This window comes from Natrix helvetica (genome assembly GCF_964273705.1).
Source record: "Natrix helvetica genome assembly, chromosome: W".
Classification (NCBI taxonomy): domain Eukaryota; kingdom Metazoa; phylum Chordata; class Lepidosauria; order Squamata; family Natricidae; genus Natrix; species Natrix helvetica.
Window position 1 is genome coordinate 16,111,793 of NC_138555.1, and position 144,179 is coordinate 16,255,971.

Sequence of the window (144,179 nt, forward strand, 5' to 3'; positions counted from 1 at the left end):
ACAGTCCTGAAACTGGGGATCAGAGCAAAAAGACTGGCCCACCCGATCCGGTTCGAGCAGGTCGACGGGTCCCTGATGGGAGGAGCCTATGCCACCCAGCTAACTGAACCAGTGAGGCTAGAGTTAGTGGATCACTGGGAAGTAATTCGATTCATAATAGCCCACAAAATGACAGATGCAGTCATACTGGGACTCTCCTGGCTAGACAAGTGGGGACCAACCATATGGTGGCAAGGGGGTACCCGCAGACTTAGGATATCAAGGGGCCCCCAACCTCTCCCACACCAGCAAACGGAAACACCGTGCATGCCAGAAACTCCCCAAAAGAGGCCACAAGAACAACTAGCAACCACAGCTGACAAAACCCCAGAGGCCGAACTGATTCCGATGGAATATCAGGACCTTGCAGAAGTATTCAGCGAGGCCGAGTGCGATTTTCTGCCTCCCCACCGGGAGACAGACTGTGCCATCGAAATCATCCCTGGGGCAAAACTACCCAAGCCCAAACTGTATGCCATGACACCCTGGGAAATGCAAGAGATGCGCAAATACATAGACAAAAACCTAGCAAGGGGGTTCATGGAGCCAGCCAAGCCATGGGTCGCGTCACCAGTCCTCTTCAAAGAAAAAAAAGATGGCACCATGAGGCTGTGTGTGGACTTTCGAGGGATAAACGGGGTGTGCGTACACAACCTATACCCCTTTCCCCCTCATGAAGGATATGCTATCTCATCTGGCCAAGGGAAAAGTTTTCACCAAACTAGACCTCAGAGTAGCATATTACCGAGTACCAATCAGAGAGGGAGATGAGTGGAAAACAGCATTCAACTGCCCCCTAGGGAGCTTTCAATTCAAAGTGATGCCATTTGGACTGCAGGGGGCCCCAGCGGTATTCATGCAGTTAATAAACAAGGTGTTGCACAAGAACCTCTACAAGGGGGTCCTCGTCTACCTAGATGACATCCTTATCTACATGGAGACCATGGACGACCACGTACCTCTGGTCCGCCAAGTACTGGAGAAACTTCTGGCAGCCAACCTGTACGTCAAGGTATCAAAATGCGAATTCCATCATGCACGGTTAGACTACCTGGGTTACCGAGTCTCAAATGAGGAAATAGAGATGGACCCAGCGAAAGTGCAAGCCATCCTAAGCTGGCATCCCCTTTGCACCCGCAGACAGCTACAAAGCTTCCTAGGGTTTGCGAATTTCTACAGGCAATTCATCCCCTCCTTTGCGAAGATTGCCAAACCCCTGACAGACCTCCTGAAGACAGGGAGCCCAGGAACGAAACCTCATCCGGGACAACCCCTACCATGGGACCTAACCTGCCAGGAGTCGTTCGAGACACTAAAAGAAATGTTTGCAGAGGAGCCAGTGCTAATGCATCCTGACCCCGATCAACCTTTCGTAATCCAGGCAGACGCCAGCGATGGGGCAGTGGGAGCGGTGCTACTCCAAAGAAACAACCAAGGAAGCTTACAACCCTGTGCCTACACCTCCCGCAAGCTCACAGATACAGAGAGATGATGGGCCGCATGGGAAAAGGAGGCTTTTGCAGTGAGATGGGCACTGCTAACCTGGAGACACCTGTTGGAAGGGAGCCATAAACCGTTCGAAGTCTGGACCGACCACAAAAATCTGGAGGCGCTTAGGACCCCACGGAAACTATCACCCAAACTAGTCCGATGGGCTCAATACTTTGATTTCATCTTAAAGCACATTCCAGGCGGGAGGAACTTCCTAGCCAGTGCCCTCTCCCGCATGCCTCAGTACAAATGCGAATGGGAGCACGTAGTGGACACCATCATTCCTTCTACTCAAACTGCTGTCCAAGTGACCACCAGACGGCAACGCCGGGACCGGCAAAACCAACTTGCAAGCGACCTAACCACGAGGCTCAAAACTGAACTGCTAGCAGACCCCTGGTTCCAAACCAACCAACACATCTTGACAAAGAGAGATGACCTTGCATGGAAGGGGACAAAACTCTATGTCCCAGAATCCCTACGTACCCTAGTTCTCCAGAGGAGTCATGATGCCAAACCAGCAGGCCACTTTGGGTTCCTAAAGACTTTACACTTAGCCCGGAGGCAATTCTGGTGGCCTGGCATGAAGAAAGATGTAGATAGTTACGTGAAAAGTTGTACCATTTGTGCCACAATGAAGAGACGACCAGGAAAAACCCCTGGACTACTGCAAACAGTAGCAGAGCCAACGAGGCCATGGGAGGAGATCGCAATGGACTTTATAGTCGAGTTGCCCAAAAGAGGGGGAAACACAGTGATTTGGACTGTAATAGACCTGTTCTCCAAACAGGCACACTTCATACCCTGTAGCAGACTACCCTCAGCTCACAAGCTGGCTAAACTGTTCATGAAGCATATCTACTGACTGCATGGAGTATCTCGAAGAGTTATCTCAGACAGAGGGGTCCAGTTCACGGCTAAGTTCTGGAGGGAGTTCCTGTGGTCCATTGGATCATCTCAGGGTCTTAGTTCAGCTTTTCATCCGAGTACCAATGGGGCAGCAGAGAGACTGAATGCCATGGTAGAGCAGTACCTGAGGTGTTACGTGAACTATCAGCAGTCCAATTGGGCAGACCTTTTATCTTTTGCTGAGGTCGCGTACAATAATGCTGTCCACAGTAGCACAGGACTCACGCCATTCAAAATAGTGAGCGGTATGGATTTCGTCCCAATGCCTGAGTATCCAAGGGATCCCCCCGCCTCAGTCAGCTTGGCTGACTGGATGTCGATGCTGAAAGCGACCTGGGAAAATGTCAAAAAGGCACTGGCTAAAGCGGCACAAACCTATAAGAAACAGGCAGTCTGCTGAGCCAAGATGGCCAACTTCCTCCTTCTTCTTTGTCTTTATGAATGAGACTCCTCCCTTGGAAAACTTTATGGCTTTCAACTAATTTCCACCCCAGAGATCTCCAGGAGCCTCTTCAAATACGTTTTTTCCCTGGATTTGGAATATCTTGACCCACCTATCTGTTCTAGTTTTGTGCCAGAGGATTTATTCTCTTTTGGATTTGCTTGCCTGGTAATCTCTACCGGCTGTGCTCTCCCACAGACACCATTTCTTTCTATAGACTAATAACTATCTCTGAGCTTCATGATGGGTCCGAAGAAGTTACAGCCTGGCAAGGCCTCATCGGCCCCGACATCTTCCACGTCAAGCCCGATTGCTCACCAATCACAGCTGGGGTCTTTTTTACAACCTAAAGCCCCTGAAGAGAGTGCAAAGGACTTGTCTATTCACCAGATGCTTCAGTCTATCTTAAAGGGACAGGATGAAAGGAAAAACAACTGCAAGACTTAAACGATCAGCTCAGAGAGACAAAACAACAAACCATACAGAATGAACAGAGGATAGGTGTACTGGAGGAGGGTGCGGTTGGGATGAGAGACGAGGTGAAGGCAATCCAAAGGGGGAATGTAGAATTTGAAAATCACATGATAATAATGGAATTTGAAAGGATGTCTTTTTTCCTTAGGTTCCAAAATTTGCCAGAAGTTGAGAACGAAGATCTTAAGGAGATTATGACCACAATACTAGCAGAATACATTAATAGAGATAAACAACAGCTCTGGTGGGATATTGACCTGATTTATAGGATTAATTCAGCCTATGCAAGAACGCACAGTGTTCCAAGGGAAGTTCATGTTAAATTTCTTAGAAAGACCACAAGAGATGAGGTTCTAGGAGCTCAAAGGGGAGGACCACTAAAATACAAGGATAAAGAAATAACCATTCTTAAACAGATCCCAAAGAAAGTAAGAGATAAGAGGAGGAAATATTCCTTCTTAGCAAAAAAATTATATAATAATGGGGTCTGGTTTAGGTGGCTGTTACCAGAAGGCATGTTGATTTTCTGGGAGGGCAGTAGAATTAGAATCAACACAGTTATGGAAGCGGAGGCTTTCACTAAAAAACACAGTGCTCTCTTAGGCGAAATGGGGGATGTTACACAAGAAACAAGGGAGGGAGGGGCTGAGGCTCTGCCAGTGGATGGGAGGGAGGATGCAGCAACTAGAAGACTCAGATCACAGAAGTGATTTGAAAAATTATTGCAATTGTTGTTATAATGTACCTTTATGGAAGTGATACAAAATAAGATGATTGAAACATACTGATGATCTAGTGTTAAACTTAAAACTGCTAATACTCATGCAAATGTTGATATTTTTTATTCTTGTTTGTAAAAAGTTGTGAGACTTGGGGGGGCTTCTCCCCCCCGTACGATGTAGCTGTCAAAATGTTCTATAACCTTTTAACCCTTTTTCCCTGTAAAATTTGTAAAACCAATACAATTTGGACAATAAAAAAAAAAGAAAGAAACAGGCAGACATACACCGGGCTCCACAACGGCCATTCCGGGTGGGAGAGAAGGTTTACCTCTCTACAAAATATTTGAGATTAAAACTGCCTAGCAAGAAACTGGGGCCAAAGTTAATGGGACCATTCCCCATAGTAAAGATCATCAACCCAGTCACAGTGCAATTGAAACTGCCTCGATTGTTGGGGAAGATACACCCAGCATTCCATAGCAGCCTCTTGAAACCCGTGATTGGATCCACTCTGAGACCACTACCCCGGGAGCTCCCGGGCCCTATGGTCATAGGGGGCCAAACCCATTATGAAGTTCAGTGTGTCCTTGATTCAAGGTGGCACAGGAGACAACTCCAATACTTAATCAAGTGGAAGGGCTACCCCTTATCAGAGGCATCTTGGGTGAAAAGTAGAAATATCCAGGCCAATCGCCTCATAGCAAAATTCCATGGAGAAAATCCAAGCAAGCCTGGGGAAGGGACACACCCCTAAGTTATACACCTGTACTCAAATTGCTTTGTTTTATACAGGTTGCTTTCAGGAAGTGAGGGGAGCCGGATGTCAACACCTAAGACGTTTCCAAGACTACTATCAACTTGAGAAGGGGGGGGGGGGATGCCATGCATACTTTTGGCCAGAGTAAAAGTTTCATGTTTCTGTACTGGGATGTGAATGCGCATGTCCAGAACCCTGCCATAATGTCCTGTTGGAGAATGTGATTGATGACCTCAGCCAGAGGGGAGGGGGCACAGGGGTAAAGGTCAGACGCCATTAAAGGTGATTTAGTTTCAGCTGCACAGAAGTCCGTGCTAAGATGTTTGCCCTAATAAAAGAATGGGTTTTTTTGAATTTCGTCTCGGGGCTCGTAAATTAATTAGGGCAACTCTTGGAACCTTCACAACCCTCTGCACATCTATCCGGCCAACCTACTCTATTGGTCCTAAGGTAGGAACCTGGAATCCAGAAGGCAAATTTGATTTAAATTTTGTCAACAAATTGCTGATTTCTGGCCACTATCAGATGAACTGAAGAGGAGCTCTACCTGAGTTTCTTCCCCAAGGTGACTGAGGAGTCCACAGGGATACGTTAAAAAAGCTGTTGCAGCAGTAATAGTTTTATTAAAAAAAGAAAAGTAAAGCTCAAGAGCCCCACCCAGATGCAAACAATGTGTTAATGAGGGTCTCCATACATCTTGATCCCATAAAGCTTGTCTGCGGAAGGAAGCATGAAGTGCTCCAAAATATCCTGGTAGACGGCTGCATTGACCCTGGTCTTAATGAAGCACAGTGGTCCAAAGTCCTGTTGCTCAGTGGTCCAAAGTCCTCTTTTCTGATGAGAGCAACTTTTGCATCTCATTTGGAAACCAAGGACCCAGAGTATGGAGGAAGAATGGAGAGGCCAATCAAGCACAGTAATCCCACGGTCATTGAACCAGGTTTTGGTGCTTTCGGCAAAAGTTGTCTCATCAGAAAAGAGGACTTTGGACCACTTTGGACCACTTCATGCTTCCTTCCGCAGACAAGCTTTATGGGGATGCTGATTTCATTTTCCAGCTGCCCACACTGCCAAAAGCACCAAACCCTGGTTCAATAACCGTGGGATTACTGTGCTTGATTGGCCAGCAAACTCGCCTGACCTGAACCCCATAGAGAATCTATGGGGCATTGCCAAGAGAAAGATGAGAGATGTGAGACCGAACAATGCAGAAGAGCTGAAGGCCGCTATTGAAGCATCCTGGTCTTCCATAACACCTCAGCAGTGCCACAGGCTGATAGCTTCCATGCCACGCCGCATTGAGGCAGTAATTGCTGCAAAGGGGGCCCAAACCAAGTACTGAGTACATATGCATGCTGATACTTTTCAGAGGTCGGATATTGTTCTATGTACAATCCTTGTTTTATTGATTGCATGTAATATTCTAATTTTCTGATATGGTGGATTTGGGGTTTTCATGAGCTGTACACCATAATCATCACAATTATGACAAATCACGGCTTGAACTATCTTGCTTTGCATGTAATGAGTCTTATCTCATATATTAGTTTCACCTTTTAAGTTGCATTACTGAAATAAATGAACTTTTGCATGATATTCTAATTTTTCGAGTTTCACCTGTATAATGATTGGTTGGCATGAGCAAGCATGAAGGTCTGATTGCAGTATGAATGTGAGTGTGTGTCCCCATGCCCCGAGGGAGTGATAAGTGGAAGGGATCCAGAGACCTGTGATTGCCTTGTGTGTATCCCCCCCCCCTTCTTTCCCTCCTTCCTTCTGGGTCATTAAAGGGGGTTGTGGTTTTTCTGCTCACTGTAACCACTTTTTTCTCTCTCTCTTCTGAGAAATTTGGGGGTAAATGGGTGACCTGCTCCTGCATCTTTTCCTTTCACTGTTGTGATCTTTTTCATTTGCATATAAAAGCTATGCAGTTACATTTCCTTTTCTGCTCTGAATACAAATTTGATTTTTTTTCTTCTGGAAATTTTTGAGGTTTATTTTTATTTTTTTCAATTTTATTAACAAACATGTAAGATACACACAGACAAAACTTAGAAGTACAACACATTTACACAATGCAATACACACAGGAGCTTCCTGTTCTTTCTAATAGCAATTATCAATCGATACCGCTCACCTTATATTATTTCCCCTTCTATTGTATTTCATTTGGATTTCACCATTCTTAACTCTCTTATTTTACTCATAACTATTATTTTTGAGTTTTGTTATATTCCTTCATTGATTCTTGTTTCTTTCCTCCATCCACCTATACCATTTATCCCATATCTGATAGAATTCTGATTCTTCTTTTCCCTGAATTTCTTTAGTTAATTTGTCCATTTCAGCACAATCCATAACCTTTCTTATTATTTCATCTTCGCTTGGAGTTAGTTTGTTTTTCCATTTCTGGGCAAAGGCAATCCTTGCCGCCGTAATTATATGCAGTATTAAATACTGGATTTCTTTTTTGTATTTTGCAGACATTATTCCTAATAAAAAAATTTCAGGTTTCCATTCTATTTTAACCCTCGTTATTGCCTCCAGCCAATTTTTGATCTTTTTCCAAAAATTTCTAGCCTCCTCACAGGTCCACGATAAATGGTAATATGTTTCGTGTATTGATTCACATTTCCAACATTTTGGGGAGGTATTTGTTGAGATTTTAGCTAACCTTGTTGGTGCCAGGTGCCATCTATGAAACATTTTGTACTGGTTTTCCTTGTATGCAACTGATAATGTCATTTTTAAGTTTGTTCCCCAAAATTTTTCCCATTTGTCTAATTCAATATTATAGCCAAAGTTCTGGGCCCATTTTATCATTTGTTCTTTCACAATTTCCTCTTCCATTTTATACTTCAGGAGAAATTTATATATTCTCCCTATCATCTTTCTATCTGAGCTTTGAATAATTTTATCCAATTTGTGTGGTTCTGTTTCGATGTCGTATAATTTGGTATCTTTATTGTATTAAGTTTTGATTTGAAGGTAAGTTAGCCAGTCAACTTTCATGTTCTGTTCTGCCAATTCTTCAATTGTTTTTACATTTCCCTGTCTATCAATTAAGAGTCTATATCTTAGCATTTTGTTCAAATCTATAAAATTTGGATGGGTCGTCCTTTCTGTCAGTGATAGCCAATTCGGAATTTTCACATAGTGGATTTTTTTAAATTTTGAGCCATTTTTGCAATAACGCTCTTCTAATTAAATGATTTTGAAAGTATTTGTGTGCTTTATTTTTATCATCCCATAGGAATGTATGCCAGCCTGCTTGCAAATCATGGCCTTCTAAGGTCAAAATTCTTTTATTCTTTAGCTCTATCCAGTCCTTCACCCATGTTATTGTTACTGCTGATGCGTGTAGATTCCAATTTGGTAATGCTAAACCTCCCCTCTCCTTGCTGTCTTGCATTGACTTTAGTTTAATCCTCGCTTTTCGTCCCTGCCAAATAAACCTAGCAGTTATTTTGTTTAATTCTTGAAATATTTTTTCCCCGGATTAATAGGTGCGGCTTGCAACAGGAATAAGATTCTTGGTAAAATATTCATTTTAATTGTCGCTATACGTCGCTATACGTCCCATGAGTGATAGTTGAATATTTTTCCAATTTTCTAAATCTTTCTTATTTGTATCACTAATTTATTATAATTACAATACAATACAATAGTAGAGTTGGAAGGGACCTTGGAGGTCTTCTAGTCCAACCCCCTGCCTAGGCAGGAAACCCTATACCGTTTCAGACAAATAGCTATCCAACATCTTCTTAAAGACTTCCAGTGTTGGGGCATTCACAACTTCTGGAGGCAAGCTGTTCCACTGATTAATTGTTCTCACTGTCAGGAAATTTCTCCTCAGTTCTAAGTTGCTTCTCTCCTTGATTAGTTTCCACCCATTGCTTCTTGTTCTACCCTCAGGTGCTTTGGAGAATAGTTTGACTCCCTCTTCTTTGTGGCAACCTCTGAGATATTGGAATAATGCTATCATGTCTCCCCTAGTCCTTCTTTCTCTTAAGCTAAACATACCCAGTTCCTGCAACCGTTCTTCATATGTTTTAGTCTCCAGTCCCCTAATCATCTTTGTTGCTCTTCTCTGCACTCTTTCTAGAGTCTCCACATCTTTTTTACATCGTGGCGACCAGAACTGAATGCAGTATTCCAAGTGTGGCCTTACCAAGGCATTATAAAGTGGTATTAACACTTCACGTGATCTTGATTCTATCCCTCTGTTGATGCAGCCTAGAACTGTGTTGGCTTTTTTGGCAGCTGCTGCACACTGCTGGCTCATATTTAAATGGTTGTCCACTAGGACTCCAAGATCCCTTTCACAGTTACTACTACTGAGTAAGGTATCACCTATACTGTACCTGTGCATTCCGTTTTTGTTGCCTAAATGTAGAACCTTACTCTTTTCACCATTGAATTTCATTTTATTAGATAGTGCCCAATGTTCAAGTTTGTCAAGATTCTTCTGTATCTTAAGCCTATCTTCTGGAGTGTTGGCTATTCCTGCCAGCTTGGTATCATCTGCAAATTTGATGAGTTCCCCATTTATTCCCTCATCCAAATCATTGATGAAGATGTTGAAGAGTACTGGGCCTAAAACAGAGCCTTGGGGTACTCCACTGCATACTTCCCTCCATGTAGATGCAGTTCCATTGAGAACTACACGTTGAGTGCGGTTGGTCAGCCAGTTACCAATCCATCTGGTGGTGATGCTGTCTAACCCACATTCTTCTACTTTATCTAGTAGTAGGTTATGGTCTACCTTATCAAAAGCCTTACTGAAGTCCAAGTAAACTATATCAACGGCATTCCTCTGGTCCACTAATTTTGTCACATTATCAAAGAATGCAATAAGATTAGTCTGGCATGATCTGTTTTTGACAAATCCATGTTGGCTTTTGGCTATTACTTTGTTTGCTTCTAGGTGTTCGCAAATTCGTTGCTTGATTATTTTTTCCAGAATCTTTCCTGGTATTGAGGTTAGGCTGATAGGTCTGTAGTTTCCTGGATCTAATTTTTTCCCTTTTTTGAAGATGGGAACCACATCAGCTCTTTTCCAGTCCTCTGGTAGTTCCCCGGTGTTCCAGGATCTCTGAAAGTTATAATTCAGTGGTTCTGAGATCTCGTCTGCTAGTTCCTTCAGAACTCTGGGGTGTAATCCATCCGGTCCTGGTGATTTGAACTCATCTAGGGTAGACAGGTGCTCACTTACCATTTTCTTCCCTATTTCAATTTGTGTTCCTAATTTTGTGGTGCTGCTTTTGATAGGTTGGACTGTTTTTATCCCTTTGTTTTTATCATCTTTAATCATCTTTAATTGTGGAATTTAATTTTGCCGACACCCAGATCCCCAAGTATTTAACTTGCTTAGTTATTTGCATTCTGGTTGTTACTTCCAGTTCCTCTTCTTGCTTTTTTGTCATGTTCTTGGTTATCATTTTTGTTTTGTCTTTATTGATATTTAGTCCTGCCACTTCGCCATATTCTTCTAATTTTTGAATTAATTTCAGGCTGGATTCTACTGGGTCCTCTAGAACAAATACTAAGTCATTGGCATAGGCTTGGGCCTTGTATTCTTCATTTTTGAGTCTTAAACCTTTTATTCCCTGGTCCTTCCGAATTTCATTTAATAAAATTTCCAAAGTTAATATAAACAGCAAAGGAAAGAGGGGGCATCCCTGTCTGACTCCTTTTTTTATTTCAATCTTCTCTGTTAGTTCTCCATTCATCAGGACTTTGGCTGTCTGTTCATTACAAAATCCTTCTATCATTTTTATAACTTTCTCTCTGAATTTCATCTCATCCAATAGTGTTATTATAAATTTCCTGATTACGTTGTGAAATGCTTTTTGTGCATCAAGGAAAACCAGTACCATCTGTTTTTCTAGAATATCTAGGATGATTCTCGTATTATTTTTAATGTGTCTGTGAGGTAAAAATCCGTTTTGGTCTGGGTGTATTCGTTCATTTAAAACCTGTTTAATTCTTCCTGCCATAATTGCTGGAAATATTTTATAATCGGAGTTTAGTAATGAAATTGGCCTGTAGTTTTGAATTTCTTGTAGGATGGTTTCTTCTTTTGGGATTAGCGATATTATTGCTTCTGTCCATGATTCAGGTATCTTGGCTTTTCCTAAAACTTCATTAAACATTTCCACCCCTAACTCTTCCAATATTATTTTATTATATTTGTATAGCTCCACCGGTATTCCATCTGGTCCTGGTGTTTTATTATTTTTCTGGTTTTTCAAGACTAGTTCCACTTCGGCTAACGTTATTGGCCTGTTTATCGCCTCTCTTTGCTCTTTTGAGATTGGTGTTATCTTTTCTGTGTTTAAATAATGTTTTATTTTGTTTTCCTCCATACTATCTTGTGCATATAGTTTTGTGAAGTATTTATGAATAATATGCTTCTTTTCTTCTACTTTGTATTGAATTCTTCCCTCATCATCTTTTAATTGATATATCATCCTTTTTTGCTCTTTCATTCTTCAGTCTGTATGCCAGCCATCGTCCAGGTTTGATGGCTTGTTCAAAGTAATTTTGTCTGGCCGCTTTAATTTTCTGTGCTAATTCCTTTTGCGTTATTAAGTTGAGCTTATGTTTTATTATCTCTCTTTTTTCTTTTTTAATTTTATTCTTTGGGTCTTTCTGTAGTTCATCTTCGGCTTCCATAAGTTCCTTTTGCATACATTCTTGTTGCTCTTTTTGTTTTCTCGTTTTTCTCGCTATGTAGGCAATCGTAAGGCCTCTTGTGTATGCTTTCATAGTGTCCCAGAGATTTTGAATTGAGGTGTCTTCTTTTTTATTTATTCTAAAAAATAGTTTTAATTCTTTCTCCAGCATTTGAGTGTGGAAATTACACAACAAAATAAACGAATTAGAATATGAAAATATTTGCTTAATTGGGGATTATGATGCAATAGTTGATGAAAAAATGGACTATGAAAGCAAAAAGAAAAATAAAACAAAAAAAAAGATGCTACCCAAATCCTTTTTTGAGATGGCAATGGAATAAAAATTACATGATATTTGGAGAGAAAGGCACAAAACAAGAAAGCAATATACCTTTTATTCGAACCCCCACCAGTCCCTATCAAGAATTGACATGGCTTGGATTTCATCTGGTCTATGCAATCAAGTAGATGAAATTGAAATAGAAGCAAATGAGTGGGTAGATCACAATCCAATAAAATTAAGATGGAAAGGTCAAAGAAGAAGAAAAAGATGGATGATGAATTCAAATATTGTAATTTTTTGAGGTTTAAAATGCTTAATTAAAACTATAAAAATAAATGATTTTGAGATATTTTGCTTACATTTGTAAATGTTTTAACATACATAATGAGAATTTGCTTCTATCCGAATGGCATCTGATATTTCGGAGTGTTGACTCAAAGTACCTCTTTTTTTAATTGCTAGTTTTATTTTTTAAAGCTGTTCTTCTCTCCCCCCCCCCCCCTTTTACACCTGAGTGTATTTTTAAATGCTTATGAGTCACGGTGCTCTACCCTATGATATTTTGTTTGTTTGTTTGTTTGCAACACAAGTTGTTGTCCGTTTTGGAAATTTGCTCATCTTACTGCAAAAGTGCTTCAATCATAGAGGCAGTGGGAATGTCATGTTCCATGAAATTTACATCGTCTGCCTTCTGAAATAATGTTTGAATTTCCACACTTGGACAGAATGGGGGAAATTCCACAACGTGAGACTAAAGATATGTCTGTAAAGAACTGTATACTTGGCATCTCCTCTTCTTCACCTCAGAAACAAAGGACTGCTAGCTCAAACCATAACTCTCAAACTTACTGCTGGTGATTGGGTCCTGATAAAACCTGACATGAGGAAAAACTTAGCCACGCCTGGAGCAGACCTTCCCAAGCCTGACTGACCACTGTTACCAGCAAGCCAAGCCTAATGCCATCCAGCAGACATGAAAGAAGGACCCTGAGATGGACAAGTAAAGACTAAAAGACTATTTTCAATCCCCAGAAGACAGCTGTAAAGACTATGGAGGAGGGTGGAATTTGATTGTAAAGTTTTCTTTCTTTGCTTCCTTCACAGAAATTCATTGTAAGGTTTTCTTTCTTGCCTCATTTATATTGTAATCCGTTTAATGTACTCATGTAAGAATTGTATTTGAGAATGGCTAGCACAGCAAGTTCTGAACACCTTAGATTTCTGTCTAGTGGGAGGGAAATTTTGTCCAAAATGTATTTTCTATATTGTATAAGCAGCTGCACACACACACACATACACACAAGCACACACACACACACAAACTTCATTCAGAATTAGATTGAAAGTATCTCCTTGATTTACCTCCACACAAAGCTTCTCCTAGGTTGATTTTTGCCCTGCCACAAAAGCATAAGCAGTGATATCTCCCTGTTAATCCCATGGGGGAGGGTCAATTCCTTTCAGGCAATTCCCCCACTTGAAGAGCTAGCAGAAAGGATCTTCAAAACCCAATCCCTGACTGACTCACAAATGATGCTGCCCAGTTGCCAAGTAAAGCAGGATATGTTACACTGGTGGTCTCATGAGTAGGAGTCCCTGGGCTCATTGTGTGTAATTTTAAAAATACTAAATAGCCTGGATTGCACACTAGCTAAACTCAATTTGGCCTCACTAAAATAAGAGCTAGGGCAGGTTCAATAACCATCCTATTGCAGAAAATGATAGGCATTAGACTTGGCAGGATACAGGAGGAGTTTATTTGGCAGCCAGGTTCAGAAACGTTAGCCCATGGCTAACATTGCGGATTTCTGAATGACCTTCATTATCGAAGCATGCATTCTTATACATTCTCAAAGACAGCATAACACGGAAACACTTAACTCATTTCTTATTGGTTACCTTGAGGAAAAAGCCTTATAAGGAGATGGGGGTCTTACTTCTCCTTTTGTTACAGGTATGGACTACGTGCCATTAACGAACTTTAATTGAACCTTGTGGTTTTGGACTTTTGACATAGGGACATTTGCTGGAACATGTTGCGGTTGAAGGCTGATGACATTTCCCTGTCCCTTTAAGCAAGCTTCTAACTGTCCCTTTTATGCCACGTCTTCATTCTTATATTTTAATCCATATTTTATTCTACTTTATTTCCCCCCTTCTAGACTCTATTAATACCCACAATTGAGTCTAGCCTGTTAAATTAACAATATAAGCATGCAGGATACAGAATAGCAAAAAAGCAAAGAAACAAGCAATACACATCTTAGGGCTTATCTTCCAAAATCACTTTCTCTACTTCTAAGAGTGCAATTTGAATATCATCTTCCTTGAGGATATGTGGGATTAGGCTTTCTATTTAACATTAACTCCTTTTCACCCCGTGTTTCCTTTACAGACCTCATAACGAGTTGTTTAAGCAAGGGTATTATGCAAGGGAGGAAGGCTAAACTTGCGATTCCACATAATAAAAGAAATAGCATTTGCTTGATCCAACCTGTTCCCGGTAGCCAAGAGAACCACACATCTGTTCCTTGTACTTTTTGACCAATAGAGGAAGCACAAACTCGTAGTTCTTGGATCACCCCACAGACTTTCCCTGATCTATTCATATGGAAACAGCAAGCTTTTCCCACAGAAGAAGAAGACTCCATTTTCCCCTACACACACTCCTATGTTCATAGAAAAGGCATGGGCTCGGAGGTTCTTTTCATTAGTCCAGACCTGTAAGGTTCCTGCCAAGTACATACCAGTTAGGGGCTGTAATGGAACTTCTTGGTTAGGGTCCATTTGCCTATCCCTGAGAACTGGTCCTTCAAAGAGATAGTGGGAACTGGTGTTTCCAGAGGGAAAATGAACACAAAATCCCATGGTGGATTGTATTGAAAGCCAAACGGGAAGGCGGGGTGGCTGGAATGGCCCTGGGCACCTTCCAGTAGTCAGATTCCCCTCCCAACGGTTAAAAACGAGTGGGGGCGGGAGCGAGAAAGTGACCCTTTGTTGGAAGAGCTTGTGAGCAGAGGGAGACATGCTGCAAGTTAATTTCACGTCTACAAGTGTTTTCCTGGAGGCAAGGTACATTTCACATGGGCATTGTTCCTCTGATGACTCGACTGGCACCGCATGATAGGATGCGGGTCCGGCAGACAAACATAACCAGCATTTCTGGCCCAGGGCAGGGTCAGACTGATTAATTAGGCTTTGACCTAACTCCAGCACTCTTAACATATAGTTCCCTTTTCTCAATTGTTGCAGGGGCCCATTTTCCCTATGCTCTGCCCTTTTTCTTACAGGGTTTGTCAGATAATTGACTTTAGGTGTTGGGATTGGCTTACGGTTCCGTCCCCAAGCAAAAATACGGGAGCTGACCATTGGCTTACCTGAAGGGTCCTTTTCTGTACACCGCGGGAGAGTCCAAGCAATGGGTTAATTCAGTCTGCTTGCCCTTAGGACTGAGGAACTATTTTTCCTTTAGCCACACCTCCTCCTGGTGTGCTCAATCCCCCAGAATTCTTAGAAAGAGTCAGTTCGTGCGGACGGAGCGAAGCGTCCAAGATGATGTACTGTTGACACGAAGAACCCGAATCCCGGCCTTGAGAGCCAGGGTGGGTTGGACTCTCCCGCGGTGTACAGAAAAGGACCCTTCAGGTAAGCCAATGGTCATTTTCCTGTACACCGCTTGGAGAGTCCAAGCAATGGGACATACCCAAGTTATTGTCCATCTGGGTGGGCAGAAGAAGGCTCCCGGGATTCGGTCTCTGACACAACCGCCTGGAGCACACGCCTGCCGAAGGACGCCTCAGCCGAGGCGAAAATGTCCAATTTATAGTGTCGCACAAAAGGAGAAGGAGAGGACCACGTAGCGGCCCTGCAGATGTCCAGGATCGAGGCCTGGGTGGCCCAGGCCGCGGAGGTAGCAGCACTCCGTGTGGAGTGTGCAGTGATGCCGCGCGGAACGGCCTTGGATTGACTTTCATAGGCTGTCGCAATGCAGGCACGAATCCACCTGCCAATCGTGGAGGAAGAGACCTTCTTCCCTAGGGAACCAGGCTGGAAGGAGAGGAAAAGAGCCTCTGACTTCCTGAATTCCGCAGTACGAGCAATGTAGACCTTCAGGGCCCTCCTGACATCAAGATTGTGCCAGGATCGCTCTCTGGGATGCGACGGATGAGGACAAAAATTTGGCAACACAATGTCTTGCGCTCTATGGAACCATGAGTTTACTTTGGGGGTAAAGGTCGGGTCCAGCCTCAAAATGACCCTGTCAGGGTGGATGACGCACAGATCCTGGCGAACAGAAAGAGCCGCCAGCTCCGAAATCCGGCGAGCTGACGTGATGGCAATCAAGAAGGCCGTCTTCAGCGTCAGGAATCGAAGAGAAGTAGTGCGTAGAGGCTCGAATGGAGGGCCAGAGAGGGCCCGCAGGACCACGGACAGCTGCCAAGTGGGGTAGCGATGAATGGTGGGAGGGCGAAGGTTAGAGGCGCCCTTGAGGAAAAGGCGCACCTTCGGGATTTTGCTGAGAGGCAAAAGGTGGTCGCCCGACCAGACGGTGGACAAGGCCGCCACTTGGCGTCGAAGGGTGTTCGGGGCCAGGCCTTTGTTGAGCCCCGCTTGAAGGAAGTCAAGTACTCTGGAAACAGGCGCGGTCGTCGGCTCAATGAGCAGCTCCTCACACCACTTGGCGAAGGGGGCCCAGGACGCATCATAAATCCTGGTGGTTGAAGGGCGTCTCGCCGCCTGAATGGTGTTCACTACCTCCTCCGACAGGCCTTGGTCTTTTAGTTGGTCCCCCTCAAGTGCCAGACGGCCAACTGGAGCCACTGGGGCTCTGGATGAACCACGGCCCCCTGGCTGAGGGAGATCTGGTCCGGAGGAATGCGCCACGGAGGAGACACCGTCAGGTGGACAAGGTCGGCGAACCACGACCTGCGGGGCCAGTGCGGGGCCACGAGGAGGACCTCCGCTCCCTCTGCGATGACTTTGGAGATGAATTGAGGAAGGAGAGGCAGGGGAGGGAAGGCATACAGTAGCTCGCGGGGCCACTTGCAACGCAGTGCATCTGTCCCCTCCGCCCCCGGGGTGAAGAACCGGGAGTAGAAGCGGTCGAGCTGCTTGTTGTCCCTGGACGCAAACAGGTCTACGGCCGGAGTCCCGAATCTGTCGGACATCTGGTGGAACAGGCGAGGGTCCAGTTTCCACTCCGCAGGATCTATGGTTGTCCTGCTCAACCAGTCTGCCTGTGTGTTGTCCACTCCGGAGATATGGTCGGAGCGGAGGGATTCCAGATGGCGCTCCGCCCAGCGGCCCAGGGACTCCGCCTCTCTCATCAGTGCTCTGGATCTGGTGCCGTCCTGGCGGTTGATGTGGGCCTTGGTGGCCACATTGTCCGTCATCAGAAGCACATGTTGACGATGGATGGACCGGCTGAAATGGCGCAGGGCCAGGCGAGCAGCTCTCAGTTCCAGCAGGTTGATGCTGTAGCTGGCTTCCACTTGGGACCACTTGCCCTGGACAACCAGGGAACCCATGTGGGCTCCCCAGCCGGAGAGGCTGGCGTCTGTGGTGATGAGTAACCTCTCGGGCTCCTTGAATAGGTGGCCCTTGAGGATGGCCGGAGACACCCACCAGCGGAGAGACCTCTTCACGTCCGGCGTAACTCGAATCGGCCTGGTAGAGTTGCTCCTGGATGCCCTCTGGTGCGGCAGCAGCAGCTACTGAAGAGCCCTGGAATGCAGGCGGGCCCACGGCACGATGGAAATGCAGGAGATCATTTTTCCCAGCAGCTGCGACAGAAGGACCACTGGAGCCTGCCTCAAGCTCATCACCTTGTGGGTCATGGACCTTAGACCGGCCAACCTGTCTTGGGAGAGGAAAACCCTGCACAAGTTGGTATCTATCACCGCCCCCAGGTGTACAAGTCTGTTTGTTGGAGTGAGATGGCTCTTCTCTATGTTTAGAGTGAAGCCGTGATTTCTGAGGGATCTCATAGTGGTTTGGAGATCCCGCAGGGCCTGCTGTCTGGACGACGACTGGATAAGGATGTCGTCCAGGTAGCACTGGAGCCTTATGGGCCTGCGTCTTAGCTGGGCCGCCACTACCGCCAGCACTTTGGTAAACGTCCGAGGGGCGGACGAAAGGCCGAATGGGAGAGCTTTGTACTGGAAGTGGCGACCTGCATAATAGAAGCGCAGGAACTTTCTGTGCTGAGGACGGATGGGGATGTGGAGGTATGCCTCTTTGAGATCTATAGATGTGAGTAGATCTCCCTGTCGAATTCCCGCCAGAATGGTCTGCAGTGACTGCATCTTGAACCTCCGGTAGGCGATGTGCCTGTTGAGGTTTTTGAGGTCCAAGATGGCTCTCCACCCCCCTGAGTTCTTTGGCACCAGGAAGAGGATGGAGTAAAACCCCCTCCCCTCTTCGCCCTGGGGAACTGGTTCCACGGCCCTGATGTCTAGGAGATGTCTGACTTCCTGGTCCATACGCTCCCTCTTTTGGGGGCAGGACGGGACTGGGCACCGGATGAAGGTCCGGGGGGGGAGGGACAGGAACTCCAGAGAGAGGCCTTCCCTGACTATCTGCAGAACCCAAGCGTCCTCGGTGGTCTGGGCCCAATGGGAGGCAAACAGCTGGAGGCGACCCCCGATGGGCGCCGAGCCCGGGCAGTCACTTTGACTTACGGAACGGCCTGTTGGAGGCCCCACCGCGGTTGTACTTGCGGAAGCCGAACTGCTGCCTGCCTCTGTCCCGAAAGGGCGCCCTGTCCTGGGATCTGTCGCCCTGCTGACCGAAGGACTTATTGGAGGGAGAGAAGGAAGAGGCAGAGGTGGAAGGCTCGGAGGCATGAAAGGACTGCCTCCTAGAATAGGGAGCGGTCTTACGTTCCTGCTTCTTGTTTAGAGAAGGGAGGATCTTCCTCTTGTCCTTGGACTCGATGAGGAGAGGATCCAGGGACTCGCCAAATAATTTGGACCCCTTAAAGGGGGCGGAAGCCAGTTTCCACTTGTTTTTCTGGTCCGCTTGCCAATGTCGGAGCCAGATCAGCCGGCGAGAAGTGATATTAGAGCCGAGTGCCCTGGAGGCAAATTTAGTGGCATTAAGGGATGCGTCAGCGGCATATTGGGAGGCCGCGATTATTTTAGACACGTCCTGGTGGAGGCGGACGTCTCCCGCCGGGAGCTTGGTTAGGAGCTCGCGCAGCCAGATCACAGAAGCCCTATTGAAAAAGGAGGCGGATGAAGAGGCCCTGATGGCCCAGGCAGCCGCCAGGTGGGTTTTGTGGCACGCCTTTTCCGCCTTCTTGTCCTCCGCCTTAAGGCCTTCCAGAAGGTCGGCCGGCAGGGAGGAGTTGGAGGTGAGTGCAGCGATGGGCGGGTCGACAGTGGGAAGGGCCAGAAGGTCCTCCAGCACTGGCTCCATAGTATAAAGCTTCCTATCTACCCCACTGGGAGATGACTGCGTGGCTAGTTGAGCCCACTGGCGCTGGATTAGGTCGAGAAACAGCCCCGGGACCGGAACCAGCTCTTGTTGGGGTGCTGGGACATCAAACATGACCGCATTGGGATTAGCCGGAGTGGCATCCGCCGCCGGCGCGGCCGGTTTGGGCTTGATCCCCACCCTGGTGGCAGCCTTGACCTTGTGAAGGACAGATTTGAAAAGGCTGGGCTTAAACAGACCCGCAAAGGCGGGCGCTTCAGGAGGAAGGTCCTCGTCGTCCGAGAGACCTAGCACCTCCGGGTCAGGGTCCTCAATGGCAGAGGCCTCGCTGACCACCGAGGATTCCAGGGAAGGATGGCGAGCACGCTTGGTTGGAGGGGGAGCTGCCTGATCGGGTTTGGGACCCCTAGGGGCCACTGCAGTGGGACTCTTAAATTTCATGGCCTCCGTTATGCCCTTGGCAATGGCACGGGCCATTAGTTCCTGCATGCGGGGAGATAACTCCTCAGAGTCAGAATCAGGATCCAAGCCCTCCTCTAGGGGGGGTGAAGCCTCACCCTGCATATCATCTATGCTAGCATCCCCAGGGGGAGGGGCCTGCTCACAGGCCCAAGAGGGTGCCGGGGAAGCCGGCTCTGCAAATGACCTATTTGGGGATAGGTCCTGGGACTCCACCTCCTCGGCTAGGACCATCTGGAGATCTTCCCGGGAGGGAGGGATTCCTGAAAGGGACTGCTCCCTGTCTGCCTGGCGTCTGGCCTTCTCAAACTGCTTGTCAAGGGCCCGCTGGCGCCTTTCAGCATCCTTGGCCTCAGCCACAGAAGGGGTTCTGGAACGCTGTTTCCCAGAGCTACCCCCACCACTCTTGCCCGCACCCCCACTCCCCGATGAGGAGGAAGCTTTGCTAGGGGCCTGAGAGAGGCTCGGCCTAGTATCCTGGGAATCAGGGGGGCTGGGCAGGTCCATAGTCAATGACCACACAAGATGGAGCAAGGCTATGACAAGGCAGAAGTTAGAGAGAGAGACTGGTTGCTGCAAGGGGAAACAAAACGAAAGGATTCGTTAAAATTGCCATATGCACAGTAATTGAGTCAATACGTATGAAATTATCCCATGCTTAATACCAGTCAGAGGCCCAGGGGTAGGATTGGGGCCTGCACCGAGGTGCAAGGCTCCGCAGGAGAAGCAGGGAGGAGAATGACTAGAAAAAGTTTTGGCCTGCGCTTACTTAGGCCTCCTCCCTGAGCCGGTATAATGACCGTTGGAATGGCCCAGGAACCAGCGCCGCTCGCAAAAATAGACAAAAGGGCGAAGGTGGCGATCCTAGCCCGAGAAACCCTTGCTAGGCCCTGCCACCTCCAGCGGTCTCCTGATAGCGAGGCTGATGCAAAATGGCGGCCATGGCTGGGCGCACTTTTTTTCGCGCCTAAAATGGCCACCGCAACAGCGTGGGGCTAAGGGAGAGCGAGGAGCGAACGCGCCTCGAATGGCGACGATCGCCCACTCCTCCCTGCGGCAGAGGTCCTCTAGCAGGCCGGGGAACGAAAAATACTTCATCTAAAATAACAAACGAGGGGCCTGGGGACGTAGGAGCCTCGCCGCTGCAGCCGCGCCGTTTTAAATGACAAGCGGCAGGCCTCCGAAGCCGTCCCATGAGGATCGGCTGAGGGGCACCCCCCACCACCTTCCAGCTTACCTCCTGGCCTTCAGATGCAAATTCTGCTGGAGAAAAGTGCAGCGATGAGGAGAGAAACGTCTCACAAAGTTGGGGAAATGTTAGGAAATAGAAATAAAACGCAAATAGAGAGTCCAAGCCAAAAAAGAATTAATTCAGCTCAGAGCTCTATCTAATTACGTCCAAACGGGCTGACTGAGGAAGAATTCTGGGGGATTGAGCACACCAGGAGGAGGTGTGGCTAAAGAAAAAATAGTTCCTCAGTCCTAAGGGCAAGCAGACTGAATTAACCCATTGCTTGGACTCTCCAAGCGGTGTACAGGAAAAGGACCTATTCCACATCCTGTAACTTGATTCCACCCTGTTCTCCAGGATTTATAGCATCCACGGATCTTTCTTCAAGAGCAAGAGGGGTTGCTTGGGTATTTTCACAACATTCAAGACGTTATCACTTAACAAGCTCATTGCCAATAACAGCCAGAGCCACAAAAGGCTCATAATTGTCCCTCACACAAAACTTCTCCTAACACAATTCTTTTATCCTACTGAATCACTGCATCAGGGAGGGGTTATATATAGTTTAAGGAATGGCAATATCAGCTTTGGGCAACCCACAAAACCAAATCTTATTTGCTAAACATATCACCCGCAATCCGAAAACTCCTATTACACTGCAAAGAATCCATTCCCACAGGTCCTCAAACATAAGTGTCATCAGATGATTCGTTTTCCTCTTGATTACACTTAATGATCTTAGCCTCAGCACCTATCTTTCTCTGGAGGGGACAATTCCTGAGGGATGAATATGCAATACAACAAATAAGTACATTCACTAAAGCGAGAGATAGTACAGTTATGACTATGAATACTTGGCTTGCCATTTCCTGACAGGTGCTCAACCTTTCTAATACATCTTATATCTAATAAATGGAACGTTGTCTTCCTCCTCCAAATCTTCAGCCATACGTCGAGAAGTCAGCTTCCAAGGGGGTGACTTCCGTAGGGCTTCTTCTGCCCCGTAATTCTGCCCATTGCCGGTAGGGCAGTTTTTAGGGGGCGTTTCTTTAAGCATATCACTAGAGGACAGGCTTCTTCCTGGTCTGCCTCCCAATACTCATCAGCAGCTGGCTTAACTCGAGTCCAGTGAATCCAAAACTTGGATTCCAACACTTTTACTGCAAGTGGAGAACACATGACCGCAGTATATGGGCCCTTCCATCTAGGTTTCAAATTCTTCCCTTTCCAGTGTTTTACCACACTCTGTCCCCCCATCTGAATATTATGACTGGAAGTTGTTAAAAATGGTGGGGGTAATGGAGACACAATACTGTTGGATTTCTTGTATTTACTTAATAATAATAAATATTTATTTCTTAGCCGCACCCTCTCCCGAAGGACTCGGGGCGGCGTACAATAAAACATATGAAATAAATATATAGACAAGACATACATATTACAAAAACATATACCAAGACATGTACAAGGAGGAGGTCGGCTAATGAATAAAAACAATAAAATACTATGTTTAGAAACCCCTAAGTAATTGAATGCAATTAAAATACCCAAATAAAAACCCGTCAGGAGCGATATAGTTAGATCAAAGTTGAGCCAGGCCAGCTACTTGGAATAGGTGGGTCTTGAGCTTTATACGAAATTATCCCCATAATTACTCGCGCGGCTGCGTTCTGGACCAACTGTAGCCTCCGGGTGCATTTCAAGGGAAGCCCCATGTAGAGAGCGTTACAGTAGTCCAAGCGAGACGTCATCAGCGCATGAGTGACCGTGCGTAAGGCGTCCCAGTCCAGTAGGGGGCGCAATTGGCGCACCAGGCGAACCTGGTGGAATGCCCCCCTTGCCACGGCTGTCACATGGTCATCCATGGACAGCCGGGCATCCAGGAGGACGCCCAAATTGCGCGCCCGCTCCACGGGGGCAAGTTGAATGCCCCCGATGGCCAATGATGGAATTAATTGGCTGAACCGGGGAGCCGGTACCCACAGCCACTCCGTCTTGGAGGGGTTGAGTTTGAGTCGGTTGTCATCCATCCAGATCCGTACGGCTTCCACACACCGGGACATCACTTCGATGGCCTCGTTATTCAATTCAACTTATTCAATTCTCCCACCATTTGATTTACCCATGAGGACCCCAGCTGTCCTAGGTCCCTTATATGATTTTTCAAATTATGGCTTATGGTGGCCATCCAAACATCATTTCAAAAGGAGATAATTTAAGTTCTTTACATGGAGTACATCTTACAGAGCAGAGAGCTAAGGGTAAGGCATCAAAACACACCTTATCTTTTCCTTAACAGTGCGATTCACACATTTGCTTAATTTCTTTCCTGAGGCCTCTTTCCCTATAATCAGCAGTATTGATATGCAAAGTAAGGAAGGCATACAGAGTCAGTTCAGATGTTCACATTTTCATTCTTTGCCCTCTCTAATGCACAGATTAAAGCTCATAATTCTGCTACTTGGGCACTAGTGCCTTTTGGGAGAGGTCCGCTCTCAAAGACTTGGGCAAGAGAAACTACTGCATAGCCTGCATAATGTTCTCCCATAGTAATGAAGCTTGATCCATCAGTGAACAAGTTATAGTCTGCATATTTCAACGGCAGGTCAGTTAAGTCTGGTCTGCATGAAACTGACTCTCAATGGTTTTCATACAATTATGCTCAATTTCGGGTCCTGGTATTGGCAAGATTAAATTGGGTTTAATCTTTTTTTAACTTTTGTGATGTGTGTTTTTAATGTTGTACGCCGCCCTGAGTCCTTTGGAGAAGGGCGGCATATAAATCCAAATAAACCTTAAACCTTAAAAGGGTGGCAGGGTTTAGGGCATTTGTTTGCTTCAAGGTCACTTGTGGATTTTGAGTCAGGAGTGCCTGATATTTGTAAATTCTAGGGATTGTTAACCATGAATGTCCCTTCATTTCTAAAATTCCTTGAATTGCGTGGCTGGTGTAGATATTGGTAGGCTGTCTGAAAGTTAATTTATTAGCTTCCTCCATTAGGAGAGTAGTAGCAGCCAGCCTTTTGCATCAACTGTTCGGATAGATAAGCCACAACTTGTTGCCAACTTCCTTTTTCTTATCAGAGCATGAGATAATTCTGACTTTAGGCGCTTTGTACACTTTTCTGCTTTAAACCCCAAACAAAGAGCTCTTTTTTTTCACCCCCCTTTGTAGAGGAGGTTTGGCTAGAAGCGCGAAATTTGAAATCCTCATTCTGCAATATCCTGCTGCACCTAAGAATTCTCACAACTCTTTCCTGGTCAGGGGTTCCGCAATTTGACATACAGCTTCTTTTCGCACATGTCCTATTACTCTTTGTCCCTGACTTATGGTGTACCTTAAGTATTTAACTTGGGGCTTTTCCAGCTGAGCCTTTTGCCTTGGGGCACAATGTCCCTTGTCCATTAACAGATGAAGCAATTGATTGATTGGTATTTTTTTTTCTTCAACAAATCTCCTTCGTCTGTTCGGTTACTGAGATATTATTTACATATGGGAGTAGCACATTTACATCTTTGCAAGGCTGGAAATTTTCTAGGTCTGAGGCAAAGGCTTCACCAAAAAGGTAGGTGAATTTTTAAATCCTTGGAGAAACCTAGTCCAAGCAAACAGCCTCTTTTGTCCTGTTACTGGGTTTTACCATTCAAAGCAAAGTTTTTGGCTGTCTCTATCAGTGGTGGGTTTCTACCGGATCGCACCGGATCGCGCGATCCGGTTGGTCAATGAACCCGGAAGTAATTTCCTGCCCTGCCCCCTTGGCGTTTTTTGCATCGGGGCTGACTCCCTGCCGCCACCGCTGCGCTACCTCATGTTCCTTGTCTTCTGGCCGCGGCCCCACTCCGTGGAAAACATAGGCACAATTACAGCCCGGAGCAGGAGCAAAGTCCCTTTCCCAACTGGCCCTTCCTCCCTCGGAAGGCTTCGGAGGGAAGCTTCTGCAGAAGCCCGGGCAAGTGACAACAAGTTCCTGCAGTTACGAAGACTCGGAGGCTGTAATTTTCTGAGCTGTGCACGCACGCCTGTTTTCCAAGGCGTGGAGCAGCAGCGAGGCTCTGCGCAGCCAGTGATGATTCCGGAGGCCATCAACGGTCCCCCCTCGTGTTCCTCGTCTTCCCGGAAGGCCTCCGGAGTCATTGCCGGCCATGCAGAACCTCACCGCTGCTCCACGCCGTGGAAAACAGGCGCGCGCGCACAGCTCAGAAAATTACAGCCTCCGAGACTTCGTAATGGCAGGAACTTGTTGTCACTCGCCTGGGCTTCTGCAGAAGCTTCCCTCCGAAGCCCTCCAAGCGAGGAAAGGCCAGTTGGAAAAGGGGCTTTGCTCCTGCTCCGGGCTGTAAGCTTCCCTCTGAAGTCTTGGGATGTTCTGAGGAGCCCCCCAAGGAAAAACGCCGCTGCCAGGTACTTTTAACCATATATTTTGGTCCTATGACTGCAGAATGCTGCAAAATACCATAAATGCAGGCCAGTTGTTGAGTGTTTCAAATGTGATTGGAACACTCAACAAGGTGACCACAGTGTGTGTGTGTGTGTGTGTGTGTGTGTGTGTGTGAGTGAGACAGACAGACAGACAGAGAAAGGAACAGAGAGAGACAGAGAGAGGGAGTGAGGGAGGGAATCAGAGAGAGACTGACAGACACACACACACACACAGACAGAGAGAGACAGAGAGGGGGAGGGAGGGAGGGAGAGAAAGATAGACAGACAGAGAGAGACACACACACAGAGTGAGTGATTAAGTGAATGAGTGAGAGACAGACACACCCACATACACACACAGAGTGACAGAGATGGGGGAGGGAGGAGAGAGAGACAGAGATACAGAGAGAGAGAGACAGACAGACAGACAGACACACAGAGAAAATGACAGAGGGAGACAGAGAGGGAGGGAGGGAGAGAGAGACAAAGAGCCAGAGAGAGAGAGAGAGAGAGAGAGAAAGAAAAAGAAAGAAAAAGAAAGAAAGAAAGAAAGAAAGTGGGAGAGAGAGATGAAAGAAAGAAAGAAAAAGAAAGAGAACTTATGACCACAATTGAGCCCAAAATTTTGGTTGCTAAGCAAGAACGTCGTTAAGTGAGTTTCACCACATTTTCCAAGTTAGCCATGCCCACCTGGTCACATGACTGCCAAGCCACTCCCACCTGGTCACATGGTCGGCAAGCCACTCCCGCCCGGTCACATGGTCAGCAAGCCACTCCCACCAGGTCACATGGCTGGCAAGCCACTCCCACAAAGGAGGCCACACCCACAGAGTAGGCTCCAAAAAAATTTGAAACCCACCACTGGTCTCTATGTATTTGAGATGGTGAAGAAGACATAGGTGGACAGGCATGGCTAGAGGCTTCACTTGTATAATTATTGGTGCATGTTGTTGCATGGCCTGGTGGATTCTTGAACCATCATTACTTGCCATATCTCATCTGGGGGAGTGCCTCATCATTAGAGCCATTTTATCTTCCTCAAAGGACAGTGTAGCTCCCATTTTGCATAGGATATCATGACCCAAAAGAGGAACTGGGCATTCAAGCATGTCTTGGGACATTCTTGTAGCCAGTGGCCTTTTTTTTCCTTACACCAATTACATTAACCTCTGCTTTGGGCTTTGGAATTATTTGACAATGCAACTGTCAGCAATTCAGCTTTACGTTGCAACCTGCCATCTCTCTTTCTTTCTTCTTCTTTTCACAAAGACCTTTCATGCAATTTCCATTTTATTCAAGCCACCCAGACCTACATGCACAAATACCCTGAAACAACACTTTCAGGCCTGGGGAAGAGTCTGTCCCTTTAAATCTTCAATTTTCTTTCCTTGGGAAACATGTGGCTCATTCTCCAAGCAGTGGGAAAACTCAAGAGAGCAGTTTAAATCCTAAGTATCCTTCCCCACAGCTTCAAGCCCCAGCTGAAAAGCTTACTTATTTTGCCAGCTGGTTAAACATATCAAAATCAATTGATCGCCATTCAATTCTACATGTTATTAGTATAGATACACACCTAAGAATTACATCAAATTAATCAAGTCCAATTACCTAGATCTTCCTATTCAATAGGCTTTACCTTTTTATGACCTGCTAAATTTCTTACTTTTGCTTGAAGTTATGCTCGTTGTTCTATCTCCTTAAGCACTAGATTGTTAATATCTGTCTCTGCCCTGGGTGTTGTTTCTAATTTGGATCTCTAATTTTTAAAGATCGAAACCTTTCTATCTTGATCTCCCAGCCCGCACTGGCATATTTTTAAAGAACAAGATGTATTGAGACAATGTATAGAGATGTTTGTCCACACATTGTTTACATTCGGCCAGGGTTCCAGGTTGGATCTCCCAGCCAGCGCTGGCATATTTTTAAAGATCCAGATGTATGGAGACTTTCATTAACACATTGTTTGCATCTGGGTGGGGCTCTTGATTCATCTGATGGTGGCCAGAATCTGAGGCCCTACTCAAAGGCACCCCAAACCTTAGCACAATGTCTTTTAGTACACACAAAACCAAGATATCTCTAAATCCCACTTTCTGGGAAAATTGTGGGGACATCTATTTGCCACACAGCACCTGGGAGCCCTGTAGAAGGACTTCCAAAGGAAGTTTCCATCCTGTCTTTGGGTTGTTTTGTCACAACAGAGACAGGCTGCAGAAACCTGATTAACAACAGCATGTGTGCCTCTAACTACCGATCCCCGCAAACAACCTCCTCGACAATTCTTCCGGCAGGTCCCCTTGCCTCCCACTCTGTCTAAGAGCCTTGGCGAGAAAAACATGTGTTTCCTCTTGCCTTTTGAAGTTCCTTCTTCTCTGAGGTTTTGAGCCTTAATTAATCTATGCTTTGTATGCTCATTCCACAAGTTCAGAGATGCCTTTCCTGCCCCCCCTTTTTTCCCTAATGTCATCTGCAGAGTGACCAATGAAGATACAATACAATACAATTGCAGAGTTGGAAGGGACCTTGGAGGTCTTCTAGTCCAACCCCCTGCCTAGGCAGGAAACCCTATACCGTTTCAGACAAATGGCTATCCAACATCTTCTTAAAGACTTCCAGTGTTGGGGCATTCACAACTTCTGGAGGCAAGCTGTTCCACTGATTAATTGTTCTAACTGTCAGGAAGTTTCTCCTCAGTTCTAAGTTGCTTCTCTCCTTGATTAGTTTCCACCCATTGCTTCTTGTTCTACCCTCAGGTGCTTTGGAGAATAGTTTGACTCCCTCTTCTTTGTGGCAACCTCTGAGATATTGGAACAATGCTATCATGTCTCCCCTAGTCCTTCTTTGTTGCTCTTCTCTGCACTCTTTCTAGAGTCTCCACATCTTTTCTACATCGTGGTGACCAAAACTGAATGCAGTATTCCAAGTGTGGCCTTACCACGGCATTATAAAGTGGTATTAACACTTCATGTGATCTTGATTCTATCCCTCTATTTATGCAGCCTAGAACTGTGTTGGCTTTTTTGGCAGCTGCTGCACACTGCTGGCTCATATTTAAATGGTTGTCCACTAGGACTCCAAGATCCCTTTCACAGTTACTACTACTGAGCAAGGTATCACCTATACTGTACCTGTGCATTCCATTTTTGTTGCCTAAATGTAGAACCTTACTCTTTTCACCATTGAATTTCATTTTATTAGATAGTGCCCAATGTTCAAGTTTGTCAAGATCCTTCTGCATCTTTAGCCTATCTTCTGGAGATCATATTGACTATTCTCTTATTTTCTTCAACCTCAGGATCTAATGTGGTATATTGCCTAAAGGTTTGGTAAATGCATTCTAGGAATTCCCCTGGATTTTCACCCTGTTTCTGTTGAATTTAATAGACCTTCTCTAAATTCTTAACTTTTGTTTGAATCCTAACAAAACTAAGGTCCAATAGTTTTGCAGCTGAATGTACTAGGTTCCTAATCTGGTTCCTTCAGTAACCATGTCCAGTCTGGATTTTTTTTTTACATGATCCGTCTGCAAAGGCTTATTCATGGTTACCTTCACCAGCCTTCTTTTCTCTGGAGTTAATAAAATTTCCATCAGGCTTTGTATGTCAGCCCAAGCAGACTGGTGAGTTCAGAAAAATGGATGCAAAAAGGACATGCATCTCATCTGGATTTTCTCTATAAGCAGGAATTTGATTTTTCCAATTATATAAATCAGCCATTGAGAATGGAGCATATATCCACACCTTACGTAGCTCCCCCTCAGCTTCTGGCAATAAAATTCCCTTAGGGGCAATTTGAGTTTTTATCTCAACTGCTCCCTTGGACCAGGTTTGTGGTCCACTTGATCTATCCCTTCGATAACCTTTTTGGTTTTCTTTCTCCTGGCCCTACCTAATGGGACCGTTTGTTCTTTCTTTTTAACAAGACAAAAAAAACACTTAAACACATCATCAAGGACAACCATGCAAGTTAAAACAGACAGGAATTAAATGTTTCATTGAGACTCTCTTTTTCTTTCCTCCTTGAGGCTTTTATAATAGGGGTGAGGATAATTTCTCTGCCAGAGACTTTACTAAAACTCTGTCAAAGTTTTTTTCTCCTCAACATGCATTGGAGAGGCATTCGAGGAACGCTCCCCACCTTCCCATGTTCTATTTCTAAGACACTGTCATCGACCTGGGGTGCTGGAATACCACGGTCGCCTTCAGGAACTGCGATGACTTAACTACCCACACAAACCTAGAGCCTCATTAGGATACACCGGTTCCATTTGGAAGGGACGCTATCCCAGGCTCAGGGGGGTGATCGGGCCCCCTCTTCTACTCCTAACCGAGTGGGTCTACAATTCTTTTGATACTTGCCTGCAGGCGTCTTCTTTCTCAACCGGCGTAATTTTTATTAACTTGTCCTGATCCTGGTCAGATTCTTGGATCGGTGGTGTCCTCCGGATGCCCAAGAGGGGTCATCGGCCCCCTTCCAGAGAAAGATCTCCCTGGCGCCTGAAGAAGGGCGAGATGGCCTCGATGGGGCACCGGTCGGTCCGTTCCGTCCTCAGCGAAATATCGCTCTAAGTCCTGCCGCCACGGTCACCAGAATTGTTGCAGAAAATGACAGGCTTAGACTTCTCAGGATACAGGAAAAGTTTATTTGGCAGCCAGGTTCAGAAACGTTAGCCCATGGCCAACATTGCAAGTTCTGAACAATCTTTATTATTGATGCACGCATTCTTATACATTCTCAAAGACAGTGTAACACGGAAACACTTTACTAATTTCTTATTGGTTACCTTGAGGAAAAAGCCTTATAAGCAGATGGGGGTCTTACTTCTCCTTTTGTTACAGGTATGGACTACGTGCCATTAACGAACTTTAATTGAACCTTGTGGTTTTGGACTTTTGACATAGGGACATTTGCTGGAACATGTTGTGGTTGAGGGCTGATGACATTTCCCTGTCCCTTTAAGCAAGCTTCTAACTGTCCCTTTTATGCCACGTCTTCATTCTTATATTTTAATCCATATTTTATTCTACTTTACTCCCTTAGAAATGGGGCAGCCTGTAACTTAAAGGAAAAGCATGGCTGTGAAGAATTTTGGGACTTATGCTTGCTTGAAACCTGTCTGGAAGCTCACAGAAAGTGATATCTGATATTAATTGGCATGGAAAATTGGATACTGTAAATTTCTTTCCAGAACTTGTGCCCTGGCTGCTAGACCTTCATGGTTGAAAGCTCTCTTGGAGCCACTGAAGTAATCTCCCCACTTGGAGCCGAACCCAGGCCATTTCTTCCAACAATAGGATATTTCATTTTTCTAGGAGAGGGGTGGGTGCTAACGTCCTTCACTTCCGAGGTGTGGATTATTATGAGGGGGTCTGGTATCTTAGTAGTAGTTTGAAGGAGCCAGTAAAGTGCTAGTCTAAGCGTTAGGATTACTAAAGGGGAGGGGGGATCAAACGCTTTTAACTTCTAATGTTCACGCAAACCCTAAATGATGTTCAAACGAAATGCTAAGCCTAAATCAAACAAACCATAATAGTTTCAGAGCAATGTGAACCCAGTGACTGTACTTCCTCCCCTACTTCAGGAAGTGATAACACTGGCCTAACCTTGGTCGCTCCGCCACCAGACTCCCATCAGCAGATATATTCAGGGGTAGAAAGAAACGAAAATTCGGGGGAAAGTGGAGGCTAGCAGAGGGCAAAACCCAAACAAACAAAATCCTGTTCTGCCATGCCTTTCGGAAGTTGTAGTTTGTGCAAAGTTGGCTTTGAGTTTCTTCAGCAGAAGGACTCGATTTCCCAGGATTCCGTGAAAAGCCTATTACCATCACGTGCCCTAACTTGGGAAAAGTACAGCCGAAATACGAGGTGTCGGCCATTTTGTGAATGACCGTCGCTGTTCCTGTTGTAGCCGCCGCTGCTGTCACCGTCTCCCCCGTTTCCCCCCCCCTCCCCCAGCTGGGTGTTCTGTGCCCTTCAGGTTTTGGTGGTTTGCGTTTTTTCCTTTATTTTTCCCCGCTACTGAACCTGGGAGTCCCGGGCGAACCCAGCCGCCGCCTTTTCCCCACGAGCAGCGCCCAGCCACAGAAGCGCATGTCCACTATCCAGAACCTCCAATCCTTCGGTAAGAAACGGGCTCCCCTTTGTCTCTCGTCTCGATGTCAGAGGCCGCATGGACCTCTGTTGCGGCTTTCCTTCAGAGGGGAATTGTTCACGACTTGGACGATTGTCCCTTTCGTTTCTGCCTTCCTTATTCCTATTTACGCTTTTCAGCCCTTTGTTATGGACGGCGCCGTTTCGCCGTTTCTTGCCTGCTTTAACTAGTGGACTGCTGTTAGATTGGTCTCTTCCTTCTCTTCCTTTCCCTGTCACCGCTGGCCTTGAGCCTTATTAGGACTAATGTCTTGGCTTGGGCGCGGGATTCACGATGGAGAGAGAACACTTAGTTTGCAACTCTGCGGGGTTAATATTGGCGTAGACTTCTTGTCTCCAAAATGTCTTGGTTGAGAAATAGGGAACTATAAAGAGCACTGTCCTGAAAGCCCGCCTGCCTTCTCCCCATGACAAATTGCCACTGATGAAACAACACATATTTCTTTTCACTGCCCAGCATCCTTTGGAGGAGGATGCCAGATTCTTCTCTCCCCTCCCCGGATCCTCTTATGAGATGCTTAGTGACTGAAATATTTTTGCTTATCGGTTACTTAAAGAGTTAATTGAGCTCAATTAGCTCTTTTATGCCTTCTTAGGAGCTTAAATTTTTAGTGCTAGATGACATCAAAATAGACCAAAATGAATGCCACCTACCTTTTCTTCTTAAATCCATTTTCCTTGACAAATTAAACTCTTTTTAGCTGAAACAGTAATCGTATATATACATGGCTAAAATTTGACACCTAAATTTTTAGTCTAAAATAGCTTGCTTAACCTTATTCAAAATTATTTGGCTTACTAAGACTTGGTTGCCAATGAGTTGATATTATAGGGAACAATTTTTTTGGTAAAATAGCTGCAGTTGTCGTCTTTCAGTATAAAATCTAGCCTATGAGATAGTATCATACCCACACAGTTGCATACCATTCTTCTTTTCATTGTAAGACAGACACATTTTGATTTAAATTCTACTGTAGGTCTTTCCATATCATTTTACAACTTAATTGGTAGGGTCTTCCTTTGGTTTCTTCTCAGGTGGCAGTCTGTTCTGATTCAGCTTCTTTTGAATTCTGCCATCATAACATATTGGTAGAAAATAAAGATTTTAGCTTTTCTCCATGTCTGGTTTGGATCACTTTTTTTCTAGAATGGAATAGAATAGCAAGTGATTGATCTTCATTGCCTTAGAAGAGTACATTTTTCTTTCCATTTCAGGATTCTCTTTCCTGGTATCTAGGGTGTTTATCAAGAGTTCTTATGTTACTTCCTGCCTTGATATGCTCAGTCCTTGTTTTAGAAAAATGATGTTCTGCAATTTGTGCTGCAGCTGGCAGTTGAATAGTTTTGCACTCAATTGGTTATGCAGTTCCAGCTCCCAAATCTCTTAAAATTAAATGTTTTGGGAGTAACTGTTTTAGCTACTGAGTTATACATTATAACTTCCAAATGGCAGGAAAGGTAAATATGTTATTTATGTTTATAAATATTTTATTCATTGTGAACACTGAAGGGTTGCTTTTGCTCAGTTTCTACAGAAGTGTCAGTGTATAGCTCTCCAGACACAAGTCCCACTGGCCTATCTAGATACAATGTGCAACAAGCCTCTTCAGTGCCTTTGTGAACCAATAGTATATCATGGAAATGATACCAGGTTCTACTTGGCTAGTGTGCAGGAATTGTACACTAGATAGACAAATACCGAAACAACAACACCTAGGTGGTTGCTGGCTAGCATAATATCAGGAAAACTACATCTTTCTCAGGTTGAACATCAATCTTAATGGAAAACAGCTACATTAACCAGGCAGTGAACATTTATTTACAAAGTTGGTGGATTTGAGTGTAAGAATGGGCAATGCACTTTTAAAAAAAAATACTATATGAAATTGTAGCTTACATATATTGCTTCTGGTAAATTTCTCATCAATACTTATAGCCTGCCTTGGGTATTCTTTATTAGTGTTTGAGTAATTCTTAAAATGAGAGAAAGCTTGTATTGACCTATGACAAATAATAGAAACACTGGGCTATTACTTCTTTTTTTATTATTATTGTTTAGTTATACATTTTTTCTTCTTTAAATTACATAAATACTTAATGAGCAGTGTATTGTCTGGTTCCATTTGTTCATACAAAGTAATAATAAGCCGATAGAGTAATATTAATAATGACCATACTTAAACTACTAATAATTGCTTCTTTGTACCGTGTTTCCCCGAAAATACGACCTGTCCCGAAACTAAAGCCTTGCCACATAGTTCGCGTCGGCAAAAATATAAGCCCACCCCTGGAAATAAACCCCCTGGACAACCCCCCTCCGGCCAGGCAGAGCACCGCTCACTGACCTAGCGTTATCCCGAAAGCGTCAAGTCGCAGGAGTGGGGGGGGAGCGCTCACGTTGCTTGCTGCCTTCGGGATACCGCTAGGTTGGAGAGTGGCGTTCTGTCTGGCCAGAGGGGAGAGTTGCCGGGCGGCTGCTCCCTTGTGAACTGGCTCCCGAAGAGCCAGGCACAGCCCTCAGGGGCGAAGCAGCCATGAGGTAACCATGCTCACGAGCAGCCGCCCGGCAAATCCCCTCTCCAGCCGGGCAGAGTGCCATTCACTGACATGGGGGGTATCCCTACGGTGCCAAGCCATGTGGCGCTCTGCCCGCCCTCCAGCTCCCGTGGCTTGGCACATTCGAGCTGCGCAAGGGCTTGGGGAGGCTGCGGGCGGAACAGGCGCTCCTGCAGCTCCCCTCTCCAGCCGGGCAGAGCTCCATGCACTGACCTAAGGGGTATCCCGAATGTGCCAAGCTGGGGGGCGGGCAGAGCGCCACATGGCTTGGCACCTTAGGAATACCCCCTAGGTCAGTGAATGGCGCTCTGCCCGGCTGGAGAGGGGATTTGCTTGGCGGCTGCTCGTGAGCATGGTTACCTCATGGCTGCTTCGCCCCTGAGGCTGTGCCCGGCTCTTCGGGAGCCAGTTCACAAGGGAGCAGCTGCCCGGCAGCCCCAAAACAATAAGCCCTCCCTGATAATAAGCCCAAGGCCATATTTCGTGGGGCAAAAGAAAATAAGCCCCTGTCGTATTTTCAGGGAAACATGGTAATATAATTCTTACATCATTTACTTATAATATGCAATAATGATAATACTGGTAATAATAATAATTATTAATAATAATTACTATTAATATTAATAATGTTTGCTTTAATATGTGAATGCAGCAAAATTGCACAAACTGATTACAAAGCTAGACACAACTGAGTTGCTAAATTAATCCACTGGTCATTATGTAAAAAATATGACTTACCTGTATCCAAAAAATCATGGGAGCACAAAGTGGAAAAAGTTACCAAAAATGAGAAGGTGAAGATCTTGTGGGACTTTCAAATACAGATGGATTGTCATTTGGAACACAACATGCCAGATATCACGGTTGTAGGGGGCCGAAACGTACAATTTATTGACATCGAGGTACCAGGAGGTGCCAGAGTTGAAGTATAAGAACTGGAAAAAATCACAAAATACTGCCACCTGGCCATTGAAACTACCCGATTATGGATGAAACATGTAACAGTGATACCCATTGTCATCGGGGCACTTGATACCATGTCCAAGAATTTTATAAGACACACCAACAAATTGCAGCTTCCTGCAATAAAACCAGCGGAACTGCAAAAAACTGTGCTACTTGGAACATCGTATATTTTAAGAAGGTACTTGGTTGATACCTAGGACGCTGGCATCAACCTGTATCAACCATTAGCACCAGTCAATGGTATTTGTGATGCATTTCTGAATTGAGTTTAATGTTTGACTGAGTTTCATGTTTAATGAATAAAGTAAAATAATAACTATAATTAATATTCATGTTTGCTTATATGTAATACAACTTCTTGCATTCTTTTCTTATATATAGTATTAATCTTTCAACTTCTAGTTTCTACCTCTTTTATCCAACCATTGATAGAACATATCCCATGTTAGAAAATATTCTGTTTCTTCTTGTCCTTTATAATAATAATAATAATAATAATAATAATAATAATAATAATAATAATCTCGCGCAGAAGAGGTGTTACATGGGAGTACCTAGTACTCCCCATAATCACCCGCGCGGCCGCATTCTGGACCAACTGTAGTCTCCGAGTGCATCTCAAGGGAAGCCCCATAATAATCTGTAGGCGTGTCTTCATTTCTCCTATATTGTGCAAATACAATTCTCGCTGCTGTCAACACATGTATTGTTAAATATGTAGTCCCTTTATTATAGTTTTCTGGTAATATACCTGTTGTGGCCCAGCAGGATCTGGTTGAGCTGCTGATGGACTCGGATAGCGAGAAACCATATGAGTTTGCCCTGGACGATGTGGAAGACCCTGTGCAGGGTTCAGACTCAGAGCAGGGACCAGAGAGGCTGGTTGGCCACCAGGAGGTGCCTGAGGCATGGAGCAGTGGGGAGGATCAGAGGCAGTGTCAATGCCTAAGGCGTTTCCATGACTACTATCACCTTGAGAAGGGGAGGGAAATTCCATGCATAGTTTTGGCCAGAGTAAAAGTCTCATATTTCTGTGCTGGGATGTGAATGCGCATGTCCAGAACCCTGCCATAACGTCCTGTTGGAGAATGTGATTGATGTCCTCAGCCAGAGGGGAGGGGGCACAGGGGTAAAGGTCAGACGCCATTAAATGTGATTTAGTTTCAGCTACGCAGAAGTTCATGCTAAGATGTTAGTCCTAATAAACAAATGGTTTTACTTTGAATTTCGTTCCGGGGCTCGTAAATTAATTAGGGCAACTCTTGGAACCTTCACAGATAGCTGAAACTCACTTTAAAAAAAAAAATTCCGCATTTCCTGAAGCCTGGCCTCTCCGAGTACTCCCTCCCAATGTTTGGGTTGCTTGGAGGGAAAATCAGGAAGACAGGAGATTGATTGCAGCTGGAGGCATGCGGCAAAGCAAAACAGGGATGCCTTTCTCAGAAGCAGAAGCAAGAAAAGATAAGTAGTGGTGGAAATTCCCTTGCTCTAGTCCAAAGCCCCAGATGGAATCCCGAGGGAGTGCAAAAGAGCAATGGAGGGAGGAAGAGGGGAGAGGGACATCTGATCTTGTAGAAGGGAAGAGATGCAGACTGGAGCGCAGCCCCCCTCCCCATCCCGATGGAAGGAGAAGGAGCCCAGAACGGCAACCAGTGCCTCTCCCACGCAGCAGGCAGGCTGCCAAGAGCAGGAAAACCCCTCCCTCTAGCCGAAGTAGGGGTGAAGGAGATAACCAGCCATATCAGGCGCAAGCATACCAAGGCCGACAGGAGGCTGGGGGATTAGGGCTGGATGACCCACCCCAATTCAGGGGAACTGCAAGATATAGATGACTTCCTGCAACTGCTGGAGGCCAGGTTTGAGGAGGTGGAGGAGGACCCATATGCAGAAGAGGAACTCAGCAACCTAAAGCAGAGGGGCCGCCCCATCAAAGAGCACATAGCGGGTCATAGGAAGGCTACCTCCTTTACCAGAGTGGCTGCTGGTGCATTTTTTCAGAACAAGCCTGGACAAGCAAATTACCCAGGTAACTGCATACTGTGACATCCCAAATCAACTCTGAGTGGTTCCGAGTAGCAACAAAGGTCGACAGCGGGCTGCACACCAACGACATGACAAAGCAACCGGACACACAAGAGAGAGGTCAACCCGACCTGAAACCACCAAGCCGACAGGGAACCACAGCACCACAGCAGGCTCTGAGACCAGCCCTCCCTCGAAGTCCGCTGAAATGCTACAGATGTGGGGGGATGGGCCACATGGCAGCTGCATGCCCAACCCCAGCCCCAAAACCAAGGCCAGACCCAGCGCCCAGGGCACGACCAGAACGAGGGTCCAAACGGACCACCAACACGTCCGGGAAAGCCCTCCAGGCTGCAAAGGCCCCTTTCCCCTCAGGTGAAAGTGGTGGAACCCCAGGCAGCGACAACCAGTCACCCGAATCATATGACAGCGAGGACGAGGGAGAAAATGACCCAATGGTGAGTGAATCAATTCACCCTTTCCTTTTTCCAATACGCCTCACAGCCCCAAAAACAGGAAACCAGGGGGATTTTCAAGCCCTAATAGACTCAGGCTGCACAAGGTGCTTGATCAACCTAACCACAGTCCTGAAACTGGGGATCAGAGCAAAAAGACTGGCCCACCCGATCCGGTTCGAGCAGGTCGACGGGTCCCTAATGGGAGGAGCCTATGCCACCCAGCTAACTGAACCAGTGAGGCTAGAACTAGTGGATCACTGGGAAGTAATTCGATTCATAATAGCCCCCAAAATGACAGACGCAGTCATACTGGGACTTTCCTGGCTAGACAAGTGGGGACTGACCATCTGGTGGAAAGGGGTTACCCGAAGACTTAGGATATCAAGGGGCCCCCAACCCCTCCCACACCAGCAAGCAGAAACACCACCCACACTGGAAACCCCCCAAGAAAGCCCACAAGAACAACTGGCAACCACATCCGACAAAACCCCAGAGGCCGAACTGATTCCAATAGAATATCAGGACCTCGCAGAAGTATTCAGCGAGGCCGAGTGTGATGTTCTGCCTCCCCACCGGGAGACAGACTGTGCCATCGAAATTATCCCCGGGGCAAAACTACCCAAGCCCAAACAGTATGCCATGACACCCCGGGAAATGCAAGAGATGCGCAAAGACATAGACAAAAACCTAGCAAGGGGGTTCATGGAGCCAGCCAAGCCAAGGGTCGCGGCACCAGTCCTCTTCAAAAAAAAAAAAGATGGCACCATGAGGCTGTGTGTGGACTTTCGAGGGGTAAACGCAGTGTGCGTACACAACCTATACCCCCTCCCCCTCATGAAGGATATGCTATCTCATCTGGCCAAGGGAAAAGTCTTCATAAAACTAGACCTCAGAGAAGCATACTACCGATTACGAATCAGAGAGGGAGATGAGTGGAAAACAGCATTCAACTGCCCCCTAGGGAGCTTTCAATTCAAAGTGATGCCTTTTGGACTGCAGGGGGCCCCAGCGGTATTCATGTAGTTAATAAATGAGGTGTTGCACGAGCACCTCTACAAGGGGATCCTCGTCTACCTAGATGACATCCCTATCTACATGGAGACCATGGAGGACCACGTACCCCTGGTCCGCCAAGTACGGAAGAAACTTCTGGCAACCAACCTGTGCGTCAAGGTATCAAAATGCGAATTCCACCGTGCATGGTTAGACTACCTGGGTTACCGAGTGTCAAATGTGGGAATAGAGATGGACCCAGCGAAAGTGCAAACCGTCCTAAGCTGGCATCCCCCTCGCACCCGCAGACAGCTACAAAGCTTCCTAGGGTTTGCGAATTTCTACAGGCAATTCATCCCCTCCTTTGCAAAGATTGCCAAACCCCTGACAGACCTCCTGAAGACAGGGAGCCCAGGAACGAAACCTCGTCCATGACAACCCCTACCATGGGACGTAACCTGCCAAGAGGCGTTCGAGACACTAAAATAAATGTTTGCAAAGGAGCCAGTGCTGAAGCATCCTGACCCCGAGCAACCTTTCGTGATCCAGGCAGATGCCAGCGATGTGGCAGTGGGAGCTGTGCTACTCCAAAGTAACAATCAAGGAAGCTTACAACCCTGCACCTACACCTCCCGAAAGCTCACAGACACAGAGACGATGGGCCGCATGGGAAAAGGAGGCTTTCGCAGTGAGATGGGCACTGCTAACCTGGAGACACCTGTTGGAAGGGAGCCATAAACCGTTCGAAGTCTGGACTGACCACAAAAATCTGGAGGCGCTTAGGACCCCAAGGAAACTATCACCTAAACAAGTCCGATGGGCTCAATACTTCAACCGTTTTGATTTTGGGGGACAAAAAGGCCGTGGGAGGAGATCGCAATGGACTTTATAGTCGAGTTGCCAAAAAGTGGGGGAAACACAGTGATTTGGACTGTGATAGACCTGTTCTCCAAAGAGGCACACTTCATACCCTGCAGCGGACTACCCTCAGCTCACAAGCTGGCTAAACTGTTCGTGAAGCATATCTACCGACTGCATGGAGTACCTCGAAGAATTATCTCAGACAGAGGGGTCCAGTTCACGGCTAAGTTCTAGAGGGAGTTCCTGCGGTCCATTGGATCATCTCAGGGTCTTAGTTCAGCTTTTCATCCGAGTACCAATGGGGCAGCAGAGAGACTGAATGCCATGGTACAGCAGTACCTGAGGTGTTACGTGAACTATCAGCAGTCCAATTGGGCAGACCTTTTCTCTTTTGCTGAGGTCGCGTACAATAATGCTGTCCACAGTAGCACAGGACTCACGCCATTCAAAATAGTGAGCGGTATGGATTTCGTCCTAATGCCTGAGTATCCAAGGGATCCCCCAGCCTCAGTCAGCTTGGATGACTGGATGTCGATGCTGAAAGCGACTTGGGAAAATGTCAAAAAGGCACTGGCTAAAGCGGCACAAACCTATAAGAAACAGGCAGACAAACACCGGGCTCCGCAACGGCCATTCCGGGTGGGAGAGAAGGTTTACCTCTCCACAAAATATTTGAGATTAAAACTGCCTAGCAAGAAACGGGGGCCAAAGTTTATGGGACCATTCCCTATAGTAAAGATCATCAACCCAGTCACAGTGCAATTGAAACTGCCTCGATTGTTGCGAAGATACACCCAGCATTCCATAGCAGCCTCTTAAAACCCATGATTGGATCCACTCTGAGACCACTACCCCAGGAGCCCCCGGGCCCTATGGTCATAGGGGGCGAAACCCATTATGATGTTCAGCATACCCTTGACACAGGAGACAACTCCAATACTTAATCAAGTGGAAGGGCTACCCGTTATCAGAGGCATCTTGGGTGAAAAGTAGAAATATCCAGGCTGATTGCCTTATAGTAAAATTCCATGGAGAAAATCCAAGCAAGCCTGGGGGAGGGACACATCCCTAAGTTATACACCTGTACTCAAATTGCTTTGTTTTATACAGGTTGCTTTCAGGAACTGAGGGGAGCCGGATGTCAACGCCTAAGGCTACTATCACCTTGAGAAGGGGAGGAAATTCCATGTATAGTTTTGGCCAGAGTAAAAGTCTCATATTTCTGTGCTGGGATGTGAATGCGCATGTCCAGAACCCTGCCATAACGTCCTGTTGGAGAATGTGATTGATGACCTCAGCCAGAGGGGAGGGGGCACAGGGGTAAAGGTCAGACGCCATTAAGTGTGATTTAGTTCCAGCTACACAGACGTCCGTGCCAAAATGTTAGTCCTAATAAACGAATGGTTTTACTTTGTATTTCGTTCCGGGGCACGTGAATTAATTAGGGCAACTCTTGGAACCTTCACAGGAAGTTTGTCCCTGATGCTAGATTGAGAAGGGCTGAGAAACAGACTCACAGAAGATGATTAAGCACAGGTGGTTGTGGATTGGCCCCTCCCAAGAGAGATTAAAGGTGCGGCGTTGGGAGGGGGCATTTGCAGGAAACAACCTAGACCACAGTTCTAGGCTGCATCAACAGAGGGATAGAATCAAGATCACGTGAAGTGTTAATACCACTTTATAATGCCGTGGTAAGGCCACACTTGGAATACTGCATTCAGTTTTGGTCACCACGATGTAGAAAAGATGTGGAGACTCTAGAAAGAGTGCAGAGAAGAGCAACAAAGAAGGACTAGGGGAGACATGATAGCATTGTTCCAATATCTCAGAGGTTGCCACAAAGAAGAGGGAGTCAAACTATTCTCCAAAGCACCTGAGGGTAGAACAAGAAGCAATGGGTGGAAACTAATCAAGGAGAGAAGCAACTTAGAACTGAGGAGAAACTTCCTGACAGTTAGAACAATTAATCAGTGGAACAGCTTGCCTCCAGAAGTTGTGAATGCCCCAACACTGGAAGTCTTTAAGAAGATGTTGGATAGCCATTTGTCTGAAACGGTATAGGGTTTCCTGCCTAGGCAGGGGGTTGGACTAGAAGACCTCCAAGGTCCCTTCCAACTCTGCAATTGTATTGTATTGTATCTTCATTGGTCACTCTGCAGATGACATTAGGGATGAGCATACAAAGCATAGATTAATTAAGGCTCAAAACCTCAGAGAAGAAGGAACTTCAAAAGGCAAGAGGAAACACATGTTTTTCTCGCCAAGGCTCTTAGACAGAGTGGGAGGCAAGGGGACCTGCCGGAAGAATTGTCGAGGAGGTTGTTTGCGGGGATCGGTAGTTAGAGGCACACATGCTGTTGTTAATCAGGTTTCTGCAGCCTGTCTCTGTTGTGACAAAACAACCCAAAGACAGGATGGAAACTTCCTTTGGAAGTCCTTCTACAGGGCTCCCAGGTGCTGTGTGGCAAATAGATGTCCCCACAATTTTCCCAGAAAGTGGGATTTAGAGATATCTTGGTTTTGTGTGTACTAAAAGACATTGTGCTAAGGTTTGGGGTGCCTTTGAGTAGGGCCTCAGATTCTGGCCACCATCAGATGAATCAAGAGCCCCACCCAGATGCAAACAATGTGTTAATGAAAGTCTCCATACATCTGGATCTTTAAAAATATGCCAGCGCTGGCTGGGAGATCCAACCTGGAACCCTGGCCGAATGTAAACAATGTGTGGACAAACATCTCTATACATTGTCTCAATACATCTTGTTCTTTAAAAATATGCCAGTGCGGGCTGGGAGATCAAGATAGAAAGGTTTCGATCTTTAAAAATTAGAGATCCAAATTAGAAACAACACCCAGGGCAGAGACAGATATTAACAATCTAGTGCTTAAGGAGATAGAACAACGAGCATAACTTCAAGCAAAAGTAAGAAATTTAGCAGGTCATAAAAAGGTAAAGCCTATTGAATAGGAAGATCTAGGTAATTGGACTTGATTAATTTGATGTAATTCTTAGGTGTGTATCTATACTAATAACATGTAGAATTGAATGGCGATCAATTGATTTTGATATGTTTAACCAGCTGGCAAAATAAGTAAGCTTTTCAGCTGGGGCTTGAAGCTGTGGGGAAGGATACTTAGGATTTAAACTGCTCTCTTGAGTTTTCCCACTGCTTGGAGAATGAGCCACATGTTTCCCAAGGAAAGAAAATTGAAGATTTAAAGGGACAGACTCTTCCCCAGGCCTGAAAGTGTTGTTTCAGGGTATTTGTGCATGTAGGTCTGGGTGGCTTGAATAAAATGGAAATTGCATGAAAGGTCTTTGTGAAAAGAAGAAGAAAGAAAGAGAGATGGCAGGTTGCAACGTAAAGCTGAATTGCTGACAGTTGCATTGTCAAATAATTCCAAAGCCCAAAGCAGAGGTTAATGTAATTGGTGTAAGGAAAAAAAAGGCCACTGGCTACAAGAATGTCCCAAGACATGCTTGAATGCCCAGTTCCTCTTTTGGGTCATGATATCCTATGCAAAATGGGAGCTACACTGTCCTTTGAGGAAGATAAAATGGCTCTAATGATGAGGCACTCCCCCAGATGAGATATGGCAAGTAATGATGGTTCAAGAATCCACCAGGCCATGCAACAACATGCACCAATAATTATACAAGTGAAGCCTCTAGCCATGCCTGTCCACCTATGTCTTCTTCACCATCTCAAATACATAGAGACCAGTGGTGGGTTTCAAATTTTTTTGGAGCCTACTCTGTGGGTGTGGCCTCCTTTGTGGGAGTGGCTTGCCAGCCATGTGACCTGGTGGGAGTGGCTTGCTGACCATGTGACCGGGCGGGAGTGGCTTGCCGACCATGTGACCAGGTGGGAGTGGCTTGGCAGTCATGTGACCAGGTGGGCATGGCTAACTTGGAAAATGTGGTGAAACTCACTTAACGACGTTCTTGCTTAGCAACCAAAATTTTGGGCTCAATTGTGGTCATAAGTTCTCTTTCTTTTTCTTTCTTTCTTTCATCTCTCTCTCCCACTTTCTTTCTTTCTTTCTTTTTCTTTCTTTTTCTTTCTCTCTCTCTCTCTCTCTCTGGCTCTTTGTCTCTCTCTCCCTCCCTCCCTCTCTGTCTCCCTCTGTCATTTTCTCTGTGTGTCTGTCTGTCTGTCTGTCTCTCTCTCTCTCTGTATCTCTGTCTCTCTCTCCTCCCTCCCCCATCTCTGTCACTCTGTGTGTGTATGTGGGTGTGTCTGTCTCTCACTCATTCACTTAATCACTCACTCTGTGTGTGTCTCTCTCTCTGTCTGTCTATCTTTCTCTCCCTCCCTCCCTCCCCCTCTCTGTCTCTCTCTGTCTCTGTGTGTGTGTGTGTCTGTCAGTCTCTCTCTGATTCCCTCCCTCACTCCCTCTCTCTGTCTCTCTCTGTTCCTTTGTCTGTCTGTCTGTCTGTCTCACTCACACACACACACACACACACACACACACACACTGTGGTCACCTTGTTGAGTGTTCCAATCACATTTGAAACACTCAACAACTGGCCTGCATTTATGGTATTTTGCAGCATTCTGCAGTCATAGGACCAAAATATATGGTTAAAAGTACCTGGCAGCGGCGTTTTTCCTTGGGGGGCTCCTCAGAACATCCCAAGACTTCAGAGGGAAGCTTACAGCCCGGAGCAGGAGCAAAGCCCCTTTTCCAACTGGCCTTTCCTCGCTTGGAGGGCTTCGGAGGGAAGCTTCTGCAGAAGCCCAGGCGAGTGACAACAAGTTCCTGCCATTACGAAGTCTCGGAGGCTGTAATTTTCTGAGCTGCTCGCCCCGCGCATCCCCGGTGGGCTCCCCACTCCTTGGGGGGCACAGGACGCCCCGCAGAGGCGTTCTGCCGGAGGAGCGGCGCGGCGGGGGAACTCCTGGATCGGCGGCGGCCGGCGGGGGCCCCCCGCTTCGCTCCAGGCACCGAGGAGTACGAAGGGGAGACGCTCCGGCGTCTTCCTTGTGAGGCTGTGCGGAGATAAAGCTGAAGGATGCGGCGGCGGTGCGGTGAGGCGTAGACTTCCTCCATTCCCATTCCTAACTTTAAAATTTGTCAGTTGTGCAAACTTTATTTCTCGGCTTGACTTGGAGAGGCACGGATGGAGGGGAGGGGGATCTCCCCCCCCCCTCGGACAAGCGGCTGGAAACAAGTGTGCTCTCAGCCCCAAGGGAAGGAGGAGGGGGAGAGCCAAACCAAAGATGCTACACCCTTAGTGGATTTTCGGACTTAAACTTATAATATAATGAGATCTTGAAGCTTTGGGAATTTTGAACTTTGAAAACTTTATTTGTTGCCTCGAAACCCGAAGCTGGCAGGGCAAGATGGCACACTTCCGTTGTCTTTATGAAATGTGAAACTTGACTCCACCTTTCAAACTTCAGGCTTCCGGTCTTTGTCTCCGTGCTACTCGGATAACTCTCTTGTTTTTTTTTTTTTTATAAAAAAGTTTTATTGGTTTTTTTAACATTTATAAGGGAAAAGGTAATGGAAAGGTATACAAATTTTGGCAGTTGCAAAGTGTGGTAGGCGCCCCCTCCCTCCAAACTCATAGTATACATCTGAATATAAAACATTAATGCATAGTCATATACAATCAGCATATTAATTCTATTGATACTTTCAATCAGTTTATACATTGTAATATATAATCCACATGTTAATTCCATTACTACTTTCGGTCAGTTTATATCAATGAAATTTTCTTATTCATTTTTGTGATCTGAGCTTTCTTGGTATTGCCCCTTCTCCCCCCACTGGCAGAACTCCGGCCCCTCCCGTGTCCTGCATATCCGTTTTAGGATGTTCTGTTTTTTCTAGGTGTATTTTGTTTTTTTCCATAAAGGCCTGTGCCTCTGTGGGTGTGTTAATTCTAATTCTTGTCTCCTCCCAGAATATCAACATACCTTCAGGCATCAACCATCTAAACCACACCCCCTTCTGGTATAATTTATTCGCCAATTGCGAATAATTTTTCCTTTTTCCCCTAATTTTCTTGGGGATCTGCTTCAAGATGGTTATTTCCCTATCGTGGTATGTCAGTGCCTGCCCCCTTTGTACACCCAGAATTTTTTCTCTTGTGCTTTTTCTAAGAAATTTAATATGTACCTCCCTGGGTACATTGTGTGTTCTGGCATAGGCTGAATGAAAAAACAGAAGGAAGCAGCGGCAGTGTGGTGAGGCGCTACCCCCCTTCATTCCCTTTCTTGATTTGAAGAACTTTTCAGCACTTTAAAACTTTTACTTTCGGATAACTTTGGAGGCGCGGCTGGAGGGAGGGGGATTTCCCCCCCCCTCGGACAAGCGGCTTGGAACAATTCTGCTCTCAGCCCCAGGGGAAGGAGGAGGGGGGAGAGCCAACCAATGATGCCACACCCTTGCTAAAGTGACTTTTCATTGAACCTAGCTCCATAATTTAATGATGATCTGAGGACTTTGGGAACTTTGAAAACTTTGTTATGCCTCTGAGCCCGAAGCTGGCAGGGCAAGATGGCACACTTCCGTTGTCTTTATGAACTGTGAAACCTGACTCCACCTTTAAAATCCAGGCTTCCGGTCTTTGTCTCCGTGCTACCCAGAAGAATCTCTTGTGGATTGTTATTCTTTGAACTCTCTGGGGGGGAAAATTTTACTCTATTGCCAGACTGACTAGAGAAATTCTCTCCTGCTTGGATCTTCTGCCTCCTGGACTCATCTGGCTGCTCGGCTTCTCCAGCTGTCCATTCTCCACACTGACTGAACTCTTTATTCTATAAACTATGTCTCCTAAAAGACCACCCCCTGGAAAACCTGGCTTTGCCACCTCTGTCTCGACATCAGCAACATCCAGTCCTGCTACACAATCAAAGATTACAGACCTGATGCAACCTAAAAGTACAGAGATGGATTTGCAACAAATGCTCCAGCAACTCATACAGGGCCAAGAGGAAATTAAGAAACAATTAAAGGAAATGAAAGAAGAAATTAAAGAGAACCAAGTCCAAATCTATAAGAACTCACAGAGACTGGACCTTGTGGAGGGTGGGGTGGCGGAGGTGAGGAGGGGGGGTAGAAGCGGTGCAGAAGGGAAACAAAGAACTTGATACCCAACAAATGAAAACAGAATTTGAGAGAATGTCCTTTTATCTTAGATTTCAAAATGTGATAGAAACAGATGAGGAAAACATAAGGGACATCATGACAAACATTTTGGCTGAATATATACACAAAGAAAAACAACAGATGGAATGGGAGATAGATCTGGTTTATAGAGTGAACTCAGCCTATGCCAGGATAACTCTCTTGTTGATTGTCTGTTTGAACTCCCTGGAGTGAAAAACTTTTGCTCTTCTGCCAGGGTGATTAGAAAATTCCCCTCTGCCTGGACCCTCTGTCTCCTGGACTATCCTGGCTGTTCTACCCTTCTGACTGATCCTTCTCTATATTGACTGGACTCTTTACTTTATAAACAATGGCATCTAAAAGACCACCTCCTGGAAAGTCAGGCTTTGCTGCCTCTGCCCCGACATCTGCAACCTCCAGTCCTAGTACACAATCAACGTTAACAGCCTTAAAGCAACCTAAATCTACGGACCTGGAGTTTCATCAAATGTTTCAGCAAATTCTACAGGGACAAGAGGAAATAAAGAGACAACTGAAGGAGATGAAAGAAGAAATTAAAGAGAACCAGGATAAAATTAATAAGAACTCACAGAGACTGGATCTTTTGGAAGATGGGGCGGCTGAGATGAAGGGGGGGATAGAGGGCGTGCAGAGGGGAAACAAAGAACTTGACACCCAACAAATGAAAATAGAGTTTGAGAGAATGTCTTTTTATCTTAGATTCCAGAACGTGATGGAGACAGATGATGAAAACATAAGGGACATCATGACAAACATTTTGGCTGAGTATATTCAGAAGGAAAAACAACAGATGGGGTGGGAAATAGAACTGGCCTATAGAGTGAAGTCAGCTTACGCTAGAACACACAATGTTCCCAGGGAGGTACACATTAAATTTCTTAGGAAAAGTACAAGAGATGAAATTCTGAATGCACAAAGGGGGCAACCCTTGACATACAAAGATAAGGAGATAACCATCCTGAAACAGATCCCCAAGAAAGTGAGGGAAAAAAGAAAACATTATTCGCAATTGGCGAATAAATTTTACCAGAAGGGGGTGTGGTTTAGATGGTCGATGCCTGAAGGTATGTTAATATTCTGGGAGGAGACAAGAATTAGAATCAACACACCCATAGAGGCGCAGGCCTTTATGGAGAAAAACAAACTACTCCTAGAAAAACCAGAAGATTCTTCAACAGACATACAAGACACGGGAGGGGCCGGAGCTCTGCCAGCGGGGGGAGATGGGGCGACATCAAGAAAGCTCAGATCACACAAATGAGTAAGAAAAGTCACCTGATATAAACTGATCGAAATTACCAATTGAATTTACCACACTGACTATATGTTATTATTTAATATTGAATCTTATGCAAATGTATACTATGAGTTTGGAGGGGGGGTGCACCTACCGCATTTCGCAGCTGCCAAAATTTGTAACCTTTCCCTTACCTTTTCCCTTTGTAAAATATAAAAAAACCCAATAAAACTTTGTTTTTTTTAAAAAAAAGAAGCAATGGGTTGAAACTAATCAAGGAGAGAAGCAGCTTAGAACTGAGGAGAAACTTCCTGACAGTTAGAACAATTAATCAGTGGAACAGCTTGCCTCCAGAAGTTGTGAATGCCCCAACACGAAGTCTTTAAGAAGATGTTGGATAGCCATTTGTCTGAAACGGTATAGGGTTTCCTGCCTAGGCAGGGGGTTGGACTAGAAGACCTCCAAGGTCCCTTCCAACTCTGCTATTGTATTGTATAACCGTTCGAATTAGTAGTTAAGAAAATCTATCTCTGTATTCTAGCCGTGTCTGTTCGTTTGGACTATCTGCGTGGCTTCATTTGACTTATCTGGGTTGCTGCAGAGTTAATCTATTGAACGTGAGTTGTCTGGGCCCTCAGCCAAAGGATTCGTTATCTCAGTAGTTAGTGGCAAACAGCCAAGCTTGTGTTCTGATTTATTCACAGGCGTGGAGAGGGGTCAGAACATATACCTAACAAAAATATTTCTGGTTTTATATCTATGTGCTGTTTTATCATTTTCTCTAACCATGTATGTGTTCTCGTCCAGAATTTTTTTGCTTTTGGACAGGTCCACCACATGTGATAGTAGGAACCCACTGGTTGCATTTCCAACTTTTTGCAGACATTTTTAAACATCTTTGCTAGTCTTGCTGGTGGCAAATGCCACCTATAAAATTTTTATACAAGTTTTCCTTGTAGGTAGTTGCCATTATTAGTTTATAATTTCTATCCCAAAGCTTTTGCCGTTTATCTAATAGTGTATCCAAAGTTTTTTTGCCCACTTTATCATTTCTTTCACCTGTTCATCTTCCATTTTATAATTTAATAAATGATTATATATTTTCTTTATTAATTTTTCATCCGTCCCTAAAAATATCTGATCAATTTCTGTTGGCTCTTTATAGAATCCATGTGTCTCTGCATCTTTCATATATCTTGATTGTATTTGCAAGTATGGCCACCATGCTAGGTCTATTCCTTGGTTTTGCAATTCCTGTGTCGTTTTTAGTTCCCCATCTTCATTTAAGATATCTTTGTATATTCCAATTCTTTCCAAGTTAATATTTGGATGTATCAGTGCTTCCATTGTAGAAAGCCAGGCTGGTATTTTCCTATAGCTTTTTGTTTTAACTTTTTCCCACACTAAAAGTAAAGTGTTTCTTATATAATGTCTTTGGAAGTATCTATGTATTTTATTCTTCTCATACCACACGAAAACGTACCACCTGAGTTGAAGATTCTGTCTCTCCAATATTAATAATCTTCTATGGTATGTCTCAAAATTACTCACTCTTTCAGCCAGGTAAGTACCGATGCCTGATAATAAAGCTCCCAATCTGGTAACCCCAACCCCCCATTGTTTTTAGATTCTTGCAGCATTTTAAATCTTATTCTTGCTCTTTTCCATTGCCAAATATACTGTATTTTTCGGAGTATAAGACGCACCAGAGTATAAGACGCACCAAGATTTTGAAGAGGCAAATTTTTTTTAAAAAGTTTTTGCACTCTGCAAACCTCCCAAAAATGTCCCGTTTTTTGTGAAAACAGGCCCGTTTTTTGTCAAGAAAGGTATGAATAGCCTTTAGAAGGCTTGTAGAGTGCTCCTGGGGGGGGGGTGGGCAAAAACAAGCAAAAAACGGCCTGTTTTTCGCAAAATGAATTTTCCTATGACAGCTTGGTGTGTCAGCTGGGAAAGGACAGTTGCTGGAAGAGATCTTCTGTCCATCTGGGATTTTTTACAACTTCCTGGTTTTTGGCCTCCAGATAACCAGAGTGTCAGGCCTGCAGCCACGTTCCTTTTGGGTTCTTTGGCCTGCCACACTTCTATCTATTATGCTGTTTCTATAGTGGGGAAATGGGAGGGGGTAGTAAGGAGTAGGATGTGATGTAACCAAAATAAAATTCCTTTTAGATTGCCAAGGTCCTCCTTTGTCTCTGCACCTCTGCACCTGACTGGAACTGGATGGGTGGGACTGTCAGCATGGCAGTGGAAGATTGGACCATGTGATGGACTTGTGGGTGTGGGGGAAAGATCTTGAACTTTCAACTGGATGTGGAAAACCAGGAAGCTTTCAGATTCGGGTTTTCCCAGATGTGCCAACATGACTCTCTTAATAAATTGGACTCTGATTTAATTTTGGATGTTATTTGGAACCCTGACACAGAGCCTGCTCCTTTCTGGACACAATCTACTTTGGATCAGAGGTAAGCTGGAGGTTCCCTCTTTGGGGACACAGAGTAGTTAGAGAGGGAAATTGATGTGGTTTAGTTAGCAAGCTAAAGTCTGTCCCACAATTTGGCTGCAAGGGAAGGGTCACACCTGGACTTACTTTAAGGACAGGTTTCTCTTTCTCCCTTACCTGTCATGCCTTCTGGGCAAAACAGTCAGGACTGGTCCCGTGGCTGGGACCCCAGTAAGAGCTGACTTCCTTGGGAACTGATCACTCCCTTGTATTGGTAGTTGTGGTTGGGGTTGTGCCCCTGTGTGTTTTTCTATACTTTGCCTTTCTTGAAAGATGAATACTATTTCATGCTTCCCCTTCATTGACAATGTGTGATAAGGTTTAACCTTTTTGATATTTTATGCATTTAATTGATATGTGTATTTTCTGAGATTGTGTATTTTTTCCTGATGTTGCTATCATCACTGCCTCTTGGGTTTTTTTTATAGACGCTGTATGTATGTGTTTGCACTGGTATTGGGAAGTGTTTCTTGAATCCCTTTTGATTGTATGCGCTGGGTGGATTGTTATTCACCCTGCCTTTTTCCTTGGTGGTCACGTGTAGGTTTTGTGGTGGTTACGTTGATTATGCCGAGTGTGTTTCTTTTAATGACTCCTGTGATTTTTGAACAAATGACTCTTGATTATTTTGCTACTGCTTTTCTCCTGATTAAGGTTATGCCTCAATGTAACTGGAGCATGCCTATGTCAGAGTCCTTTTTCCCTTCTTCTCATTATCTATCATCTCTCTATTGCAGCGGTTCTCTACCTGTGGGTCGGGACCCCTTTGGGGGTCGAATGACCCTTTCACAGGGGTCGCCAAAGACCATCGGAAAACACATATTTTTGATGGTCTTAGGAACCGAGACACCAATTTGATGGTTGGGGGTCACCACAACATGGCGGAACTGTATTAAAGGGTCGCGGCATTGGGAAGGTTGAGAACCACTGCTCTATTGACTCCTTTATTTTGAATTGTTTACTTCTTTATACTATGCTCAATTTGTTATATGGGTTTATTTTTCTCTTCCTCATTGTCATTTAGTATTCTTTATGATAATTGGAGGAAGCTTAACCTTGCTGCTAGGATTGACTTTTCCATTCTTTCTTTTGTCTGAATTGCTATTTTTCATCCTGGGTACTTTTTCCTTTTGCATTTTTTGTTTACCTGATCCTGTTTTTTTTCCCTTTCTGTCTTTCATAATAATCTCAAATTATTATTAGTGTCTTTTAGCTTGCTTTTATAAGTGTCTATATCCCAACTTAATTACTTCCTGCCATGTCACCCCTTTTTCCTGTAGGTAAGGGTCAGCTTGTTTGCTGGAAGGGTGCATTGTTTTATTTCCTGTGCCTGCTACCTTTCCCGTAGATAAGGGTCGGCTCTCTTGCCAAGGTGGCACGTCTTTCTCCTTAATTTTTCGTTGGGAAGGAATTGATCTTTTCCATACATAAGTACTGCCTGTGTTGGCAGGATTCAGTTGCCTTTCATTTTCCTGAGACGGCTGGTTCCCTGGGCTGTCTTAGTGGAGGAAAACAAACAGAGATGGGGGGGGGAAGAGAAGAAGAAGATATGAAACTCCATATCATTTGAACAAAACTCCATATCATTTGAACCTTCCTGAAGCTGGGATTGGAGCAGCTGGATAGAAGGGGGGTGAGTCACAGAGACAAAGAAAGGGACTGAGGTGGGGGCCCTTAAACTCCATATCATTTGAACCTTCCTGAAGCTGGGATTGGAGCAGCTGGATAGAGGGGGGGTGAGTCACAGAGACAAAGAAAGAGACTGAGGTGTGGGCCCTTAAACTCCATATCATTTGAACCTTCCTGAAGCTGGGATTGGAGCAGCTGGATAGAGGGGGGGTGAGTCACAGAGACAAAGAAAGAGACTGAGGTGTGGGCCCTTAAACTCCATATCATTTGAACCTTCCTGAAGCTAGGATTGGAGCTGCTGGATAGAAAGCGGGTGAGTCACAGAGACAAAGAGACTGTGGTGGGGGCCCTTAAACTCCATATCATTTGAACCTTCCTGAAGCTGGGATTGGAGCTGCTGGATAGAAGGGGGGGTGAGTCACAGAGACAAAGAGACTGAGGTGGGGGCCCGCGTGCCTAATGGCGCGCGAATCATATATCTATAAACCAAAATAGCAATAATACATTCTGGATTAGTGTGCTCGAGATTGTGGTTTTATTTTATTTCAAAATGACCGGCTTAGTTCAATGTAATAGCTGTCTTGCACCTGTCTTTCGCAGTACTCTTTTCAAATTTGGATACTGTCCCCTTTGTAAACAAATTACTAGTCTACATAGACAGATTACCTATCTAGAATCTGTAATCTGTGCTCTCCAAGCAGAAACTAGATGTCTACTTCAGCCATTCCACTCTATGGAGATGCCATGCTATCAGCCCCCTCTGCCACAAAGATCTTGCAGGAGAAGAGCAGTCTGGACAACCGTGGGATCTGGCAGGTTGAGAGCTGTGAACCATAAACACAAAGCTTTTGCTGTGACCCAGCAAAACAGATATAGTGCCCTTGCTGACCTTAATGGGGACACTAAAGAGATAGATCAAGGTAGTTGTGATAATGATGACTCAAATAAGCAGGGGATCGTGGTCCAAAACGAAGAACCTTCTTCGGAAATGCGAAATGGGGAACCAGGTATCACACATCAGTCACAGAAGAAGAGCAAGGTAAGCAAAAAGAGAAGCCACCTTCTGGTTGGTGATTCAATCGTAAGGGATGTAAATTTAGGAGAGGATATGGAGGTTTTAAAAGAGGTCAGGTGTCTGCCAGGTGCTACTGCCAGCAGAGACAAGAGGCGTATTCTTAAGATAGTCAAGAATGCAAGTAAGGACTGTGACGTTGATGCTATTATACATCTTGGCACTAATGATCTGTCCCAGAAAGATGTACTTTCTGTGCAGAATGATTTCCAGAACTTGGGGTATGAACTTAATAGTATAGGTCAGTGGTGGGCAACCTTTTTTTTCAACTGAGCCAAATCTCGCCAAAACCACGATTGAAATTTACTTTGAGAGCCACATTTTTAAAACCAAAAATACATAGGATGGTACACTGTTTTTAGTTTCAATAAGTTTTTATTGAGAATATTCTGCATGCAAGTATCCACATAGGTCGGGAGGATACAAATAACACAACTAATAAAACAAAAACTTTAGAACGATATTATTTATCGATAACGTTAAATTCCGTAAAATTTGCCTTACAATGTAGAGAAAATTACTTCCTAACATTGACTGACAAAGTCACAACCACTAATGTGAACATTGGCCTTGCATTTCCTTGGATAGTTTGAGTAAGTCAGGTTTGTATGTTGTTGTTTTTAATTTCATCTCTCTCTCCCACTTTCTTTCTTTTTTTCTTTTTCTTTCTCTCTCTCTCTCTGGCTCTTTGTCTCTCTCTCCCTCCCTCCCCCATCTCTGTCACTCTCTGTGTGTGTGTGTGTGTCTGTCTCTCACTCACTCTGTGTGTGTGTGTGTCTGTCTCTGTCTCTCTCCCCTCCCTTCCTCTCTCTCTGTCACTCTGTGTATGTCTGTGTCTGTCTCTCACTCATTCACTTAATCACTCACTCTGTGTGTGTCTCTCTGTCTGTCTATCTTTCTCTCCCTCCCTCCCCCTCTCTGTCTCTCTCTGTCTCTGTGTGTGTGTCTGTCTGTCTGTCAGTCTCTCTCTGATTCCCTCCCTCACTCCCTCTCTCTGTTCCTCTCTCTGTCTGTCTTTCTCACACACACACACACACACACACACACACACACACTGTGGTCACCTTGTTGAGTGTTCCAATCACATTTGAAACACTCAACAACTGGCCTGCATTTATGGTATTTTGCAGCATTCTGCAGTCGTAGGACCAAAATTGGTTGTCACTCGCCCGGGCTTTTGCAGAAGCTTCCCTCTGAAGCCCGAGAGGAGGGAGGGGAGCAGGCACCCGGCACACAGAAGAGCCGCATTAAAGGGTGTAAAGAGCCGCATGTGGCTCCCGAGCCGCGGGTTGCCCACCACTGGTATAGGTTGTAGGCTTATCTTTTCAGAGGTTTTACCTGTATATAAGGAACAAAAAGGGAAGGGCCAGTGTGTAGCAGAGTTTAATGTTTGGCTAAAGGAGTGGTGTAAAAGGGAAGGCTTTGGTTTTATTAGTCATGATGCCTGTAGCTGGTCCAATGAAAAACTGTACAAAAGAGATGGGTTGCACCCATCCAAGAAAGGGACTGAGTTACTTGGCATTAAATTCACAGATTTTCTTGATAAACATTTAAACTGAAGAGCGGGGACAGAGAATTAATAGATACAGAACATTTCTGTCCCCAGCAAACTAAAATCCATAGGGTTATAAGTGCATGTAACATAGATGTGTGTGTGGGTAAGATTATCACTCCTGCTGTCAAGCAAAACCAAGCATGTAATAGTGATTGCCATACCATGTGCATGAATCACACAAGTGGCAAGAAAATAGGGGCAGTCAGTCATAACACAGGTTATGTAGACAGTAAACACAGGGTCAATCAAAATGGACTCAAATGTCTATACACCAATGCACAGAGTATGAGGAATAAACAGGGCGAATTAGAAATTCAAGTAAAAGAGGGCAGATACGACATTATTGCCATTACAGAAACTTGGTGGGATGAAACCGACAAATGGAACATACAACTAGAAGGATTTAAATTATTTAAAAGAAATAGACCAAATAAAAGAGGAGGTGGAGTTGCACTATATATAAGAAATAACTACATCTCTACAGAAATAGAAGACAACAATGATGAGAACTATCTTGAATGCATTTGGGTCAATATTAAAGGTTGTGGGGGAAATGACACTGCCATAGGTCTATACTACAGGCCACCCAACCAAGCAGAGGAAGTAGATGAACTTTTTGCTAGTCAGCTAACTAAGGTATGTAGGAAGCACACCATAATAGTAATGGGAGATTTTAACTACCCTGACATCAACTGGGAAACAAACTCTGCACCAAGTGGAAGATCCAACAGGTTCCTAACAAACCTAGCAGACAACTTTGTTTTCCAAAAAGTAGAGAAGGGAACAAGGGGATCAGCCATAATGGACTTAATCCTCACTAACAGAGAGGAAATGATAGAAGGTGTTGAAGCCATAGGAACCCTGGGGGCAAGTGACCATGCAATATTGGAATTCAACATTATCCAAACACAAGTAGTAGAACAAAGCCAAACTAGAGTCTTGGACTTTAAGAAAGCTAATTTCAATAAACTTAGAGAGAGCCTGGGAAAAATTCCATGGATGAGAATCCACAAGGGGAAAACAACTCAAGAAGCTTGGGAAATTTTGAAAAATGAGATTACAAAAGCCCAGTCTAGCACAATACCAATGAAGAAGAAAAATAACAGCTCCCAAAAGAAACCAGCATGGCTGCATAAAGAACTATCTGACAAACTGAAAGACAAAAAAGGTAAGTATAAAAAGTGGAAGGAGGGGGACATAACTAAGGCAGAATATCAGCAAACAGCCCGAGCCTGTAAAGATGAAGTGAGGAAAGCTAAGGCTCACAATGAAGAAAGGCTTGCCACAAAAGTAAAAATTAACAAAAAAAGCTTCTTCCAACATGTTAAAAACAAGAAAAAAGTTAAGGAAACAATTGGTCCATTGCTAGGAGAAAGTGGCAAGAAAGTGACAAGCAACGGAGAAAGCAGAACTATTTAACTCATGTTTTGCATCTGTCTTTACACAAAGGGATAAAATAGTCCAACCTATCAAAAGCAGCACCACAAAAATCAGATTAGGAACACAAATTGAAATAGGGAAGAAAATGGTAAGTGAGCACCTGTCTACCCTAGATGAGTTCAAATCACCAGGACCGGATAGATTACACCCCAAGGTTCTGAAGGAAGTAGCAGACGAGATCTCAGAACCACTGAATTATATCTTTCAAAGATCCTGGAACACCGGGGAACTACCAGAGGACTGGAAAAGAGCTGATGTGGTTCCCATCTTCAAAAAAGGGAAAAAAATAGATCCAGGAAACTACAGACCTATCAGCCTGACCTCAATACCAGGAAAGATTCTGGAAAAAATAATCAAGCAACGAATTTGCGAACACCTAGAAGCAAACAAAGTAATAGCCAAAAGCCAACATGGATTTGTCAAAAACAGATCATGCCAGACTAATCTTATTGCATTCTTTGATAATGTGACAAAATTAGTGGACCAGAGGAATGCCGTTGATATAGTTTACTTGGACTTCAGTAAGGCTTTTGATAAGGTAGACCATAACCTACTACTAAATAAAGTAGAAGAATGTGGGTTAGACAGCATCACCACCAGATGGATTCGTAACTGGCTGACCAACCGCACTCAACGTGTAGTCCTCAATGGAACTGCATCTACATGGAGGGAGGTATGCAGTGGAGTACCCCAAGGCTCTGTTTTAGGCCCAGTACTCTTCAACATCTTCATCAATGATTTGGATGAGGGAATAAATGGGGAACTCATCAAATTTGCAGATGACACCAAGCTGGCAGGAATAGCCAACGCTCCAGAAGATAGGCTAAAGATACAGAAGGTTCTTGACAAACTTGAAGATTGGGCACTATCTAATAAAATGAAATTCAATGGTGAAAAGAGTAAGGTTCTACATTTAGGCAACAAAAACGGAATGCACAGGTACCGTATAGGTGGTACCGTGCTCAATAGTAGTAACTGTGAGAGGGATCTTTGAGTTCTAGTGAACAACCATTTAAATATGAGCCAGCCGTGTGCAGCAGCTGCCAAAAAAGCCAACACAGTTCTAGGCTGCATCAACAGAGGGATAGAATCAAGATCACGTGAAGTGTTAATACCACTTTATAATGCCTTGGTAAGGCCACATATGGAATACTGCATTCAGTTCTGGTCGCCACGATGTAAAAAAGATGTGGACACTCTGGAGAGAGTGTAGAGAAGAGCAACAAAGTGGGGACTGGAGACTAAAACATATGAAGAACGGTTGCAGGAACTAGGTATGTCTAGCTTAAGAGAAAGAAGGACTAGGGGAGACATGATAGCAGTGTTCCAATATCTCAGGGGTTGCCACAAAGAAGAGGGAGTCAAACTATTCTCCAAGGCACCTGAGGGTAGAACAAGAAGCAATGGGTGGAAACTAATCAAGGAGAGAAGCAACTTAGAACTGAGGAGAAAATTCCTGACAGTTAGAACAATTAATCAGTGGAACAGAAGTTGCCTCCAGAAGTTGTGAATGCCCCAACACTGGAAGTCTTTAAGAAGACGTTGGATGGCTATTTGTCTGAAATGGTATAGGGTTTCCTGCCTAGGCAGGGGGTTGGACTAGAAGACCTCCAAGGTCCCTTCCAACTCTACTATTGTATTGTATTGTAAGAAGAAAGAAGATGCAGAATACCTGTCCTTAGAGCGGCAAGCGAATACTAATAGAAATACACTGAGATCCAGTGTATCCAGTGAGATCCAGATCCATCAAGGTAACTACAAGCGTCTAAGCCGGACCACTTTTCCATAGATAAGGAAGGCCTTTTTCCATTGGCCTGTGGTCTAGAATTACATTCACTATTCATATAGTTAATGTGTGTTGCCTTTTTCTGCTCGTTTTCTGTTGGATGTACTTGCTTTGTGATGGGTGGCTCCTGGTCTAAAATGGCTATGTCTATGATTTGGTAAAGACATCCTAGATGCCACCATGCAAACTTTTGCCAAACTTTTGGAACTTTCAGTGTAAAATTTTTAGCCACAGAAGATTTAACTGCTTTCTAGTTTATTTGCAAGCTGCGAGCCCACAATCTTTGTCTTATTCCATTGTAAACTGTACGAGTGGCTGTGAATGTGACTCATTCATAGAGGAAGTATTGTGTGTGTGTCTGTGTGTGTGATATTTGGACAAAGTTTTTGCAACACCCCCCCCCCCCCACTGCTGCAAATTTAAGCTGTGTAAAATATGACTAAAGGAATCTGGGTTTGAAAAAAAGGGGGGGGGCGGACGTACATAAAAAAAATGATGCAGTCTTTTTACCCGTTGGGATTATAGAATTCATTATGCAATTTGTACTTTTTTAAGCTTGTTCAGTAGTGAGGGAGAAACAATTTAGCAATGTAATCATTAATTTGACTTCTTTCCTGATTTCTTTCCCTCCCCCAATTATAACTTTACCTTGGCTTTTCACTTCACAACGACTACCATGTTTCCCCAAAAATAAAACATGCCCTGCTAATAAGCCCAATCAGGCTTTTCAGAGCATGCGCCATAATAAGCCCTCCCCTGAAAATAAGCCCGCCCCAAACTGAGTGCATGCGCAACTGGTCCCAGCCATTACCACTGTACCACCTACTGGTACAGCTTGCGGGGCAAAAAAAGGGCCCGCCGCAAAAACAGTGGCAGGCCAAGCAAAGTGCTTCCACCCCACACCCTTCCCTCCCACTCAAAAAGCCCGCCGCAAAAACAGCGTCAGGCGAAGCAATGTGCTTCTACCCCCGCCCTTCCCTCCCGCGCAAAGAGCCCGCTGCAAAAAGAGCGGCAGGCCAGCAATACGATCACCCCCTCCCGCCTGTTCCTTCTCGCGCAGCCTATCGCCCGCCCTTGATCATCTATGCTTGGGTATATCCCATGCATGGAGTCTTCAAGCAGTGCACAGGAGAAAGACGGTTGGTCTTACCTGAACGGTAGTTCTCTATGCACTGCAGGAGACTCCATTCCCTCTCTGAGGAGCCGGTCCAGGATCCACATTGGATTCTAAGGAGTTTAAGACAACTTTCTTTGACCTACGCCTTCGTTAAGAACTGAGATCCAGTCAAACCAAGGAGTCGTGTCCAAACAATTCAAACTCAGTCTCGGGGCTAATAGGCAGAAGTTATAACCCATGCATGGAGTCTTCCGCAGTGCACAGAGAACTACCATTCAGGTAAGACCAACCGTCTTTCTCTGTAAAGTTTTTAACCAGTATCTTTGTTTTTTCTTTGTTTATTTTCAATCCTGCCACTTCTCCATATTATTCTATTTTTCTTATTAGCTTGGAGCCAGTTTCTAATTGTTCTTCTAAAATAAATACCAGGTCATCCGCAAATGCTTGTAATTTATATTTTTCTTTTTTGATTTCCATCCCTTCTATAGCTGAGTCTTGTCTAACATTTCTATTTAGCACTTCCAATGTTAATATAAATAGTAATGGGGATAATGGACATCCTTGTCTTGTACCAGTGGTGGGATTCAAATTTTTTTACTACCGGTTCTATGGGCGTGGCAGGGGAAGGATACTGTAAAATTTCCATTCTCTCCCCACTCCAGGGGAAGGATACTGCAAAATCCCCATTTCCTCCTGATCAGCTGGGACTTGGGAGGCAGAGAATAGATGGGGGTGGGGCCAGTCAGAGGTGGTATTTACCAGTTCTCCAAACTACTCAAAATTTCCACTACTGGTTCTCTAGAACTGGTCAGAACCTGCTGAATACTACCTCTGTCTTGTACCCTTTCTTATGTCAAAATTCTCTGTCAAGTCCCCATTCACAATCACTTTTGCTGCTTGTCTAGACTAGAGTATATTGTCCGAATCATATTTATAAACTTTTCACCAAAGTTCATACATTTTAGTTGTAGCTTAAATTGTTAAATGCTTTTTGTGCATCTAAAAAAATCAACGCCATTTGTTTTTCTGAATGTACTTTGTAATATTCCATGTATCTAAAACGATTCTCACATTATTTTTAATTTGTCTTTTTGGTAAAAATCCTTTTGTCAGACCTGGAAGCCATCTTTTACATTTTGGATTTCAGGCCTGCCACACTTTCTACTGTGAGAAAATGGGAGGGGGGATTATACAGAATATGGGTGATGTGTAGCCATAATAACATTCTTTCTCAGAAAGTCAAGTTCGCTTTGTCCCTGTACCTGGAGAGCACTGTTCCCTCTAAGGTGCGCAGCTGCGCACGTGGCAAGAAAACACCGCGCAGCAGTTTCCAACTGCCGCACGGTGATTTCTATTGTCACAGGCGCCGGAGGCTGGGGAGGTCCTTTGCAGGCCGCCCGCAAAGGAGTTCTCCCCAGACTTGTTTTGATGAGCATGGGGCGACTGACGGTAATTCAGCAAAGCAAGCCCGGGGAGGTCCTTTGTGGGCGGCCAATCCTAGCTGCTTGCGCCCGGCGCTGCGGCTAAACTAAACCCCCAAAGCCCCTGCCGCTACTGGAATATCTGCTGCCGCCTCCTCCTCCTCTAACAGCACCACCACATTTGCTGCCCGACGCTGCGGCCGAGGTGAAGCCGCTGGCGCTCCCGCCGGCGCCCCCGCCGGCGCCCCCGCCGGCGCCCCCGCCCGTGGCAGCGGCGCCTCCCTCTCCGTTCGGAGCACCTGAACTGGGCCCCGCGTTACCCCTGCCCCCTCCTCTGTTGTGCTTTTGAGGCCACGGGAGCCAGTAGGAAGGCGGCTGAGGGGGCGGGAGCAGGGGAAAAAGGCCTCATGGCTTCTCAAAAGCACGGCGGAGGAGGAGGAGGCAGCAGGGGTAACGCGGTGCCCAGCTCAGGTGCTCCGAGTGGAGGGGGACGCGCCGCCGCTGCTGCAACGGGCGGGGGCGCCAGCGGGAGCTTTGGCGGCTACACCTCAGCCTCAGCGCCGGGCAGCAAATCCGGCAGTGCTGTTAGAGGAGGAGGAGGCAGCTGTTATTCTGGTGGCGGCAGGGGCTCGTCAGCATCTTCAGCGGCAGCCCTGCCCCCTGTGAAAAAAACAGAAGATGGAGCAGATCCACGCACATGACGTCGCCGCAACATGACTGGAGGAGGAATTCTGGGAGTTGAAGTCCACAAGTCTTCAAGCTGTCAGGTTTGAAGCCCCCTGCGTTTTTTTTTTCTAAAGGATTAGTGGTGCCAGGATCTTGTAACTTGACAGCTTTAAGACTTGCGTGCTTCAAATGCCAGAGTTTCTGACCCAACATTTTGGTTGCTAAGCAGGAGCGTTGTTAAGTGATACTATATAACACTTTTAATTAAGCGGGTACCTTGAATAAACATAACTTTGAGTTTCAAATAATGTTGATTTCGTTGTTTATTTTTATTTATTTTTATTTTATTTAATTAGCGCTTCTAGACCGCCCCCTCTCCCAAAAGGGACTCGGGGCGGTGTACAGTCCATATCAAAAACATCATAAATAAAATTTAAACAATTAAAATTATTAAATGGATAAATACATAAATAAGAGGAGGATAAAATAGACAGAACTGTAATTGCTAAATAAATAATTTAAAATATACAGAATTTAAAACCCCAGTGTCCTATAAAATTAAGTCCCCTAAAAAACCAGTAGGAAATATATATGCCAGGAGGTAGACGTTAAAAATTATGCCAGACCAGCCAGTCGGAACAGGTGTGTCTTCAGTTTCTGCCGGAAGGAGCGGAAGTCAGTGGTGGTTCTAATGTCGGGGGGGAGGTCATTCCAGAGGGTTGGGCCCATCAGAGAGAAGGCCCTACTCCTTGGTGTCGCCCGTTGGCATTGCCTAGTGGACGGCACCAGGAGAAGCCCCTCCCTGTGAGAGCGAATTGGCCGCAGGGATGTGTGTGGGAGGATGCGATCCCGCAGGTAACTAGGCCCTATGCCATGGAGCGCTTTAAAGATGGTGGTCAAAACCTTGAAACGCACCCGAAAGACCACAGGTAGCCAGTGCAGCTCGCGCAGGAGCGGTGTTACGTGGGAGTACCTGGTACTCCCCATGACTGCCCGCACGGCTGCATTCTGGACTAGATGCAGTCTTCGTGCGCGTCCCAAGGGAAGCCCCATGTAGAGAGCATTACAGTAGTCCAGGCGAGACGTCACCAGTGCATGAGTGACCGTGCGTAGGGCATCCCGGTCCAGAAGGGGGCGCAATTGGCGCACCAGGCGAACCTGGTGGAACGCCCCCCTTGCCACGGCTGCCACATGGTCGTCCATTGACAGCCGGGCATCTAGGAGGACGCCCAAATTGCGCGCCCGTTCCACAGGGGGCAGTTGTTCGCCCCCTATGGCCAGCGTTGGAGTCAGCTGACTGAACCGAGGTGCCGGTAGCCACAGCCACTCAGTCTTGGAGGGGTTGAGTTTGAGTCTGTTGTCCCCCATCCAGACCCCAACGGCTTCTAAACACCGGGACATCACTTCGACAGCCTCGCTGGGGTGATTTGGGGTTGAAACGTACAGCTGAGTATCATCAGCGTACAGATGGTATTCAACCCCAAAACCACGGATGATCTCCCCCAGCAGCTTCACATATGTGTTGAACAGGAGGGGCGAGAGGACCGACCCCTGCGGCACCCCACAAGTGAGTGACCTCAGGGTCGACCTCTGTCCCCCTGTCAACACACATTGCGACCGGTCGGAGAGGTAGGAGCCGAACCACCGTAAAACGGTGCCTCCGACTCCCATCCCCTCCAGCCGGCGCAATAGGATACCATGGTCGATGGTATCAAAAGCCGCTGAGAGGTCTAATAGGACCAGGATAGAGGAACAACCTCTATCTCTGGCCCTCCAGAGATCATCAACCAGCGCGACCAAGGCTGTCTCTGTGCTGTGCCCGGGTCGGAAGCCGGACTGGCGTGGGTCTAGATATTCGGATTCGTCAAGGTGTCGTGGAAATTGCTGTGCCACCACATTCTCAACAACCTTCGCTAAAAAGGGAAGGTTGGAGACTGGACGATAATTAGCCAGCTCCATTGGGTCCAGTGAAGGCCTCTGAGTAAGGGCCTCACCACCGCCTCTTTCAAGGCAGTTGGTAAGAAGCCCTCACCCAATGAGGCGTTCACCAGGCCCAGAAGCCAGCCTCGTGTCGCCTCCCAGGATGCCAGTACCAGCCAGGAGGGACACGGGTCCATTAAACATGTGGTGGGTCGCAGCCGTCCACGCAACCTGTCCAAATCCTCAGGGGCAACAGAGTCAAACTCCTCCCAGAATGGTCTCACAAGACTCACTGTTGACGGCTCGTCCGGCCCACTGGAGGGGGCCCATCTGCTCCGGATCTGAGCGACTTTGTCCTGCAGATATTCCCCAAACTCCTCTGCTCTACCCTGCAAGGGTGCCCCCCGCGTCCCCTGTGACAGGAGAGAGCGGGTCACCCTAAACAGGGCGGCAGGGCGGTTATCCGCGGACGCAATAAGAGCGGCACAATGTCTACGTTTGGCCGCTCTCAATGCCACAAGGTAGGTCCGTAAATAGGCTCTTACCAGTGTTCGATCAGACTCGGAGCGTGAGGATCTCCACCTGCTCTCTAGACGTCTCCTATGGTGCTTCATCACCCTCAGCTCCTCGGTATACCAAGGAGCTCGGGTGGATCGCTGCCGCTGGAGAGGTCGCAAAGGCGCAACCCGGTCCAAGGCCCCAGTCACCGCCGTATTCCAGGCGGCCACTAGGTCCTCCGACCGAGCGCGGGTCAGGGCTACAGGTAGTGGCCCAAGTTCCGTCTGGAACCTATCCGGTTCCATCAGGTGCTTGGGGCGGTACCAGCTTGGACAGGCTGGCTCCGCCTCCTCGTGGTGGGGGGTAGCGGCAGGTAAGTCGAGCCGGAGACATGAGTGATCTGACCATGACAGGGGAGTAATAACTAAATCCCCTATTCCCAGATCACTCGTCCACTGTTCAGATACAAAAATAAGGTCCAGTGTGTGACCGCCCTCGTGTGTGGGGCCCTGAATTAATTGGGTCAGGCCCATGGCTGTCATGGAAGCCATGAACTCCCGAGCCACCTCAGATGCTGCTCCCGTCGACGGCAGGTTGAAATCCCCCATGACCAAGAGCCTGGGGATCTCAACCGCCGTCTCTGAGATCAGCTCGAGGAGCTCGGGCAGGGCCGCTGATGTATAGCGAGGAGCCAAGTATACAATCAGCAGGCCCAACTGCCTCCCTGGGCCCCATTTCACACCTAGGGATTCACAACCGGGTATCTGAGGAACAGTGAACTCTCTCGGTTCCAGACCATCCCGTATAACTACCGCCACCCCACCACCCTTACCCAGGGCCCGAGGCTGATGGAATGCACGGAAACCCGGTGGGCACATTTCCACGAGGGGTAAACCACCCTCGTGGCCCAACTAGGTCTCCGTTATCCCTGCAAGGTCCAGCTCCCCCTCGGAGATCAACTCGCTAATGAGGGGGGCCTTGTTGGTTACGGACCTTGCATTGCAAAGCATCAGCCGCAGGCCCTGGCTCTGTAGTTCCTGACCACCTAGGCTGCGGGGGTTGGTACAAACGACCGGGCGTAGCCAACAGCCACGGTCTCCCAACCGACCTTGTGATCTTCTCTTGTCCTCGCATCCCCCCCTCCCCGTGACCGATGTAATAAAACAACCCTCTACCGGAATAATTTGTTCCCTCTCCCCCCCACCCCGCTCACTTCCCTCCTGGACTCACCTGTTCGTCTGGCGCTGGCTTCCCTCCCGGCCTGGTTAACCCACCCCCCCTCCCTGGAACCCCCTAAAAACAATGTAAAACATTTGGCTAAAAATCCCCTCAGCTTCCATTTCTTCAACCTCTCGGGGTTCACAAACCCGTCATCAAGGCAGGCCCTTGTAAGAGCCAAGGGCCATACCTGCGAGAGAGGGGCCTCCCGCAGGCGGAGCAGGTCTAAACTTGAATAAATTGATAGAATATTGAAGCCCAATTGGGTAAGGGTGCTGGTGGTAAAAGTCAATAGCCGGAGGGCTAAGGTCTTAATAGGGAGTTGGAGGCTTTAGTATCCAGATAGTACTTGGAAAGAAGGCGGGGGGGGGGGGGGGGGAATGTTCAAATATTCCTAAATAGTGGAGCAAGTCAGAGATGTCATAAAAATGGGAGACAGTCTAAGGTGGTTGAGGATAGATATAATTACAGATGTGGGATCCTTAGTGGGGGGGGGCATTCTGGGCCCAGCTGTTCTTAATCTAGGCAGTTGTTGTCTTAGGTGAATCTAAGGCAGTTGTTGTCTTAGGTGACACCTGTGAAAAAAAAGGCAGTTTTTTTTTAGACAGTTTTTTTTCTAGGCAGTTGTTGTCTTAGGTGAATCTAAGGCAGTTGTTGTCTTAGGTGACACCTGTGAAAAAAATTCAGGTGCTGCTCAGGCATGAAAATTTGCCGCTTTCGGAATCCTGGAGGGCTTCTCACGTAGATCTCTTCATCTAGGTCTGCATGTAGATAAGCTGTGTCCACATCAAATTGGAAAACTTCGAAACCAAGAATAGTTGCAGTGGTTAAAGCAATTTTTACGCTTTCAGTTCTGACTGTTGGTGAGTAAGTGTTTGTGTAGTCTTCAGGATAACGTTGAGCGAAACCCTGAGCTACAAGTCTGGCTTTGTACAAAGACTCACCATTCGGTTTCTTCTTGATTCTGTAGACCCATCGAGTGCCAATGACTTTCTTGTTTGCTGGAGGTTTTGCAGGTGTGAATGCATTAAGTTTCTTTAAACTGTCCATTTCATCCTGCATTGCATCATACCATTTGTTTTGCTCTGAATCAGGAAGCTGTTTGATTTGTGTGAATGTCTCAGGAGGAAGAGTAACATTGCAAATCAAAGGTAATGGTGTTTTTGTCAGTTGCCACGAATATCGTTGTGGAGGGATTCCTTTTGTGACCCTCTTGGAACGTCTCGGAACAACAGTCCATTCTTCTTCTTCGTCGTCCTCGTCCTCACGTTCGTCGCTAGCATCAGCATCCGTGGCTTGCGAAGACGGAACATCAGGTTGTGAAGAACTGGTAGAAGGAATATCTGCCTGTGAATCTTGGTCATCAGGCTGCGTGGCATCTGCAACACCATTTCTAGGAAAATAAACTCCAGGATCATTGGAATGAATTCTGGACCAGTCAATGTCTTCCTCAAAATTAGCAGATTGTGAAATGACAATCACATGTTTAGGATCAATACATTTGCTCCATTTTGAGTTATCATCAATACCCATAAATCTCAGTCTCTTTGCTACTAGACCTCCCTTTCTTCTTTGAGTTAAGGGAGTGTTCACCATAGCGTATGAACCAAAAATGTGGAGGTTCTTGAGATCAGGCTTGTAGCCATACAGCATGTAGAAAGGAGTTTGATTGATTACACTGCTCCAAGTACGGTTGACAATGTAATTTGCATATTTGATTGCTTCGCCCCAGTATATGCTACCGAGATTGGCATCTTCTAGGAGACAACGCATCATGGTTTGTAGAACTCCTTGTCTTCTTTCTACGACTCCGTTATGAGCCGGTGTATATGGAGCAGATGTCTGATGTAGAATTCCATTCTTACGCATCCAGTCCTGGAAACGCTGAGACATGAATTCTGCATCACGGTCACTCTGGATTCTGGCGATGCGAACTTGGTATTGTGTAGAAACAAAAGCTGCAAAGTCTTTAAAGATCTGAAAGGTCTCAGATTTCTCTCTCATAGGATATACAAATCCATATCTAGAATGATTATCTACAATAGTTAGAAAATACTTTCTACCACCAAATGATGGTGGGAAAGGACCGACTATGTCAGTGTGTACCAAATCAAAAATGCGTGTTGACAGGCATGTAGCGTGTTTGGGAATTGCAGCTGCTTTGGATTTAGCTTTCCTGCAAACTGCACAATCCAAAAACACCTTACACCCCTTTAGATCCAAACCTTTTGCGAACTCCGGCATCTGTCTAAGAACACGGAAACTAGCGTGCCCCAATCTTCTATGCCACTTGTGGATACACCAGGAATGCAAAGGTTCACCAGTTAGTGAATTCCCAACATTAACAGTTTCATGAGGAACCTCAGGTTTGCTCTGAGCAACCTGCTTCTGTTTTCTCTGTTGGCTTTAGGAGCCTTTGGAACAGTAACGGGTTCTCTCTCTGAACCAACTCTCTCTGGGCCCGTGCTGTCCCTTTTTGGCAAGAACAAATAATGTCCGCCTCCTCGAAGATGAACAAAGATCAAAAGGGACAGCACGGGCCCATCAGACAATCTCTGTTACTAATATGGAACAAAATTAAACATGACCACTATACCAAAATACCTATTTGGCTATCTACGATGGAAGCATACATACACCCAAATTTAATTAACGTGGAAAATATAGTCACATATAAAGAGCTATTGAACAGGCAGGGGGAGATCAAAACCAGATCAGAATTGACATCACAAGGAATACAAGTAGAATGGTGGTCTTATTTACAGATACAATCAAGGTATGCCCAGGATAGGAAGAACGAAGGTATTGCCAAAGACTACACAATACTAGATAAACTGTTGATACAGACAGAAAACAGACTGATCAAAGTGCTGTATAGATTCTTGTTGGAATATAAACTAGAGGAAGAACATGTCAAAGAAACCATGGTCGCCTGGGCGAAAAATTTCGGTTACAATGTGGAATTGGCTAAGTGGGAAAAACTTTGGATACTTAATCAGAAACTAACATTGGCTATGGCGTATAAAGAAAATCTTTGTAAGATGTTCTACAGATGGCATCTCCCTCCAGCACGGCTTTCCAAAATGTTCAAAAAATTGGCCCCAAATTGTTGGAAGTGTAAAAAAACACCAGGCACTTTCTATCATATGTGGTGGACGTGCAATGAGGCAAAAAAATATTGGAAAATGATTCAGTCGTGGTTAGAACAAATGGTGGGAGAACAAATTATGTTTAAACCAGAAACTTTTCTCCTAGGCATAATACCGGAGGGCTTTATGACATCCTCAGCACAGACCCTAAGCCACGACGACGAACTCTTTTAACACTTTATGTATTTAAGGTCAGACCTGATCCTACTGCGAGAATCCCCCCTCTCGCAGGTGTGGCCCTCCGCCCTTTCGAGGGCCCACCTTGATGACGGATTTATTAATCCCGAGAGGTGGAGGAAGCGGAGACTCAGGGGGTTTTTAGTCAGTTGTTTTTTAAAAATTTGTAGGGGTGGGGTCTCAGGGGTTGTGGGGCGGGTGGGTCAGATCAGGAGCGATGTGAGAGCCGGGCCCCCAGGTGTGGTCGCAAGCAGAAGGGGCAGAAGGGAGGAGGAGGGGGAGGACACCATTCCTATACAGGGCTCTTTAATTCCAACGGTCGCAGGGAGGGGTAGATACGAGGACAGTTTAAGAACTTACAGTCGGTTGGGAGACCGTGGTTGCTGGTTACACCCGGTCGCTTGTACCAACCCCCGCGTTCTAGGTGGTCAAGAGTTACAGACCCAAGGCCTGAGGCTGTTGTTATGCAATGCGAGGTCCGTTGTTAACAAGGCCCCCCTCATTCACGATCTAATCTTAGAGGGGGAGCCGGACCTCGCGGGAATAACGGAGACCTGGTTGGGCCACGAAGGAGGTCTTCCCCTCGTGGAAATGTGCCCACCAGGCTACCGAGCATTTCACCAGCCCCGGGCCCAGGGAAGGGGCGGCGGGGTGGCAGCAATTATTCGGGAGGACTTAGAGCCGAGGGAGTCTACTGTGCCACAGACGTCCGGATGTGAAGCCCTTGTTGTGAAATGGGGGCCTGGGAGACAGTTGGGCCTGCTGATAGTATACCTGGCTCCTCGCTATACATCAGCGGCCCTGCCCGAACTCCTCGAGCTGATCGCATCGGTGGCGGTTGAGACCCCCAAACTTTTAGTGATGGGGGATTTTAACCTGCCATCGATGGGAGAAGCATCAGAGGGGGTTCGGGAGTTCATGGCTTCCATGACAGCCATGGACCTGACTCAAATGATTCAGGGCCCAACACACGAGGGAGGACACACTCTGGACCTTGTTTTTGTCTCTGGCCAGTGGCTGAGTGATCTGGGAGGAGGGGACTTAACCATCACTCCCCTGTCATGGTCAGATCACTCACTCCTTCGTCTTGACTTCCCTGGTGCTACCGCCCGCTGCGGGGAGGCGGAACCGGAAAGTTCCAGATGGTTCCGCCCCAGGCGCCTGATGGAACCTGATAGGTTCCAGACGGAGCTTGGGCCACCTCCTGTAACCTTGACCCGCCCCCGGGTAGAGGACCTGGTGGTTGCGTGGAATAATGCAACTACCGGGGCCTTGAACCGGGTGGCGCCTTTGCGGCCTCTCCGGCGGCAACGATCCACCCTAGCCCCTTGGTTTACCGAGGAGCTAAGGGTGATGAAATGCCGCAAGAGACGTCTAGAGAGTCGTTGGAGATCCTCTCGCTCCGAATTTGATCGAACACAGGCACGAGCCCATTTAAGGACGTACCTTGTGGCATTGAGAGCAGCCAAACGCCAATATTGTGCCACTCTCATTGCATCCGCGGAGAACCGCCCTGCCGCCCTGTTTCGGGTGTCCCGCTCCCTCTTGTTTCAGAGGCCGCGGGAGGCCCCCCTACAGGGCAGGGCAGAGGAATTTGGTAAATATCTGCAGGATAAAATCGCTCAAATCCGGAGAGATTGGGTTCCTGTCAGTGATCCAATGGAGACGCCCATGGCGAGTCTTGAGGAATCGATCTGGGAGGAGTTTGACTTGGTTGCCATCGAGGATTTGGACAGATTGCGTGGACGACTGCGACCCACCACATGTTTATTGGACCCGTGCCCCTCCTGGCTTGTACTGGCATCCTGGGAGGTTACACGAGACTGGCTCCTGGGCCTAGTGAATGCCTCGCTGGGCGAGGGGTCTCTCCCGGCCTCCTTGAAAGAGGCGGTGGTGAGACCCTTGCTCAAGAAGCCTTCCCTGGACCCTTTGGAGCTGGCCAATTATCGTCCTGTCTCCAACCTTCCCTTTCTGGCGAAGGTTGTAGAGAGTGTGGTGGCCTACCAGTTTCCACGACATCTGGAGGAAAATGATTATCTAGACCCGCGCCAGCCCGGCTTCCGCCCCGGTCACAGCACGGAGACAGCCTTGGTCGCGTTGGTGGATGATCTCTGGAGGGCCAGAGATAGAGGTTGTTCCTCTATCCTGGTCCTATTAGACCTCTCGGCGGCTTTTGATACCATCGACCATGGTATCCTGCTGCGCCGGCTGGAGGGGTTGGGGGTCCGGGGCACCGTTTTGCGGTGGTTCGGCTCCTACCTTTCTGACCGGACGCAGCGTGTGTTGGCAGGAAAAGAGAGGTCGACCCTACGCCCCCTTACTTGTGGGGTGCCACAGGGGTCGGTCCGCTCGCCACTCCTGTTCAACACATATATGAAGCCGCTGGGTGAGATCATCCGTGGTTTCGGGGTGGGATACCATCTGTACACTGATGATACTCAGCTGTACTTTTCCACCCCGAACCACCCCAACGAGGCCATCGAAGTGATGTCCCGGTGTGTGGAAGCCATACGGATCTGGATGGATGACAACCGACTCAAGCTCAACCCCTCCAAGACGGAGTGGCTGTGGGTACCAGCTCCCCGGTTCAGCCAATTAATTCCATCATTGGCCATTGGGGGCATTCAACTTGCCCCCGTGGAGCGGGCGCGCAATTTGGGCGTCCTCCTGGATGCCCGGCTGTCCATGGATGACCATGTGACAGCCGTGGCAAGGGGGGCGTTCCACCAGGTTCGCCTGGTGCGCCAATTGCGCCCCCTACTGGACCGGGACGCCTTACGCACAGTCACTCATGCGCTGGTGACGTCTCGCTTGGACTACTGTAACGCTCTCTACATGGGGCTCCCCTTGAAATGCACCCGGAGGCTACAGTTGGTCCAGAACGCAGCCGCGCGGGTAATTATGGGGAGTACTAGGTACTCCCATGTGACACCGTTCCTGCGCGAGCTGCACTGGCTTCCTGTGGTCTATCGGGTGCGTTTCAAGGTTTTGATAACTATCTTTAAAGCGCTCCATGGCTTAGGACCTAGTTACTTGCGGGATCGTATTCTGCCCCATACATCCCTGCGACCAATTCGCTCGCACAGAGAGGGCCTCCTCCAGGTGCCGTCCACTAGACAGTGTCGTGGGGCGGCGCCTAGGAGTAGAGCCTTCTCTGTGGCGGGCCCAGCACTGTGGAATGACCTCCCTCCGGATATTAGGAATACCTCTGACCTCCGCTCCTTTCGTATTAAGCTTAAGACCCACCTATTCCAAGCAGCTGGCCTGGCTTAACTTTGATCTAACCATATCGCTCCTGACGGGTTTTTAACTGGGTATTTTAATTATATTTAATTATCTAGGGGTTTTTTAAATACTGTATTTTAATTGTTTTTATTTATCAGCTGACCTCCTCCTTGTGTGTGTCTCAGTATATGTCTCTGTTATATGTTTGTTTTGTCCACATATTTATTTCATATGTTTCATTGTACGCCGCCCCGAGTCCTTCGGGAGAGGGTGCGGCTAAGAAATAAATAAATATATTATTATTATTATTATTATTATTATTATTATTATTATTATTATTATTATTATTATTTAAGAAAGATACACTCTATCTAATCATACATATACTAACTGTAGCGCGCATAACCTATGCACAGCATTGGAAAAAAGAAAATACACCATCAGAGCTAGATATAATCAGAAAAGTGTTGGCCTGTGCAGAAGCAGATAGGCTCACCCTTGAACTTAAAAATAAAGGGGAATCAGAATATTTTGAGGTATCGAATAGATTTTATGATTGATATAAGACAAGATGACAAGACTGGAACCAATGTATATATTGTGATTGAACTGAAGGACAGACAATGTATTAAGTAGATTAATTGTTAATGGTTGAAACTAGCTGTACATAATGTGAATGTATGATCACTCCGACTCCGCGGCATTGCATTGTTTTAAATGTAAAAACAATAAATATATATATATATTAAAAAAATTGCCGCTCAAACACTATACTTTTCTGCTCACACTGAAAAAAAAATTAGAGGGAACATTGCTGGAGAGATGTGGATGGGAGGAATCTTTCTCCGTGGCAATGAAGGATTGGACCATGTGATAGACTTGTGGGTGTTGGGGCAGGGTCTTGAACTTTCAACTGGGTGGGAAAACCTGGAAGCTTTCAGATTCGGGTTTTCCCAGATGTGCCAACTTTGAGGAAACTCAAGCCTCGGAGTTTTCTTTCGTTGGGGGTGTTTCTTGGAACCCTGGCACCTTTTTGATCTGAATGTATGAATTCATTCAAATACCTTTTAAGTCTTTCCGCTATTATTGAAGTTAATATTTTGTAGTCTATATTTAATAGGGATATTGGCCTATAATTCTTTGAGTTAAATCCAAGTCTTCTTTTGGGATTAGTGTAATATTTGCTTCCCTCCAGGTCTTTGGTATCTTAGCTTCTAACAATGCTTAATTGTAGACCTCTAAGATTGATATACTCTTGTAGATATTTATAAAATTCTGCCGACAGTCCATCTGGCCCTGGTGTTTTATCATTCTTTTGCCTTTTAATCGCCTCTGTCAATTCCATCGTTATTTTTTCATGTAACATAGTTTTTACCATTTCAGGTACTTTTGGTAATTCTGCTTTTCCTAAATATTGCAATGTTTTTTCTTCTGGCACTTTTTCTTGGTCATATAATTTTCTATAGAACTGAATTATTTTCTTTTTACCCTCATGTTGGTACTGTCTCTCTTCTCATATTGCAATTTACTTATCAATTTCTTCTCTTTTCCCTTTTTCAACTTGTCTGCTAACCATCTTCCCGGTTTATTTGCATTTTCAAAAAAAATAGTTTTGGTCTTTTAATTTGTTGTGCCAAACCTTCCTTTTCCATTAGATCTAATTTATGTTTCATTTCCATTTGTAATTTTAAATTTCTTCTCTGCGGTTCTTTTTGTAGATCAATTTCAAGTCTTTTATACTCTTGTCCTAGTATTTGTTGATGTTGGTTTTTCTTCTTGTTTTTTCTCGCTGTGTAGGTTATGGCTAACCCTCTAGCACAGTGATGGCTAACCTTTTTGTTGTTGTGTGCCAAAAGCTCGTGCGCATACCCATAATGCAATGTGCACGTGCCCCCCCCCGTGTGCACCCCGTGCATGCACAGCAGAGACCCGAAAACAAGCTGGCCAGCGGGAGGCACACGTACATGCGTGGTGGAGCTGAGCTGGGCGACAGCTTGCTAACCTTTTTGTCATCGCATGCCAAAAGCGCACACACGCACCCATAATGCAATGTGTGCGTGCACACATGACCCCCCCTGCACTCCCCCACCCTTCTGCATGCATGGGCACCCCCATGCATGTGCCATGCCCTTGCGCATAAGTGTGTGACCCCTGTACATGCAGCCCACGCATGCGCAGCAGAGACCCAAAAACAAGCTGGCCAGCGGGAGGTGCGCGCAGATGCGTGGTGGAGCTGAGCTGGGCAACAGCTCGGGTGCCCGCAGAGAAGGCTCTGCGTGCCACCGGTTCACCATCACAACTCTATATGCTTTAGCTTTTCTGCTCACTTCGAAGAATTCCATTTCTTGTTTGATTGTTTTAATACATTCTTTATCTTTTAATATCGACTGATTCAGCATCCATCTCACCTTTTTCTTTTGTCCCTTCCAACTCATTTTTATTGTATTATGATCAGCCCATAAATTTGTTTCTATCTCTTGCAGATTTGTGCTCAATTCCAGGGACATCCATATTATGTCAATTTTGGACCATGATTAGTGTCTATTTGAGTAGAATATTCTGATTTTTCTCTGGGTTTATTTCTCTCCATGTATCCTGTATACCTATTTCTTCTGCCATTTTGAAGAAAGTCCTTCTTACTTTTTTACCTATTTTACTACTTACAATACAATACAATACAATAGTAGAGTTGGAAGGGACCTTGGAGGTCTTCTAGTCCAACCCCCTGCCTAGGCAGGAAACCCTATACCGTTCCAGACAAATGGCTATCCAACATCTTCTTAAAGACTTCCAGTGTTGGGGCATTCACAACTTCTGGAGGCAACTTCTGTTCCACTGATTAATTGTTCTCACTGTCAGGAAGTTTCTCCTCAGTTCTAAGTTGCTTCTCTCCTTGATTAGTTTCCACCCATTGCTTCTTGTTCTGTCCTCAGGTGCCTTGGAGAATAGCTTGACTCCCTCTTCTTTGTGGCAACCCCTACTTCTATGGTCCAGTTTTATAGCTACAATTGCATTGAAGTCTCCTATCATACATATATTTTCATAGTCTATTTCAATTATCTTCTTATGCAATTTTGCATAAAATTCTTCTTGTCTGTTATTTGGCGCATAAATCACTATCAAAAGTATCTTTTTTGATTTATTACTAGCTCCACCATCAAAATTCTCCCTTTATTCATCTGTATAGGTTTGTTTGGCATTTATTGTTTCCTTGATATATAAAGCCACATCTCTTCTTTTGTTTTGCTAGTGAAAAATAAACTTTCCCAATCTTAGGGAATAGTTTACTATGTTGGGTTTTAATGTGAACTTCTTGAAGACAGATTATATCTAATTTCAATTTTTGTAAGCATGTAAATTTTTTCCCCTTTTCATAGGAGAGTTCAATCCATTTATATTAACTGAGAAAAGTTTAGTACAAGCTTCCATCTTCATCACATATATGGGTCTTGCTCTCCTAGTTGTTCTTATTTCTTTCTGGTCTTTTGCTGTTGCTCCTTCTCGTTCTGCTCGCTCTAGTTTCTCAGCCTCACTTTCTTCTTGTTGTGTGCTTATTTCTTCTCTTGTTTGTTCCTCTTGTTTCTGATATTCTATTTCTTTTCTTGTTTCCTGTCCCTCTTTTGCACTAAAATGGTAGTCATAAAAATTCTAACGCCTTGTCTAACGTATCCAATCTATATCTTTTTTCATTCCAATTCACTAATATCCCCTCAGGCACCAACCATATAATTTTTTTATTATACTTGATTAATTTCCCAGTCAAGAATTGATATTGTTTTCTTAAACCTCTAACTCTTCTCGGAACCTGTTTCAGAACAACAATTTCTTTTCCTTTGTATTGCAATGGTCCATCTCTTGCCTATTTAAAGTACTTCTTCTCTTGTTGATTTTTTAACAAATCTCACATGGACCTCTCTTGGAAGTTTATGTCTTTTCGCATAGCTCTTATGTATTCTGAATATTTTTTTAAAAAAATAATTTTTATTGAATGTTTTAATATTTAAAAACAGTAAAAAAGACACAACAAGGAAAAAAACCACAATAAAACAAAACAAAACATGGAACATACATAACAATATAGAGTAATTTTACAGCTTTCAATATCGGCTTTCCTGCCTAGCCTATATAATTCTCCCTTCTGCATTGCCTTCCTATTATTATAGCCTTGTCCTATGATGTAACAAACATAGTATAAACACTTATAGTAATATTCATTTTTTGTATCTCCATCTATTTGTATTCTCTATTTCCTGTTTTGGCTTTTGATTTCTAGCCACTTGTTTATTTTATTCCAAACATTGTAAAAGTCCGATTCTTCTCTTTCTTTTAGTTCTATTGTCATTTTGTCCATTTCTGCACACTCAAGTATTTTCCTGATTGTAGTTTCGTCTGAGGGTGTATTAGTTTCTTTCCAATTTTGTGCGAAGGCAATCCTGGCTGCTGTGAGTATATGTATGATTATATATTGAGATTGTTTGTCCATTTTTTGATCCAGCAGTCCTAGTAAGAATGCTTCTGGTTTGAGTTCTATTTTTCGCTCAGTAATTTCTTCCAGCCACTTTTGAATTTTGCACCAGTACTTCCTTGTGTTGGGGCACGTCCACCACATGTGATAAAATGTTCCAGGCTTGTGATTGCATCTCCAACAATTAGGGGATAAATTTGGGTACATTTTGGGCAATCTCGCAAATGCCATCTATAAAACATTTTATAGAGATTTTCTTTGTAAGCTGCTGCCTTCGTAAATTTATAATTTCTTTCCCACAGTTTATCCCATTTTTCTAACTCTATATTGTGGCCAAAATTCCTTCCCCAGTTAATCATTGTCTCCTTTACCGTCTCTTCCTCCATTTTATATTTTAAAAGAAAATTATATAATCTAGTGATCGTTTTTCCTCCCGTTCCTAGTAATATTTTATCTAATTCCACTTGTGTCTCATATATTCCGTATTGTTCCCGATCTTTTTTGAATCTTGTTTTAATTTGTAGGTATGGCCACCATTCTATATTTATTCCCTGTGCTTTCAGATCTTGTACTGATTTTAATTCTCCTTTTCCATCTAAGAGGTTTGCGTATCTTACCATTTTACTAAGGTCTATAGTAAATGGATATGTCATTGCCTCCATGGTTGATAACCAGCTTGGGATTTTCAGGTAGTGTTTTCTTTTTATTTTTTCCCAGACCCTAAACAAAGCATCCCGTATTATATGCCTCTGAAAGTAGGAGTGGGATTTAGTCTTTCCCTCCCAGAGGAAGCCGTGCCAGCCTAGTTGGAGATCATGTCCTTCTAGGATAAGGATTCTTTTATTTTTTAATTGGATCCAGTCTTTTAACCATGTTAGGGCTGCCGCCTGGTAATATAGCTCCCAATCTGGCAGTCCAAAACCGCCTCTGTTTCTACTATCTTGTAGAAGTTTGTATTTGATACGCGGTTTTTTCCCTGACCAAATAAATTTGGATATCATTTTATTTAGTTGTCCGAAAAAAATTTTCTCTAATTTAATTGGTATTGTTTGAAAGAGATCGAGTAATTTGGATAGTATATTCATTTTGATCATTGAGATTCTGCCAATTAGTGATATCTGTAGTTTAGTCCAATTGTCCAAATCTTTTTGTATCTGTCGTAGCAGTTTGTTGTAATTATCTTCTTTTATTGTAATACATTTTGCCGATAGCCATATTCTCAAATATTTAATTTTCTTGGCCCTCGAAATTCCCAGTTTCTCCTCCAGTTCTTCATTTTGTCTTTTGGTTAAATTTTTAGTTAATATTTTAGTTTTTTCTTTATTTATTTTAAGCCCTGCCACTTTACTGAATTGGTTTATATCCTGTAACAGTTTTAGTCCAGTTTCTAGGGGTTCCTCTATGAATAATGGAAGATCGTCTGCAAAGGCCTGCACTTTATATTCCTGTGTTCTAATTTTCAGTCCCTTTATGTCCTTATTTTGCCTGATTTGTGATATCAATGTCTCTAGTGAGAGGATAAATAACAAAGGGGATAGTGGGCATCCCTGTCTTACCCCTTTGGTTATACTGAAGTCTTCTGTTGCTTCCCCGTTTAGTATTATTTTTGCCCTCTGACTCGAATATATTGCTCTGATCATCCCAATGAATTTATCTCCGAAGTTCATTACTGCTAGTTGATTTATAAGAAAATCCAAATTCAGATTATCAAATGCTTTTTGTGCGTCAATAAATATCAATGCTGCTTGTTTTCCTGGATGTATTTTGTAGTATTCTAATATGTCCATTATTGTTCGTATATTGTTTTTTATGTGTCTGTTGGGTAAAAATCCGTTTTGGTCTGGGTGTATGATTTCGTTTAATATATGTTTAATTCTTTCCGCCATAATTGTCATAAATATTTTATAATCAGCATTTAGCAGCGAGATTGGCCTATAATTTTGGATCTTCTGTTTTTCAGCATTGTCTTTGGGAATTAGTGTTATTAATGCCTCCATCCAGGATTTTGGTGTCTTAGCTCGTTCTAATATTTCATTATACATTTCTAGTAATATGTTCTCTAATGATTTTTGCAATCCTTTATAAAATTCTGCTGGAATTCTGTCTGTCTTTTTTATTTATATAGAAAGCGGAGACTTAGGGGTTTTTTAGTTAATTGTTTTTTAAAATTTTATAGGGGTTCCGGGGTTGAGGGGTGGGTGGGTCAGGTCAGGAGCGAGGACAGAGCCAGGTCACTAGGTGTGGTCACGAGCAGAGGGAGCGGGAGGGAGGAGGAGGGGGAGGATGTCGTTCCGGTGCAGGGCCTTTTGATTCCAACGGTCGTAGGGAGGGGCAGATACGAGGACAGATTAAAAAGTCGGTTGGGAGACCATGGGTGCTGGTTACACCCGGTCGCATGTACCAACTCCCGCGTTCTAGGTGGTCAGGAGCTTCAGACCCAGGGCCTGAGGCTGGTGCCATGCAATGCGAGGTCCGTCGTTAACAAGGCCCCCCTCATTCACGATCTAATTTCGGAGGGGGAGCCGGACCTCGCGGGAATAACGGAGACCTGGTTGGGCCACAAAGGAGGTCTTCCCCTCGTGGAAATGTGCCCGCCAGGTTATCGAGCATTTCACCAGCCCCGGGCCCAGGGAAGGGGCGGTGGGGTAGCAGTGATTATTCGGGAGGACTTAGAGCCGAGGGAGTCCACTGTGCCACAGACGTCCGGATGTGAATCCCTTGTTGTGAAATGGGGCCCTGGGAGACAGTTGGGCCTGCTGATAGTATACCTGGCTCCTCGCTATACATCAGCGGCCCTGCCCGAACTCCTCGAGCTGATCGCATCGGTGGCGGTTGAGACCCCCAAACTTTTAGTGATGGGGGACTTTAACCTGCCATCGGTGGGAGAAGCATCCAAGGGGGTTCGGGAGTTCATGGCCTCCATGACAGCCATGGACCTGACTCAATTGATTCAGGGCCCAACACACGAGGGAGGTCACACCTTGGACCTTGTTTTTGTCTCTGGCCAGTGGTTGAGTGATCTGGGAGGAGGGGACTTAACCATCACTCCCCTGTCATGGTCAGACCACTCACTCCTCCGACTTGACTTCCCTGGTGCTACCCCCCGCTGCGGGGAGGCGGAACCGGAAAACACTAGATGGTTCCGCCCCAGGCGCCTGATGGAACCACAGAGGTTCCAGATGGAGCTTGGGCCACCTTCTGCGGCCCTGACCCGCCCTCGGGTAGAGGACCTGGTGGTCGCGTGGAACAATGCGACTACCGGGGCCTTGAACCGGGTGGCGCCTTTGCGGCCTCTCCGGCGGCAACGCTCCACCCTGGCCCCTTGGTTTACCGAGGAGCTAAGGGTGATGAAGCGCCGCAAGAGATGCCTAGAGAGTCGTTGGAGATCCTCCCGCTCCGAATTTGACCGGACACAGGTACGAGCCCATTTAAGGACGTACCTTGTGGCATTGACAGTGGCCAAACATCAATATTGTGCCACTCTCATTGCATCCGCAGAGAACCGCCCTGCCGCCCTGTTTCGGGTGTCCCGCTCCCTCCTATTTCAGAGGCCGCGGGAGGCCCCTTTACAGGGTAGGGCAGAGGAATTTGGGAAATATCTGCAGGATAAAATCGCTCAAATCCGGAAGGATTGGGTCCCTTTCAGTGGCCCTGTAGAGGCGTCCGTGGCGAGTCTTGAGAGACCAATCTGGGAGGAGTTTGACTTGGTTGCCATCGAGGATTTGGACAGATTGCGTGGACGACTGCGACCTACCACATGTTTACTGGACCCGTGTCCCTCCTGGCTTGTACTGGCATCCTGGGAGGTTACACGTGACTGGCTCCTGGGCCTAGTGAACGCTTCGCTGGGTGAGGGGTCTCTTCCAGCCGCCTTGAAAGAGGCGGTGGTGAGACCCTTGCTCAAGAAGCCTTCCCTGGACCCTACGGAGCTGGCCAATTATTGTCCTGTCTCCAACCTTCCCTTTCTGGCGAAGGTTGTAGAGAGTGTGGTAACTTATCAGTTACCACGACAACTGGAGGAAAATGATTATCTAGACCCGCGCCAGTCCGGCTTTCGCCCTGGGCACAGCACGGAGACGGCCTTGGTCGCGTTGGTGGATGATCTCTGGAGGGCCAGAGATAGGGGTTGTTCCTCTATCCTGGTCCTATTAGACCTCTCGGCGGCTTTTGATACCATCGACCATGGTATCTTGTTGCAATGACTGGAGGGGTTGGGGGTCGGGGGCACCGTTTTACGGTGGTTCGGCTCCTACCTTTCGGGCCGGACGCAACGTGTGTTGACAGGGGAGCAGAGGTCGACTCTAAGCCCCCTTACCTGTGGGGTGCCACAGGGGTCGGTCCTCTCGCCGCTCCTGTTCAACACATATATGAAGCCGCTGGGTGAGATCATCCGTGGTTTTGGGGTGGGATATCATCTGTACGCTGATGATACTCAGCTGTACTTTTCCACCCCGAACCACCCCAACGAGGCCGTCAAAGTGATGTCCCGGTGTGTGGAAGCCGTACGGGTCTGGATGGATGACAACCGACTCAAACTCAACCCCTCCAAGACGGAGTGGCTGTGGGTACCGGCTCCCCGGTTCAGCCAATTAATTCCATCATTGGCCATCGGGGGCATCCAACTCGCCCCCGTGGAGCGGGCGCGCAATTTGGGCGTCCTCCTGGATGCCCGGCTGTCCATGGATGACCATGTGACGGCCGTGGCAAGGGGGGCGTTCCACCAGGTTCGCCTGGTGTGCCAATTGCGCCCCCTACTGGACCGGGACGCCTTACGCACGGTCACTCATGCGCTGGTGACGTCTCGCTTGGACTACTGTAACGCTCTCTACATGGGGCTTCCCTTGAAATGCACCCGGAGGCTACAGTTGGTCCAGAACGCAGCCGCGCGGGTAATTATGGGGAGTACTAGGTACTCCCATGTGACACCGTTCCTGCGCGAGCTACACTGGCTTCCTGTGGTCTATCGGGTGCGTTTCAAGGTTTTGATAACGATCTTCAAAGCGCTCCATGGCTCAGGACCTAGCTACTTGCGGGATCGTATCCTGCCCCATACATCCCTGCGACCAATTCGCTCGCACAGAGAGGGACTCCTCCAGGTGCCGTCCACCAGACAATGTCGGGGGGCGGCGTCTAGGAGCAGAGCCTTCTCTGTGGCGGGCCCAGCCCTGTGGAATGACCTTCCCCCGGATATTAGGACCACCTCTGACCTCCGCGCCTTCCGGATAAAGCTCAAGACCCACCTATTCCAAGTAGCTGGCCTGGCTCAACCATAGTTCGTTCACACTGCTCCTGACGGGTTTTTTAATTTTGTGGTTTTTGGAATTTTATTAGGGGATTTTAAATTGTGTTTTTAATTGTCTTTATTCATCTGCCTACCTCCTCCAGGTACACGTATTCGTTTATTTTGTGTGTGTATTGTTCATACTGTATTTTATGTGTTTTTTATTGTGCGCCGCCCCGAGTCCTTCGGGAGAGGGTGCGGCTAAGAAATTATTATTATTATTATTATTATTATTATTATTATTATTATTATTATTATTATTATTATTATTATTATTATTATTATTATTATTATTATTATTATTATTATTATTATTATTATTATTATTATTATTATTATTCTGTTTTATTATTTTTTTGTTTTTGAATTGACCTTTTTAATTCTAGCCTAGTTATTTTCTCATTTAATGTTTCTTTTGTTTTTTCTGGTAGGGTTGGAAGATTTCTCCTCTGGAGATATCTTTTAATATTCTCCTCTTCTATCTCCTCTCGACAGTACAATGCTTGGAAGTATCTTACTGCTATATATTTTTTTCCTCCTTTTGGTGGTGTATCACCCCTTTTTCATCCTCTAGTTGCTGTATTGTTTTCTTTTCTTTCTCTTTTTTTAGTTTATAGGCTAGTCATCTCCCCGGTTTATTGGCATTTTCGAAATAATTTTTCCTACATGATCTAATTTTCTGGGCCATTTCTTCTTGTGTCATTAAGTTTAATCTATGTTTAATTATTTCTTTTTCTTCTTTGGCTTCTTTGTTTTGAGGTTCTTTCTGAAGTTTATATTCAAATTTCCCCAGTTTCTCCTGAAGCTCTGTATATCGTATCTTTTTATCTTTGTTTCTTCTTATTGTATATGCTATTGTAATGCCTCGTACATAAGCTTTAGTAGTATCCCACAGGTTTTGAATAGTTGTCTGTTCATTCCAATTTTCTTTTAGAAAGAGTGCTAATTCTTTTTCCAAATACTGTACGTAATTTTTTTCTTTTACAACCCTCTGATTCATGGTCCATCTCTTTTTCCTTTTTGCTTCTCCTGTCCATTTGATTGTTAATGGGTTATGGTCTGCCCACATGTTTGGTGTTATTTCTACCTCTTCTACATCTTTCTCCATTTCTGGATCCATCCACACCATGTCGATCCTGGACCATGAATTATGGGGGTTTGAAAAGAATGTGTATTGACTCTTCTGTGGATTGATTTCTCTCCAAACGTCTTTGAAATTTAATTCTTGGGCCATTTCAAAGAATGTATTTGGTAGAGTTCTCCTTTCATAGTTTTTTTTATTATCCCTTTTATAGTCTTTCTTTGGATCTACCACTGCATTGAAGTCCCCTAGTAGACATATGTTATCCAGTTCCAGTTCTGCAATCCGTTTATGTAGTTTACTATAGTATTCTTTCTGGTTCGTGTTTGGTGCATATATGACTGCAATTAATACTCTTCTTTGTTTTATTAATACTTTGATTAATAATGTTCTTCCCTCTTCATCTGCGTATACCTGTTTAGGTTTTAGCCAGTCCTTTATATATACTGCAATTCCTCTTTTCTTTGTATCAGCCAGGGCCAGATGTAATTTCCCTAACTTTGGAGATTCCAAAATCCTACCATTTCCTTTTTTAATATGAACTTCCTGTAGACCTGTGATGTCCATGTTTTGTTTTTGGAGCTTAGAAATTGTTTGTCTTCTTTTTATAGGTGAATTTAATCCATTTATATTGACTGATATTAATTTCACTTCCTCCTCCATCCTGTTACTAGTTTATCGCCTTCGTTCCTTTACTTGGTTTTGTTTCCTTTTGGTTTCTCGTCCTCACTCCTTCTCTTTCCTGGGCTGCTGTATCGGTCTTCTTTCTCACATCTTGGTCTAGTCCTTTTTCCTCCTTCGGCTGCTCCTCTTGGCTTTGGGTTTCCAACTCCTCTCTGCTGTCTGATTCACCCTCTATATAGTGTTCATAGAATTCCCGGGCTTTCTCTACGGCGTCAATCCTTATTTTCTTATCTTGCCAAGATATTAACATGCCTTCCGGTATCAACCAGCGAAACATTATTTTATATTTTATCAGTTGTGTAGAGAGGAATTGGTAATTCCTTCTTTGCTCTCTGATTCTCTTTGGTATTTGTTAAAGGGTTATGACTTCTTTTCCTTTATGGACAATCTGTTCATCCATTGTTCTTTTGTAAATTTCGTCTCCGACAGGTTTTTTTGCAAATCTTATGTGTATTTCACGGGGAAACTTGTGTCTTCGTGCATAGTTTGTGTGTACTCTATAGATTTCATCGATATTGTTCCTCAGTTCACTTTTGTCCATTTGCAGTTGGTCAGCTAGAAGATCACTCATGAGTTTTGTTAGATCCTCATCTTTTGTCTCTACTATGTTCTGAAATCTTATATAGAAAGAGGATCGTTCTGATTCTAAGTGGAATATTGCCTCCCCGAGCTCTCTGTTAACTGCTGTCAGTCTTGTGTTTCTTCCAATTTCTTTTCAGTTTGTTCAGTTTGTTTCTATCATTTTTATCTTCTGCTCATTTTTAGCTATTGTTTCCTGTATTTTCCCCATTCTGTCATCCAACTTCTTTATATCACCTTTTACTTCCCCTAAATCGCCTTTCACTTCCGCTAGATCGCCTTTCACTTCCCCTATATCGCCTTTCATGTCATCATGATTATTAGCTATTGATTCTTGTGTTTTTATCATAAATTCCTGAATCATGTTTAATGAAGTTTGTAGGCTTTGGAGGGTTGGTGCCGATCCTGGTTTTTCACTATTCAACAGGTCTGTTGTTAACTTTTGTCCTGCTGGAGAGGCTACCGCTGGCTGTGTTTTCTTTAAGGCTTTGGTAGCTGTGGATGTGTTTGCCATCTTTAGCTTTTTGAAAAAATTATTCCACAATACCATAGGTTTCCAATTTTCACACCAGGTCTTTCCCTAAGTACTCCTATCTCTCTCTCTCTTAAGAAAAAAAAAAAGAGATCTGAAATCGGTTATATAGGTTTAGGTTTAGGTTTATTTGGATTTATATGCCGCCCTTCTCCAAAGGACTCAGGGCGGCGTACAACATTAAAAACACACATCACAAAAGTTAAAAAAAAAAGATTAAACCCAATTCCAAAAAGACCAAACCGATTTAAAAAAAAAAAAACGAACAGTACATTTAAAATAAATTAAAATTAACATTAACACTAACAGGCCAGGCCAGCTTGCTGGAAAAGCCAACTTTTTAGGGCGCGTCGGAAGGACCGGAGGTCAGGGATTATGCGGAGCTCCGGGGGCAGCTCATTCCAGAGGGAAGGCGCTCCCACAGAGAAGGCTCTCCCCCTGGGGGTCACCAGCCGACACTGCTTGGCCGACGGCACCCTGAGGAGGCCAACTCTGTGGGATCGTACTGGACGGTGGGAGGCTACTGGTGGCAGTAGGTGGTCTCGCAGGTACCCTGGGCCTAAGCCATGGAGCGCTTTAAAGGTCATAATTAATACCTTGAATCGCACCCGGAAAACAACCGGCAACCAGTGCAGGCCGCCTAAAAGGGGTGTGACATGGGAGCACCTAGGTACCCCCATGACAACCCACGCGGCCGCATTCTGGACCAGCTGAAGCCTCCAGGTGCTCTTCAAGGGCAGCCCCATGTAGAGAGCATTGCAGTAGTCCAGGCGAGAAAGGACGAGGGCATGAGTGACTGTGCACAGAGCATCCCGATCCAAGAAGGGGCGCAACTGGCGTACCAGGCGAACCTGGTAAAAGGCCCCCCTGGTCACGGCCGTTAGTTGTTCTTCTAAACTAAGCCGCGTATCCAGGAGGACTCCCAGATTGCGAGCCTTCTCTGAGGGGGCTAAAATTTCTCCCCCTATCATCAAAGATGGAACAAGATGTACAAATCGGGATGCCGGGAACCACAGCCACTCAGTCTTGGAGGGATTGAGCTTGAGTCTGTTCCTCCCCATCCAGATCCGCACAGCCTCCAGGCATCGGGACATCACGTTGAGGGCATCATTTGGGTGGTTTGGGGTAGAGATGAAAAGTTGGGTATCATCAGCATATTGATGATACCGTACCCCAAAACCACGGATGATCTCGCCCAGCGGTTTCATGTATATGTTGAACAGGAGGGGTGAGAGAACCGACCCCTGGGGCACCCCACAAGTGACGCGCCTAGGGGTCGATCTCTGCCCTCCAGTCAACACAAACTGCGACCGATCCGACAGGTAGGAGGAGAACCACCGTTAAACGGTGCCCCCCACTCCCAACCCCCCGAGTCGTCGCAGTAGGATACCATGGTCGATGGTATCGAAAGCCGCCGAGAGGTCTAATAGGACCAAGACAGAGGAACAGCCCCTGTCCCGGGCCCGCCAGAGATCATCGACCAATGCGACCAATGTTGTCTCCGTGCTGTACCCGGGCCTGAAACCCGACTGAAACGGATCCAGGTAGACAGCTTCATCCAGGTACTGGGGAAGCTGACGTGCTACCACACTCTCGACAACCTTTGCTACAAAGCGAAGGTTGGAGACCGGACGGTAATTGGCTAAAGAAGCTGGGTCCAGGGAAGGCTTCTTAAGGAGGGGCCTCACCACCGCCTCCTTCAAGGCGGTGGGAAAGAACCCCTCTCTCAATGAAGCGTTGGTAATCGCCTGGAGCCAGCCTCGTGTCACCTCCCGGGAAGCCGAAACTAACCAAGAGGGACACGGGTCCAGCACACAAGTGGCAGCACTGAGTCCCCCCATAATCCTGTCCATGCCTTCGGGGGTCACAGGGTTAAACCCATCCCAGATAGTCTCCTCAAGATTCATCCCCGTCGGCTCGCCCGAATCTACCCAGTCAGAGTCCAAGCCTGACCGGATCTGAGCGATTTTATCCTGCAGATACTGAACAAATTCTTCAGCCCTACCCTGCAATATAGGTCACTCATTAAATTCAGCCCTTGATATCAATTTTCTGTGGACAATTATAGACAATTATATAAAAAGCTATAGACTGAATCACGTTAAAGGGGAAGAGGGAGCAATGGAAAGAAATAGATAAATATTTATAATATAAAATTATTAAATAATCCATTACACTTTTCGCTATATAATGTTTGCTAAAAGTTCATAAATATATAAATCGATATATGCAGTTAATTAAATTAATTAAAGGTTATTACTTATTGACAATTCCTAATTTAAAGGTAGGTAAATTTTCTAATATGCAGTAGTAAAAGAAGTGGCTATAAATTCTATCTTGTTTTAAATATGCTTAAATCTACTTTAAATATATGAGGGATATGGATAAATAAGTAAAGTGTATAAAATATTAAATATAACAGTATTACAATACCCTAGATAATGTAGAGATATCAGAAGTACATAGAGCTGGTTATGAGTGAGTCCAATCCAAAATCCTACGGTGGGAATACAACAGTTCTTTTTCCTCTATCTCTCTACTGTCTTACAAATTCTGTTCCCTGTGCTTTCAAAATGGCTCCTGTATTCAAAATTGCAGTCATTGTTTCTTTCTTTCTCTTTCTTCTGCCTTTTTCTCTTCTATGCGAAAAGGGACTGTTCTTTCCTTCTTTCACAATTTTCCTTCTTTCCTTGTTCGCCACCCACACAAAACTCTCAGCTGGTATCACAGGCTCCAAAGTCAGCAAAATACACCGCTCAGTAACTACAATCCGTTCTCTACAAATTCTGCATCATCTTGTAGTTCAGGCATCCTTTGTTTTCTCTTTATTGCACTGTTGTAAATTCCATCAGCTTAGAGAAGTGTCTCGGAGTATCAGATTCTTTAACACTGCCCGCCGATAGTTTCAGCTGCTACTCACTTTTTACTCCTTCCACTGATAATCAGGCTGTCACATCTCCGGACCAGGCCATAACCGCGCCATGGCAACTGGTCTCTTCCGTATCGGATTTCAGGGATTTCACCCTACGGAATGAGGGATCGCCTTTTCCTCCGTCACCACTGGGTTTTCCCCTCTTTGAAGCTGTCCTCACCAAGGCTCAGCTTCGCTGTTAACAGCCTCCAGACACGAAAAATCAGACAGGGGAGACAGAGAGTCTTCCCCTGTAACTGCTCCAATGTGACGTCACCCCCAGAAGTCCTCTGAATATTTCATTCACCTCATTATCTGTCTCCTGTTTATTAAAATTTAAAGCCACAGCTAGTATCTCTATCATACCCAGAAGGTCTTCTTTTTCTTCTTCAATATTTTGGAATCTTAAATAATAAGCCACCTTCTACATGTCGAGCATTATTACTGAGTCTGTAAGCTCTTTATTTTCTTGTGTCAGTCTTTGATTTATTTCATCTACCTTTTTCTTGTTCTGAATTCTCCTCTATTTTCTGAATCCTTTGTTCATTCTTTGTTATCATTTGCTGAAAATTCCCTATTCTTTCATCCAAATTGTGCATTTTTTCTTTCATCTCTCCCATACCACTTTTCATTTCTCCCAACTCATTTTTCATCTCAGTATAAATTTTTGTCATAGCTTCTTGTATTGACTGAAGCATCATTTGTAACTGAGAGGTATTCATTTTCTCTTCTTGTAGCATGGTATCTATAGATCTTTGACTTGATGGGCTGGAGGAAGTTGATGATGGTGTTGATTATGCTTTTTTTCCCTATTCTGGTTAGATTTGAAATACTTGTCATTTCAGTGCCTAATATTTAAAAAGGCAGTCTAATTAAATCATTTAGAGAGGGGAGAAAAACACAGAGAACAGCAGAGAGAACACAATAATCTCAAACCATCCACAGTCACCACAGTATCCCACATACCCAATAGTCTGGGAGATCAAACCAGTGCCTATTTCTCTTAGTCACCAATCGTTTCTTACAAATGTTTGAATTTGTAATCCTCAGAGTCAGTGCACAAAGTCAGTCCGTTGTGTAGCTAGCTATATATATAAAAGTGAATTACCACTCACACATCATCATAAAATCTCCAGAACTGTAAAGCCTACAAACTTCAAATTTGCCACGTATGTTCCTCTTGGCTTCTAGGTGCTCACTAAGGAAGGATTTTTCGAAATTACCATCACAGCATTAGTATTTCCTATATTATTAACACGCTCTGATGCTAAGGAGTTCTACTCCCCCTCCCCACCTGAAAAGAAATCTGTTCCACGCTTTGATGCTAAAGAGTTCTACTCCCCCTCCCAACCGCAAATGAAATATGTTCCAAATGCAAAACACAAGCAGAGGAGAGGAGTTTCAGTTTTTGTTTTACTTTCACAGCAACAAGCAGCTTTACTACAGAACAGTTGAGCTCAGCCACGCCCAGGCTCCTTCCTGTCTCCTCCTTGCTCACACAGCAAATACTGTTTCACTTTCCAAACACCCCTCAACTCTCTCACACACTGACAGGACGCTAGGCAGATAAATACAAATGGATGCTGGTAGGCAGAGGCAGACTTTTTCCCCTTATTTTTCTCCTCAGTTCAGACAAATCTGTTCCTTCTACTGTAACATCAGTTAAAGGGAAAAGAGGCAGAAAACGCAGAAAAAGATTTACAGATGCTATTAGGAAAACACAAGTAAGGGAAGCTGCACACAAGTATCATCAAACTCACCCCCAGGTCAGTAGACAGGCTGTAAAAAAGTATACAACTAATAACCCCTACATTAAGTCACAAATGAAATCAATGCCTTGGCCTAATAAGTATTTGTCTGGTTTTAAATATGAACCTCAGATTGATTACTCCAGGGACAAGGTTGTTGATCTCGGACCCCTGTTACCCTGTGCCTGGTGCCGTGCTCTAAAGTGGCACGATGAGAGTCCCGAGATGTGCTGCAGTGGTGGTGAAGTCCACCTCCCTACCCTTCAGCCCTCCCCTGAACCCTTACACAGCCTTCTCACCCACCAGCATCCAATTGGAAAGCACTTTCTTTCTGCTGTCCGGAAGTACAACAGATGCTTCCAAATGACATCTTTTGGAGCCAGAGAAGTGAAGGAGGGAAATTTTATGCCAACATTCAAAGTGCAGGGGCAGCTCCACCACAGGACAGGGAGTATCATGGCAGGGCCTCAGCAGCAGCCTTCATTTCTCCAAATATACTGTGTTGGTGATGATGACAATGAGAGGGACATCCGTTGTGGAATCTACCCAGGTGTTAATCCACAACTGTTTAGCCAACTGCAGAAGTTGCTGCGTGAGCACAAGAAGTATATTCTGGAACTTAAGGCTGCTGTTGATTCTGTTCTTAAGGGCCACAAGGACTTCCAAGTGGTGATTAACTCTGATAGGAAGCCTTCTGGAGAGCACCGAGGTCGTTTCAATGCCCCCACGACTACAGAAGTGGCTGTTCTCATTGTCAGCCAGGATTTTGAGAAGAGAGATATCGTTCTCCATAGCAGAAACAACAGGTTGTTACCAATCAGTGAGACGCATCATGCCTATGACTCTCTCCTGTACCCTCTGATGTTCTGCCATGGAGAAGATGGCTATTAAATCAATATACCTCAGTGCGACCCAAACACCAAAGTTCCTCTCAAGAAGACCGTGTCTGCTGCTGCCTTTTACAGCTATAGGATAATGGAGCATGATGGCGAAGAATGCTACCTACTGCTATTCCAGTTCCGTAACGAAGCACGGGTATCCAACTGACTAGTAGGTTTATATAGTTATTTCTTCATCTTTTATCAGTTAGTATTTGTAATCCTGAAGGTCTACCAAACCTCTCAAAAATTCAATAGTCCAGTATTCCAAATATCTAGTAAGTCAGAAAATAGCTTCACTTGGTTTTAAAACGAAACCAAGCCAATCCACTATGTCAGGCTCTCAAGGTTATTTGTAATCCACAGCGTTTCCAGAGGTTCTCTATCTTCAAACTCCACACAAAAACAATTTTTCAACAGCTGCTGTTTTGCCTCTTGAAACAACCTCTGTGTCTCTCTTCTCTTATCTGTAACCTTGGGAGTGTTCTGCCTTCCTTAATTCTTTTCACACATGTAATGTCCTTTCCAGCTGGTAGGTGTCACCCTGACTCTTTTTTCATCTTTACAGCCAACTTTTAAGAGATCCAACAGAGTCCCAAGATTTATTTCTTATTCTTCCAAAATTCGTTATTTAAAGTTACAAAAACCAACAAAGCACAAAAGAAGGGTTTCCAAAACAGCTTTTAAGGTTTTAAAAATAACCAGTCCAGTCTTTTCCCTTTGTTTTTAAGAGTTCCTCCTCGGTCTCCTCTTTTTTTTTAATGGATCTGTCAACTGCTCCCAATCTTACTTGCAGCTATTATTTCGGATGTGGGCAAATATTCCCTTCCTCCTACTCAACAGAGTCCCACTTTTCAAAAGTACTTCTCGGGGGATTTAATGCCCCTGTGGAAATTAGAAGTAAGAAGTCTCACCAGATCAAATACACTGCTTTGGATCCTCACTTCCTATTTCTTCATCTCTGGTTGCCCCAGTTCGTTACAGCCATAATGGCCGTCTCTCTCCTCTGTCGGTCGGTCGGGTGCCTTGGATCAAGCAAAAGAGCCGCCGCTTTTCCCCAATCAACGAGTGGTCCCTCCTTTCTTCATCCCCCCTTAGGGCTTCCTAAAGGAGAAGCATTGGCTGAGATTCGCAGAGCCCCACTATCCAGCGATCCTCCCGCTGCAGCACCAAACCAGAAGTCTGGGCTATGACTTCTTGAACAGGCAGGTACCTAATCCAGGTCTCAAGCAGACAAAACCAACCAGTCAAAATAGAGAAAACATTCTCAGCAACTAATTAATCATCACATCCCAGGAAACCTACAAACACCAACTCTCTCTCTCTCTCTCTCTCTCACACACACACACCAAGTTCAAATCTTACACAGACTATAAATACTACAAGGCAATCCCTACTTCTAAACAGTTCCAGTTAGGAAGCATAGCTGGGATGTGGACAGACTATGCAAAAAACCCTAATCAGTACCTCAGTATTGAACTGTGGAGAACCCAACTACTAAATATGTACATCAAATCTGGACTACTTCTAAGGAATCCATGAGAACAAACTCCCATCAAAATCCATGTGGTGGTATGATTCGACCTCCATTTAGATAAAAGGCAACATGTTGATATTATTCAAGTAATGCATTTTAAGGTAGCAATAGCCTATATCTGTTTACTTAGAAAATTCAGGCTATGGAAAAATCATTTTCATTATATGGGTTTCCCCTTTTCAGACCCCTTTGCTGATGCAACTAAGGGTGACGACTTACTCCCGGCAGGGACTGAAGACTACATCCATATAAGGATCCAGCAACGAAACGGTAGAAAGACATTAACAACTGTTCAGGGGATTGCTGATGATTATGACAAAAAGAAACTTGTGAAAGCATTCAAAAAGGTAAAGTTGGTGTTTCTTGGATTTTTAAATGTTTGAGCTAGGAACATCCAAACTGAATATACATACATTCACAAGTATACAGTTATTTACATATATTTTTAAAATGCTATGATAGTCCTGAAATTATTATACCAATAGTTTTGTCTCAGCCAGCAAAAACACAGTACATGTTTTGAAAGAAACAAGTCATTCTCAGTTGATTTTTTTTAAACAAATATCTTTTCAGCAGTACTAGTGATAAAGTTAATTTCATGGCATCTCCTAAAACTGCCATATTTAGGAAAAGATTAAGGTCCTTTAAAATGGATCTAACACAGGTAGGAATACTACAAAAGATAATCAGAATTTGATATCAATTGATCCTGGAATATTCCTCAATATTGTTCTAATGTGCTTCTTTGCTAGTAACAGTTATTTCAGGAAAATGTGGATTAAAAGCAAGCTAAATTCAATATTCAATCCTGCCTTTCTTTCAAGATAATGAGAAATCAAAGAGATGAATGTACTAAAACAGAGAGTAAAGAGATATAATATGAAGGCTGCATGGAAGTTGTCCAAACTATATGAAATGGAGAGAAGTAGAAGAAGCAGTAGTCCGCATAACTAACTAGTGATAATTAGATGTAGAACTATAAAATGGAAAACCCTAACAAGTTATTGGGGGGTGGGGATAGCTTAGTTCAGAGCGCTAATCTTAAATATACTGGTGCCTTGGTAAGATCCTTTGTTAGCAAAATTCAGTTGAACGTTTAGAGCTATGCCTTACAGTCAGAATTACATCATATAGTGCAGTGGTGTCAAACTGAAATAGAAATGGGAGCTGCTCCAGGTCTGACAGGAGACATGTCAAACTCAAGGCCCATAGGCCAAATCCGGCCCGCAATGTGGTTAGATCTGGCCCACAGGGCCACCCAGGAGACGGGCTGACCCCAGCCCAGTGGGGCACTCCCCCTGGGCGCATGCACAGGAAGCAGTGAGTGTGCGGGGGCTGTCCTGGTGAAAGGGAAGCGCTTGCCGGCTGTGGGGCCATGCAGGCGGTGGAAAACGTGGGCACGGTGCTGCTGCTGGGGATCTAGACACTGATCTACAACAACTTCGTGGTGGCAGGGAAGGAAGAGAGGCAAGGAAGGAAGGAGATGGGAATGAAAAGGAGGGAGGGGGGAGGGAGGGAGGAAGGAAGGAAAGAGGGGAAGGAGATGGGAATGAGAAGGAGGGAGATAAGAGCCATGGTGGTGCAGTGATTAGTGTGCAGTACTGCAGGCTACTTCTGCTGACTGCCAGCTGACTGCAATTTGGCAGTTCAAATCTCACCAGGCTCAAGGTTGACTTAGCCTTCCATCCTTCTGAGGTGGGTAAAATGAGGACCCAAATTGTTGGGGGCAATATGCTGACTCTGTAAACCACTTAGGGCTGTAAAGCACTGTGTAGCGGTATATAAGTCTAAGTGCTATTGCTATTGGAATGAGAGGGAGGGAGGATCTGCAGGAAGTCCTGCTTTAGCACTTAGCCACCAGCAGCCCTGCTGCCCTCTCGCCAACCCCTTGCCCCCTCCTCCTGGGCTCTCCTTGTGGTCTCCCATCCTATCGCTGAGGATGCTTTGCTTACAAAGCTGGGTCTCCTTGCATGGAGAGGGAGTGGGCCTCCCTCTGACTCACACACTTTGCCCTCCAGCACCCACCATGAACAACCTGGCCAAGAAGAGAGAGCACAGCAGCAGCAGCCTCGAGGTAAATGCGGCCAGGCGCCCCCTCAGGGAAGCAGGGCTGTGCTGCGGGGTCCAGGTGCCCTGGGAACTCAAGGACCGGGCTGGGCACTTGCCTCCACTACCCAGGGCTCTGGGCAGCTCGCGCCGCCTTCCAGGGGTCCTCCGTGTGGCCTGAGGGGGATGGCGAGGCTCCTCTGGTGGACCAAGACTTTGGGGTTCACCCTGGTCTTGCCTTCCTCCACTGGAGACCTCTGGATCCCCACTCCCAGCCTTGCCTGGCCCGCACAGGAGGCGGAGGACAATGTTGCTGCATGTGGAAGTGCGGAGGAGAAAGTTTGCAGGAAGCAGTTTCCTCCTGAGTCCAACTTCTGCCTTGACAGTTCTCTGGAAAAGAGAACTGGTGGCGGGGGAGCTGCATGAGGGAATTTTTTTCATTTATTAATGCATCAACGCAACAAACAAATAGGAATTATATATAACAAAAACAGTACAAAATAAACATTACAGGAACCTGGAAGCGTCGCGGCAAGAACAGCTGGCAAAATAGTGCGCTCCGCTGAGATACACTAACTGTCATCGAGAGGTCCTTTGTGGACCGGAACTGTCCTGAAGGGATGGGGCACAAGGAGAGGCGTTTCAGGCAACTGCAGGGAGTAACGCAAGCTCCCCAGTAGGTCCGATTCAAAGCTCTCTAAAGATTGGCAGCGGGGGTTGCAGCCATCTTCAAATGACCGCTCTGGAGCCCGGGCATCTGGAATAAGACTGGTGCAGGAGCGGAGGAACGGACAGAGTGTTAGATCCGGAGGAAGATTGGCTGAAGTAAGATTAAGAGAAATTAATTTTGGTAGATAAATATTTCCAAAACTAAGCTAGCAGCTAAACATCACTCAGAACACGGAGGGCGGAAAGAAAGGAGGAAAAAGCTATCGGTGATAAAATACCAAGCCCAAGGAGAATTTGATTAATAAAACTGGAACTGGAAAAATTCTAAACTATAAAAGGGACGATTTGAACAATTTGCGTAAGGATTTTGAGCTTTTGGTTTGACTTTTGGCGAGTTTCGACAAATTAGTGACCTGATCATACAGAGGAACAACAAAAGCCACCTACAGGAGAGAAGAAATATAATAGCATTTTGAAACAAAGCAGTCGAAGGAGGGTGTGGTCGGTCTTTTTTATTTGGCTGTATTTTGTCTACAGTGGAAGAAAATAAAGAATTTTTGAAAAGGACTGGACTATTTTGGGACCTGATATTAAAGAGTGGAAATACAGTAAGAAGAGGGACTGAATTAATTGTGGTAAAATATAAAAATATTAAAAGTATATTAAAACTGATCATGGAGGGTGGGATGTCTGAGGAATTGTTGGAAATGTTAAAAAAGGCACAAGCAACATTAAAAGGTAACAAAGAGGCAGAAAAGGAACCAGAAAAATGGTTGAAACCGGAGACAGGAGGGGAACAGACAAGTAACATAAATGAGCAAGAAGTTAACAAGGTAGAAAAAGAAATGGAAAATAAAACTCAATAGGGCAATACTAGTGAGATTAATAGAGGCACAAAAAGAGTAGAGGGGAAAAAAGGAAATGGTATCTGAAAAAGAAATTAGCCAAAAACAAAGAGAGAAATAATGGGAGATAGAAAAGAGAAACTTGGGGGAGAGATATCCAAACAACCCATCGAAACGCGATATAAAAAAATCAGAAGAAAAGATATACAGTGGGGCAAAAAAGTATTTAGTCAATCACCAATTGTGCAAGTTCTCCCACTTAAAAAGATGAGAGAGGCCTGTAATTGGCATCATAGGTAGACCTCAACTGTGAGAGACAAAATGTAAAAAAAAAGACCAAACAATCACATTGGCTGATTTGGAAATAATTTATTTGCAAATTATGGTGGAAAATAAGTATTTGGTCACCTACAAACAAGCAAGATTTCTGGCTCTCACAGACCTGTACCTTCTTCTTTAGGAGGCTCCTCTGTCCTGCACTCATTACCTGTATCAATGGCACCCGTTCGAACTTGTCATCAGTATAAAAGACACCTGTCCACAACCTCAAACAGTCACACTCCAAACTCCACTATGGTGAAGACCAAAGAGCTGTCGAAGGACACCAGAAACAAAATTGTAGACCTGCACCAGGCTGGGAAGACTGAACCTGCAATAGGCAAGCAGCTTGGTGTGAACAAATCAATTGTGGGAGCAATAATTAGAAAATGGAAGACATACAAGACCACTGATAATCTCCCTCGATCTGGGGCTCCACGCAAGATCTCACCCCGTGGGCTCAAAATGATCCCAAGAACGGTGAGCAAAATCCCAGGATCACACGGGGGGACCTAGTGAATGACCTGCAGAGAGCTGGGACCAACGTAACAAAGGCTACCATCAGTAACACACTACGCCACCAGGGACTCAGATCCTGCAGTGCCAGACGTGTCCCCCTGCTTAAGTCAGTCCATGTCCGGGCCCATCTGAAGTTTGCTAGAGAGCATTTGAATGATCCAGAAGAGGATTGGGAGAATGTCATATGGTCAGATGAAACCAAAATAGAACTGTTTGGTAGAAACACAACTCGTCGTGTTTGGAGGAGAGAGAATGCTGAGTTGCATCCAAAGAACACCATACCTACTGTGAAGCACGGGGGTGGCAACATCATGCTTTGGGGCTGTTTTTCTGCAAAGGGACTAGGACGACTGATCCGTGTACAGGACAGAATGAATGGGGCCATGTATTGTGAGATTTTGAGTGCAAACCTCCTTCCATCAGCAAGGGCATTGAAGATGAAACGTGGCTGGGTCTTTCAACATGACAATGATCCCAAACATACTGCCCGGGCAACGAAGGAGTGGCTTCGTAAGAAGCATTTCAAGGTCCTGGAGTGGCCTAGCCAGTCTCCAGATCTCAACCCCATAGAAAACCTTTGGAGGGAGTTGAAAGTCTGTGTTGCCCAGCGACAGCCCCAAAACATCACTGCTTTAGAGGAGATCTGCATGGAGGAATGGGCCAACATACCAGCAACAGTGTGTGCCAACCTTGTGAAGACTTACAGAAAACGTTTGACCTCTGTCATTGCCAACAAAGGATATATAACGAAATATTGAGATGAACTTTTGATACTGACCAAATACTTATTTTCCAGCATAATTTGCAAATAAATTATTTCCAAATCAGCCAATGTGATTGTTTGGTCTTTTTTTTACATTTTGTCTCTCACAGTTGAGGTCTACCTATGATGCCAATTACAGGCCTCTCTCATCTTTTTAAGTGGGAGAACTTGCACAATTGGTGGTTGACTAAATACTTTTTTGCCCCACTGTAAGACATATAAAAAGAAGAAAAAGAGAAAAGAAAATTTAGGAATAGGAGATTAATAGAACGATATGAACTAGTAGAATGAAATGAAATATTGTAAACAAGGTATGTTCTAATTAGGATGTGTGAGCTATATTAATACTTCTAAATGTGTAAAGTAATTATGTTAAATGCTGACTATAGGAAGAATTGAACTTGAAGACATATGTTGCTAATAGAAAATAGATGGAAAAGAAATGATAAGTTGATTTATTTTTAAAGGGAAGAATAAAAATGATATTGTTTATATATGTAAAAAAGTAGAAATTGGAAAATATGAGAAGAAAAGTAATACGGCTAAAATTGGAAATAATGGAAATATAATGTAGAATGAATTATGTGTTTGTGGAAATGTTAAAGGGAAAATCCAGACAACACTTTGTTCACAAAAGAATTTTATATTATGTAACAAAAATAAAATAAACTTTTAATAAAAAAAATAAAGATTACAAATTTGATTATTTCTTTTTAGTATTTGTGGGTATTTCTATACATTTGTGTATTTAGTATACATATCTCACTGAATTTCTTCATGGCCTTTGGCCAAATTATCACACAAACCACTTTCACACCTCTTCCTCCCATATACCACCTCCCTGCAATGTTCCCTTTTACTCCTGACATCCCATGCGTGGAAAAATGTTTTGTGTAGCTTTTCCCAAACCAAGTGCAAATATATGTAATAGTGACATGTTAAGCACTCATGTATTTCATAGTTAAAGTATAGAAAATAGTATATAGCAGTGATGGCGAACCTATGGCACGTGTGCCACAGGTGGCACGCGGAGCCATTTGTCAGGGCACACGAGGCACTGCCATGTCAGCTGGCCGGGGCGCATGCTCGCGCTGGCCAGCTGAGTTCACCCTTTTTTAAAGCCATTTTTTGCCCTCCGCAGGCTCCAGAGCCTGTATAGGAGCCTTGGGAGGGCAAAAAGAGCCTCCCCTCCCCCCCCCCCCGAAGGCCCTCCGAAGGCTTCATGAGCTTCCCTGAAGCCTCCGGAGCTCAAAAAACCCGGCCCTACGGGCAAACCAGAAGTTCAGGAACGGACTTCCGGTTTGCTTGAGGGTCGTTTTGACTGCTCCAGAGGCTTCAGGGAAGCGTCCTGAAGGTCCCCCAAGCCTTCGGAGCGCTCAAAACGACCCTCCAAGCAAACCTGAAGTCACTTCCGGTTTGCTCGGAGGGTCGTTTTGACTGCTCCGGAGGCTTCAAGGAAGCATCCTGAATGTCCCTCAAGCTTCCGGAGGGCTTCCGGAAAGGGGGGGGGGAGGCTGTTTTTGCCCTCCCCAGGCTCCTATAAAGCCTCTGGAGCCTGGGGAGGGCAAAAAAAGCATGCAAAAAATGGGGGGTCGCACCTGTAGTGCGCGCATGGACACTGGGGGGGTCGCACATTGCATTATGGGTGTGGCACGCCCGCACACTACCCCCCCGCGCTCCCCCCACTTATGGCACGCGAGCCAAAAAAGGTTCGCCATCACTGGTATATAGTATGTCACATACTTGCTTGAAAGTTGCACCCTCAAGTCATTTTGAACTTCTGGGAACTGCTCCCTCCACTTTTTTTGGCAGCATTTTTCAGAAGTGACTTGGTAGTTATTTCTTCCTAGGGTTAAAAAAAGTGACAGCCTCAAGATTGCCAGCTGGCTTCATGCCCAAGGCAGGACAGGAACTTACTGTCTGTCTCCTAGTTTCTAATCTGACACCTTAATCACTGCACCAAACATATGTGCTTGTAGATTATAATATAATCTCAACTGCAATATTTTGTAAGCTTTCTTCCTTTCCTTTTCTAATTTGATACTGTAATGTAAGAAGATAGAAAAGCATTACAGGCAGTCCTCCACTTACAACCATTAATTTAGCAACTATTTGAAGTTAAAACTGCATTGAAAAAAGTGACTTGCAACTGGTCCTTATACTTACCACCATCACAGCATCCCCACAGTCATGTGATGAAAATTTGGGTGCTTGGCAACTGGCATGTATTTACAATGATTGCAGTGTGCCACTGTGACATGATCGCCATTTGCAACTTACCAGCCAGTTTCCAACAACCAAAGTCAATGGGGGAAGCAGGATTCACTTAATGACCGTGTGATTCACTTAACTACAGTGCTTTGCTTAACCATGGTAAAAAAGATAGTAAAATCAGGTGTGAAGGCTCACTTAACCACCTTCCTTAGCAATGGAAAATTTGGTCCCAATTGTGGTTGTAAGTCAAGGACTACTTGTATACAAAAAGCATTTGCATCACCCTCTTCTTCATTTTTCCCCATTCTTTCACTCAAATCTTGAAGGGACATTCGAGGTCTTCTAGTCCAACCCCCTGCTTAGGCATGAAACCCTACACCACTTCAGAGAAATGGTTATCCAACATCTTCTTAAAAACTTGCAGTGTTGGAGCATTCACAACGTCTGGAGGCAACTTCTGTTCCACTGATGAATTGTTCTAACTGTCAGGAAATTTCTCCTTAGTTCCAAGTTGCTTCTCTCCTTGATTAGTTTCCACCCATTGCTTCTTGTTCTACCCTCAGGTGCTTTGGAGAATAGTTTGACTCCCTCTTCTTTGTGGCAGCCCCTGAGATATTGGAACAATGCTATCATGTCACCCCTAGTCCTTCTTTTCATAAGACTAGACATATCCAGTTCTAGCAACCGTTCTTTATATGTTTTATCCTCCAGTCCCCTAATCATATTTGTTGCTCTTCTCTGCCTAGAACTGTATTGGCTTTTTTGGCAGCTGCAGCACACTGCTGGCTCATATTGTATCCTGAGCTTGTCTTCTGGGGTGTTGGCTATTCCTGCCAGCTTAGTGTCATCTGCAGAAGTTCCCTTTCTAGTCCCTCATCTAAGTCATTTATGAAGATATTGAAGAGTACTGGGCCTAAGACGGAACCTTGTGGTACCCCACTGCTTACTTCCCTCCATGTAGACATAGACCCATTAAGGACTACTAGTTGAGTACGGTTTGTCAGCCAGTTATGAATCCATCTGGTGGTGATGCTATCCCACTTTTTTCTAGCTTACCAAGAAGTAGGTGTTGGTCTACTTTGTCAAATGCCTTGCTGAAGTCTTAAGTATACTATGTCCACAGCATTTTGCTGGTCTACTAATTTAGTCATTTTGTCAAAGAAATAAGATTTGTTTGGCACATTCTGTTTTTAACAAACCTGTGCTGGCTTCTAGTTATAACTTTGTTTCTAGATGTTTGCAGATCTGTTTTATGATTATCTTTTGCAGGATCTTCCCAGGTATTGATGCCAGGCTGATTGGTCTGTAGTTTCGTGAGTCTGCCCCCCCCCCCGCTTTTTTTTTTTTTAAAAATGGGAACCACATCAGTTCTTTTTCAATCCTCAGGTACTTTCCCATTGCTCCAGGATTTTTGAAAGATATGGTACAATGGTTCTGAGATAACATCTGCCAGCTCCTTCAGAACTCTGGCACGTAATCTGTCAGGTCCCGGTGATTTACTTTCATCAAGATCAGACAGGTGTTCTCTTACCTTTTTCTTACCTATTTTAATTTTTATTTCTAGTATGTCTTCTACAGTTGTGTTTTTGGTAGGTTGGGTTATAGTTTCTTTTTGTGTGAAGACAGATCACAAAGAATGAGTTAAGTAGCTCTGCTTTCTCTCTACTGCCTCTTACTTCCTTGCCATCTTCTCTCTTTAGTGGACCAACTTTTTTCTTGTTATTTATATGTTGAAAGAAACTTTATTATCTTTGACTTTTGTTGCAAGTCTTCGTTCATTCTGAGCCTTTGCTTTCCTGACTTCATCTTTGCAGATTCAGGCTATCTGCTAATATTCTGCCTTAGTTACGTGTCCCTCTTCCCATTTTTTGTACTTGTCCTTTTTGTGTTTCAGTTTATCAGAGAGATCTTTGTGCAACCATGCTGGTTTCTTCTTGGATTTCTTGTTTTTCTTTTTCAGCAGTATTGTGCTGGACTAGGCTTTTATGATCATATTTTTCAGAGTTTCCCACACTTCTTGAGTTGTTTTCCCCTTTAGGATTTTCATTTCATGGAATTTTTCTTAGGCTCTCTCCAAGTTTGTTAAAATCAGTTCTGTTCAAGTTTAAGACACTGGTTGGATTATGTTCTATTTCTTGTGTTTGCATTATGTTGAATTCCAATATGACATGGTCACTCTCTCACAGGGTTCCAGCAACTTCAACTCCCCCTATCACTTCTTCTCTATTAGTAAGAATTAGATCCAGTATAGCTTTTCCTCTAGTTCTCTCCTCTACCTTTTGGACGACAAAGTTGTCAGCTAAATTGGTTAGGAATCTGTTCGATCTCTCACTTGCTGCAGAGTTTGTCTCCTAGTTGATACCGTGTTTCCTCAAAAATAAGACAGGGTCTTATAATAATAATAATAATAATAATAAATTTTATTTGATTAGCCGCAACCCTCTCCCGAAGGACTCGGGGCGGCGTACAATCAAAAGGATAAAATACACATAGGACACACATACATACGAAAAAAGGACAATTTCATTTGTGCGTGGAGGAGAGTAGACTTGTAAGTGAAAGACAATAAACACAGCTAAAAACACAATTAAAACACAGTTTAAAATCCCCTTAAATAAAATTGCTAAATTAAAAACCCCTCAGGAGCGTAACGAAGTCATGGTTGAGCCAGGCCAGATATTTGAAAAAGGTGGGTCTTGAGCTTAACACGGAAGGAGCGGAGGTCAGTAGTGGTCCTAATATCCGGGGGGAGGTCATTCCACAGGGCTGGGCCCGCCACAGAGAAGGCTCTGCTCCTAGGCGCCGCCCCATGGCATTGTCTAGTGGACGGCACCTGGAGAAGTCCCTCTCTGTGCGAGCGAATAGGTCGTAGGGATGTGTGGGGCAGAATACGATCCCGCAGGTAACTAGGTCCTGAGCCATGGAGCGCTTTAAAGATCGTAATCAAGACCTTGAAACGCACTCGATAGACCACAGGAAGCCAGTGCAGCTCGCGCAGGTGTGGTGTCACATGGGAGTACCTGGTGCTCCCCATAATCACCCGCGCGGCCGCATTCTGGACTATTTTCTTTTGACCCCCCAAAATTTTGCTTGGGCCTTATTATCGGGGGGGGGGGGCTTATTGGTTTGGGGTTGCCAGGTGGCTACTCTCTTGCGAGTGGGCGCCTGAAGAGCCGGGCACAGCCTCAGGGGCAAACGGCTGTGTTGTGCTGTCGCAGAAGCGCAACAAAGCCACCATGAGGTGACCACACTCATGAGCAGCCACCCAGCAATGTCCCTTTCCAGCCGGGCAGAGCACCACTCACTGACCCAGTAATATCCCAAAGGTGGTAAGCCGCGTGGCGCTCTGCCCGGCTGGAAAGAGAGGTTGCGCGAGCACTTGTTCTGCCTCCAGCTCCCGTGTCTCCCTGCCTCACCATGCCCAACTCTCCCTGCAGGGCTGGGCCAGGGCGCCGGCGCTGCGGCACTGCTGCTGCCGCTGCCGCCATATTCTGAGCATAACCGGCTTCCAAATTCCGGAGATCCTCTGCTGAGTCTTCCGGCAGTGGCCGCCAGAGCGGAAGACTCGGCAGCGGATCTCCGGAGTTTGGAAGCCGGTTATGCTTGGAGCATGGCGGTGGCAGTGTGGCAGCGGGGGGGGGGGTGTGTGTGGCTGTGGCACCCTGGCCCAGCCCTGCAGGGAGAGTTGGGCATGGTGAGGCAGGGAGGCATGCGAACTGGAGGCAGAACAAGTGCTTACGCAACCTCTCTTTCCAGCCGGGCAGAGTGCCATGCGGCTTAGCGCCTTTGGGATATTACTGGGTCGGTGAGTGGCGGTCTGCCCAGCTGGAAAGGGGCGTTGCCGGGCGGCTTCTCGTGAGAGCAGCTGCCCGGCAAACCCCCGCTCCAGCTGGGCACAGTGCCACCCACCAACCTAGCAGTATCCCAAAGGCGTCAAGCAATGTGAGCGCCTTTGCCCCCTCCCCCCGGCTCCTGTGGCTTTGCGCCTTCAGGATATTGCTAGGTTGGTGAGTGGAGCTCTGCCTGGCTGGAGGGGTGTGTGTCCAGGGGTCTTATTATTGGGGGAGGGCATCTATTTTTGCCCACAGGAAAAATATGGCATGGTCTTATTATCAGGACATGTTGTAATTTCGGGGAAACACGGTATCAGGGTAGTTAAACTCTCCCATTACTACTGAGGTATGTTTCCTACATGCATTTTTTAATTGATTACCAAAGAGTTCATCTATTTTTTCTGCTTGATTGGGTGGCCTGTAGTATACTCCTAAAGCAATGTCATTCTTTTTTCCTTTTATGTTGACCCATATGTGTTCTAGGATGCTTTCATCATAGGATGATGTTCATAGGATGCTTGGTTTTGTGCATTTCTGTAGAGATGTAGTGATCTTTTATATACAGTGCATTCAGAAAGTATTCAGACCCCCTTCCACTTTTGTCAATTTTGTTATGGTGCAGCCTGATTCTAAAGTTGTTGAAATTCATTTTTTTCTCATTAATCTACACTCAGTACCCCATAATGACACAGTAAAAAACAGAATTTTAGAAACGTAAATTAAATCAAATAGATGGTAAATATACAAATATTTGTTGGAGGTGCAAGAAAGAGGTTGGACCATATAAACATATGTGGTGGGATTGTGATAGTGCACAAAAATATGGGACATGGTGTTTAGAGAGCACTGTTGAATGTAAATTTAGATATGTCACTGAGGATTGCATTACTGTTGCTGGTGGAAAAACGGGATATAAATGAAACAAAGAATTGAGTCTTTTTGACGCGACAAGGTTTGCACACCTGGATTGGGGGATTTTCTGCCATTCAAGGAAGAAGAAAGAGGAAGCAAATCCTCTCAAGCTCAGTCAGGTTGGATGGTGACTGTCAGTGGACAGCCATTGTCAGGTCCCTACAGAGATGTTCAATAGGGTTCAAGTCAGGGTTCTGCTGGCCCACTCTAAGACATTCACAGAGTTGTCCCCAAGCCACTTCTATGTTGTCTTGGCTGTGTGCTTAGGATCATTGTCATGTTGGAAAGTGCACCTTCAGCCCAGTTTGAGGTCCTGAGCACTGTGGAGCAGGTTTTCATTGAGGATATCCCTGTACTTTGCTCCATTCAGCTTTCCCTTGACCCTGGCCAGTCTCTGCTGCTGAAAAACACACCCACAACATAATGCTGCCACCACCATGCTTCACTGTTGGGATGGTATTGGGCAGGTGATGAGCAGTGCCTGGTTTCCTCCAGACATAACATTTAAAATTCAGGCCAAACAGTTCAATCTTGGTTTCATCAGACCAGAGAATCTTGTTCCTCACAGTCTGAGATTCCTTCAGGTGCTTTTTTGTAAACTCCAGGCGGCTGTCATGTGTTTTGCACTGAGGAGAGGCTTCTGTCTAGCCACTCTGCCATAAAGCCCAGATTGGTGGCGGGCTGCAGTGACGGTTGTCCTTCTGGAACTCTGTCCCATCTCCATACAGTATCTCTGGTCAGAGTGACCATCAGGTTCTTGGTCACCTCTTTTAATAAGGCCCTTCTACCCCGATTGCTCAGTTTCACCAGGTGATCAGCTCATGGAAGAGTCCTGGTTGTACTAAACGTCTTCCATTTGAGAATTATGGAGGCCACTGTTCTCTTAGGAACCTTCTGTGCAGCAGAATTTTTATTGTACCCTTCCCCAGATCTGTGCCTTGAAATAATCCTGTCTCTGAGCTCTGCAGGCAGTTCCTTTGACCTCATGAGTTTTGCTCTGCCACAGTATGCACTGTCAGCTGTGAGGCCTTCTATTGAGAGGTGTATGTGCCTTTCCAAATCATGTCCAATTTAATTTACCACAGATGGACTCCAATCAAGGTATAGAAACATGTTAGCAATGATGAAGAGAAATGGGAGGCACCTAAGCTAAATTTCAAGTGTTGTTGCAAAGGGTCTAAATCAGGGGTGTCAAACTGGCACTTTTCTGGCCAAAACGGCACTGCCTTGTTTTTGGCCTCCTAAAATACTCTCCCAGCTGAAAATGGGTCGCATGGAGTATACTACAGTTTTTGGCTGGCAGAGTGCTGCAGGAGGCTATGGAGGCCGAAAACGGGCCATGGGGGGCGCCCCCCCCCGCCCATTTTGGCTGGCAGAGACACCATGGGCTGGTCCTTTGATATTTCCAGGCCGGCCCCGTGGGCCAGATTTAAGCACCCCGCATGCCAGATCCGGCCTGCAGGCCTTGAGTTTGACACCCCTGATCTAAATACTTAACACCAATGTGATATTTCATTTTTTTCTTTTTAATTTATGAAGTTAACCATGAGCATGGACCTTCTGCAGCCTGAAACTCAACAGATTCAACCTCTTTTGAAGGGAGGTGAAAATTAATTTAACCTGTTTTGCAGAGAGGTGCTCCTTCATGCACTGGAGGCTCTGAGATTTGCAGCAGGTTGGCTACCAGTGTAAGGCTGCCTGCCTGCCTGCCTGCCTCCCATCTGAGGATAAGGCACAAGTTTGCAACCATAGCTTAATTACAGCAGCTTGGGGCACTTGAGGCTGCTGTAGAAGAGACTGAGAAGAAGCTTTTGTCACATGGTACTCCTGCTTAGGCCTTCCGCAGCAATGCCAAGTATTCTTTGCTGTTGCAGTTAAGCTGAGGCAGTGAGCTTGTGCAGCATTCCTTCTAAGTCACGAGCCCACAGTTTTGGTGATTGGTGACTAAATTTATTATTTAGTTTTAAAATATAATATCTTATATTTTGTTGTATTTTTATTTTACTTTCTTAAATATGAGCCATTTTAATCTGGTTTAGGCCTCGGTTGGGAGTGTTGTGGGCCTGTGTTCTTGACACCTCTGGTGTAATGGAATAGCTTCAAGTACCTGAAAAACAGTTTGTTGCCACTGAATATAGCAATGTTTCTCTGCAGAAATTTGCCTGTAATGGTACTGTGATTGAGCATCCTGAATATGGAGAGGTGATCCAGTTGCAGGGTGACCAGAGGAAGAACATTTGCCAGTTCCTCTTAGAGGTGAGTTTCTATAAGTCTAGTAATTCAGACAGCTGACTCAAATACTAAAATGCTTATAGCTCATTTAGGTTAAACAGATACTTGGAAATCATTAGTATACTTTAGGGCCTGAACATAATAACAAAATAGATTTTAATGAGTTACTCTGCCAACTGTGAGCTCTATTGTTTTCACTAAATTAATAGAGCTGAATTATAAGGCTGAGTGGAAGAGTGTGACCAACTTGGCTCCAACACTTTTATTTTCTTAATAGCACAATTGACACCATATATTTGAACAGTTAAGATTTTATTACAGGGTGTTTTAAGGAAACATTTGAGGATTTTCTAGCTTGACTTGTAAACTGAAAACTACTGCTATTGATAATTTTGCACCAGTCCCAGCTGGCATTACATCCCTGCTCAGCAATTGTACTTGGATTAGTATGTGGAATTACTTTTGTGTTAAACATTTCTGGTCCTAACTGCCAAGGGCTTACTGATGTTTGTATATTTTCTGCAGGTTGGCATTGTTAAGGAGGAACAACTGAAAGTTCATGGCTTCTGAATTGTGTGTAATTACCTGAAGAACTCTACAGGTTTTGTTCTACCAAGCTGGCTACTCTGTGAAATATGATTCTTTGTAGTAAATGGATTTCGCATTCAAAATCTGATTTGCTTTTGCATGATTATAGAAAAGATGTGGAGTATAGACTAGACTCACATAAGAAAACTGCAGTAAGACTGTAACAAGAAATGCTTAAGAATTTTAACACATTTCCAATGGAAATGTTCTACTGCTGATACTTCAGTGTATTTTTCATCTGATTTAAGTGTATTAAAACTATGTGTGTTGCAGCTTAAATAAACACTCTCTTACCATTTGAGTGTAGAGTGCATTATATACTTTAGCCAATTTAAGCATATACACAGCTTTTTAACTATATAGCAGACCAGGTCAAATTTCAAAAGCTAATACTCGGCATGTAGTGCAGCTAAATTGACTTAAAGTTTTCAGGATTACTTAGCAGTCAGAGGTTCAGTGAAATTGAACCCCCTGGGTATTCTTTCCTTCTATGATAATTATATTGGGTAAAGTCCACCTAGTATCCAAGAAATGCTGCCATTGGTGGGGCTTGATATTAAATCCATTCCCAGATAGCGTGTGCAAAAACTCAAACCATTGTGATGTGAGGCTTTTCCTGTGCACCGCTTGGAGAGTCCAAGCAATGGTTAATTCAGTCTGGTTGCCCTTGGATACTGAGGAACTTTTTTTCTCCCTTTAACCACACCACCTCGTGTGATTACTGCCAGAATTAATTTCCTCAGTGCCCAGATCGGATGCATATTTGAGTTCAGGCTATTAACCTTTGGCTTGGACTCTCCTAAATTTTTGGAAAACCTTTTCCTCTTTAAAACGAACTTTTCTCCTTGCCTTTTGTTCTTCTGCAATCAACATCAAGCTATCTCGGAGGCCAGGAGGTAAGCGTGTGTGGGGGAGGTTTTTCTCCACAGCCTCGCACTCGTGCAGGCTTGGAAACTTGCCGCTTGCTCCTAGAGCGCGGCAGCAGCGGCGAGGGGGTTTTTTCTTTTGTTTTTTGGCTCGGTTCCCTCCCCGGTTGTTATTTTCCGGCCTAGTTTTTTCGTTTTTTGACTTCCCTGCGTTTTTTTCCACCCCTCAGCCGCCGCGGAGCAACGAGCGGCCCGGATTGATCCTGGCTGCCGCTTTCCTCTCCGCCCAGCTCCTCGCTGTTGCGGCGGCCATTTTTAGGCACGAAAAGTTCGCGCCTTTAATTTCAGGCCTCTGCCGCTCAGCCACGCTCATGCAGGAGGCCGCCTGGTGGCTACAGGGCCTCGCCGGGCCCGCCCAGCGGACCCTCGGCCACCACTCACTGGACATCAGCGGCGCTGGTAATTTGGCCACCACGTGTCCTTTGCACCGGCACAGGGAAGAATTTTTCTCTATCCTTAAGATCTGGCCAGGCCTTCCCTTTTTTAAAAAAAGCCTCTAGTCTCCTGGCCTACTGACTTCCCTGTCTCTCCTGCAGGGGTTACTGCAGCCTGAGCTGCGGGCCCACCTCATAGCTCAACCTCCTGGGTGTCCTCCCCTCATTTGGCTACTAGTGTTAGGCTGAAATGGATTTATTGACTCTTCCTATGCCTGCATTATTAATCATGATTGTCTTTTTTATGCTTTTCAGTGTAGCCAGTCGAATTCCGCTGCAGCCTACCCGCTTGCCTGTGTTTTCTGCATCATCCTTGTGCGGTCATTGGCATGGAGCTGCCCCCTCCATCAGGTTCCCTTGAGGCTAGATCCGGCCCCTCTCAGGCCCCTAGCAAGGATCCCCCTTCCAGTAGGGGTGGGAGTGTGGGCAAGGGCGTCTCAGGGGCCACCAATAACCACCCTGTCAAGGCCCCGTCTGCAGCCGAAACCAAGGACGCTGAGAGGCGCCAGCGGGCCCTTGATAAACAATTCGAGAAGGCCCGACGCCAGGCTGGGACAGGGTCCCCCCCAGAGGTGGCCCCCGTTCCCCCATCCAGAGGTGATATCTTGGCGTTGCTGAATGAGGAGGTAGAATCTCAGGATCTGTCCCCGGACAGATCACTGGTGGAACCAGTTTCTCCTGCCCCGTCCTGGTCATATGAACAGGACCCAGTCCTAGAGGGTCACACCAGGGCTCCCCCGGCTGGGGGCTCCCACTACCATCTCCAGGACCCCAGGGACCCGGAATCAGACTCTGATCAGGAGTCCGAGCTGTCACCGCGCGTGCAGGCCTTGGTCGATCGTGCTATCGCCAGAGGCATTGCTGAGGGCCTCCAAAAGCGCTCCCCTCCCCATTCGGGGCCAGGGGCCACTCCCCCGGGCCCGGCGGCCCCTCCTCCAGCCAAGCGTGCCCGCCATCCGTCCCTTGAGTCATCCGTGGTCAGCGAAACCTCCACCATTGAGGACGCTGACCAGGACGGCCTGGAGCTATCTGAAGACGAGGGCCTCACCCCGGACGCCCCTTCTTTTTCCGGACTTTTCAAACCTACTCTCTTTAAGTCCATCCTCCGCAAGGCCAAACTAGCTACCAGGGTAGGGATTAAACCTAAGCCGGCCCAACCTTCGGCCGATGCTGTTCCCGAAAACCCCAATGCGGCCATGTTCGACGTCCCGGCCCCCCAACAAGAGCTGGTCCCGGTTCCAGGCTTATTCCTGGACGTAATCCAACGCCAGTGGGCCCAACCAGCCACCTTGTCTTCCCCCAGCGGGGCAGACAAGAAACTTTACTCTATGGACCCCACCTTGAAGACCTTTTGTTCTCCCAGCCGTGGAACCACCTATCACTGCCCTCACCTCCAACTCCTCCCTTCCAGCAGACCTGCTGGATGGGCTCAAGGCGGAGGATAAGAAGGCAGAGAGGGTATGCCATAAGGCCCACCTGGCGGCTGCCTGGGCCATCAAAGCCTCCTCTTCCGCCTCCTTTATTAACAGGGCCTCCGTTATATGGCTAAGGGAACTGTTGGCCAAACTCCCGGCAGGAGACTTGCGCCTCCGCCAGGATATTTCAAAAATAATTGCGGCCTCCCAATATGCGGCGGACGCATCCCTTAACGCCTCTAAATTTGCTTCTAGAGCCTTGGCGGCCAACGTCACCTCACGCCGCCTGCTCTGGCTCCGCCACTGGCAGGTGGACCAGAAGCATAAATGGAAGCTGGCCTCAGCCCCCTTTAAGGGCGCCAAATTATTTGGGGAGGCGCTTGAGCCTCTCCTCATTGAATCCAAAGATAAAAGAAAGATTTTACCTTCCACCACTAAGAAGCAGGACCGCAAGTCCGCTCCATACCCCAGGAGGCAGCCCTTTCGTGCCCCTGAACCCTCTACCTCTTCTTCCTTCTCCCCGTCCTACCGACCGGCCGGTCAGTCAGGGGACAGGTTCCAGGACAGATCCTCCTTTAAGGACAGAGGTAGACAACAATTCGGCTTCCATAAATCCAACCGCGGAGGTACCTCTAACAGGCCCTTCCGCAAATCTAAGTGACTGCCCGGGCCTGTCACCCATAGGGGGGCGCCTCCAGCTCTTCGCCCACCATTGGGCCCAGACCACGGAGGACGCCTGGGTCCTCCAGATTGTAAGGGAGGGCCTATCCCTAGAATTCCTATCCCCCCCTCCCCGGAACTTCATCCGGTGCCCCACTCCTTCCTGTCCTCTGAAGAGGGAGCTTATGAACCAGGAGATTCTTCATCTCCTGGAGATAGACGCGATAGAGCAGGTCCCCCCCGACCAGGAGGGGAGGGGGTTCTACTCCATCCTCTTCCTGGTACCAAAGAACTCGGGGGGCTGGAGGGCCATCTTGGACCTAAAGAACCTCAACAGGCACATCGCCTACCGGAGGTTCAAGATGCAGTCCCTCCAGTCCATCCTGTCGGGGATCCGTCAGGGAGACCTCCTTACCTCTATCGACCTCAAGGAGGCTTACCTACACATCCCCATCCGTCCCCAGCACAGGAGGTTCCTGCGCTTCTTTTATGCCGGCAGGCATTTTCAATACCGGGCCCTCCCCTTCGGCCTGTCGTCGGCCCCCAGGACCTTCACCAAGGTCCTGGCAGTTGTAGCAGCCCAACTGAGGCGCAGACCCATAAGGCTCCAGTGCTACCTGGACGACATCCTGATCCAGTCGTCGTCCAGGCGGCAGGCCTTGCGGGACCTCCGCATCACAATGAGAACCCTGAGGAGCCACGGTTTTTCCCTAAATCTGAAGAAAAGCCATCTGGTTCCCACCACCAGACTTATCCACCTGGGGGCGGTCATAGACACTTCCCTGTGCAGGGTCTTCCTATCCCAGGACAGGCTAGACAGCTTAGTGGCCATGACCCGCAAGGTGATGCTCGCGAGACAGGTCCCGATCGTCCTCCTGTCACAGCTGTTGGGAAAAATGATCTCTTCCATCTCGATCGTCCCATGGGCTCGCCTTCACTCCAGAACTCTCCAATGGCTCCTCCTTCCTCACCAGAGGGCCTTAAGGAGCAACTCGAATCGACTGGTGAGCGTTCCCCCAGCAGTGAAGAGATCGCTCCGATGGTGGACGTCCCCTGCACTCCTCAAGGGCCACCTGTTCAAGGAGCCCAACCGGTTAGTGGTCACCACAGACGCAAGCCTCACCGGCTGGGGGGCACACATGGGTCATCTAGTGGTGCAAGGCAAATGGTCACTCGCAGAGCGTTCCTGCAGCATCAATCTTCTGGAACTGCGTGCGGCCCGCCTGGCACTCCGACATTTTCACCAGGACATTCACCATCAACATGTCTTATTGATGACGGACAATGTGGCCACCAAGGCCCACATAAACCGCCAGGGGGGCACCAGATCCAAGACATTGATGAAGGAAGCGGAATCCCTGGGGCGCTGGGCGGAGAGGCATCTGGCATCTCTTCGTTCCGACCATATTTCGGGAGTCGACAACACCCAGGTGGACTGGCTGAGCAGGACCACCATAGACCCGGCAGAGTGGAAACTGGATCCGGCTCTGTTTCGCCAGCTGTCCCGCAGGTTCGGCACTCCCACGGTCGACCTATTCGCATCCAGGGAAAATGCTCAACTTCACCGCTATTTCTCCCGCTTCCAGTCCCCGGGGGCGGAAGGGACGGATGCCCTTCGCTCCCCTTGGCCCCGGGGCCTACTTTATGCCTTTCCTCCTCTGCCCCTGATTCCACAAGATCATCGCGGAGGAGGCGGAGGTACTCCTCGTGGGCCCGCACTGGCCCCGTCGTTCGTGGTTCGCCGACCTGGTCAGCCTCTCCCTGTCACCTCCGTGGAAGATTCCTCCAGACCAAGTCTCCCTCAGCCAGGGGGCCGTAACTCATCCAGAGCCCCAATGGCTCCAATTGGCCGTCTGGCACTTGAGGGGGACCAGCTGATGCGCGAGGGCTTCTCAGGGGAGGTAATACACACCATTCAGGCAGCTAGGCGACCGTCAACCACTCGAATCTACGATGCCTCGTGGGCTTCCTTCGCCAAATGGTGCGACGCCTTACGTTTAGACCCGGTGACAGCTCCGGTCTCCCGCGTCCTGGACTTTCTACAAGGGGGTCTTGCCAAGGGCCTCGCTCCAAATACCCTTCGACGACAGGTGGCGGCCCTCTCCACCGTTTGGACCGGTGACCCGGTCTTGCCCCTTAGCAAGGTGCCCAGGGTCCGTTCCTTTCTCAAAGGAGCTTGTAACTTACGACCTCCCACGGTCCATCGTTACCCCACCTGGCAGCTGTCCGTGGTTCTGCAGGCGCTCACCGCTCCACCCTTCGAGCCCCTCAGCACTACGTCACTACGTCATCTCACACTCAAGACGGCATTCCTCATCGCCGTGACGTCAGCTCGTCGTATATCAGAACTGGCAGCCCTGTCGGTTCGCCAGGACCTATGTACCGTCCACCCAGACAGGGTGGTGTTGAGACTGGACCCTACCTTTATTCCAAAGGTTAATACTTGGTTCCATAGAACGCAAGAAATTGTAATTCCTGATTTCTGTCCGCGACCGTCACATCCCAGGGAACGACAGTGGCACATGTTGGACGTGAGAGGGGCGCTGAAAACATACATCGCCCGCACCTCCGAATACCGGAAGTCGGAGTCCTTGTTCGTGTCATTTCATCCAGGTTCCCTGGGCAAGAAAGTCTCCTCTTCCACTGTTGGCAGGTGGCTGCGCGCCTGCATCGCCTTGGCCTACGAAAGCCAGTCCAGGTCGGTGCCACAAGGCATCACTGCACACTCCACTCGCAGCGCGGCCACCACGGCGGCCTGGGCCACCCAGGCATCAATCCTAGACATTTGTAAGGCGGCTACGTGGTCTTCCCCGTCGCCCTTCATCCGTCATTACAAACTGGACATTTACGCCTCGGTGTCCTTTGGCAGGAGGGTGCTTCAAGGGGTTGTGTCTTCGACCGAATCCCGGGACTCTGCTTCTGCCCACCCAACCGGACAATAACTTGGGTATGTCCCATTGCTTGGACTCTCCAAGCGGTGCACAGGAAAATGACCATTGGCTTACCTGAAGGGTCCTTTTCTGTGCACCGCGGGAGAGTCCAACCCACCCTGGTCTTCGGCCCGGGGATTCGTTCCCTTTTCAACTAAAGACATCTTGAACGCCTTCGCTCCATCCTCTCGACAGATTGACTTTTTCGGCATTAATTCTGGCAGTAATCACACGAGGAGGTGTGGTTAAAGGGAGAAAAAAAGTTCCTCAGTATCCAAGGGCAACCAGACTGAATTAACCATTGCTTGGACTCTCCCGCGGTGCACAGAAAAGGACCCTTCAGGTAAGCCAATGGTCATTTTCCTGTGCACAGCTTGGAGAGTCCAAGCAATGGGTTAATTCAGTCTGCTTGCCCTTTGGACTGAGGAACTTTTTTTCCTTTGACCATACCTCCTCGTGTAGCCACTCCCCAGAATTTTTCCTCAGTCAGCCCGTTCGGATGCAATTGCTTGAGTTCCAGCTGAATTAATCCATTTTTTTGGCTTGGACTCTCCACTTCTTATTCTTTTTTCCTAAAATCTCCCCTTATTGTTGTGTTTTGAATTTCCTTCGTTGCTGTGTTTCTTCCCAGCAGATTCTCCGCTCTAGAAGGCCAGGAGGTAAGTCGGAAGGGGGGGGGTGCTCCTCAGCCGCACCGCGTTGGACGGCTTCGGAGGCCTGCCGCTTGCCTTTTAAAACGGCGCGGCTGCAGCGGCGAGGTCCCTGATCCCCTAGGTCCCTCGTTTTTTATTTTAGATGCATTTTTTTCGTCTCCCCAGCCTGCTAGAGGACCTCTGCCGCAGGGAGGAGTGGACGATGGTCGTTTTTTAAAACGCGGTCGCCGCTCTAGTCTCCCTTCACCCCCACGCTGTTGCGGTGGCCATTTTAGGCATGAAAATTTTGCGCTCTTTTTGGGCGGCCATTGCGCTTCAGCCACGCTACTGCAGGAGACCGCTGGAGATTGGGGGGGCCTGGCAAGTGTCTCCAGGCCAGCCCACCAACCTCCGTCCCCTTTTTTTACAAGCGGTGCTGGTTCCCGGGCCGTGCAACGGCCATCGTACCAGCTCAGGGAGGAGGCCTTGTAACGCGCAGGCCAAAACCAGGTTTTGCATAGTCATTCTCCTCCCTGCCTCTCCTGCGGGGCCTCGCACCCGGGTGCAGGCCCCAATCCACCTCCTGGGCCTACGGCTGGTCCCTTATGCAAGGGTTTTATTGTTTGGATATTCTCTCTGTCCTAATGTTACACAGATTACAAATTTTTCTTTAACTAACATTGTACAAACGCTAATTCCTTGATTTTTCTGTTTTCCTTTCTCCAGCAGACCAGTCTCGACTCCAGTTCTACTGCCTTATCATAGCCTTGCACCATCTTGCGTGGTCATTGACTATGGAGCTGCCCAGCCCCCCTGATTCCCAAGACACTAGGTCAGGCCTCTCTCAGGTTCCTAGCAAGGGATCCTCTTCCTCGGGGAGTGGGGGTACAGGCAAAAGCGGAGGGGGAGGATCTGGGAAACATTGTTCCAGGACCCCATCCGCGGCAGAGGCCAAAGATGCTGAAAGGCGCCAACAGGCCCTTGACAAGCAGTTCGAGAAGGCCCGGCGCCAGGCAGGCAGGGAACCGTCCCATTCTGACTTTCCCCTGTCTCGGGAGGATCCCCAAGTGGTTCTGTCCGAGGAGGTGGAGTCCCAGGACCTGTCCCCGAACAGGTCGCTAGCGGAACCGGCTTCCCCAGCCCCTTCTTGGGCCTGCGAACAAGCTCCTCCCCCAGGGGACGCTAGTTTAGATGACATGCCCGGGGATTCTCGCCCTCCTCTAGAGGAGGCCCTAGAACCAGATTCAGATCAGGACGAGTTTTCCCCCCCGCATGCAAGCGGTGATGGCCCGCGCCATCGCTAAGGGCATCGCCGAGGCCATGAAAACCCGGGATCCCCCCTCAGCGGCCCCTAAGGGCCCCAGGCCCGACCAGGCTCTTCCCCCTCCGGCCAAGCGAATCCGCCACCCTTCCCTGGAGTCCTCTGTGGTCAGTGAGGCATCAGCCCTTGAGGATCCCGACCCGGAGGGTCAAGAGCTGTCGGAGGAAGAGGACCTCCCACCCGAGGCACCCGCCTTCGCGGGTCTCTTTAAACCCAGCCTCTTTAAGTCGGTCCTCCATAAGGTCAAGGCTGCCACTAGGGTGGGGGTCAAACCCAAACCCGCTTTACCAGCAACGGAGTCGACTTCGGTCAACCCCAGCACAGTTATGTTTGACGTGCCCACTCCTCAACAGGAGCTGGTCCCTGTCCCTGGGTTGTTCCTTGATCTCATCCAGCGTCAGTGGGCCCAGCCAGCCACGCAGTCTTCTCCCAGTGGAGTGGACAAAAAACTCTATACTATGGAGCCTGCTTTGGAGGACCTACTGGTCCTACCAACAGTTGACCCGCCCATAGCTGCCCTAACCTCTAATTCCTCCCTACCAGCAGACCTCCTGGAGGGCCTCAAGGCGGAGGATAAGAAGGCGGAGAAGGCGTGCCACAAAACCCATCTTGCGGCCGCCTGGGCCATTAAGGCTTCTTCGTCCGCGTCCTTCTTCAACAGGGCCTCTGTCATCTGGCTGCGTGAGCTGCTGGCCAAGCTTCCTCCGGGGGACGTCCGTCTCCGCCAGGATGTATCCAAAATAATTGCGGCCTCTCAATACGCCGCTGATGCATCGTCTTGCCGGACTTTTGTCCATGCCCATCGCACCCTAGGGAGCGCTCCTGGCACATGCTAGATGTTAGGAGGGCCCTGAAAGTTTACATCGCTCAAACTGCAGAGTTCTGGAAATCGGAGGCCCTCTTCATTTCCTTTCAACCCGGCTCCTTGGGGAAGAAGGTCTCATCATCCACGGTTGGCAGATGGCTTCGGGCCTGCATAGCCTCAGCTTATGAGAGCCAGTCCAGGTCGGTTCCGCGCGGCATCACCACACACTCCACTCGGAGCGCGGCCACTTCTGCAGCCTGGGCCACCCAGGCCTCGATAGTCGACATCTGCAGAGCAGCTACGTGGTCTTCCCCGTCACCCTTCATGCGACATTACAAACTGGACATTTTCGCCTCGGCTGAGGCGTCTTTCGGCAGATGAGTGCTCCAGGCGGTTGTGTCAGCGACCAAATCCTGGGAACCTTCTTCTGCCCACCCAGATGGACAATAACATTTCATTTCATTTATTGGATTTGTCAACCGCTCCCTCTCCCCAATAACTTGGGTATGTCCCATTGCTTGGACTCTCCAAGCGGTGCACAGGAAAATGACCATTGGCTTACCTGAAGGGTCCTTTTCTGTGCACCGCGGGAGAGTCCAACCCGCCCTGGATGTTCGGTCCGGGATTCGGGTTCTTCGTGTCAACAGGATTGTCTTCTTGGACGCTTCGCTCCATCCTCACGTTACTGACTTTATCGAAATTCTGGGGAGTGGCTACACAAGGAGGTGTGGTCAAAGGAAAAAAAGTTCTTCAGTCCAAAGGGCAAGCAGACTGAATTAACCCATTGCTTGGACTCTCCCGCTTCTGCAATCTGTACATGGAGTTGCATGAAGGTTTGCATTCTTTTTTTCTTTTTTTTTCCAGAAAATTTTATTGGTTTTTTAAAACATTTATAAGGAAAAGGGTAGGTGGAATGGTATACAAATTTTGGCAGTTGCAAGTATGGCAGACGCCCCCTCCCTCCAAACTCATAAGATACATCTATGTATAAAACATTAATACAAAATTGTATAAAATCAGCAATTAATTCTATAAAGAATTTTCAATCAGCTTATATGTTATGATATGTAGTCTAGATATAATTTCATTATTACTTTCGGTCTGTTTATAACAATGTGATTTTCTTATTCATTTTTGTCATCTGAGCTTTCTTAGTGTTGCCCCTTCTCCCCCCGCTGGCAGAGCTCCGGCCCCTCCCGTGTCCTGTGTGACCGTTGAAAAGTCTTCTGTTTTTTCTAGGTTCGCTTTATTTTTTTCCATAAAGGCCTGAGCCTCTATGGGTGTATTGATTCTGATTCTTGTCTCCTCCCAGAATATCAGCATCCCTTCAGGCGTCAACCATCTAAACCACACCCCTTTCTGGTATAATTTATTCGCCAATTGCGAATAATTTTTCCTTTTCTCCCTAATTTTTTGGGGGATCTGCTTCAAGATGGTTATCTCCCTGTCGTGATATGTCAATGCTTGCCCCCTTTGTACACCCAGAATTATGTCTCTTGTGCATTTCCTAAGAAATTTGATATGGACCTCCCTGGGTACATTGTGTGTTCTGGCATATGCTGAGTTCACTCTATAGACCAGGTCTATCTCCCATTCCATCTGTTGTTTATCTTTGTGTATATGTTCAGCTAGGATATTAGTCATGATGTCCCTTATGTTTTCCCCATCTGCTTCTATAACATTTTGAAATCTAAGATAAAAGGACATTCTCTCAAATTCTGTTTTCATTTGTTGGATATCAAGTTCTTTGCTACCCTTCTGCAAAGGTTTGCATTCTTGACTACCAGTGGATGGATGATCTAATTGAAAAGGTGTCTAATGATTCCTAAGTCAAAAGGAAAAATATATTCCAAATTGAATTCTTGAACTGCTAGATCATATTCCATCAGCCTCTATGGAATTAACCTGTTGGTCTAGGACAGGGGTGTCAAACTTGCCTCCTGCAGGCCAGACACATCACGCCCACCCCCATTTAGCGAAGGGGAAAAAGTCACGATACGTCACGTGACTACATGAGTTTGACACCCCTGGTCTAGGACTTTATGCCTCCGTACATGCTTGCACACTCTTCACGGCGGCCCTCCAGCCACAGCCAATTGACAATGAGTGCTCAGACTCAGTTGGGCCTCTGCTGGCGTTTGTCTGACACCAATGGAACTCCAGCCCTCAACCTCCGTCCCCCCAGTCGCGGGTGATTTGCAGAGGGATCATTGTAGTTGAGCGATTCACCCCAAGGGACAAGCAGCCGTGCTTCCCAGCATCCAATCGGGGCTCCGAGGGGTGGGCCTCTGCCAAGTCGTTGAGGGAGAGGCAGGCGGGGTAGCAGCACATCCCAGGATTGGCGTGGGCTATGGTGGCAGGCAGCAACATTTTCTCTCTCTCTCTCTCACACACACACACACTCCACTGCAGGATCAGGCAGGCGATCCTTTTCTGTGGTAAGGGGAGGATCGCACACATACACACACAAACACCTTTAGTTTTAATCCTCTGGATTCTGTGTTGACACCTGGCATGTTATGAGAGGTGCAGCGTCCCGGGGTCATATGATCACCTTTTGATCACCTTTTGATCATGTCATAACTACAGGTAGTCCTCGACTTACAATAGTTCATTTAGTGACTGTTCAAAGTTACAACAGCACTGAAAAAGTGACATGACCATTTTTCTCACTTAGAACCATTGCAGCATCCCCATGTTCACATGATCAAAATTTGGATACTTGGCAGCTGGTTCATATTTATGACAGTTGCTGTGTCCCAGGGTCATGTGATCACCTTTTGAGATGATCTGACAAGCAAAGTCAATGCAGAAGGCAGATTCGCTTAACTGTGTTACTAATTTAACAACTGCAGTGATTCACTTAACAATTGTGGCAAGAAAGGTTATAAAATGGTGCAAAATTAACAAAATTAAGAAATGGGCAAAATTAACACAATTAGCAAATGTCTCAGCAACAAAAATATTGGGCTGAATGAATAGAATTAGAATAGAATAAGAAATAATAGAATTAGAGTAAAATTAGGATTAGAATTAGAATGAATAGAAGGATAGGATAGGATAGGAAAGGTGATTAGGATAGGATAGGATAGAGGGGAGGGGAGAGGAGACAGTTGGAAGGAACCTTGGAGGTTGTCTAGTCCAACCCCGTGCTGCAATTTAACAAATGAGGTTTTTTCCTCCATTTAGTCCTCTGTCTTTCTGCCTTGTTTCAGACTTGGACCCTTTCTTTATCTGTACTTTGTCCTAATAAAATCATTGCCAACTTTTTTTTAAAGAATGAGGGGATGATCAGGATTTTCAGCTCTCCTTTTCATTGTCTGGAGTTCAATCCTGATGGGCTTGAGGTTAACTCAACCTTCCATCCTTCTGAGGTTGGTAAAATGAGGACCCAGATTGTTGGGGGCAAGATGCTGACATTGTAAACTGCTTAGAGAGGGCTAATGCTGTGGTAATGCTGTCTAACCCACATTTTTCTACAACTAGTAGTAGGTTATGATCTACTTTATCAATTGCCTTACTGAAGTCCAAGTAAATTATATCAACAGTATTCCTCTGGTCCACTAATTTTGTCACTTTTTCAAATAATGCAATAAGATTAGTCTGGCATGATCTGTTTTTGACAAATCCATGTTGGCTTTTGGATATTACTTTGTTTGCTTCTAGGTGTTCGCTAATTTGTTGCTTGATTATTTTTTCCAGAATCTTTCCTGGTATTGAGGTCAGGCTGATAGGTCTGTAGTTTCCTGGATCTGTTTTTTCCCCTTTTTTGAAGATGGGAACCACATCAGCTCTTTTCCAGTCCTCTGGCAGTTCCCCAGTGCTCCAGGATCTTTGAAAGATATAGTTCAGTGTTTCTGAGATCTCATCTGCCAGTTCCTTTAGAACCTTGGGGTGTAATCCATCTGGCCCTGGTGATTTGAACTCTTGTAGGGTAGACAGGTGCTCACCATTTTCTTCCCTATTTCAACTTGTGTTCCTAATCTGTTTTTTGTGGTGCTGTTTTTGATAGGTTGGACTGTTTTTTTCCCTTTGTGTAAAGACAGAATGAGTTAAATAGTTCTGCTTTCTCCCTATTGCTTGTCACCTTCTTGCCACTTTCTCCTAAGTTGGTGGAGACAGCAGTCATGCATGGAGTAACCAATAGAACTGAGTCTACCAAAGTGATGTCATCGCCTCTGAGGAGCATGCTCCTGCTTTTTTAGACTCAGTTTGATCGGAACTGGCTGTGCTAATTGCTCTCTCCTCAACTTAATTTATTAATTGACTATTCTAAATTAAAAATTCTGCTGGATATTTAGCCCCTGGGCTTCTGGAGAGGCATAGCCGGGGCTTCTTCGCGGCTTTTGCCTCTGGACTAGCCTTCGGGCTTCAGAGGCTCCCTGGCAAACAGCGTGATTGGGCAATAGCTCAGCTCTGCCGCCTCTGCTGGCTTCTCCTGGATCTCCTTTGCCGTCAACGATGATAACCGCCGCCAGAAGCTGCTGGACGCTGCAGGAAGCCGCCGGACGCTGCAGGGAACCTCAAAAAAGCCGCCGCTGGGAAGCGCCACCGCTGCCGCCGCACTTCGCCGCTGTTTCTCTGCGCTGCCGCTAGACCACCGCTGCTGCCCCCCTCGCTTCTGCAGCCTTGCCCCAGGGCCTCCGACGTCCACATGCAATCCGCGCCCTCGGCTACCTCGTGGTGCCGGCCCATAGGCTCTGTACCCTCAGTGGCCATCTTGTTTGGGTGCGAAAATCATCCGGTGGCCATTTTACCTCCTTCAACGAGCCGTGAGTACAGGCCATGGCCTCCTCTCCTACTTCTGAGCTGCAGGGGCCTCCAACCTCCTTGACCCCTGTTCCCACCACCGAGTCCCATTCATCTGGGACCCACAGGTGCAGGCCTGCTCCGGAAGCTACCCCCACTGGGCCCCCTTCCAGGACCCCCAAATCTGATCAGAGGGGTTCAGCCAATCCATCCTCTCAGGAAGATGACAGTGCCTCTCAGGTCCCTCCAAAGAAAGCCAGGGCCAAGTCCAAGCACACTGAATCACGTCTATTCCAGGCCCAAAGGCCTGTTCACTCCAGTCCTCCTCCTGACCTATGTTCTGATTCGGAGGATGACCTCTCCCCTGCTGCTTCCATTCTCCAACCTGAGGATGCCAGGGGCTCAGGCAATTTGGCCAGCAGTGGGGATGATTCGGATGGCGGCAGAAGCATTACCCCTGATGAGGATCCCCTCCGCCAGGAGGACATTTCTCCCCCACCCTGCCACCGCCGTTCTTACTCACCTGGCATGGCTGATATGATATCTGAGGCCATCGAACGGGGCATAGCTGCTGGACTTTAACACAAGTCTTCTAACCGTTCTACTTCTCGTAGGTCTGCTTCTTCCTCGAGTTCCAGGCGCAGGGAGGGCGATCTCTTGTCTTCATCGTTGCACGAGCTACCTGGTACTTCCAGTTAACCATAGGTTTTCGGAGAAGAGGAACGCCCTGCAAGAGATTCAGATCTCTCGGAGGACGAGGGTCTTCCTCCTGACCCACCTGCCTTTGTCGGTTTATTCAAACCTGCTGTCTTTCGATCTCTCCTTTTTAAAGCCAAGAAGATCGCAGGCATTCCTTCTCCCAAGACGGCTCAGGGAACGGAGGCAGACAATAATGACACCACTGATCCTTTCTTCATCCAGCCCACGGTGGAAAAGGAGATGATTCCGTCACCCAGACTCTTCATAGACGTTGTCCAGAATCAATGGGTGTCACCAGGTTCAGGTCCCCTCCCCAATACCTTGGACAAGCGCCTGTATAATGTTGGACCTGACCTCGCCAAGGCTCTGGAGGTACCTTCTATTGACTTACCTATAATTGGTCTTTCTTCTCCTAACGCAGCCTCAGCAGCTCCCGAGGAGGCTCTTCACCCTGAGGACAAAAGGATAGAACAAACTCTGGTCAAGGGTCACCAGGCCTCAGCTTGGGCCGTTAGAGCGGGTACCTCTGCCTCCTTCTTTAGTCGCTCTGCTCTATTATGGCTGAGACAACTTCAAGCTCGGCTTCCAGCCCAAGATTCTAGGGCTCGCAGGGACATTAACAAATTGAAGGCGGCCCTAGAATACACTGCAAATGCTTCCTTGGATGCAGCCCGTTTTGCGTCCAAAGCCATTGCATCCTCCATCCCTACCCGCCGTCTCCTTTGGCTGAAGCAGTGGCAGGCGGAGGTCCGGGCCAAGTGGAAGCTAGCCTCCTCTCCCTATTCCTCCTCCCTTCTCTTTGGTCCCCCATTAGAACCTCTGCTGGTAGAGTCCAAAGATAAGCGGAAGGTACTACAACCAGCCACTAAGAAACAGGAAGGGCGGAGCCAGTCCTTTTATCACAGGCAGCCTTTTCGTGGCCAGGACGGGGGTTCCTCCAACTCCCGTCCACAACGTCAGGACCCTCCCCGACAGGGCCCTTCCTTTTCCAACAGATCAGACAGAAACAACCAGAGATTCCAGCCCAGAAAGTCCTTCAGGGACAATTCCAACCGCTCCTATAAGAGGCAGAAGTGACTGCCTGGAGGATTTGCTGAAAGGGGGATGTCTGGCGACCTTCACGGATCGTTGGGACGACATCACCAACGACGCATGGGTCAGGTCCACGATCAGATTTGGCCTTCTCTTGGATTTGCGCTCCATCCCTCCAAACCACTTAGTCACGTGCCCGATCTCCAGGGATCCTCAAAGAAGGCTCCTAGTAGAGCAGGCCGTTCATCATCTGCTCCATATTTGGGCCATTCAACCTGTGCCTCCAGGCCAGGCATTCTCTCCCCACTCCAGGGGAAGGATACTGCAAAATCCCCATTTCCTCCTGATCAGCTGGCATTTGGGAGGCAGAGAATAGATGGGGGTGGGGCCAGTCAGAGGTGGTATTTACCAGTTCTCTGAACTACTCAAAATTTCTGCTACTGGTTCTCCAGAACTGGTCAGAGCCTGCTGAATAGCACCTCTGCTCCAATTCACTTCCAAATTCTGGAGGGCCTTTTTGGACTTACTTGGTACCGAACAATGACTGAGTTAGAACTCCTCCTCCATCCTCAAACTAACGGTGGAACCAAATGATTGAACTTGGTTCTGGAACAGTACCTGAGATGCTTTATCAACTATCAACAAGACAACTGGACCGACCGACCTGCCATTTGCTGAAGTGGCCTACAATAGTGCTGTGCACAGTAGCACTGGTTTCAACCCGTTCCAAGTAGCTACGGGACAAGAATTTAAACCTATGCCTGAACTGCCAGTAAAAGATCCTGTAATTCCATCACTGTAAGAGTGGATCACTCAACTACAAAACACCTGGCCCATTGTATGAAAGGCCCTCGCTGAAGCTAGGAATGCTTACAAAGTCGAGACAGATAAAAAAGGGTTGAACCCAAGGAGTTTAATATTGGGGATCATGTATATTTGTCCACATGATTCCTCCAATCCTTAAAACCCACTAAAAATTAGGCTCTAAGTTTATGGGGGCCCTTTCCATCAAACGCATCATTAATCCAGTTACTGTAGAACTGGAATTACCAAAGTTGCTTTGCTTCCCCTTCTCTTCCCCTTTTCTCTCTTCCAGTTGCGGATTTCTGCCTTCTAAGGGGGACAGCATGTCAGGTCCCTGTTGAAACACTGCCATTCTGCAGAGGGGTGAGGAGGTTTTGTGGGTTGAATGTTTTGCATGCTTTCATTTTTGCTGCAACTGCTTTGGAGTGGGGGGGGGGGGGATTAGCTATATGCACAGGCTCCTTCTCAACCTGTTCCATACTGGCATCCAAGGTTGCAGTGTTCCGAGGACGACCTCTTTTCACCATCCCACCTTGGAGATTCCAAAACACCTTTGCAGCATTTTATTGGCTACAGATGGAGACAGGGTATTGGGGTGGGGATTGAAAGGGAAAGTTATCCTAACACTTCACACCTGAATTTTAGACTCTGACTGACTTCTCTGCAATCACTACCTCAGTAAATGTTCCTTTTGAAATGCAAACCACTTCAAGAGTTTTCCTTTCTTGAGAAGGTAGCTGAGTCAGGTCCTTACTTTTTTCCCCCTTAAAAATTCATAATCTGTGCAACTAAGACAGTGGAAACATCCTGCTGAGGGAACCTGACACAGCTAAAGATTTCTTTCAGCTTTCTGAAAGTCAGCTGTGTTTGCGGAATGTGATACAGAAAACATTAAGACAGCACACCATACTACCACTTGTTTGTGCTGCAGTGAAGGGAACATGCAAAAAGCTCCATGTTCAAAATCAAAAGCTAATTCACGCACATCATGTCACAAGTCATAATAAGGTTCTTAGCTTAATATAGAGTAGTAATCCATCCATTATGGCTTAGTGTTATGTGCAGAACAGATTAAGATGCTGGTTAAGAAATTGGATTAGGATGTTCCATATTTAAGTCCAACTTCAGGTATAGAAATTCATTGGGTAACTCCAGACCAATTTACTGCATAGGGCTGTTCTGGATTAACACAAAGGGAGATTTCTCTTTAAGCCATTCTAAACTTCTAGAAGAGAGGTTGTTAACCTGGGTTCAACAGACTCATGGAGCTCCATGGATACATTTAACAGGGGACATGAACTTAATAGAATTGCAGCTTTATTTTGTTTTATTTTATTTTTAAAATGGGGTTCCCTGCAGGGTGTATGATACATAGAAATCCTTTTGTACTGTATTCTTCTTGTTTTACAATAATCTTTCTGTGGGATTAGAGGGCATGTTGCTTAAAGTTCTTTCCCGCTAAAGCAGCATATATGTTGAGATAGATAGATAGATAGATAGATAGATAGATAGATAGATAGATAGATAGATGGGTGATAGAGGATAGACAGAGATAATAGATGGATGTGTCAGATGTGCCTCCTTCAAAATTCAAGAAAGGAAACCCCCAACTCCATTGTTTTAGAGAAAAGGTACTTTTACTGAATATGAAGTGATAGCATTGAACGTAAAGCAAGATCTGAGGCTAAAAGACATGGAATTGTACATATCAAAAGTTTACCCAAATCCCTCCCCCCAACAACCCCAAGCTAAATGTCCAATCTCTAGCCCCCAAGGGTGTCATCTGGGGTGCATCTTCATGTTCCCTCATTCATCTGGTATGCAAGGACGGTTGACCTTGACCAGACCTAAACAGGACCATTCAGCATGCGCAGAAGATGGTGAGAACAAAACTCCCTCTTCGAGATATCTCCTCCATCATGATTCCCCTCCCAAATACCGAAACCCCCTCCCTCTCCATTACTATGGCAGTCAATAGCAAGCAAAGCAATATAGAGGCTGACATTTGGCCCTCTTGTAGAAAAGGTGTTAGTCCTGGAAGGAAACATAAAACACATAAAACAACAGGAAAACAGAAGCATCAGTACAATAAAATCAAGGTTTATCAGGGTATTTAGAATGAAACATTTGTAAAAGCTTTGGGGCCCTAACATCTCGCTTGTTCACCCACTCAGAATGGGAGGAGGGGAAATGTTTCCAAGCAACTAAATACTGTATTTTCCCCCTATGTTGTCTAGAATCAAGGCTCTCTTTGATTTCAAAATGTTGTTCTCCTCCAATAAGGAGTGGGACAGGAGGAGGGCTATGGGCTGGTCGGATTGAGGAGGTATGTTTGGGTTTCAGTAAGCTAACATGAAATATGGGGTGAATTCTCCTCAGGGTTTTGGGTAAGTCCAACTGTACCGTAACCGGGTTTACAATCCTCACAATGGGGAAAGGGCCCACATATTTTGGTCCAAGTTTCTTCGACTTTTGGGTAGTCTGAAGATACTTAGTACACAATAAAACCTTATCACCAACCTGGTATTCTTTTGGCTTAACTCTCTTCTTATCAGCTTGTTTTTTATGCGCCTGATGAGCGTCATCTAGCGCTTTTTGAGTCACAGGCCAGATGACTTGTAGCTGTTTGATCCACTTGGATAGGGAAGGGTTTTGTGGTTCTCCCTGGGGCAATTCAGGGATAGGCACAGAATCCTGACTAAAAACTACTTTGAATGGGGTAAACCCGGTACTGCTATGTATAGAATTATTGTATGCAACCTCTGCAAAAGGCAGTAGGTTGGGCCAATTTTCCTGTTGATAATTGATGTAGCATCTGAGGTACTGCTCTAGAACCGAGTTAGTCCGTTCACAAGCCCCATTAGTCTGCAGATGGTGGGCAGAGCTCAGACCTTGGGCAGAGCCTAACATTTTTAGGAACTCCCTCCAAAAGTGGGAGGTGAACTGGACCCCTCTATCTGAGATAATGCGTTCAGGAACACCATGTAACCTATACACATGTAGGATGAACAGTTTAGCCAGTGTTTTCGCCAACAGAATCTTGGAGCAGGGCACGAAATGCACTTGCTGGGAGAACAAATCCATGACCACCCAAATGACAGTTTTGCCATTACTTTCTGGTAGCTCGACAATGGAGTCCATGGATATCTCCTTCCAAGGGGCACCAGGTCTGGCAACATTCTGGAGTAATCCATGTGGTTTTCCTGATGGTCTCTTTGCCGCAGCACAAATGGGACAACTAGCAATGTAGGATTCAATGTCTTTTTTCAAAGAAGGCCACCAAAACTGTCTTAACCAAATGTAAGGTCTTCACGAACCCAAAATGTCCAGCCGTTTTTGAATCATGGAGGACAACGCTTTTAAGACTAGCAGGCACATACAACTTGGCCCCCACCCATGCAAGGCCATCCTGCATGGTGCATTCATTTGAGTTATAATTACATATTGTTTTTGTGATTAATCACTATGCTTTAATTATGTTCAATTTATAACAATAAAAATACATCCTGCATGTCAGATATTGCATTACGATTCATAACAGTAGCAAAATTACATTGTAGAGTAGCAACGAAAATAATTTTATGGTTGGGGGTCACCACAAATGAGGAACTGTATTAAAGGGTCGTGGCATTAGGAAGGTTGAGAATCGCTGCTCCTAAGGTTTCCATATAGATGAAGATGTCATCGAGATAAACTAAACCCCCTTTATACAAATGGTCATGCAGCACCTCATTTATCAACTGCATAAAAACAGCCGGCACCCTCTGCAGTCCGAATGGGAGCACTCTAAAATGGAAGCAACCCAAGGGGCAATTGAAAGCGGCCTTCCACTCATCTGCTTTTATTCGAACTCTGTAGTAAGCTTCCCTTAAGTCCAACTTAGTGAAAATTTTCCCCTTGGCCAGGTGAGCTAACATGTCTTTCTTGAGTGGTAAAGGGTATACATTTTCCATGCAAATGGCGTTCAAATTCTAATAGTTGACAAGTGAAGAGAGCCATCTTTCTTCTCCCGAAATAATACTGGGGCGGCTACCCGTGGCCTAGCTTGTTGGATGAACCCCCTTTAAAAAATTTTATCAATGAAGTTTCGTAGTTCGTCATTGAGTAAATCTGTGGCTTAGGGAGTTTCACCCCAGGGAGGATTTCTATAGTGCAATCTGTAGGCCGGTGGGGTGGGAGCTCATCAGAAGCCCTTTTGCTGAATACCTCTCTGTGGTCCCAATATTCCTTAGGGATTTTCTCCTCCCCCTCAATGTTCTCATGTACTGACGCTGCTAGTTCGTTCTTGGCTTTGGCTATGCAAGAGGGTTTTCCTGCCCCCTTTCCCGCCTGGGTGGAATGGATGCGTAGCAGTCCCTTCCTCCAATTTACATGAGGGTTCCAGTTCTGTAACCAGTGTAATCCAAGTATGAGGGGCCCTTCCATCCCAGGGGTGACGATAAAACATATTCATGGTGGTCACCCATCCACATCTCCATTGGTTCAGTTACAAAATGGGCTGCCCCTCACCCCTGGCTACTGACCCATCCAGCTGCCAAAGGCGATGGGTACTTTCATTGTTCTTAGTCTTAGTCCCATTTTCTCAACCACCACTGGACACACCGGGTGCAACCAGAATCTAAAAGGGCCAGCATCTTCCCTTGGGTGCCAGTGGAGGGCACCCTGAATTCTACTGGGATGGTTAGGGGGTCCACATGCGGACTTACCAGGGGGTCATCGTTGGAGTCTCACTTTCCCCTGGGCCAGTTTGAGTTCCCAACTCCTCCAGGCCTGGAGGAGCGAAATCAACGATTTACACATTTTTCAAGGCTGTTTTACGATGTTTTGCAGGCTGCTTCTCGGCCTTCTTTCCTCCAGCTGAGGTCGGTTTTGGGCCGGCCTTAGAAAAACAATCGGCAACCCGGTGGCCCTCCTTCCCACATCTGAAACATGCCGTCAACCTGGGCTTGGTCGCTGACCCCCCTTTTATGGCTTTAGGGGCCTCGACGCTGAGAAGGGGGGTTTGCTCCAGCTGCTGCCGCCACAGTGCTGGTTTCTGGCCAGATCAATTTTCACATCTGCAGCCAACACATACCAACATTGAAGGTCTCGGGGGGGGGGGGTGTATCTAGTGATGCAGAGCTGGTAGACATCGTTAAGACCATCTTTATAGCTTTCAACTAACACTTCCTGAGACCACCCCCGCCTTTCTCTCAGCTAGGGGGTCTTCAAAGTGTGCCCTTAGGGCTATCATAAAATCATTGTAATCTCTCTGTCAGGCATGCCTTCCTCAATAACCAAGAAAGAAAAATCCTAACTCCATTATTCGTGGAATTAAAATACTTTTACTGGTTATGAAAAGATAGCAGCGAAAGTAAAGCAAGATCTGAGCCAGGAAGGCACAAACAAATACATATCAAATGAGAACCCAGCCCCCTCCCTCCAACAACCCCATCCCAGTGTCCAATCTGCAACTCCCTAAGGTGTCGTGGGGTGCATCTCCAAAAGGCATCATCAGGTTGTTATGCAGGACGGTTGGCCTTGACCAAGTCCAAACACCAGCCACCAGCATGCGCAGAAGATGGTGAGAAGAAAACTCCCTTTACCATATCACCTCCAGTACCATTTATTCCCATCCCAAATACCATGCCCCCCACCCTCCCCGTTTCTATGGCAGCTGATAGCAAGTAAGCAAAACAGGCTGACATCCGGCCCTCCTTCAGAAAAAGGACATCAACCCTGGGGAAAGGGGAAACAAAAGACAACAACAATAACAACCAACAGCAGTATTAAAATTAAGGCTTATATCAGAATATTTGGTGTAGAACTTTGTAAGAGTCTGGGAGCTCTGACGTGGGATTTGTCCACCCATTCAGCCTGGGAAGGGGGGAAATGTTTCCAGGACACCAAATATTGTATGCGTCCTCTATGTTTCCTGGAATCTAAGATTTCTTTAATCTCAAAATGTTGCTCTCCCTCAATAAAAAGAGGAACGGGGTGAGGGTTGAGGTGGACGAATGGAAGAAGTGTGCTCTGGTTTCAGTAAATTCACATGAAAAATGGGATAAATCCTCCGAAGGGTTTTCGGCAACTCCAATCTTACTGATACCGGATTAATGATTTTCACAATGGAAAATGGACCCACATATTTCGGACCCAGTTTCTTCGACTTCTGGGTGGTTTGTAGAAATTTAGTGGACAAAAACACCCTATCCCCAACTTGGTACTCTTTAGTCTTAGCCCTTTTTTTATCCACCTGTTTTTTGTGAGCATGGTGAGCCGTGTGTAAGGCTTTGCGAGTCATCAGCCAAAACTGTTGAAGTTTATTACTCCACTCGGACAAGGATAAAATTTGAGGTTTCTCTTGAGGCAATTCAGGAATAGGTGCAAAATCCTGGCCAAACACAACTTTAAAAGGGGTCATTCCGGTACTGCTATGTACTGAATTATTGTACACCACCTCTGCATGTGGCAAAAGTTCAGCCCAATTATCCTGTTGATAATTGATAAAACACCGAAGGTACTGCTCCAGAACCGAGTTAGCCCGTTCACAAGCCCCATTAGTCTGCGGATGGTGGGCGGAGCTTATTCCCTGGGCGGAGCCAATCAATTTCAGGAACTCTTTCCAAAAGTGGAAGGTGAATTGCCCCCCCCCCCCCTGTCCAAAATAATACGTTCAGGCACTCCATGTAATCTATACACATGTAAGATAAACAATTTAGCCACCGACTTAGCTGATGGGATCTTGGAACAAGGCACAAAATGGACCTGTTTGGAGAACAGATCGGTGATTACCCAAATGACAATATTTCCAAGCCTTTCTGGTAACTCGACAATAAAATCCATCAATATCTCCTTCCACGGGGCCCCAGGACGGGCAACACTTTGAAGGGGACCTTGGGACTCCCCTTGTGGTCTTTTTGCAGCTGCACATACAGGACAACTAGCTATGTAGGACTCAATGTCTTTTTTCAGGAAAGGCCACCAAAATTGCCTCTTATCAAATGCAAAGTTTTTACAAATCCAAAATGACCCACCATTCTCGAGTCATGGGCCCGTTGAAGGACAACAGTTTTTAGGCTGGCAGGAACATACAGCTTAGCTCCCACCCAAGCCAGTCCATCTTTCATGGTGCATTCATCAGAATGTTTTTTGAACCAGTCATCGGACTTGAGACCTTTTTTAAGTTTGTCCATTAGGTCTGTGGTCACATCTAAGTTCACTGGGCTCTGGCTCCTAGTAACCATTGGGGCAGCCAGGTTCTTAGCCGGGATGACTGGATGAACCACGGTTGGTCTGGTGCTGTTGTATTGGGGAAGCCTGGACAAAGCATTGGCCATAAAGTTCTTCCCTCCTGGGATGTATTTTAGGGTAAAGTTGAACCAGTTGAAATGCTGTGCCCAGCGCACTTGTTTAGGTGATAGCTTACGCGGGGTCTTCAATGCTTCCAGGTTTTTATGATCAGTCCATACTTCAAAAGGGTGTTTCACCCCCTCCAGGAAATGTTGCCAGGTCATCAAGGCCCATCTGACAGCAAAAGCTTCCTTTTCCCATATGGCCCACCTTCTTTCTGTTTCTGTAAGCTTACATGAGGTGTAAGCACAAGGTTGCTATTTGCCGCCTGCGTTCGTTTGGAGCAATACTGCCCCCACTGCCACGTCACTGGCATCAGCTTGAACCACAAATGGTGCATCCATGTCTGGGTGTTTTAAAACAGGCTCAGCAGCGAACAATCGCTTTAATTTCTCGAAAGCTGCTTGACTCCCTCCAACAACCGCACCCCAGTGTCCAATCTGCAACTCCCTTAGGTGTCATGTGGGGTGCATCTCCAAAAGGCACCATCAGGTTGGTATGCAGGACGGTTGGCCTTGACCAAGTCCAAACACCGGCCACCAGCATGCGCAGAAGATGGTGAGAAGAAAACTCCCTTTGCCATTCACTCCTGTACCATTTATTCCCATCCCAAACACCATGCCCCCACCCTCCCCATTTCTTATGGCAGCCGATAGTAAATATGCGAAGCAGAGGCTGACACTCTCAGTTGTGGGGAATCATCGTTGTGAAGGGTTACCATCCACTCCGCGGCTGCTCCCTCCAATGCCATGGTCACACATCACTTTTGCAGCATCTGATTCAAAATCCGCCCCATACTCTTGCATGTAGTTCCAGACTTGAGCTAGGAAAAAATCCCAGCATTTTCGGATCACCTCCATATTTCACTCCTAATGGAGGAATCTGGAAATCATCGCCGCCAGGGGGAGGGGGCTGAGCCACTGCTGCTGCTGGAACTCCAACCGCCTGCCCTGGTCCTGTTTGAGCACCCAGGGCCCCTTCTGGGTTAGCCGGGGCTTCTGCTCCCCCTCTGCCTGCTCAGCCCCTCCACACGCCAATAAGGTGTACCTTTCACACACTCTCCAACTCTCAAGGGCTTCGTGCAGGAGGTGTAAAGCTTGGGTCAGCAAGAGGTCCTTGTTGGCTTCCTGTCAGACAGCCTCTGCCCACCGGCGCCAGGTGGCTGTAACTCCCAGGGGGGTTCTCCTCCAGGACATCCATCCATCCCACTCCCTATGATCATCTGGGCCAGACCGGCTTCTCTTCAAGTTTCAGTTCAGCCATCCACTCTATTTCTTCCCAGCCAGCACAAGCCAGGGGAGGAAAGGATTCAGCAGTGCCCAGGTCCTCCTGGTCGCTGCATGGGTTAGACAAGATTTTAGGCAGCCCCCTTGGTGGTTTTAGCTCCGGGATGGCTGCAAAATTAGATCTTGCTTAATGTCAGATGTGCCTCCTTCAAAATTCAAGAAAGGAAACCCCCAACTCCATTGTTTTAGAGAAAAGGTACTTTTACTGAATATGAAGTGATAGCATTGAAAGTAAAGCAAAATCTGAGGCTAAAAGGCATGGAATTGTACATATCAAAGGTTTATCCAAATCCTTCCCCCCAACAACCCCAAGCTAAATGTCCAATCTCTAGCCCCCAAGGGTGTCATTTGGGGTGCATCTTCAGGTGCCCTCATCCATCTGGTGTGCAGAGACGGTTGACCTTGACCAGACCTAAACAGGACCATTCAGCATGCACAGAAGATGGTGAGAACAAAACTCCCTTTTCAAGAGATCTCCTCCAGCACGATTCCCCTCCCAAATACCGAAACCCCCTCCCTCCCCATTACTATGGCAGTCAATAGCAAGCAAAGTGATACAGAGGCTGGCAGGATGGGTAGATGGATGGAGAGAGAGAGAGAGAGAGCACAATAATACTTATATACTGCTTCATAGTGTTTTGCATCACTCTCTAAGCACTTGACAGAGACAGCATATTGCCCCCAACAATCTGGGTCCTCATTTTACCGACCTCAGACGAATGGAAGGCTGAGTCAACCTTTAGCCGTTCAGAATTGAACTCCTGGAGTGAGCAGTGAGTTAGCCTGTGGAACTGCATTCTAACCAGATAGATAGCTAGATAGCTAGATGGATGGATGGATGGATGGATGGATGGATGGATGGATCATGGATGTATGAATGGAAGATAGCGATAGCTATAGAGATATAGGTATATAGATAGATAGATAGATAGATAGATAGATAGATAGATAGATAGATAGATAGATAGATGATAGATAGATAGATATAGTGTCAACTTCGAACTGAACCTGGCCGCAGTCATCTCTCTGTTCCTCAGTTGCCGCACAGGGGGGAAGGAGGTTGGAATGCATTACTAGACACAACAAAGAACTTTCTCATGAAAACCAAGGTCATCTCCACTGGCAACAGATAAGGTTGGGAAAGGAGTGCCTGAAGAGCTTGCCAATTAACTTAATTGGCCAATGTCACCTGTGACACTTGGAGATGGGATTATTTCCTAGTTTAATTGTACTGAAACCGTGGGAAAGATTCCATTGAAGCTGTGCTGATATGATGTACTTGTTAAGTCTATTCCCGTTAGGAGACTAGAGTTCAGCAGCGGAATGTAGTAACGAATAAGCCGTTGAATAGTCACTCACAGCCACCAAAGGTAAAACAAAGAATAGCTTTACCTGCGTAACAAAAATAGGATAAATAGTCTCCAAACAGACTATAAGCAGTCTTGAAGTATATACAGTCTATTTACACCTTGTTGAAGTTACAGTTGCTCAACTCACAATTCACCATGTAGACAGGTAAGTTAGTTACAGACTAGCCACCATCCAATACACGGCCTTCTCTCCAATACAAAGCTCATACAGTAACAGTCAGTAAGTCAGGAACATCAGTAGCTATCCGGGGAGGAAACCGTAATAGTTCCTGCCTCCTTATATGGCTGCTTAAAGCAATTAGCATCCAATTACATCTCTCTAGCATTTAAAGTAACAGATACATTTGTTACAATCATGGCTTATATACATTGCCAAGCCAAAACTAGGGTTACATCCCTAACAGTACTCATTAAAGAAGACCTTTGAGAAGCAGCCAAGTGTCAGGGTTCTGATGTGCTTCAGTTCGTTAGTCGGACCCTTGACATACAGCATGTAAGCAATGCCTGAGCACAGTCCGCAGGATTGTCTGGGACACTACACATCCTCTTCATGACATGTGTTTCTTGTTACCTTCTGGGAGGAGGCTTCGTGGTATCCGAAACAGAACATCTAGATTCAGTCACAGTTTTGTTCCATATAGCATCAACCTTGTGAACTCTCAAGTTTCCTCTTTCCACTATGTATTCAAAATGAACAGTGATTTTTATATATATATATATATATATATATATATATATATATATATATATATATATATATATATATATATATATATATATATATATATATATATATATATATATATATATATATATATATATATATATATATATATATATATATATATATATATATATATATATATATATATATATATATATATATATATATATATATATATATATATATATATATATATATATATATATATATATATATATATATATATATGCGTTGTATTTGTACTGATAAATAATACCAGGGGTCATACCAGGGGTTGTAACACAAATTATATATATATATATATATATATATATATATATATATATATATATATATATGTGTGTGTGTGTGTGTGTGTGTGTGTGTGTGTGTGTGTGTGTGTGTGTGTGTTACAACCCCTGGTATGACCCCTGGTATTATTTATCAGTACAAATACAACGTATATATATATATATATATATATATATATATATATATATATATATATATATATATATATATATATATATATATATATAAATCACTGTTCATTTTGAATACATAGTGGAAAGAGGAAACTTGAGAGTTCACAAGGTTGATGCTATATGGAACAAAACTGTGACTGAATCTAGATGTTCTGTTTCGGATACCACGAAGCCTCCTCCCAAATCTACGAATATATATATAAATTCGTAGATTTTCACGGGTGTAGGTATGCTGGTTTTGTTGTATTCGGGTCTTTTCCCGTGTAAGGTTGAGATTGTCTCAATGAAACGTTGCAAAGACAATCTCAACCTTACACGGGAAAAGACCCGAATACAACAAAACCAGCATATATATGTATGTATATATATGTATATGTATATGTATATGTATATGTATATGTATATGTATATGTATATGTATATGTATATGTATATGTATATGTATATGTATATGTATATATATATATTTGTGTGTGTGTGTGTGTGTGTGTGTTTGTTATATTTGTACTGATAAATAAATAAAGGAAGACTAGTATAGATCTATTTTGAGCTAATTAGCTCTCATCAGCTAGCCATACCCTTACTGGGATTTGAACCCGGGCTGTATATATCTTAGGCAGGAGTGTTAGCCACTAAGCCACGGGCTCACTTCCTTATCAGTTGAGCCAGGGAAATAGGTATGTATTAGTGTTACAACCCCTGGTATGCCTAAATATGGGAGGAAGGTCACTACTCCCTCTTTCTGTCCTTCGGCTTCATCACAGAAGACCATGCAGGCAGAAAACCATATTTTTATTTTTAATGTTGCCTTTTTATATTTGTGTTATATTTGTACTGATAAATAAATAAAGGGAGACTAGTATAGATCTATTTCGAGCTAATTAGCTCTCATCAGCTAGCCATACCCTTACTGGGATTTGAACCCGGGCTGTATATATCTTAGGCAGGAGTGTTAGCCACTAAGCCACGGGCTCACTTATCAGTTGAGCCAGGGAAATAGGTATGTATTAGTGTTACAACCCCTGGTATGCCTAAATATGGGAGGAAGGTCACTACTCCCTCTTTCTGTCCTTCGGCTTCATCACAGAAGACCATGCAGGCAGAAAACCATATTTTTATTTTTAATGTTGCCTTTTTATATTTGTACTGATAAATAAATAAAGGGAGACTAGTATAGATCTATTTCGAGCTAATTAGCTCTCATCAGCTAGCCATACCCTTACTGGGATTTGAACCCAGGCTGTATATATCTTAGGCAGGAGTGTTAGCCACTAAGCCACGGGCTCACTTCCTTATCAGTTGAGCCAGGGAAATAGGTATGTATTAGTGTTACATCTCCAGGCTGGGTTTTGGGCTTAAAGCGTGGTCGGAGCTGCCGTCTTTCTATAAATCTTGGTGGGTGGGTGTGGAGTGCTGGCTTTGTTTCAGTAAGTGGATTGATTGGTTTTGTGGTTGTATCATGATTGGTAGATTGGTGCTGATTGGTGCTGATTGGTGCTGGCTGTGTGTCTGTTGTTGTTTCATATTGTAACGGCCTGGGTGGTGGGTGGGGCTCGTTTGTTGACTAGGGCTGGTTTCCAGATGTCTGGTAGGCGGGAGGTATCATCACGTTTATTCATGTTGTGGGGGTGTTTCTCTATTTCGATGGCTTCCATGATTATTCTCTTGTGGAGGTGTTCTGTTTTGGAGATTAATCTGGTGTCAGGCCTGTAGTTATGTTCTTTTTAGGATCTTTGGCCTGCCACACTTTCTTATAATTTTCTATGCTGTTTCAATAGTGTAGTAGTTGGGAGGGAGGAATAGAAAGGAGTAGGATTGTAGAATGGATTGTTGACATTCTTTTGTAGAAGCCAAGGTCATCTTTTGTCTCAGCACCTCGACACCTGGCCGGAAGAAGATGGGTGTACATGCCAGCGTGGAAGATGATGATTGGAACATGTGATGGATTTGTGGGTGTGGGGAGAGATCATGAACTTTCAACTAGGTGAACTTACAGGATGTAATTCAGAGTTGAAATTTCCATAGCCGTACTAACATGCCTGCGGAATAAATTGCACCTTAAAGGATGTTTTGCCTTGGACAATGATTTATTTCTGCATGGTATTTAGAACCCTAACATTATTTCAACTCTCTACTTTAAAAATATTTCACTAGCTCCCTCCCCCTATCAAGGGGGAAGGGCTGGTGATGGAAGATGTGGTCATGGGGTCTCGGCATTCCCAACGCTGACCGGGACAGCGTAAATATCAGCGAAGAATAAATGAGAAGCTTTTGGTGATAAGAAGCTGAGTGCGGAACTTCAAAGGCAATGGAATGCTGCTTCCAGTTTAATTGCATCAGGAGGAATGCAGGAGGAGACACGACAAGATGAAGGAAGGTCGCAGAAATATTTCTTCAGCAAATTGTGAGTGCATGCTCCCCCTCCTTCCCCCCAGCTTGGAAACAAGGCTTGGGGGAAAAAAAAAACCTAGAACAGAGGTTTGGGCTCCTTCCAGACGGCAATATATGAAATGGCTTGTCACCCTGCAATCTGCTGGGAGAAAGATTCCCTTTCAAAATGGGAATTTCAAAGGAGGCAGGAAGAAGGAATTTTTCCAGCATCTGTCACTTGCAAGCCACCACAAATGGGGCTGCAACCAGTAAATGAAGCAAATTGGGCAGTAAATTGGGCTTTCCTCCCAGGACTTGGATGGAAGAGATGCTACTTACCAACTCCTTTGCCATCAGCATGGGGAAATGCTCCAAGCCAGCAGAGGGCACCTACTTGGCCCATAACTCCTCCAAGCCAGCAGGAGGGTCCTTGGCACGTAAAACCCCTTAGCCAGCCATCATTGGTTGAGCTGCAACCTGTGAAGCAGGCAACCCCGGGATGGGTCTTAACCCCAGGTCATGGATGGGAGGGATGCCAGTGGGCACCTGCCCTCCCTCAGCAGATGGCACCATGGCAGAAAGCTGGGCAGTGGCCAACCGAGGGATTGACCTCCCCACCGGTTCCAGTCTCCCCTGCAAGGCCAAAAAGGGTTCTTACCAGACCTTCCTACAGAGAAGAAATCTCCATGGAAGAAGGGATTACCAAACAGAGGCCTGCATTGTGGATGGCGGGAAAATGTGCGCCTGCAAGGCCCCAAGTGGTTCTTACCCCACCTTCCTACAGAGTAGCAATCACCAACATGGAAGAAGGGATTACCAAAGCCAGGCCTGCAAGATGGGAAGCGGGACAAGGTGCATCTGCAATGCCCCAAAAGGTTCTTACTCCACCTTCCTACAGAGAAGCAATCTCCACCATGGAAGAAGGGTTTACCAAGGGGGCAGCTGCAAGTTGGAGAGCAAGGCAGTGTGATGAAACGGTTCCTGAGTTTAGAGATGTAACTAGGTTCCATTCCTCGTGGGGCCCAATTAAATGCCACCATTGTTGTCAACTTGGCCACAGAGCGTCAGAGTGCTTGGCTCCAGCCCCAATGCCACAAATGTGCGCGCCAACCACCACGGCGGTAAAGAGAGGGTCCCAGATGCCACCACAGAAGAGTCATCTGGGCCAACAACCTCTGGAAGAGGATCCCCAACTTAAGGTGAGGAAGTGTCCTACCAAGGGGGAGGCCTCGGAAGAGGAAAAGGGCAGACATTTTCCGGAGGAGGATCCCCAACTTAAGGTGACAAAGAGTCCAACTAAGGGGGAGGCCTCGGAGGGGGAAAAGCCTAAACGACCTCTGGAAGAGGATCCCCAACTTATGGTGACGAAGAGTCCTACCAAGGGGGAGGCCTCGGAGGAGGGAATTGCTGAAGAACAAATGTGTGTACCAGTCGCCATGGTGGTAAAGAGAGGGCCCCAGATGCCAGCACAGAAAAGTCATCTGGGCCAACAGCCTCTGGAAGAGGATCCCCAACTTAAAGTGACGAAGTGTCCTACCAAGGGGGAGGTCTCGGAAGAGAAAAAGGGCAAACAATCTCCGGAGGAGGATCCCCAACTTAAGGTGACAAAGAGTCCAACTAAGGGGGAGGCCTCGGAGGAGGAAATGCCCAACCGACCTCGGGAAGAGGATCCTCAACTTCAGGTGACGAAGAGTCCTACCAAGGGGGAGGCCTCGGAGGAGGAACAAGGCCAGCCGTGGATGATTGGATCCAAGAGCCCAGAACCTACAGCACCTGCAGCAGTGAGCCCGAAACGGCCATGGGAAGAGGTCGCAATGGACTTCATCATGGAACTCCCAGACAGCAGTGGGCATAAAGTAATTTGGACTGTTATTGATTTGTTTTCTAAGCAGGCACACTTCATTGCTTGCTCAGGATTGCCATCCGCAAACGAATTAGCGATAATGTTTGTGAAACACATTTATCGCCTGCATGGAGTGCCGAAGAGGATCATTTCAGACCGCGGAGCCCAGTTCACAGCTAAGTTCTGGAGAGAGGTCCTGAGATCTATTGGGTCCACACAAGAACTGAGCTCAGAGGTTCATCCCAGCATGAACGGCGCAGCAGAGGGAGCCAATGCGGTGGTGGAACAATACATCAGGTGTTTTGTGGACTATCAGCACGACAACTGGTCGGACTTGCTACCCTTCGCCGAAGTGGCGTACAACGATGCGGTCCACAGCAGCAGAGGATTAGCGGGTTTCCAGATTACCAGTGGCATGGAAGTTGTTGCCATGCCTGAGTTGCCTAGAGAACCTCCTTCTTTCATGTCTTTGAGTGAATCAATGGACATGCTAAAGAAAGGATGGGAGAATACGAAGAAGGCTCTAGCAGTTGCAGCAGAAGCCTACCAGAAGCAAGATGATCAACGTCGCTCACTCCTAAACCCCTACCGTGTGGGGGACAATGTTTTTGTATCTACCAAATACATAAGATTAGAAATGCTTAGCAAGGAATTGGGTCCAAAATTTCTAGGTCCATTCCCAATAGTGAAGATAGTTAACTCAGTTACAGTTCAACTCGGTCTACCCAGAAGTCTAGGGGAAATTGACCCAGAATTTCATTGTAGCTTGTTGAAACCAGTAATTGGGTCTAACAGAAGAGCATCCACCCAAGCTCACTCTCCTCCTTTAGTGATGGAAGGGGAAACACAATCTGAGGTGGAAAAAATTGTAGATTTCAGGCTGAATAGGGGTTGCTTACAGTACTTAGTGCATTGGAAGGGTTACCCTTGGTCTGAAGTTACTTGGGTAAACAGTGGGAACCTAAAAGTGGAGAAGTTAGTAAAGCAATTCAATGGGAAGTTTCCCGAGAAGTCAAGGGGTTCCCCTGGGTGGAGAAGAGGTGGTTAATTTTGTTATGTTAACTTTTATGTTATTCTCTTTGCAGGAAACGTTTTTCTTTTGAGGAGAGGCCGCCTGTCAGGCCTGTAGTTATGTTCTTTTTAGGATCTTTGGCCTGCCACACTTTCTTATAATTTTCTATGCTGTTTCAATAGTGTAGTAGTTGGGAGGGAGGAATAGAAAGGAGTAGGATTGTAGAATGGATTGTTGACATTCTTTTGTAGAAGCCAAGGTCATCTTTTGTCTCAGCACCTCGACACCTGGCCGGAAGAAGATGGGTGTACATGCCAGCGTGGAAGATGATGATTGGAACATGTGATGGATTTGTGGGTGTGGGGAGAGATCATGAACTTTCAACTAGGTGAACTTACAGGATGTAATTCAGAGTTGAAATTTCCATAGCCGTGCTAACATGCCTGCGGAATAAATTGCACCTTAAAGGATGTTTTGCCTTGGACAATGATTTATTTCTGCATGGTATTTAGAACCCTAACACCTGGCTCCTTCAAAGTTGATTTCATGTCCTGTAGCTTTAAGGTGCTGGAAAAGGGAGGAAGTTTTTTCATTTTTTCTTACTGTGTTCTTGTGTTCTGTGATGTGTGCATTTATTCTCCTGTTCGTTTGTCCTATGTATGTTGCAGGGCAGATTTTGCATGGTATTTCGTAGACTCCTTGGTTTTCTAGCTGGATTTTGTCTTTGGGCTTTCTTAAGATGTTGGCTATTTTTTGGTCAGTGTTGAAGGCTGTCTTGATATTGTGTTTGTAGAGAATTTTGCTGTGGTGCCTTTGATGTAAGGGAGGAGGGCAATGCCATTGTCCTGTTCTGTGTCTCGGTTTTTGGGGGGAGTCTCCCTTTGGATTAGGTTGGTAATTGTTTTTCTTTGGAATCCGTTGGAGATTAATACGTTTGTGAGAGTGTGTAATTCAGTTTTCAGGTGGTCTTTGTTGGCTAGGCGTTTGGTTCTGGAGATGAGGGTCTTGGCTACAGAGTTGATCTGTGCAGGGTGGTGATGGGATTGTGCATTTAAGTAGCGATTGGTGTGTGTCAGCCTCTGCTTTGCTGCTTGCTTTCGGCTGCCATTGAAATGGGGAGGGGGGGATAACATGGTATTTGGGAGGGGAAGCTTCAGCACAGGAGTGAATGAAGAAGGGAGTGGTTTTCTCACCATCTACTGTGCATGCTGCAGATAGTGGAATTGCCGCTAAGGCCAACCGTCCAGCATACCAAGCTGATGATGGGTTTTGAAGCTGCAGCCCACATGACACCTGTGGGGTGTGCGGATTGGACTGGGTGATGGGGTTACTAGGGGGAGGGAGTTGGGTCACATATTGATATCTATGATTACGCACGCTTTTGCCTCAGATCTTGCTTTGCCTAGCTGCTATCTACTCATAACCAGTAAAAGTACTCTTAATTCTGAAATATGGAGTTTAGTGGTTTCTTTCTTGGTTACTGATGGAGGCTGCCCTGACAGTGTGTGTTTTTTCCCAGTAGATGGTGTGTCCTAGGCAGTGGTGGGTTTCAAAAATGTTTACAACCTCTTCTGTAGGTGTGGCTTGCTTTGTGGGAGTGGCTTGCCAGCCATGTGACCGAGTGGGAGAGGCTTGGCAGTCATGTGACTGGGTGGGCATGGGCAACTTGTAAAATGAGGTGAAACTCACTTAACAACGCTCTTGCTTAGCAACCAAAATGTTGGCTCAGAAACTCTGGCATTTGAAGCATGCAAGTCTTAAAGCTGTCAAGTTACAAGACCCCTGCACCCCTAACCCTTTAGAAAAAAACCCCCAGGGGTGTTCAAACCTGACAGCTTTAAGACTTGTGGACTTCAACTCCCAGAATTCCTCCTCTCGCTCTTCATCTTGATGATGTGCGGACGGGTGGGAGCTGGAACCGGTTCTAAACGGCACTGTAGATTTGTGGAACTTCTTCTATAGACAAGGTTAGAACTGGCAGGAAACCCCCCCACCCCCTGGTCCTAGGGAGCCATTGGGTTTTTTGTAGATTAGGACATCCAGAAAGGGAAGTTGGTTGTTTGCTTCTATTTCCATAGTGAATTTTGTTTTGGGGTGTAGGCTCATGAGTAGGTCGCAGGGTTGTAGGTTTTGTTTCTTTATTGTTTCTATGAAGTGGAGTGAGTTTTGTACGTGTGAGGTGATGGATTCTGCATAGGGCTGAAGTTGTTTGGCAAGAAATTTGGCAAGATTCTGTAGAGGTGAGCCTATGGAGGTGACTATGGGTCTGAGTGGTGTTCCTTCTTTGTGTATCTTGGGGAGCTTGGGGCATCTGGATGATTTCTCTCTGGGGATGATTCTTTGCTGGATCTTTTAACTGATGGCAGAGGCTTTTATTTTGGATTTGGTGGTTTTTTCCAGGTAGGTGGTGGGGTCTGTGTTTAGAGGTTTGTAAGCGGGGTCTTGGAGTAGGTTGGATAGTTTGGCTTGTTGGTCAGACGTGTTCATCACCGCTGTGGCATTTCCTTTGTCTGCTGGGAGAATGATTATGTTGTTGTCTGTCCTCAGGTTGGTGAGTGCTTTTTCTTCTTGTTGTTGTAAGTTGCTTCTGGGTGGATTACTGGAGCAAAGGACGTTGCTGACTGCAAGTCTGATTTTATTGGCTTCATCTGGGTTGATTTTGGTGAGTGTAGCTTCAACTCCACATATGATGTCTTCAGTGGGGATGCGTTTAGGGGCGACTGCAAAGTTGAATCCTCTGGATTTGTACATATATATATACTGTATGTTTTCGTAGATTTTCACGGGTGTAGGTATGCTGGTTTTGTTGTATTCGGGTCTTTTCCCGTGTAAGATTGAGATTGTCTTTGCAACGTTTCGGCAGGATCTCACCTGCCATCTTCAAGCTTGGGCTCAAAATGGGAACGGAGCTGCCGTCTTTCTGTAAATCTTGGTGGGAGGGGATGGGGTGCTGACTTTGTTTCAGTAAGTGGAGTGATGGAGAGAAACAAAGTCAGCACCCCATCCCCTCCCACCAAGATTTACAGAAAGACGGCAGCTCCGTTCCCATTTATATATATATGGGTTGCTGCTGGCATTACTGCCGGTTCGATGCGTGCACAATTTTGCATGTGCACACTCACTTCACCCACATGCGCACCAGAAGCACACTCTGCACGCGTGTGCAGTTGCCCATAAATAGGTCTGCGCATGAGCAGAACATTTAAAAGTGGGAAAAAAAAACCATTCTGCACTGACCGGGGAACCAGTTCGGAGGCGTGGCAGGCCTGGGTCACTGCCAGTTCTGGCAAACCAGGCTGGCAAACAGCTACCGGTTCGACCGAACTGGTAGGAACCCACCTCTGGTATGGGTGCAGGTATATATTTATATGTAAGTATATAGCATGTGTATATGTGTGTTATGTATGTGTTTGGGTAGATATATACTTTCTCTTGAGAGCAGGCAACATAATTTCATTTTTAATGGCTCACTGACTCCTGACTCTCCTGCGGCCTGCGTGGTGCATCCAGCGTGTCTGGATCACCTGCCTCCCCCCCCATGCCTCTGCCTCTATCTGATACTTGCACAGGTAATCAACTCATATGCGCTGCATGGACTACGCAGCCCCAGAGTGCACCAACCAAGTGGCTGGCAGGCTGCAGCTGCTGCCGGACACCATTGGCCCACACACGCTCACCACCTCTTGCGCGCACGCCAGGGGGTGGGACGCCTAGCCAGGTTGATCACCCTGATATCGTGTTTCCCTGAAAATAAGCCCTAATGCTTATTTTGGAGCAAAAAACACACACACACACCCCACCACCACCAAATATAAGACCAGTTCTTATTTTTGAGGAAACACAGTACTTGAATATATTGTCCACACTTGAATATTCTTTGTACATGCTCTTCCCTTTCTTTTTCTTTTTCTTTTTTTTTTCTTTTCCTCTTCTTTGTTTTGCAGGAAACAGTCCCTGTTAAAAACTTGAACTCCATTCTGGAAAACATGTGGATTAGTTTAACAGGAAGAAACAAAGCCCTCAAGCAAGTTAAAGTAGATGGTGACAATTGCAGGCATACATTTAAGTGATATGAGAGTAGAAAGTAGAAAGGGAGGCTAGGAGCTCATGAATACTTAGCAGGAAGAACTTCTGGAGTTAAAAAACAACAACTGAGAGGCATGACAATGCCCTCACATTCATCATAACTGTTGGCATTTACAACATTTTTGGAGGCTCAACCAGCAATAGCAATAGCACTTAGACTTATATATCATTTTACAGTGCCTTACAGTCCTGTCTAAGCGGTTTACAGAGTCAGCATATTGCACCCAACAATTTGGGTCCTCATTTTACTGTTCTGTCCCATGATTCTAATGAATATGGAGACACAGGCTTGGCTGTCTGCCACGACTAATAGTTTATAGTTTATTTAATTTATAGACCGCCCCCTCTCCCCGTAGGGACTCGGGGCGGTGTATAGACCATTCATAATCAAAACAACAGAAAATAACATAAGACATAGAGCAGAAACAACACACACACACTGTCTGTATATAAAACCCCAAAACCAATTTAAATAATTAATGAACAATTTTAAAACCCGTTTAAAACCCCAATATAAAATTTAAAAAGCCATCCAGGAAAGTTAGTAATATATGTTAAATACAGTTACGATTATTATTATAATTAGGCCAGACCAGCTACTCGAAACAGGTGGGTCTTGAGTTTCTTGCGGAAGGAGCGGAGATCAGAGGTGGTTCTAATATCGGGGGGGAGGTCGTTCCAGAGGGTTGGGCCCATCACAGAGAAGGCCCTACTCCTAGGCACCACCCGCCCGCACTGTTTAGCGGATGGTACCCGGAGGAGGCCCTCTCTGTGAGAGCGGATTGGTCGCAGGGATGTATGGGGTAGAATGCGATCCCGCAAATAACTAGGTCCCGAGCCATGGAGCGCTTTGAAGATGACGATCAACACCTTGAAACGCACCCGAAAGGCCACAGGTAGCCAGTGCAGCTCGCGCAGGAAAGGTGTTACATGGGAGTACCTAGTACTCCCCATAATAACCCGCGCGGCTGCATTCTGGACCAGCTGGAGCCCTCGGGTGCATCTCAAGGGGAGCCCCATGTAGAGAGCGTTACAGTAATCAAGGCGAGAAGTCACTAGGGCATGGGTGACTGTGCAAAGGGCGTCCCGCTCCAGTAAGGGACGCAATTTGCGCATCACGCGAACCTGGTGGAACGCCCCCCTAGCCACGGCCGTCACATGATCATCTAGCGACAGCCGGGAATCTAGGAGGACGCCCAAATTGCGTACCCTATCCACTAGGGGCAGTTGTTCCCCCCCAATGGCCAGAGATGGAACACATTGGCTAAAGCGGGGCGCCGGTAGCCACAGCCACTCCGTCTTGGAAGGGTTGAGTTTGAGTCTGTTGTCGCCCATCCAGACCCGCACGGCTTCCAGACACCGGGACATCACCTCGACGGCTTCGTTGGGGTGGTTCGGGGTAGAAATGTACAACTGAGTGTCATCTGCATACAGATGGCACTCAACCCCGAATCCTCGAATGATCTCGCCCAGCGGTTTCATGTATGTGTTGAACAGGAGAGGGGAGAGGACCGACCCCTGTGGCACTCCACACGTGAGCGG

At 46.0% G+C, this 144,179-nt stretch overlaps 1 protein-coding gene across 1 annotated transcript; it reads left to right on the forward strand.

Moving 5' to 3' along the window:
- The first annotated feature begins 31,046 nt into the window (after positions 1-31,046).
- LOC309400395 (eukaryotic translation initiation factor 1b-like) lies at positions 31,047-106,039 on the forward strand. The gene is made up of 4 exons (XM_081968864.1): positions 31,047-31,464; positions 90,988-91,151; positions 105,078-105,179; positions 105,681-106,039. Exons 1-4 carry the CDS (start codon positions 31,227-31,229, stop codon positions 105,723-105,725), a joined length of 549 nt encoding a protein of 182 aa, XP_081824990.1. The 5' UTR covers positions 31,047-31,226; the 3' UTR covers positions 105,726-106,039.
- The last annotated feature ends 38,140 nt before the right edge of the window (positions 106,040-144,179 follow it).

What these genes read in the sequence shown, in the direction of transcription:
- LOC309400395 (XM_081968864.1), top strand. Translation starts at nt 31,227, where the DNA reads ATGACCGTCGCTGTTCCTGTTGTAGCCGCCGCTGCTGTCACCGTCTCC. An exon ending in CCAGAACCTCCAATCCTTCG is followed by an intron (nt 31,465 to 90,987) that starts GTAAGAAACGGG and finishes TCCCCTTTTCAG; the next exon opens with ACCCCTTTGCTGATGCAACT. An exon ending in TTTGCCAGTTCCTCTTAGAG is followed by an intron (nt 105,180 to 105,680) that starts GTGAGTTTCTAT and finishes TATTTTCTGCAG; the next exon opens with GTTGGCATTGTTAAGGAGGA.